Source organism: Dromaius novaehollandiae, chromosome 5 (genome assembly GCF_036370855.1).
Source record: "Dromaius novaehollandiae isolate bDroNov1 chromosome 5, bDroNov1.hap1, whole genome shotgun sequence".
Classification (NCBI taxonomy): domain Eukaryota; kingdom Metazoa; phylum Chordata; class Aves; order Casuariiformes; family Dromaiidae; genus Dromaius; species Dromaius novaehollandiae.
The window spans coordinates 4,125,441-4,247,336 of record NC_088102.1 but is presented as its reverse complement, the minus strand read 5'-3'; the positions used below and the strand labels follow the sequence as shown (position 1 = coordinate 4,247,336).

Here is a 121,896-nt window from a genome sequence, read left to right as displayed (position 1 = left end):
GCGAGTGTCCTCCAGGGAGCAGCACCCCGTTCCCGAGCCCTGCATCCCATTCCCAAGCCCCGCATCCCATCCCCGAGCCCCGTCCCCTGGTTTCTCCAAGCCCCGCATCCCGTTCCCAAGCCCCGCATCCTGTTCCCAAGCCCCGTCCCCTGCCTTCTCTGAGCCCGCATCCCATTCCCAAGCCCCGCATCCCATTCCCGAGCCCCGTCCCCTGCCTTCTCTGAGCCCTGCATCCCATTCCCAAGCCCCGCATCCCGTTCCCGAGCCCTGCATCCCATCCCAGAACCCCATCCCCTGGTTTCTCCGAGCCCCGCATCCCGTTCCCAAGCCCCGCATCCCGTTCCCGAGCCCCCCGTTTGCAGAGCTTGAGCAAGAGCATCCCGGACCCGCCGCCTGCCCACACGCGTCGCCGCGGCCAGTAAACTTCCTGTGCCTCTTGGCTGCCTGACAGCAGTGACATAAATGCTGGCTTTTTTTAGGGCTTTTTTTCTTTTTTTTGGCTTCGGTTTGATCACAGGTAGGAACTTCGCCCAGCCTTTCCCTGGCTTCGGGGTACGTAATCTCAGGGCCACGCGAGCACCCAGGCTGCAGAGAAGAGGAGGCTCCTTTGTGGGATGACGTTTATTGTAAGAGTTTTTCCCCGTCGGCTACAGAAACGGAAAAGCTCCAAATCCGCGCGCGAGCCCTCCGGCAGCTCCCAGCGTCGGGATCGGGCGGCAGAGCCGAAACCTCCGGCTCCCCGGCACGACCAACGCGGGCGCAGGAGGCCCCGGCGCTGCTGGAGGCCAGCGGCCGCCCGGCAGCCGGGCTCGGAGGAGCGAGCGGTGGGCGAAGCACGTCCCGGCCCGCGACCCCCCCCGAGAGGCAGTAGTGTTAAAGCAGCCCCCCCCCTTCCCATTTCATCTCCCACCTCCGTACCGCTGAGCGTGTCCTTTGCTGGGCACCTGCCTAGTGTCCGGGTACCTGTCGGCTTCTCCGGCGCCGTCCCAGCCTTTGCCTGGCTCTGCACGGCGTGGTGCCCGCGCGGCCGCGGCCCGGCAGCACCCGGGCGCCTTTCTCGGCCTCCAAGCAGCGTCTCGCGGACGCCCCTCGGCGCTGCGCGGCCTCCCCGACGTCTCCTGCAGATGCCACCGCATCTATCGCCCGCAGACGGCGAGCTGCAGCGCCGGTTTCGCCTTGGCCGCGGCCGGGCTCCGCTGGCCCCCCCGGCTGGGAAGGGCCGGCCGGCAGCGCAGCGCCGAGCGCAGCAGCCGCAGGAAGGGCGGGCGCAGGATGGCGAAGACCCAGGGGTCGACGATGGAGTTGACGGACAGGAACCGCAGCGCGAGGAGGTCCCAGTCGTGGTCGTCTCCGGTCGCCCGGCCGAGGTTGTTCACGTAGGCGCGGATCTGCGAAGCGCAGACGTTTCCGAGGCGGCTTCCCTGCCACCCGCTTCCCGCCACCGCCCCCGGCCCCCCGGCCGGCTCCGCGCCGGGCTTCCCGGCAGGGTGACGGTGCTGCAACCGCGGCGCGGGGTCGGCCTTGCCTCCTCCTCTTCCTCACCTCGCCGCGCTGCTTCGGCCCCCGCAGCTTCCCCGGTGCCGGGGGAGCACCGTTCCCACGCTCCGGGCTGACGGCCCGCGGCTGCTCCCAGCGGTCCCCCGTCTCCGCGCCGGGGCGTTGGCGGAGGAGCGGACGTCCGCGCCCGTCTCCCGCTCCATCCTCCCCCCTCGGCACGCGGATCTGGGATAACTCGGGCAGGGATGCTCCCTCCCCGCCGCAGGAGGGAAACGGGGGTGCTGGGGGGGGGGGGAGCCCCGCGCGGGGGAGAGGCATTCGCACTCACCGTGAACGGCAGGGAGCAGACGACGAAGGTGATGGTGATGATGGAGAGCAGCAGGAGGTGGTCGATCTCCTCGGCCATGGAGAGCACGCGGCGGCCGCAGCCCCCGGCCGCCCGGGGCTGCTCCGGCGTCGCCAGCCGGCGGGTCCTCCGTCCCCGGCGGCGCATGCGCGCCAGGTTGGCGATGACGCTGAGGTTGCAGAGCAGCACGGCGAGGATGAGGAGCAGCAGCAGGCTGGCGTAGAGCAGCGAGAAGGCGACGTCCATCCCGGAGCCCTCCCTGCCGCCGGGCTGCCGCGCGTCGCCCGAGTGCATCCGGATGAAGCACCAGGTGCCGGGGCAGTACTGCACGTAGTGCCCGAAGCCCGCCAGCGGCAAGGAGCAGAAGGCGGCGGAGAAGGCGTAGACGGCCGGCAGGGCCACCGAGCCGGCGCGGGGGCCGAGGAAGCGCTCGTAGAAATAGGGCCGCCCCAGGGCCAGGCACCGCTCCAGCGCCATGGCGAAGAGGATGAGCATGGTGGCGAGGCCGAAGAAGCTCATGGCGAAGCCGAAGTAGAGGCAGACGCGGCCGCCGCGGGCCAGGGCGGTGAGGGTGCGGTTGCGGTGGTAGGAGGCCAGCACCACGGGGCTGACGGCGCAGGTGCCCAGCAGGTCGGTGAGCACCAGGGCGAGCAGCAGGACGTGGAAGAGGGCGGGCGGGCGGGCGCGGGGCCCGCGGCGGCCGCGCAGCAGCAGCGCCAGCGCCAGCAAGTTGCCCAGGAGGCCGGCGGAGAACATGAGGGCGCTGACGCGGGGGCTGGCGCCGGGAGGCAGAGCCTCGCCGCGCTCGCACAGCCCCCGGCCCGAGCCGTTCATGCCGCCGCCGCCGCCGCCCGACTGCGCCGCCCCGACGCCGCCGCCGCCGCCGCCGCTCCCGCCCCGCCCCGCGCCGCGCCGCCCCCCCGGCCGCCCCGCCGCTCCGCCCGCCGGCTGCTGCGAGCGGGCAGCTCCGGGGCTGCCCGGGTCCCAGGGTGCACGGCGAGCCCCGGGTCGGTCTGGGTCCCCCGGTGCACGGTGAGCCCCGGGCCGGTCGGTGTCCCCGGTGCACGGCGAGCCCCGGGGATGGTTTGGGTCCCCCGGTGCACGGCGAGCCCCGGGGTCGGTCGGTGTCCCCCGGTGCACGGCGAGCCCCGGGCCGGTGTGGGAGCCCCGGCGCACGGTGAGTCCCAGGGCTGGTCAGGTCCCCGGTGCACGGCGAGCCCCGGGGCTGGTGGATGTCCCAGGGTGCACAGCGAGCCCTGGGGTTGGTCTGGGTCCCCCGGTGCACGGCGAGGCCCGGGGTCGGTCGGTGTCCCCCGGTGCACGGCGAGCCCTGGGACCAGTCACTGTCCCTGGGTGCACGGTGAGCCCCAGGGCCGATCTGGGCTCCCCGGTGCACAGAGAGCCCCGGGGCTGATTGCTGCCCCCGGGCACACACCGAGCCCCGCTGCCACCTGGGCTGCCTGGGTGGGGGCAGGCTGCGGGGGGAGCCAGCAAGTGTCCGGGTCCCCCATGGCCTTGGTGGCACTCAGGGCCACCCAGCTGCTGCGAGCATGGGGCTGGGCACCAGTGCCCGGTGCTGCCGGGGGGGGGAGAAAACCCCGCGCCACGGCCCCCAGTGCTGCCCCACGGGGACACGGCCGGGGGACTGTCACCAGCCCGGTTTTGCTGCCGTTTTAAAATCTCCCTCTTGCAAGAGGAACCTCGCGGAGGAAGTGTGCCATGGTTAGCGACAGCACCTCCGCTTCCGACGGGCGCCTCTGCGCCTCGCTCGGGTCTCCCCGCCCGCAGCAGCTCCTTCCGCGCGGGAGACGGCGCGGGGGCACCGGGAGCCCGGCCCCACGGCCGTGCGGTGGCTGGGATGGAGAGCGAGGAGGTCTAGGCAGCTCCCGGGCCAGCCCCACGCGCAGCGGGGCACGGAGAACCGGGGGCCTCCCGTGGCCCCGTCCATCGGAGCAGCTTGGAGGCCCTTCCCGAGCGGAAGGCGTCCCGGAGGGCGGCTGCTCCAGGCCTTCCCGCCTGCCCCTCCCTGCCAGGGATTCGCATCACAGGACGGGGCTTTTGGCACGTGCTGGAGCTCGTTTTCCTGGCAGCTAATGGAGCCTTAAATACCCACCCGGGGCTTGAGGCTTCTCAAGCAGCGGTGCCTCTGATGGGATATTTCTACAATAATCGGAAAATTACTGGGCTTTTCGTCCTCCCTCCCGCGCTCGGAGGCAGAACGTGCCAGTTGTACGCCCCGTCCGCTGCTGGTTGGGAAGCGCTTGTTATGTCCGGGTGCCTCGTCTCTAACGAGGACCATATGTCCTCCCAGGGGTCGCGGCCGTTGTTTTCCCTCCGAGAAGATTTCCAGAGTTCATTCCACCCGGAGGAAAACCTCTGGGCTTGCAGAGAAGCTGCATGCGTTTCGCAGAAACCCTAGCGCTGAGTGGGCTCAACCTCCACGGACAACATCTACGGGTGGGAGAGCACCAAGAGCTCCATCCCCGGTGGGGTTGGAGGGACGGGCTGGACACCACGGGCAGGGGTGGGGTGGAGGACGTCAGCCCTCCCGCCCACGGAAGGATGGGCCACATTGCTGGATTTCCACCTTTTCAAACCAAAAACCCATCCGACATTTCCTTAGCAAACCCGGAGGTGGTTTTTCTTCCACCGCTTTCCCAGCGCCACCGCCGACCTCGCGCGCCGGTGCTGCGACCAACCTCTCGCCGCTCGGAAAAGCAGCTCTCGACACCCGCGGGGCAGGAAGGCAGGCGGATGCCTGTGCTCGCAGTCACCCGCCAGCACCTGGGCGGACGCGTTAAAACAACGCCGTTCCCCGGCTCGTCCCGTCTCCCGGCGGTGCCGCCGAAACCTGCTCCGGCACGCTGCTCCCACCGCGGGAACGGCTCAAGAATGCCAGAAGGAAAAAAAAAGGAAGAAGAAAAAAAAAAAGGCCGCTTCGAGAATTAAATATTTTTCTGCAAAACGAGCCCGTGTTTTTGCAATAGCTGCAACCAACCCGGACGCCGCCGGGATTTATTGATTCGGTTGGTCGGTTTTTGCCCCCAGGGCGGCAGCGGGAAGGCGCTCGGGGCTTCGTCCCCGCTCCCGCGGCCCCCAGCTCGGCGGGCGGCCCGAGGGGACGGCGACCCCCCCGCCGCCACCGCCGGCCCTGCCCGGGGACGTGCTGCCATCTCTGGAGAGCACGGCGCTACGGCAGGAGCTCTCCGGCCCATCCGAGCGGCCCCGCCGTGCCCGCTCCTGGCATTTTCCACCTTCGGAAATGAAATCCGCTTGACGCCGAGGGCCAAACGGCGCGCGGGCCGGCAGGAGCGCGACCGGCGAGGGAGAGCGGGGGAGAAATGCTTGCGACCGTCCCCCCCCGGACGCTAAGCAGATGGAGACCTCGCTTAACGTGATTTTCCGGCCTAAGCAGCCGCTCGCGGCAGATATCGAATTAGCCCCAGTTAACGCGCGCGGCGGAGGGGAAACGGCGCTTCCATTAAAAGAAAATGTCTCGCTTGCGTGCTTGCAACGTCCGCCCCGGCGCCGGAGCCCGGGGGTCCGCAGGGCGGGCGGCTGCGCCCGCGCCGGCCCCCGCGGGGGGATTCACGGCGGCCAGGCGCCGCGGTGGGGCTCCCGACCGCTTTTATTCAACCGGGGCCGAAGGCTTCTCCGTCCGCGGCCCCGCGGCCGGGCTCTTCCCGGCCTCTCCGAGCGCCGCTGCCCGCGGATCCTCGGCGCTGCCCCCCGGGTGCCGGGGCGCTCGCCTTCGCCTTGGCCGTCCTCGGGGCCCTGCGAGACCCCCGGCGCTACGGGAAGACGAGCTGCGGCGCGGGCGCCCCGCGCCAGCCGGGGGGTCCGAAGCGGCCGCCGCCGTCGCCGCCGTCCCCGTCCCCGGCGGCGGAGCCCTTGAGGGCGGCTCGGCGGGAGCTCAGCCTGCGGCAGAGGCGGCGCACGAAGAGGCGGAAGACGGAGGTGCGGAAGATGATGAAGACCCAGGGGTCCACGATGGAGTTGACGGAGAGGAAGCGCAGGGCGCTGAGGTCCGCCGTCTCGTTGAAGTCGGCGGCGAAGGCGCCCATGTAGGCCCGGACCTGCCCCAAAAACGAGACGCCATGAAGTAAAGACGGGGAATAAGGGGGGTCTCCGGTGCCGCTCGGGGCGGCTCGGCCCCGCCGAGGTCCTCTCGGGGTCCGGGGCGGCTCTGCCCGCGGGGCACCGCTGCGGGATCCGGCCGCGGGAAAGCGGGTGCTGGGGCGGGGACAAGGGGTCTGCTGTCCCCGGGGGGGTCCCAGCCCCTGCCCCCCCCCCCCAGCGGGACCCCGGCCTCTGGGGGAAGGAGGGGGGGCGATGGGGGGTGCGGGGAAGGTGGTGGTGGGTTCGAAGGGAGCTGGATCTCCCGGTGCCCCCGCGATGGGCTGGGGGTGATGGGGGGGGGACGTTATTCCAGGGGGGTTAAAGCAACTAAGCGACCCCCAGGATGGGGGGGGGGGTGATGGGGGGTGAATTCAGAGGGGGTTAAAGCAAGGGACTGGCCTCCCCCCACCACTGCGGGATGCGGTGGGATGGGGGGGGCTATTCAAAGAAGGCTAAAGCACTGAACCGACCTCCTGGGATTGGGGGGGGGGCTATTTAAAGGGGGCCCCGGGTGGGGGTGATGGCGGGGTTATTCCCAGGGGGTTAAAGCAAAGGACCAGCCTCCCCAACCGACCCCTCTGGGATGGGCCGGGGGGGCGGGGGGGCTGCTCAAAGGGGTTGACGCAGGGAGCCGACCCCGGGGGGGCGGGGGGGGGGGTTTGAAGGCGGCCCAAGGGATGCGCCGACCCTGGGGGCAGTGGGGTGGTGCTGACGGGGGGGGCTATCCCAGGGGGTGCAAGCAATGGACCGACCTCCCCCGACCCCCCCGGAGCGGGGGGGAGGTATTTAAAAGGGTCCAGAGCAGCGAACTGACCCCTGCTGCAGAGGGTGCTGCGGGGGGGGGGGGGGTTATTCCAAGGGGGCTAAAACCACAAGCCACCTCCCCACGACGGGGTGGTGGTGCTGGGGGGGCTCCCGGGGGGCTAAAGCAGTGGAGGGACCTCCCCCCACCCCACTGGCAGGAAGGGGGGGGCTATTAAAAGGGGGGCTAACGAAGCGAGCCGGGGGGGTACCCCCGACCCCACGGGGGGGGGCTATTTAAGGGGGCCTAAAGAAGCGAGCAGGGGGTACCCCTGACCCCATGGGGAAATGGGGGTTATTTAAGGGGGGCTAAAGAAGCGAGCGGGGGGTACCCCAACCCCACGGGTGGAAGGGGGGCTATTTAAGGGGGGGCTAAAGAAGCGAGCCGGGGGGTTACCCCCGACCCCACGGGGGGGGCTATTTAAGGGGTGCTAAAGAAGCGAGCCGGGGGGTACCCCGACCCCACGGGTGGAAGGGGGGCTATTTAAAGGGGGGCTAAAGAAGCGAGCCGGGGGGGGTTACCCCCGACCCCACGGCGGGGGGGGCTATTCAAGCGAGGGCAAAGAAGCGAGCCGGGTGGAAACCCCTGCCCCAAGAGGGGGGCTATTTAAAGGGGGGCCAAAGAAGCGAACCGGGGGGGGTTACCCCCGACCCCACGGCGGGGGCTATTTAAAGGGGGAGTAAAGAAGCGAGCCGGGGGGTACCCCAACCCCACGGGGGGAAGGGGGGCTATTAAAGGGCCGCTAAAGAAGCGATCCGGGGGGGTTACCCCCGACCCCACGTGGGGGGGGCTATTTAAGGCACGCTAAAGAAGGGAGCCGGGGGGTACCCCAGCCCCACGGGGGGAAGGGGGGCTATTTAAAGGGGCGCTAAAGAAGCGATCCGGGGGGGTTACCCCCGACCCCACGGGGGGGGCTCTTTAAGGGGCGCTAAAGAAACGAGCCGGGGGGTACCCCAGCCCCACGGGGGGAAGGGGGGCTGTTTAAGGGGGGGCTAAAGAAATGAGCCGGGGGGTACCCCAGCCCCACGGCGGGGGGGGGCTATTCAAGCGAGGGCAAAGAAGCGAGCCGGGGGGGAACCCCTGCCCCAAGAAGGGGGGCTATTTAAAGGGGGGCCAAAGAAGCGAACCGGGGGGGGTTACCCCCGACCCCACGGGGGGGGCTATTTAAAGGGGGAGTAAAGAAGCGAGCCGGGGGGTACCCTGACCCCACGGGGGGAAGGGGGGCTATTTAAAGGGGCGCTAAAGAAGCGATCCGGGGGGGTTACCCCCGACCCCACGGGGGGGGCTCTTTAAGGGGCGCTAAAGAAACGAGCCGGGGGGTACCCCAGCCCCACGGGGGGAAGGGGGGCTGTTTAAGGGGGGGCTAAAGAAGCGAGCCGGGGGGGAAACCCCCTGCCCCATGGGGGGGGCTATTCAAGCGAGGGCAAAGAAGCGAGCCGGGGGGGAACCCCTGCCCCAAGAGGGGGGCTATTTAAAGGGGGGCCAAAGAAGCGAACCGGGGGGGGTTACCCCCGACCCCACGTGGGGGGCTATTTAAAGGGGGGCCAAAGAAGCGAGCCGGGGGGTACCCCGACCCCACGGGGGGGGCTATTTAAGGGGGGGCTAAAGAAGGGAGCCGGGGGGTACCCCCGACCCCATGGGGGGGATATTTAAGGGGGGCTAAAGCAGCGGAGGGAGCTCCCCAACCCCACGGGGGGGCTATTTAAAGAGGCGCTAAAGAAGCGAGCCGGGGGGTACCCCCGACCCCACGGGGGGGGGCTCTTTAAGGGGGGGGCCAAAGAAGCGACCCGGGGGGTACCCCGACCCCACGGGGGGAAGGGGGGCTATTTAAAGGGGCGCTAAAGAAGCGAGCCGGGGGGGTACCCCCGACCCCACGGCGGGGGCTATTTAAAGGGGCGCTAAAGAAGCGAGCTGGGGGGTACCCCGACCCCACGGGGGGGGCTATTTAAGGGGGTGCTAAAGAAGCGACCCGGGGGGTACCCCGACCCCACGGGGGGAAGGGGGGCTATTAAAGGGGCGCTAAAGAAGCGAGCCGGGGGGGTACCCCCGACCCCACGGGGGGGATATTTAAGGGGGGCTAAAGCAGCGGAGGGAGCTCCCCCAACCCCACGGGGGGGCTATTTAAAGAGGCGCTAAAGAAGGGAGCCGGGGGGGAACCCCGACCCCATGGGGGGGTTATTTAAGGGGGGCTAAAGCAGCGGAGGGAGCTCCCCCAACCCCACGGGGGGGCTATTTAAAGGGGCGCTAAAGAAGCGAGCCGGGGGGTACCCCCGACCCCACGGCGGGGGCTATTTAAAGGGGCGCTAAAGAAGCAAGCGGGGGGTACCCCCGACCCCACGGGGGGGGGCTCTTTAAGGGGGGGCCAAAGAAGCGACCCGGGGGGTACGCCGACCCCACGGGGGGAAGGGGGGCTATTTAAAGGGGCGCTAAAGAAGCGAGCCGGGGGGGTACCCCCGACCCCACGGCGGGGGGGGGGGGCCATTCCAGGGGGGGCCAAAGCAGCCCGCGGCGGTACTCACGATGAGCGGCAGCGAGCAGACGGTGAAGAGCGAGGTCATGAGCGCCAGCAGCAGCAGGTGGTCGAGCTCCTCCATGCGCGGCGCGGCGGCGGGCGGCCCGCGGCGGGGCTGCCGCCGCGCCATGCCGTACAGGTGCCGCATGCTGCTCACGTTGCAGGCGCCGATGGCCAGCACCAGCAGCCCCAGCAGGCTGGCGTAGAGCACGGGGAAGCCGAGCTGGCGCGTCCCGCCGCCGGCCATGCGGATGAAGCACCAGGTGCCCGGGCAGTACTGCATGGTGGCGCCGAAGCCCAGCAGCGGCAGCGCGCAGAAGAGCGCGCACAGCGCGGCCGCCGCCGGCGCCAGCGCGGCCCCCAGGCGCCTCGTGAGGTGCCGCCGGTAGAAGTAGGGGTGGCCCAGCGACAGCCAGCACTCCAGGGCCATGGCCAGCAGCAGCAGCGTGGGCGCCAGCCCGAAGAAAGCCATGAGGAAGGCGAAGAGCTGGCAGAGCGCGCCCGGCTCGCCCTCGGCCCGCCCGCCGGGCCACAGCTCGCTGAGGCTGCGGTTGTAGGCGTAGGCGGCCAGCACCATGGGGCTCAGCAGGCACTTGCCCAGCAGGTCGGTGACGGCCAGCCCGCTCGCCAGCACGTAGAAGGCGGAGGCCCGCGGCGGGCGGCCGCCGGGCGTCCGCGAGCGCCGCCGGTGCTGCCCCAGCAGCAGCAGCGCCAGCACATTGCCCAGCAGCCCGGCGCCGAAGAGCACCGAGCTGGGCACCACCGACTGCCCGCTCTCGATGGAGCGGCTGCTGCGGCACCGGTACCCCGCGCCCTCCATGCGCCTCCCGCCGGCACCGGCCGCTGGCGGCGACTGGCCCCGCGGCGGGGCGGCCGCGGCCGAGGGGAGGCGAGCGCGGCGCGGGGCGGGGCGGCTCAGCCCGCCCCCCCGGGGCAGGCGCGGGCGGGGCCGGGGCGCCCGGAGCCGCGGGAGCGCGGCGGCTGCCGGGGCGCGTGCGACGTGCGGGCACCGGGGGGGCGTGGGAAGGCGCGGCCCGGAGCCCCGACGGGGCCGCCGCACGGCTCCCGCGGCTCGGGGAGCTGCCGCGCTTCGGCACCTGCCCGAGCTGAAGCGCTGCCCTCGCTGGGGCGGGGCTGAAACGCAGCCGGATGGTCCCTGAATCGGGGCCCGGAGGAGGAGAAACTCGGCCCGCCCAGGGAAAACAAGCTAGACGGTGCTTTCCCAGCGAGCGTGGAGAAAATAAACATGCGGCTTCCTTTAACAGGCCGAGCGCGCTGGCCCGGGGAGCTTTGCCAGCTCCGTTTCGGCGGAGAGCGGCGGAGGCTGCTGCGAGGGCGAGCAGCGCGGCCCCCCCGGCTTGCAGCGCCTGTGTCCGGCTCCGGAAACCTCCTCCCGGGCCGCTACAGCGCGGAGCAGAAGGCAGGCGGGGTGGGATCCTCGTAGCGCTGGTTTTCCCCGGCATTAGGTTGAAGAAAGCGCGTCTGGATGAAGAAACGAGGCTTTTATTGCTGGGAGCGCTGGCAGGGGCGGAAAGGGGCACCTCGCCAGCCCGCCCCGGCGGCCTTGTCTACCCCAGCCCCGGCGGCCTTGTCTGCCCCAGCCCCGGCGGCCTTGTCTACCCCAGCCCCGGCGGCCTTGTCTACCCCAGCCCCGGCCGCACCGCAGCCCCGGGGCCCGGGCGGGTATTCGGGCAGCGGGACGGGAGGACCGTGTCTGTCCCGGGCCCGTGTCTGTCCCGGGCCCGGCAGCTTCCAGCTGTCGTTACCGGCTCGGCCGCGATGGTGCAAACTCCCGGGGACCGGAGCTGGCTGAAGGCTCCGGCCAGGGAGGCGGCGGCGCAGCGCGGCGGGCTGCCGCGGGGGGGCAAAGCCGCCGGCGCGGGGGGACCGGGGTGGGGGACAGACGCAGTGGGTCTCTGGCTGTTCTTCTTGTGCCTTCACCAAATTGCAGCTATTTGGAGGAAAACGATTTGAAAAAGTCCCGCCGATGACGAATCGCTCCTGTTCGTCATGCTCCCGACGTGCCCCCCCCCTCCTCGCTGCTCACACCCCTCGCGGGGGCGAGGGCATAAAAAAATCCCAAACGGAGGAAAAAGCCAAAAACCCGCAAAACCCCCTAAGACAGAAGCCCCTGCGTGCCGGGGCCGGGCCGCTCCGGGCCGCCGCCGCGCTCCCGCTCGGCCCTCCGCCTCCTCCTCCTCCTCTTCCTCCTCCTCCTCCTCCTCCTCGCTTTGGACGTGTTCGCAGCGGCACCCGAATCACCTAATTTAGAGCCGCCCCGCACGGCCCGGCCCCAGGCGGCCCCGCTCGCGCCGCCGCCCGCTGCCGTCCGTCCGTCGGTCTGTCCGTCCGTCGGTCTGTCCGTCCGTCGGTCTGTCCGTCCGTCGGTCTGTCCGTCGGTCGGTCGGTCGGTCCGTCCCGCAGGGCCCCAGGCGGCCGGAGCGCCCCAGGGCTGCGGAGCTCGCTGGGCACCGTCCCCCGTCCCCGGGCTGCGGGGCCTCGCCGGTGCCCAAGGGAGGAGGAAGGGAAGGAAGGGAGGGAAGAAAGGAAGGAGAGAAGGAAGGGAAGGAAGGAGGGAGGGAAGGAAGGAGACAGGGAAGAAAGGAAGGAGGAAAGGGAGGATGGAAGGAAAGGAAAAAGGGAAAGAAGGAAGGAAAGTGAGGGAAGGAAGGAAAGAAGGAAAGAAAGTGAGGGAAGGAAGGAAAGAAGGAAGGAGGGAAGGAAGGAAGGAGGGAAGGAAGGGAGGAAGGAAATAAGGAAGGGAGGGAAGGAGAGAAGGAAGAGAGGAAGGAGGAAAGGGAGGGAGGATGGAAGGGAAGGAAGGAAGGAGGGAAGGAAGGGAGAAAGGAGAGAGGGTAGGAAGGAAGAAAGGAAGGAGGGAGGGAAGGAAGGAAGGAAAAAAGGAGGGAAGGAAGAAGGGATGGAAGCCCCCCCCCCCCCCTCCTCCTGCCCAGGCATCCCGCCGCGGCGGAGCGGGGGAAGGCGGGAGGGCAGCACGGAGGGGAGCGCCGGGGGCTGGCGGGGGCCCGGGCAGGGCCGGGCTGGCGCGGGGGCGGCCGGCAGCGGCGGGGGGGTCTGGCCGCGGCGCCGGGAGCCCCCAGGGAGGCGGCCGCGGGGTTTCCGCGGTCTCGCAACCCGCGGCGGCGGCGCCCGCCCGTCCGCGCCCTCGCGAGGCGGCCGCAAGCACCGGTTTTACCCTAAGCGCGGCTTTGCGACGCGCCGGCGCTGCCGCCCCGCGGGCGGGGTCGGGGCTGGGGCCGGGGCCGGGCCGGGCCGCTCCGTCCCGGCGCCTCCCCCGGCGGAGGGGGCGATCGGCGCCGCCGTTCCCGCCGCCCATCCCCGCGCTCTCGGGCCTTCCCGGGCGCTCCCCGCGGCGGGAAAGGGGAGCCCGGCACCGCGGCGGGGAGGAGACGCAAAGGGTGAGAAAGGGATAGCGCTCAACGAAACACAAATATAAGTACATAATAAATAAAAAATCATTCATAGCTGAAAGAGGAAAGAGAGTTCACGACCCAGTTTATGTTTGGAAAAAACGAAGACTACGTCCATGCTGCCGATAATACCAGCAAATCCAGTGTATTTGATGATTTATTGGGTTTATATTGCACAAAGAAGGGTCTTCTTCAATCTTATACATGTTGGAGATGATATAAAACCTGACCAAATTAAAAATATGTATATATATACATATATATTTATATATATTCACATTCCAAAGTTCACATGAAAGACCACAGGTTTAGTTCTCCAGATAGTACATATGGGATATTTATGCAAAAAATAATATACACACTTTTGCAACGAACCAATATGCACCCTTATAAAACCAACATTTAGTCTGATATAGGGAAATAAACCCTCGGTTCTTGCCGAACCCTAATGTTTGCATTTTGCCCAGAGCTTCCCAGCCAGGTGCAAATGCCGAGCCGGCATCTCCCGCAGGAGCAGTCCGGCCCTGCAGAGAGGGCACCCATGTCCCGGGGAGAGGTACTCGGCTGCCCGCAGGCTTTGTCCCCGCGGGAAGGCATTTCGGTGGTTTCGAAGCTTGCCGTGAGGCTGCCGTGAGGAGCTCCTGCCGCTCCCGTTGGAGCCATCTGCACGGGCACGAGTGAAGCGGGGAGCTGGCGAACGCGCCCGGCGAGGCTTGTCACGGGGGATAAGTCACCGCGGTGCACGGATGCTCGCGGCTCTCCCCGGCACACGGACATACCTATATCTCTTCAAACACATATCGAAATCCGGAGCGATCCCTTGGGGCCGGGACGGCAGAGGCCTCTGCAAGCACGGCACCGTGGGAGCAGCGTTTCCCTCCGGCGAGCATCCAAGTCCCCCGGGCGCCGGGAAAGCCGAGCTCCGCTACCTTTCCAGCTGGGAGGGCTCAGCAGCTGCTAAACTTGGTGCCGAGCCTTTTGCAGCAGGGACTTAATTATTTCTCCTCCCCACGCACGAGGCCGCTCTCCCACAGCTCTCCTCCTCCTCCGCTCCTCCAGAAGCCTTGGTTTTCCATACACAGTACCTGTTCATGAGCTCACACCTCCTCTTCCCAGCTCTCAGGAAGGAAAACCTCTCTTCCCGAGCGAGTCTGGCACCCGGGAGCTCCGGAGCAGGAGTATCTGAGCCGGATCCTGCGGGATTGCCCCTGCATGTGGAAATCATCTGCAGCGTGGGTGGGAGGTGGCTGGACACCTTCCAGACCATCCAGACTTGTCGTGCCCTGCCGGAAGCCCTGGGTGCGGGTGAGGAAGCATGCGGGGGGGCGGCAGTTTTGGATGTCCGGCTGATGTTCTCGCTGCACCTCCAGCTGGGCTGCTGGACGTCGAGAGACCGTGGGCGAGCGGCCAGTGGCCTCCAAACCCACCTGGACAACACATGCACATAAGAGCCTGTGCCTGCTCCTCCTGATATACCTCCTGGTCCCTCCGCAGGCCGCCGGGAAGGGTGTCCCTATGTACAGGAGTGATGGGACAGACCAGGGAGGTGCTAAGTCAGCAGGGGAAGCCGATTCCCGATTCAGAAAAGCAAGATCAAAGTCAATGAGAAACGTTCCCAAAAATGGAAATGTTGAAGGCAGCGAGCTGGATCCTTTGCTGGTGCAAACGTGCGCAGCTCCTCGGCTCTGTCCGCACCGCTGCGGGATGCTCCCCAGGGAAGGCAACAATGATCCGAGGAAGGCGATGCGGTGCAGGGAACACAGCAATGAGTTTTGGTCTCCAAGGACTGGAGGACCAGGGAAAGAGCTCTTGCATGGCCCAAGGCGAAGCAGAGCCATCCCTATGGCACAGGCATGGCCAAATCCTGCCCTTCTCCAGATGCTCTGCAGCAGCACTGCACCGAGGTTAAGGGAGGAGGGAAAAGGAGGATCCTCCCCCGGACAGGCTGTTCCTGCCTCCCGTTACGGAGTATCCACCCCTTTCCCATCCATTGAGGGTCTCCAGGCTTCGGTGGCCCTCGGGCAGCAGCCTAGAGCAGCTGACGCAGTGTGGACATCCACCAGCTTTACCCCTGCAGGAGCCCCACGTCCCACTCTTTCACGCCCCACGGGGAAGGGGTTGCCGTGGGGGGCCGTATCTGCCACGCCAGGGCAGAGCAGGGCGCGGGGGCTGGCGTCCACCTTGCCGTTGGCCAAAGCAAGGTTTGGGGTGGGACGTTCAGCCTTCACGACCTGGTGGCTCGGACCTATCAAGCAGGGACATGTGAGCGTCCGGCAACTTTTGGCCCCTTGAACTAAAATTAGGCAAGCTTGCTGCAGGGATGGGAGATGTCTAATCGCTGCAGATCGTGTCTCGCAGTCACCTGAGGAGGCCTTTCCCGTGGAGCAGAGCCCACGCACGGCTCCTCACCGCACACGCCGGCCACTCGGTCTGCAGCGTCTGCGGGGGCCTCGAAAGCGAGCCGGGACGCCAAGCGTTTCCCCTCCGGAGCCTGCGACAGGCCCACCGGTCGCTGCTGCGCATGCAGAAGCATGCTGAGATGTAGCAAGCAGCCCCTCTGCGCTGCACTGGCAGGGAGCCCACGGCCCTGGGACTCTGCAGTGACGTTTTGTGGGATCTTCAACCTCAGCGAAAACCACTGAGAAATTCCCGTGCAGCCGGTGCCGGGCACTCGGCAGCATGGGGCTGGCTGACTCAGCGGAGCGGAGCCGGCTGCGGGGCCACCACGGCCCCCGGGAGCACCGAGGCTGTTTTAGCAGCGGGGGAGCCTCCAGCTGCTGGGGGGGAGTATTGGGAAGCCCAAAAGTTTATGCTGGGGGGGGGGGGTTCATAAACACAGGCCCTGCATTAGCCTTCATGTGGATTCTCTGATGGCTCGTAAGGGTTGAGTTCAAACTCCGGCTTGCACCCACCCGCTCCAGGCGAGGGGGCAGGAGCAAACGGGGTCTTTCCTCTGCCGAGCAGCCTGTTTCTACAGCTCAGAGACGCTGCTGTCAGATTTGGCTGAAATTATCCAGCAGGTTCCAGTTGTTAAAGCGCTGCTCCCCCCCCCGCCACGGACAGATGTACGGGCTGCCTGGCTGTCTCTTCCCCGTGGGAGAGGAGGCCAAAAACCACGCGGATGCTGATCCAGGCAACTTGGCTGTGCTTCTGAGTCATACGCAACCCCTGCTCCGTGAGGAAACATCCCTGCTGACCCGGGAGGATGCTCGAGGCGGTAATTTGTTGCCCTTCCTGTCAAATAAATCTACCCCCGAGCGGGGCTGGCTTCCTATAAGCGGAGGACAAACGCTTGCAGGGTGTTATCACGATGCGCTGCTCACCCGGCTGGTCCGGGGGCCGCGTTCGCTGCCTTCCATCCCGCTGCTGCATCCGGAGGTGGCAGAGCCGGCGCATCCCAACCTGGCATGGGATTTCCTGCCTCGAGCAGCCTGTCCCTGTTTATCGCCTCTAACCCTCGTTAAGCAGAGGATGTTTTCACCATAAATGGTTGTGGGGGCTTTGGGGCCCGGCGAGAGCGGCTGGGAACGGCGTCTGCATTGGCCCCACGCTGCAGCATCGCCTCCTGGGCAAGGAGCAACCTCACGCATCTGCTTCAGCCAAGCATGCCGCCAGCTAAGCACCTATTTTTTTTATGCCCAGGCAATGAGAAGAGCCAAAACCCCTCTGTCCCAGGGCCTTGGTGGGTCCCGGCTTGCCGGCTCAGGCCCCTGCTCCACTCAGTGGTTCTGCACCGCTTCCCGGTGCTGAGGAAGCCGCGTCCCACGCTGCTGCCCCGGGAGAGCCCTGGCCATCAGGGCATCCCCGGGCATCCCCGGGCATCCTCAGGGCACCGCTCCAGCTGTTTCCCACGGCCGCTTTCCCTGCGGTCCGGAGGGGTCCCAGGCGGGAAGCCTGGCGGAGCCGCCTTTGCTGAGAGCGTGCTGAAAATCAGCCTTCGGCATCTTGAAGGCCGTAAGGAAAAGCTGGTGATGGCCCCTTCCCCGGGGAAAGGCACCTCAGGCTGGCAGCACCCGCTTTGCCGCGGTGCGGGAAGGCGCTGGGTGACCCCGGCCTGGGGACCAGCACACTGGCTGCGAGCAGCGGCGTTTTTCCTGCGAAAGCCTCATCACTGGGGGAAATGCTCAGAAAAGCAAAACCGCTGGGGAAAGCTGCTCGGCGAGGTCCTGCTTGCCATTTTTCCTGAATTTGCAAACGAAAGCCAGGCTGCTGCTACTGCCGGTGGCCTTCGAAACCGGCTCGCCTCTAAGCCCGGGCGGATGTCGTCCTCCCGGACGCGCAGCTGCGCCCAGGGGCATCGCAACGAGCCGCAGCGACAGCTCCCATGCGGAGCGAGGGGCGCCCGGTCGCCCAGCCCAGCGCTTCCCGGCAGGGATTGCTGTCGGGAAATGCCACGAATGTGTCGCTGATTTATTTCTCCCGCCAGCCTATGGGATTTGACACTATTCCCCTTGTTATCTGGCATTCCTCGGGCATGTATGCGTTTTTGGACAGATGCAGTAAGAGAACTGGCCTGGGGCCAAGCAAGCGGGACGCGCTCCAGCAGAGCCGTTGGCTGCTCCCGGGGAAGCCGCGAGCCCGGATTTCCAGGAGCGGTTAGCGCCTGGCTTGGGGAGCCCTGCTCCTCCCCGCACCCCCGGCTGCCAGCCACCGGGTGCCCCCACCCCAGCGCCCCAAATCCGAGCTCCTCACTGGGACCCCCGGGAGAAGAGGGCAGTGAGAGGACAGAGACGCGGTGCAGAGCTGCAGGCCGGGCGCTCCGCGGCCGTCCCCGCTCGCTGACGGCCTGCCAGCTCAACTGCACGACATTTTTTCCTGCACGCCGCGCTTCCAGAGCCCCCCTTCCCCCCCGTCCCCTGCGGATGAGGAGTCAAGTTTCTGCCCGCCCGGCTCCGGAGCGGGATCCAGCCCGAGCAAGAGCGGCCGGGGCCTCTCGCCCACGCCGGCGGCCCCTGCTCCCGGGCGCCCCGGCCCTGCGCTGGCCGCGCTCCCGGCGCCGGGGGAGGCGCAAGCCCCGCGCATTGCCCGGGGGGGGCCCTGGGGGTGCGGGAGGCACAGAGCGGGGGACCCCCCTTCCTCCTCCTCCTCTTCCTCCCGCCGCGGGCAGGGCGAGGCCTGCCCCGACGGGGCCCCCCGGGAGCCCTCCCCCCCTCCCCGGGATGCCACCGTGGTACCCAGCCCCCCGCGGCGGGGGGTGGCGGGGGGGGGGGCAGCCCGGGGCGGATTTTGGGGTGAGCCCCGATTGGCCAGCGCTGGGGCCGGGGGATCCAATGGAGGCGCGGCGGCGGCTGCTTGAGCCCGCCCCGCCGGCGGCGCGCCCCGTCCCGCCCCGCCGGCTCCGGTCCGCGCCGCTCGGTCCGGTTCGCGCTGCCGGCTCCGGTCCGCGTTGCTGGGTCCGGTCCGCGCTGCTGAGTCGGGTCCGCGCCGCCGGGTCCCGTCCGCGCTGCTGGGTCCGGTTCGCTCCGCCGGCTCCGGTCCGCGCCGCCGAGTCGGGTCCGCGCCGCCGGCTCCGGTTCGCTCCGCCGGCTCCGGTCCGCGCCGCCGAATCGGGTCGGCGCCGCCGGGCCGGCTGCGCCCGCGGGGTGCGGCTCCTGCGCTCGGCTCCGGTGCGCCCCGTCGGGTGGGCGCCGCTCCGCGGGCTGCGGGCCGGGGCCGGGGCCGGGGCCGGGCGGCGGGGCCGGGGCGGGATGCGGGTGCTGGCGGTGCTGGCGGTGCTGGCGGCGGCGGCGGCGGCGTTGCCCCGCGGGGCCCTGCTGCCGCACGGCGTGGCCCGCGGCGACGCCCGGCTGCGCCCCGGCGACGACGAGAGCTCGGCCGCGGTGCCGCTGCGCCGAGAGCTGCCCCTCTACGGCCGCACCGCCCGCCGCCTCTACGTGAGTGCCCGCCGCCCCCCGTCCCCCCCGCCGCCCCCTTCCTCCCTCCGGCCTCCCCATCCCTCCCTCCATCCTTCTGTTCTCCTTCCGTCCCTCCTCCCTTCCATCCCGCTGCCTCCCCATCCCTCTGTCCCTCCATCTTCCCACCCCTCCTTCTGCTCACCTTTTCCTCCTAGTCGTTTTCCTCAACAGTCCCCTACTCCTCCTCCCCGTCCCTGCACCTCCTCACCTACCTCTTCTCCATCCATCCCCCCATCCCTGCACCGTGCCTTGCCTCCGTCCGGCCCTGCGCCCCCCGAGCCTTTCCCATCCCAGCCCTGCACCTCCACGTGCCTTTCTGCATCCCGCCCTGCATCCCCGCACCTCCGCGCGGGCCCTTCCTCCGTGCAGCCCCTCATCTCTGCCCCTCCACGCGCCTTTTCTCCGTCCGGGCCCCCATCGCTGCCCCTCCGCACGTGCCCTTCCTCCCTCCCTCACTGCAGGCCTCTCCTCTCCCTCCAGCCCCCGCTCCCGCTGCATCCTGCCTCCGGCTTCGGAGGAACAAGAGGGCTTTTTGCTTTGCAGCTGTTGCTCCGCGAGGAGCGGCTGCAGCTGGGACAGCCCCTGCGCCGCGGCTCTCCGGGGGACGGAGAAGCCCAAGGTCTTTGTTTCCTCCTTGGAAGCGGCCGCACGCTCTCCCTCCCCCGGGCTTGGCTCCCAGCCCTCAGCCCGGCTCCGGGGGCACCGGGGCGGTGGGGGGCTGCCGGGATGGCGGCGGAGGGGGACGGCGGTGGGGGGCCGCTCCCTGAACACCCCCTGCCTCTCTCCCTGCAGGTGGGGACCAACGGGGTCATCTCCACCCAGGATTTCCCCAGGGAGACCCAGTACGTGGATGACGATTTCCCCACGGACTTCCCTGTCATCGCTCCCTTCCTGGCCGACATCGACACCACTGGCGGCAGAGGGGACGTCTACTACCGGCAGGACGACTCGCCGGACGTGCTGAGCCGGGCGGCGGACTACATCCGCGCTGGCTTCCCCCGGGAGGCCGCTTCCTTCAGGCCAACCAACGCGTTCCTGGCCACCTGGGAGGATGTGGGCGCCTACGAGGAGGTCTCGCGGGACACGGAGCCCTCCAAGAAGGTGAGGGCAACGGGCCGACGTCGGCTTCGCGACTACAGGTCACGGGAGGAGAAGTCTTCCTTAGTTAGTACCCAAAACATTGGGTCTTTTCCTTCTGGGCAGCTGGGTGGTTGCCCCAGGCTTGGACTAGGACCAGAGGGGAGTCAGGGAGCCTCTGTCTTCTTCCCCCAGAGCTGCAGCTTTGGTGGGTTTCAGGGTCTCCAGCCCTGGGACTGATGGTCCCCGCCTGGATGAGGTAGAGCATCCCCACGGCAGGACGGTGGTATGGGTCTCCGGGCTGGAGAGCAGCACCGGGCTGGACGCGGAGACCGTGGCTCCCCGCCTTGGGCAGTGGTGCCTTCGGGCAGTCCCTCGCGCCCGAGCGGGTGCTGAGCGGGCCCCGGGGCGTGCAGACCACCCCGGCTCAGCCCGGCGGGGCGGTGTGTGGGGAAGGGGCTCTCCATGCTCTGCTTTCGGGGCCCTCTCGGCTGTTTCTGCAGCCTGCTGAAGCCGTTGAGCTCCGTGTTGGCTTTGCTGAGGAGCACCGGAGGCTCAGAGGTTGCCTTCAGCTCCAGGGAGGTCGCACGCGCATGGTGCTCAGGAGCTCCCGCGGCAGCCGGGCAAAACCCCAAATCGCACGGATTAGCAGCGTTGACGCCTCGGGATTTGCAGAGCAGACGGGAATTGGGCCCGGAGGAGCTGGGCCAAGATGTGGCTTGGGGATGACCCAAACTTTTCGGTGGGACCTCGGGCGCTGCCCCGCTGCGGGGAGGCCTTCTTGACATTGGCCCAGGGGCGGAAAGGAGGCGTAAAAAACCCTCCTGAGCAAAAATAGCGATAGATTTTAGGGCCGAGGCCGGTGCGTATGGGGTTGGTGCACGGCACCACGGCCAAGCGAGGCGAGGCAGAGAGTTTGGAAGGAGCCAGAGTGCATTTTTTCCTCTTCTCTAAAAAAAAAAGTGGGAAAGCAACCGGAGAAATGCCATCAGGGGCCTCCCGGTGACCTTCCAGACATCAAGAACGCAGCCTCGCTTTCTCCGCGCAATTGTTGTTTTTCCTCTCGAAAAAGCTGGATCGGGTTTTAAAGCCAAAAAAAAAAACTTGCTTTGAAATGAGACGCTCACTGGAAAGTTTCATTCGAGGCGTATGGAAATTCAGCGTGTGCGTGTTTTGCAAAATTCCCCTCTTTTTTACCTAGGATCTTTGTGAAAACTGCAGAAACGGTCCCCAAGCACCACTATTTTTCTTTTTTGTGGCTGAATTTGCCATCCATTGGACCACGTACTTCTCCCCTCGCTGTTTGAAACCAGAGTTTATTATGAAGCTCTTCTTTCTGAAAGCCGCGGCTTAGTTTTTCAAGCTTTCCGCCCCGAAAGCTTCTGCGGGTGCTCTGGCAAGATGCCCCGTTTCGGGGTGGAATTGGCCCTTTTTGGCTCTTGCAGCAAGCGCCGGGGCTGGGGGCTCGGCCGGGGGCCGGGGGCTCCCCCTGCCCGTTTATCCGACGGGACGCGGAGGTGCTGCGGACCCGGCGGCGGCAGGAAGCTCCCTTATCTCTGCGGGCGGATGAGGGATTTCGGCGTGGAAAAACAGCTCCGGCCCCGAACGAGGCATCGGCCAGCGGTGCTGCCCGCAGGGCCCGGCTGCCGGACGATGGACGTTTTTCGGCTTTCTGCGAGCGCTGAGCGATGTTTTCCCCGTGCCTGGGGCAACCGCGAGGCCTCGCTCCGTGTGGGCTCTCCGGTGGCTCGTAAGGGTTGTGCTCAGCCGGCACGCGTGGGGCTGGCAGCCGGCGCGGGCGCCTATAGCGGGACGTATGGGCGTGGGGAAGGCCACCGGCATGTTTTTTCCTGAGGAAACCGAGCTAAAACCGTGCTCTCGGGGGAATGCGGGGCGTGCTGCTTTTTCTCCGGTGCCGATGGCAGACGGAGAAGCGCTGCTGGTGCCGGAGCCCGGATGGACACACGTGAGCGGCGTCCTGCAGCTTAGGTCCCGGTGGAGACAGGCTGCTCCGCTGGTGGTTTAAGGAAGAACTAGTGTCCCCATGCACAATTTTATAGCATGAAATGAAGGTGTTTCCCAGGCTCTGCTGAGCTCGGCCACCGCCGGGACAGTCGGGATCTGGACTTCTCCAGAAGGAGCTGATTGAGGGAGGAGGTGCCTGGAGGGAGGTGAAGGTTGGGCATGGCCGGGATTCCTGAGCCCTCTCTGAACATCCCGGCAGCCAGAGGTGCAGCCCGGCTTTCGTGGTAACCTTGCCCCGGTCCTGGGGTCTTTAGCCACCTCGGATGCCACCCCGTCTTTATGGCTGCAGATACGTTGCATCAAAATCTGGAGAACAAGTCCCCAGCGCTGGGTTTGCATCTGGTCTCCTGTGGTGTCCTCCATGGGGGTGTCAGCTCGCGGCGGTGCGGTGGTGCCGGCTGTGCCTCTGCCCTGTCACATCCGTCCGCGTGTCCCGCTTTCCCTCTCCTGCAGCTCAACACCTTCCAGGCGGTGATAGCCTACGACGCGTCGGACGCCTACGCTGTCTTCCTCTACCCCGACGACGGCCTCCAGTTCTTTGGGACCCGGCCCAAAGAGTCCTACAACGTCCACCTGGAGCTGCCGGCCAGGGTGGGCTTCAGCCGCGGCGACGGCGACGACCCGAAGAGGGACGGGCTCTTCTACAGCGTGGCCAGCAGCGAGCGGGCCTTGAAGCACCTCTACCAGTATGTTGCGTCTTCGGGGCTGCGTTGGCCCAGGGAGGGGGGGGATTTCTTGCGTTGGGCGAGGCAGGGACCGCGAGCAGCTCTGGGAGACCCAGCCGGGCAGTGGGACGCCCTCGCCATGGGGCGTCCACCCACATGCGCGAAGGCAGCTGCTGAGCCGGGTGGTGGCATCTCACCGGCGTTGGATACCAGCCCTTGGTGCACGCGGCCGGCCAAACTCCTAGGGCCAGGAGAAGGCTGGAAAACGTGGCCATGAAGCATCTTCTATAGATGCAGCCGTGCCTTCTGCAGCCAGATGCGTGGGTCCAAGCTTGGAGGCACCGCGAAGGGTGGTGCCGTGCGAGGGCCGGCTCCGTTTGCCCGGCCGCGTGCCTTCGGCGCCGCAACGGTGGCCGCCGTCCCCTAGGGCCAGCAACGTGATGGTGCCCGGCGTGTGGGTCTTCCGCGTGGGCAGCGTGGCCCCGCTGCCCAACGTGGTGCCGGCGGGCGGCGGGCGGCAGGTCGCGGATGCTCCGGAGCGTGCCGCCGGGGAGGACCACGCAGCGCCGCCGGCGCGGGGCAGCGGCGAGGAGCCCGGGGGCCGCGGGGCCTCCTCCTCCTCCTCCTCCTCCCGCTACGGGCAGCACGGCGTGGGCGTGGAGGAAGACGTCGGCTTCGACGCGGACGGTGAGCGGCTGCAAATATTCGGAAACGACGCAGAAGCGGCGGCTCCGGGCCGCTTTGCAAAAAAAAAAAAAAGCATCGCGGCGAGCTGTCGCCCCATCCTTGCGCTTCGCCCGCAGCGTTCACCTACAGCGCGGCCGGCGAGGAGCCGTGCCGCGGGCGCTGCTCCCCGCACGCCGCCTGCACCGCCTTCGCCGCCGGCTCCTGCTGCCGCTGCCGGGACACCTACTACGGCAACGGGCGGCAGTGCCTGCCCCGGGGGGCCGCGCACCGGCTCAGCGGCCCGGTGAGCGGGCGGCTGGCGGTGGGGGCCGGGGCGGCGGCGAGCTTCGGGGACGCGGAGCTGCACGCCTACGTCTTGGGCAGCGAGGGCCGAGCCTCCGCCGCCGTGAGCCGGCTGCCGCCGCCCGCCGCCCTGCTGCCCCTGGGCGGCCTCTTCGGCTGGCTCTTCGCCCTGGAGGAGCCCGGCTACGCCAACGGCTTCCGCCTGGCCGGTGAGCGCCCCGCCGCCCCGGCCGGCCCCCCGCGGCGCCCCGCCGGCCCCCCCGGCCCTAAGGGCGGCCGCCGCTCGCTGCCGCGCAGGCGCCGAGTTCACCCAGCGCCTGGAGGTGACCTTCGAGCCCGGGCAGGAGACGGTGCGCGTCACGCAGCGCGCCGAGGGGCTGGCGCCCGACGGGCACCTCCGCCTCAGGACCCACGTCGAGGGCCGGGTGCCTCTCGTCCCCGCCAACGCCTCCGTGCACGTCGCGCCCTACACCGAGCTGTACCGCTCCACTGGCACAGGTAGGAGCGGCGCCCGGCGGCCCCCGCGCCCCGGCGGCAGGTTGGACCCCTGGCTTTTCTGCAAAGGGACGGCGCGTTTTGCATCGTTAGGAGGACTGACTTCTTTTTCCTAAGCGGTTTTGCAAGCCCTAAAGGTCGGGGTGTTTGGAAAGGCTCTGGGGCAGAGCATCCCTGCCTGTTTCTTTTTTTTTTTTCTTGCTTTGTTTTCTTGGTTTTTTTGCTCTTTTCTTTCTTGCTTGCTTCCTTCTTGCTTGCTTCCTTCTTGCTTGCTTCCTTCTTGCTTGCTTCCTTCTTGCTTGCTTGCTTGCTTTCTTGCTTGCTTGCTTCTTGCTTGCTTGCTTGCTTTTCTTGCTTGCTTCTTGCTTTCTTGCTTGCTTTTTCTTTCTTCCTTGCTTGCTTGCTTGTTTCTTGCTTGCTTCTTGCTTTCTTGCTTCTTTCTTGCTTCTTTCTTGCTTCTTTCTTGCTTTCTTGCTTGCTGCTTTCTTGCTTGCTTCTTGCTTGCTTGCTTCTTGCTTGCTTGCTTGCTTGCTTCTTGCTTGCTTGCTTGTTTCTTGCTTGCTTCTTGCTTGCTTGCTTGCTTCTCTTTTTCTTTCTCGCTTGCTTCTTGCTTGCTCTTTTCTTTCTTGCTTGCTTGCTTCTTGCTTGCTTTTTCTTGCTTTCTTGCTTGCTTTTTCTTGCTTTCTTGCTTGCTGCTTTCTTGCTTGCTGCTTTCTTGCTTGCTTGCTTCTTTCTTTCTTTCTTTCTTTCTTGCTTTCTTTCTTGCTTTCTTTCTTTCTTGCCTGCTTGCTTTCTTGCTTGCTTTCTTTCTTGCTTGCTCTTTTCTTGCTTGCTTGCTTCTTTCTTGCTTTTTCTGTCCCCCGCAGGGGTGACGTCCGTGGCTCGCCGGCAGTACGTCCTCACCTCGGGCGCCGTCAACCAGACCCTGTCGTACCGCCTGCGCCAGAACATCACCTTCGCCGGCTGCCCGCACGGCCACCCCCCGCCCGCCGCCCAGCGCCTCCGCGCCGAGAGCGTCTTCGCCCTCTACGATGGCACCGAGCGCGTCCTGCGCTACGCGGCCACCAGCCGCGTCGGCCCTGCTGCGGGTGAGCCCCGCGCCCCGGCTCCCCTGGGGTATTTCCCCCCGTTTCCACGCAGCATCATCTCTGCAAAACATTGTTTTTTCCCCCCTTCGCCGGGCAGCGGACGAGGCCCATCCTGCCCCGCCGCTTTCCGCCGACCCCGGCGGCCCCTCGCCGGAGCCGGAGCCGGGTGCCGGCGGTGACACCGGCGCGGAGCCCCCGGCGCGGCCGTGGAGCCTGTGCGAGCGCTGGCGGCAGAGCCTGCTGCAGCACTACGGCGGCAGCCCCCGCGGCCACCACTACGTGCCGCGGTGCCAGCCGGGGGGGGCCTTCGCCCCGCTGCAGTGCCACGGCGACAGCGGCTACTGCTGGTGCGTGGACCAGAGCGGCCGCGAGGTCCCGGGCACCCGCTCGCAGCCCGGCAGCCCCCCGCCATGTAAGAGCGCGCGGGGATCGGGGGCCGGCCGCGTCGCATGATGGCCTGGGGGGGTCTGGCACGCACGCGCCCCGGCTGCCTGCACACGCGTGAGCGTGCACACGTGTCCCTGCTCGCTGCAATGCACATGCGCCCCGGGTCCCTGCACGTGCGAGCGTGCACACGTGTCCCTGCTTGATGCAATGCACACGCATCCCAGCTCCCTGCGTGTGTGTGAGCGTGCACACGTGTCCCTGCTCGCTGCAATGCACATGCGCCCCGGGTCCCTGCGCGTGTGTGAGCGTGCACACGTGTCCCTGCTCGCTGCAATGCACACGCGTCCCGGGTCCCTGCACGTGCGAGCGTGCACACGTGTCCCTGCTTGATGCAATGCACACGCATCCCAGCTCCCTGCGCGTGTGTGAGCGTGCACACGTGTCCCTGCTTGATGCAATGCACATGCATCCCAGCTCCCTGCGCGTGTGTGAGCGTGCACACGTGTCCCTGCTCGCTGCAATGCACATGCGCCCCGGGTCCCTGCGCGTGCGAGCGTGCACATGTGTCTCTGCTCTCCGCATACATGAGCGTGCACGTGTTGCTGCTCACTGCAATGCACACCTCCCAGCTCTCTGCGCACACATGAGCATGCACACGTGTCCCTGCTTGCTGCAATGCACATGCCCCAGCTCCCTGCACACACGTGAGCATGCACACGCATCCCAGCTCTCTGCGTACATGTGAGCATGCGCATGTGTCCCTGCTCTCTGCAATGCACACGCATCCCAGCTCTCTGCATACATGTGAGCGTGCGCGTGTCCCTGCTTGCTGCAATGCACACGTGCCCCAGCTCCCTGCGCATGCGAGCGTGCGCATGCGCCCCAGCTCCCTGCACACGCGTGAGCATGCACACGTGTCCCTGCTCGCTGCATGTGAAACCACACCATGCACCTGCTCTCTCCCCTCCTGCTCTCCTCCCCTGTCCCCTGCCTGGCTCTGGTGTGTTGGCCCCGAGGCCGACGCTTGCCGAGCCATATCTCTCTCTGTCACCCCCCGTTTGCACGCCAGGTCTCCCCAGCGTCGCGCCGCCCAGCACCCGGCCCACGCCGCGGCCCGACGTGTCCCCGCCGGCCGCGGGGACCTTCCTGCTCTACGCGCAGGGGCAGCAGATCGGCTACCTGCCGCTCAACGGCACGCGGCTGCAGAAGGAGGCGGCCAAGACGCTGCTCTCGCTGCATGTACCGTATCCCCGGGGGTGGGAGGGAGGGATGGTGCTGGGGGCACCGCTCACCCCGCGCCCCCCCCGCCCCGGCAGGGCTCCATCGTGGTGGGCATCGATTACGACTGCCGGGAGAAGATGCTCTACTGGACCGACGTGGCCGGCCGGAGCATAAACCGGGCGAGCCTGGAGGCGGGAGCGGAGCCGGAGCCGGTCGTCAGCGCAGGTGCGCTGCCCATCACTGGGGTTTTTGGGCCAGAAAGGGCCTCTTCGCCCTTTCTCGGCCCGCCGCTGACGGCTGCCTCCCGCGGCAGGGCTGCTCAGCCCCGAGGGGCTGGCCGTGGACCACCTGCGCCGAGCCCTCTTCTGGACCGACAGCGGCCTGGATAAAATCGAGCGAGCGCAGCTGGACGGCTCCGAGCGGCGGGTGCTCTTCGACACTGAGCTCGTCAACCCCCGCGCCATCGCCGTGGACCCCGTGCGCGGGTGAGCGGCGGCCGCGCCAGCGGCATCCGTCCGTCCGTCCCCCGCCGCGGCGGTGCCAGGGGCTGGCAGGACGGCGGTCGCCAAATTTGCGGAAGAACCGTATTTTTAGGGGCGAACGGGGGCTGCTCGTGCAGCATCAGGCTGATGATTCCCCATCCGATCTGTTCTGCACGTCCCCTCTGTTCGCTACGCGCTTGCTTCCCACAGCAACCTTTACTGGACCGACTGGAATCGCGAAGCTCCAAAAATCGAAACTTCCACCGTGGACGGAGCCAACAGGAGGATCCTGGTGAGCCGGGACATCGGGCTGCCCAACGGCTTGACGTTCGACCCCTTCGCCAAGCTGCTGTGCTGGGCAGACGCAGGTAACTGCGCCCGGGAGCAGCGGAGCAGCAGCTCAGAGCCGCGGGAGCAAACCCAGCTTGGCCCCGTCGCTGCTTGCAGTCATATTTACTCTCTCAACTTCCTCCTCTTGTACAAAGGCGGGTGTTTTCACACCAAAACAAGTTTAACCTGCAAGTGTTTTCCCGTATGCCCCGGAGCGCCTTACTGCTGCGAGCCTAAATAGTAGTTAAACCCAGCCCCAGGGTAGGGAAAACACAAAAGCCTTTTTTTTCCTCCCCGGCTCATCTGCTCTCGCCCGTACGAGCAGCACGATCTTTGGGATGAACCATCACACAGGGCTTTGTAGGGCACAGCCGTATTTGAGGACCCCTTTTTCTGGCAGCTTGGTGGCCGGTCACCTACCCCCAAGGGCTCCGTGTGACCGCGCCGGAGCAACCAAAGCGAAGGTTGTTCTCACAGCCCAGCCCCGAGCTGCTCCGGTACCGCTCCGTGCGCCCGGACAGCTGCTGCAGAAAATAAGTTGATGAGCATGTATATATTTTTTAATTTGTGGCCTATCGTGTATTCGAAAGGAACGAAGAAGCTGGAGTGCACGCTCCCCGACGGGACAGGCAGGCGCGTGGTGCAGAACAACCTCAACTACCCCTTCAGCATCGTCAGCTACGCCAGCCACTTCTACCACACCGACTGGAGACGGTGAGGACCCCGGCAGGGCCCGCTGGCTGCGGGAGCGATGCCGGCCAGCGGCACAAACCCGAGGAAAGCTGGAGCGAGCCCCATAACCTCCCGGAGCGCTGCCCTGGGCTCCCGCGGGACCGCCTCCAGGGACAGCTGCTTGGACACCTCGCAGCGCAGCGAAGAGCTGCGTTGAAACTGGCCCAGCTTCCCGGGAGGGAGAGCAATAGTATTTTTTTAAATTAAAACTTGGCACAGCTTTCTGTGCCTGGATTAGGTCAAAGAAGGGATTCTGTCCCAAGTCCTTCCCCTCCCTGGCCCTCAGCAGTGGGGTCACCAGGGACTCACCTCTAGTCTCACTCCAGCTGGAAGTTTTCAAAACTTCAATCTAAGCAGATTACAATAAACATTTAAGCTCTTGCCACACTTGGACAAGAGTCTCAGGGAGATGATCCCTCCTTGGAGGGCAGGCTGCATGATTTCACCTTACGCCACCCGAGCAATGCACTGAACGAGGGCCACAGACTCCATGGGGCACATTTCTGAAAGTCCTGGAGGGTCTGAAAGTGTTGAGACTAGATCGTTTTAGTTGCCTCTGTCCTTAAAAGGGATATAGATGGGGTAGGGGGAAAACAAAGATGTTTCATATCTGATTAAAGCATTTTTTCCTCTTTATCAATAGGGACGGTGTGATAGCTGTCAATAAAGACACCGGTGCCTTTACTGATGAGTATCTTCCAGAGCAGCGATCACATCTCTATGGAATAACTGCGGTTTATCCCTACTGCCCCGGAGGTACAAAAACACAATGCACTTTTTATTGCCTGACAGCTGTTATATGATTAACAGGTTAAAAATGTGTTTAAAATACCAATTTTTCTTTGCAGCAAGAAAAAAGTGAATACTACTTCGAGAAACAACCACCTTTATACCTGGAAGAACAGGAGACCCAGAAAACTATCACTGCATATAGCTAAGGGGAAAAGCCCTCAACGAAGGCCAATGAAGTGACCTACTTTCCTGCAAAAGATTATCAACCATTTTTGAAGTTACACTATTTTTGAAGTTATACCTCAAGTCTTTACTACTGTATTTTTTAAATGAAAAACATGGATATATTACAGAAAATGGTCCTGTGAATCTTTGGCCATTACTCTAGCTTTTGCTTATGCAAGCAAATTTAAAATATAGTTGTCTTAATCAAATGTTTTATTTTATTGGGAGAAAAATAGATTAATTTTTACAAGTTTGACAATCTGACCAACAGGTCCTTTTTTTAACCAAAACCAAGAGCAAAGGGAAAGCTTTGGATGCAGTATCTTGCTGGGTCTAAGTAACCTACAGCCCTGAAGACAGACTGTATGTTCAGAAAGTGCACAAAACAGTTATGTGATATGGCAAAAGCATTAACGTTTTTCCAGAAGACAATTCTGTATTTTCCAACACTGCCTCAATGCATGTCTTTTAGTATTTATATTAGAAGAATGCTAGAATTAATCTGTTCATGCTTGTTGGTTTTCAAGTGCCTTCATAGACCTACCCAATGTAGACCAATACATGTTCAAAAATACCATTTAAGTTGTAATGCTTCAGTTTTTCTAGGTTATTTCAATAATTAAATAAAATGGTTGTTTTAAGTTTCCCTTTCGATCTAGTTTTTAATTATTTCCACTTGTAGGGGAGACTGCAGAGAAGCAGCAAGGAAGCCAGGACTGAGCCGTTTACATGGCAGAACTACAGCAAAAGAAGAATCTGCAAAGTCTTTATATAACACTCCCTTTTCGACACAAAGCCAAACACAATGAAAAGAAACAATCAGATTTGCCAACTTAGAACTAATCAGAACAATTTGTCTCTATTTCCCCAACTTTATTTAAAGAAAAATGGTAGTTCACTCAAACAGTCAGAATTCAATTTCCTCTGCCTTCTTTCAAAACAGTAAAATAATATCATTTCAAACTGCATGCCAGAGTTGTACATAGTTCCTAATTGTACTAAGCAGACAGACTAAAATTTTAATGTGTTCATCTTCCAACTTTCCCCAGTCTGTGGTCCGTCTTGGGATCAGCAATAATTGCCTGAACTGCTACGATGGCTTCATTAATTTTTGTTTGCAGCTCTCGGAGTTCCTCTATATGCAGCAGTCGCAGAATCTGGGCAGCTTCATTGAGAACAGCATCTAGGTGAGTTGCAGAAAGAAGTAGTATAAAGCATTTTCATCTGATAGGCTGGTCTTAAGAAAAGCTTAACCTACATTTTTAACCTAAGCGGTCCTTTGCTCATGCTTGTGGTTTTCACACTTGAACTAGGAGACTCTGTTCTCCTTGTTGCTAGAGAGATACAGGGCACTCTGTGCAAAACCTCGCTCAGCACTGCGCAGCCCGTGCAGTAAGCCACAGCCAAGTCCAGTTGGTGTGAAGCGTTACGGGTAGTAATTTAGTTGTACGAGGGGCAAAAGTGAAGCCGAGCGGAGTCCCAAGTCATCTGACTATTGTTTACAAAATAACCTATCAGGTCATGCCAAATCCTGCTACCTCTAATTAGGTTTAGGTTTATCATTTAGCTAAAACACACCGAAGCAGCACACTGGTCCCTCTGCTGGAGGAAGCAAGGTTTGACATGGCAAATATAACAAGATGCATTCCTTCTGCATGCAAAAGCGGCTACCATTAAAAGCTATTATTTAAACATATTGCACAGTTAAGACTCATGCTTTGCTGTTCCTGCACGCAATGCTCAGGAGTGCTCACAGATAACAAGATGGCAGGCAGCTACTACAGGCTTCTAGAATAATTATGCTGTACATGTTATCTAGGCATTTTTACTTTGTCAAAGGCAATCATTATTTAAAAGTAACATTTGGAGAACTACTTACCTCCTGTGTCAAAACCAAGGATGTGCTTTTCTAAAGCAACAGGCAAACCCTTTAAAAAGAAAAAAACACATTCAAATATAATTAGAAATGCCATTTCATATGTTTGGAAAATGAAACCAAGAACGACACTTAAGTTTTGCTTATATGGACACAACTGACAACTTCCAAAAAACGTCCTATTTCATTACACATGACCAACTATGTCCTGAAACAAACTAGGCTATTAACTATCAACAAAAACTATTAACGGACTATTAAGAAAGCCTTCATCCTTAATAATATTCCCTTTACTTTTCCAGCAAATCCCGTTGAATACACACCGCCCATATGCGATCCTTAAAAGGCTAACGACAGTACTGCAAGGGAACACCCAATACAGCAACATCTCCCCCCAGAGCAAACAAAAAGCATGCACAAGCTAGGCTTTCTTAGACACTGTTGCCTTTAAACAGCTGCCAGGTTTCAAAGCACGGACTGTTTTGAAAACAAGTTGTAAAAACTCTATAATCAAATGAGTGTCTCGAGCACTGGACTTGCAACCTCCATCAGTTTCCCCAGAAGCATTATCTCCAGCGTTAAGCTCAGGAATAAACATGAGTGCTCAATGTTCTAAACACAGGCTCTACGAGACAGCATAAGAAAAAGCTTTATTAGCGGTCACTTGTAAGCATTGCTCTGATTCCCCTACCCTCCCCAGCTGTGGAGGACAGGTCACGCTAAACAACCACTCGCCATGTTTCAACATACATGCAAGTTTGGATTTATCTAAATAAACAGTTAAAAGCCAATTTTAAAAAGACTTTGATTACAGCCTATATAGTTTTTCGACATTTGCCTTGCACGACAAAAACCTTTGAGTCCCATAAGGTTAGTTTCTAAAATGACAGGGCCATAAACCTTCCAACAATTAGGGCCTTTTTTTTTTTTTTTTTTTTTTTTTTAAAAAAAGCTTTTATATAGGTGAGTTGATCAAAACAGCACAAAGGAAACCATGTTGACCTAAACTAACTTTAATATCCCATTCTCAGAAATATTTTTTTCCCCATGGCCTTCATAGTAAAATGTGCATCCAACTGCAATCCTAAAAATAAATCTGCATTGGAAGACTGCTGTATTGTTACAATTTATACAGCGTACAAGAATGCCATTTATGACACTTCAGAAGGATTAACACAGTGTCAGGCTTCACACGCATACTTTCTAAGAAACTCTTTATTTAAGGCTGCAAAGACTCACTGCCCTCTGAAGTGTTCCCAGAGCCATGAGAGCAGCAAAACATGGATTCGGTCAGTTCTTTGTGGACGGAGCCCCAGGGCCAATGCAGGCGCCTCTGATGCCGAGTGACCACGGTGGTATTTCAAAGCAGCCAGTCACTGGGACATCTGGAGCGCGTCTGGTTACTTCCCCTGCTCTCCTCCCATCACCCTTGCTGTTAGCTCCTTTTTGGCAGTACATTTTGCTGTCTGTTCCCTCTGGCAGGGCTTCTTTTTGCTAGAGCAGTAGATCCAGCCCTCTCCAAGCATGAGGGCCCCACAGCCTGTAGCAGCAGTCCCAAAGCAGGACTTGGCTGTACAGGCACCCACAGTCATAAGAGGTACGTGCTCACTCGCATAGTGGCATCAAAGCAGGAGAGAAACTAAGAGCACCTTTAAATCTCCTTTACCAAGCAGACCAGTTCATTTCATGACCTCATTCCCAAGGAAATGCTAATTTAAAACTGCTTGGTGACTACCCTCCACAACCAGCACCCTTAGGCAACGTGCTAATTTTTACAATCCAGTGCCAGAAGCCTATCTATGTCGGGACGGCACAAAACATTTGCTATGGGCCCGACTGCTGCAGCCATCTCCTCTGTAACTGGAAGCATCAAAAGTTAAGCTTGGTTCTCTGGAACGGGCAGAAGTATGATTCCACACTTTATAGCTGATACAGGCACACTAGTAACACCATTAATGAACTTACACTACCGTGCTAAAAATAAGTGTCCAGATTCTAGAGTACAGAAAGATTTGTGCACTGTTGTGCTTTTAAACCTGCCTTGGCTTTAGCCTTCAGGAGCTCCAGCCTGTACTCGCAAAGTGATCCTGATGGGCCACTCTAGTGGCATTTGCTGTGGCTGATCCTACCTAAGATACACTCATCAGGTAAGGGAAGCCCAGAAGGACAGGCTAGCAGAGCTGAGGACTCTCCTAATCTGGGGGGCAGGAGAAGAGCAAGAGAGATTGCACAGCTTTAAGTACATTCTCCACCATCGCAGTGATACAAGGATGAATTATAAAAGATGGGAAGAGGCCAGAAGCTGAAAATGTTTGAACTCAGTTCAAACAGGTACTTCCTCTAAAATGATGTGCGACTCTTACAGAATAGCTCTGATATAAAACTCTTAAAACAGCAAGACATAGTACACCTTCCATAAAAGCATGCTTGTTTTCATAGCTTAATAGACAGCTTCAGCAAAAAGTACAGTATAAATGATGGGAAATGGAAAACTGATGTTATAAGAGTCTGTCGGTATAAATCTGAATCCTGTCCAAACACTGAATTGTCACCCATTCAACATAAAACTTAAAAGCACAAACAAAAACATACCACACACAAACACACACCCACAAAACTAAGTGCCTTTCTTATCCTGAAAACTATCTTGACAGACCAACAAGACAAAACTCATTTTATTTGGTACTTTTAAAAGCCAAGCACAGCAGTATAAGATTCCTCAGCATAGTCCTCATACCTACCCTTCAGCCAGAGAACAGTTTTGGGAGTCCCATTTCCACAGGCATCTTATCTTTTTCCTCCTTGTACCTTGATATTGCCAAGAATGTAACTCATGACACTTTGTATATTAAGCCTTGTCTGTGACGCACAAGTCAAAGGTTATAAACTGTTTCCAGGGACGAGACTTAATATACACAAAGTGTCCTAGCCAGTATTTTGGCCCATTAAGTCACCAGCCAAAATCAGCAGCAGAGGCTTGTTTTCCCTATCCTTCTATCCTGCAACTCAACTATCCTCTCTCCTTTGAGGATATTGTCTTCATTTATCTACAGCATCATGAAGCTGATTTCTAAAAATAAAAAAGACCAGTAGTAGCAAAGCATTACAGAAGATCCAGTAGCTCTTTTCAGAAGCCATTTATTCTCCTGCCAGGGATCCCCAGCTTGCAAAGTCACTAAGGTGCAGGCAAGTGTTCCACACACACAGAAACTGTCCCCCGCCTCCAACTCCCAGCATCCAGAATGGAAATACACTCAAAAATGTATCACATTCAATGACACTTCAACTTAAGATCTTGAGAACCTATCAAATATGAAGAGTGCTTTGCCACAAAAAACTCCCACACTGTTCCTTAGAGAAACTTACTCTGACAAACTCAGAGGAAGTCTCATTCTGATTCCTGAATGCCAGCATTGCTGCTACATAAACAACGAAAGTAGCTTTTTATTAATGTCACTCAGAGAAAGTAAAATTAATACAGTAGTCTCAGCTGCTTACAGATTTCCCGCTCTTAACAGCTTTTGCTGTCCCAACGCTTCCAGCAATTACTACATTACAACTCTGAGCACCTGCAATCGCCACCAAGTGAACATCATAAGCAGTGTTATGATAATAAATAAAGCATGCCCTGTTCTAAGCAGCTGCCAAAAAAGATGAAGGGACTTGTCCTCCTTAATCAGATCCAGTTGCTCTAACAGGGACATTTCTAAACATATACCTGCCAGGCAAGAGAGGCTGCCTTCCTCGGCTGCACCCCATGCAGTTTGCAAGCAGCTGCTACACCAAACACTAGACAGACAAGCTGAAGAACTGGGATGTTTAAGAAACAACAGTCTGGAAAAGTCACAATCATTCCCTGTGAATAGCTGGAATACTATTCATTAAATCTACAAACATCATCTTACAAACTGACAGCTCACAGTTAGAAAGTAATTCTGCAAAAACAGTTTTTCACAGTACTATTATTCAGCTCAGAGGCTTAATTGGAGAATTCCAAGTTTGCTTCATCATCTCTCATTTGGGAGGGCACAGAGGAGCTGGGTGTCCAGCATCCCATTCCTTAAACACACGAGGAGTAAAAAGCAACACGTTCCATACAAGGAATGTTTTGTCTATTTATAGCCAACACCGCTACTTGGAAGGAAAAGCCAGCTCACACGTGTTCTTCCCCTGACATTGTACGCCTGCTGCTCTGAACCGTAACAATAATCTAGATGGTTATCGGAACTGCTGATCTAGACGAGATATCATACAGGTACCTATATTTGTACATTGCAGGAAAAAGCACTTTGTACACTCCCCATAATTCTTCTCTGGGCCTTTTAGAATCAGGATTGCTAATATAAAGCAAGCTTCCACCACCTTTCCTAATCAACACTGTTTAAACAGAAGCCAGTCCGACTGTCTGAGACGAGACATTCATGCCTACGCTATTTATTGGCTCATGGAACAATTAACACCAGACAGGCTTGCGTATTGTATATACGAACCTCCTTGGACTGATTCGCCTTTGCTATGGCGTCCTGCGTCAAGCGTTCTTGAACCAAAATGCGAATTGCCTAGGAGAAACATTTAAAGGACAAAGTAATTCAGTTATATCTTAATGCATTTCTCTGCAATATCAAGGGAAAAGGAACCAACATTAAAACCCAACGTAATATCAAACCCACAGTTCTATGAAAGACTTCTTGGAAAACTCTTTCAGGTGTTAAACTCTTCTTCAAATTGCACTAAACTTTGCAAGTAGTTTCCTTCCACAGGTTCGGCCTTTTTTGTTCTGGAAAGGCAGCTTAACCAGAAGAGATCAGGTTATTACACTGTTACCCATAGCCACGACTGGGCTAGAAACTCTGCAAAGCACTGGGAACAGTCAAGAAAGTTTGCTGTTCCCAGAATGACCTGATCATGATTCCAAAGCAGCAGTACCATTTTTGAGACTGCACTGCCTGGAATCTTTTAGTAGGCACTGAACCACCTTGTACTAGCAGAGCAACACTGAGCAAGGCTACAACCCAGGTTTTAAAAAGACTAAAACACAAAAAGGAATTATTTTTAGACACGCACACGCAAAAAAATAACAGACTTGACTGAGTTTAACAATTGCACTGCTCATCTATTTTTACTGGCTCCGGTACACAGCGTGAAATCATATCAGAGCTATCAGTTACTGATACCTACAGCTGTAAATGCCTCCAAAAATAACTCAAGGAATACCACGCAGACAGACTTACACCAAAAAGAACTCAGTCTGTCAAACACATTCCTCAGACTGTTTCCCTCCTGGGTATCTAAATGTGACAGAAGCAGAGTTACTGCTTCATGTTTCTCCTTCCAGATTTCTCCTGGTTTTGGTCACGATTAAAGCTGAGAGGCAATGCTGCGAGGTTGCCACTGGGTACCATTACAGATCTTCTTTCTAACCAGACAGAGCAGCTTTGAGGAAAAAGTGATTTGATCAGGAGTTTCCTTTTTATATTCCAGCACTGAAATCTGACTTTGCAGCAGAGAATTTTGAGTAACTTCCGCTTCAGGAAAATGACATCCAACATTGGCACACAGAAAAAATGCTTTCTGACCAACTTCTCGAATTTAAATTAATAAAATGGACTCCAAATATTTCTCTGCTCACTCTGGCCAGCTGTCTGTGGCTTGTTTGCCCTCTTTAACCTTCCTAAGCGTCCATTCCATATCCAAGCCAAAATATGGATCACACCTTCCATGTATGGGCATTATAAGAAACCACATTATTGCACTGTGGAATAACTTTCACAGATGCATTCTGATATCATCAAGCCTTGAAAACTAGCATTATGGTTAATCATGTAACATGAACTGCTACTGTAGGAACCTACTCTCACTGTAATTAAAAGCAAGAAAATTTAGGGTGGAGGTTTTGTCCAATTACCTCTGACAAAAAAACAGCAAGACTAGAAATGCTGAAAGAATGACAAAATGTAAATACATTTATGCAGAAAACACTTGCACTTTTTCTTCCTGAGTTGTTAGTACCAGATCTGGTAAATCCGCTTAAAGCTTGTTAGCCTTGAGACAATCCTGTAAGAAGAGCTCAAGGGATTTTCTGATGCCAGGTTTCTGAGCTCATGCTGCAGATCCTCAACAGCAGCATTCACAGGGTCTCTCTTTACCTGCTCTTTTCATCAAGTTTGTAGTGGTTTGATACCCAAAACCTTCACTCCTCTAAAGCATTGTGAGGGTTTCAAAAGTTATTTCGGATAGGCAATGCAGGGCAGCATGCTGGAGAGAAGCAACAAATGACTGACAGGACAAGCGCAGGGCCTCATTTCCTTAGGAAACCAGGCTAAAGTGATAAGACTGTTCAAATATAGCTGTTATAGATTTAAACACACTGTATAAACTTCAGTACCCATGGCATTAGTCTCTCCAAAATAAATTTAGCAAAGATCACAGCTTCTGTAGTGAATGGGCCTTATTCTTTTGTTTTTCAGTGAAGTACCAAGTTTATTCTAGTGCCAAACAAAACTAAGTTTATTTCCATATTATGACATGACCAAGTAGGAACTCAGGATTGTTGCCAACTCACTAAGTACACTGCTTTAAGAACAGAGCTTTGACCTGAAATTCGCAATAGCTACAGTTCTACCATTAAGTCAGATTTTTCTACCAATTATTAGAAAGATACTTTACAAAATTAATTAGCCTGTTTGTTGCATTTAGAAGTTATGATTAACTGTCAAGATTAAACTAAACTGAATTTAGTTATGACAAAGAATAAACAGTTCATGGGACCAAAAGCCAAGAGGAAATAGTATTGAACCTTGCCCCCCCCCCCCTTTTTTTTTTTTTTTTTTAAAAAAAAAACATCCTTTGCATTACTTAGCCTCTACATTCTCAAGTTACTCCTTTCACTTCTAGAGCTGGAATACAAAGAACTACTTTGAGTGTATTCCTCAATGCCTTCTGAGGCATCTGAAGACCTTAAATAAAGTTCATAAAAAGCACATAAAGCAGTAGTTTTCACTTGGCCAGAGCACTTCAAGTTCTGAACAACAGTTCTCAACTAGCGCTGTAATTCCAGAAACTCAGGTACAATTGAACTGTTTACAAAAGTAATTACCAATGCATTGAATTTCCATGATTTATGCTGTATGTACCTACCTGCATGAAAAGGCACATATAGGAGAATTTAGGAACAAGTGGAAAGTAAAAAAGTCATAGCTATCAGTAACAGTGCACCTCAAGTTATCCCACATACGCTAGCCATTGGCAGGGTAGGGAGAGAAGAATATGAAAGTTGTAAAACTTACCTTAAGCATTACCAAGTAATCATCGTGCCGCTGGATTTGAAGCAGATTAGCTAAAGCCATCACTCCGGCCTTGAAATCAGGATTATTCACTGTAAAACAAATATGCTATTTTAACCGGCTCGAAAAGACAGAATTTGCTTCCTGACTCCATGGCATCAGACTGCACTCAAGTATGGACAAGGCCATGGATACACAGCAGTGAGCAACCATTTAGTCACTCTGGCCGTAAAATAGAAGGGAAGGGCTCAGTCTGGTATAAGATTTAATTTGTACCCTCTTTCATAAAGATATACAGCCTAGTGGCACACTATAATTGCTTTGCATAACCAGATTTCACAATGCTCTGAAAGCACAGACAATACTGCTTTCAACACAGAAGACATTATATGAAGGTTCTACAGCACACGAAGCCAGTGCAAGTCCGTAAAAGCCAACAGCATGAAGAATGTATTCTCTTCTGTAAATCTTTCTATTACTTAGCTGTAGAGCAGAACTGTGCCTGCTGGGTGAGGGCAAGACTAATGCCTAGCTGTCTTTCCATGGAAGGAGCAATAGGGGAAGACTTGGGGATATGGGGCTGATTTTAATCACTATGCTCCACCATTTTAATTTATTATGAACATGCCTAGAAGTCAAAAAATTACACTGATCATAAGAAAGGTACAAGAGGGCAAGGGTAAGGAAGGGTGAGACTGAGCCAACATGCAATAGGTGACAGTACTGAAGTAACTGGCCTGTCACAATGCGTGGTTTTTGTTTGTTTGTTTGTTTTAAGATAGGTCAGTGTCCCAAGAGCTGTTTTGCTACTCCACCTCAATCCACAGTAAGTACACTCACATCTTCCAGAGCTGAGAGTGTGAACGCCCTTCAGCTGCTTCCTCATTGCCTGATAGAGAGGCAACAGGCACAAACTGAAACACAGGAAGCTCTGTCTGAATCTAAGGAAAAGCTTTTTTACTGTGAGGGTGACTGAGCACTGGAACAGGTTGCCTAGAAAAGTTGTGGAGTCTCCATCCTTGGAGGTGTTCAAAACGCCATCTGGACAGGGTCCTGGGCAACATGCTCGAGGTGACCCTGCTTGAGCAGAGGGGGCTGGACTAGAGAACCTCTAAAGGTCCCTTCCAATCTCAACTATTCTGTGATGAGAACCCTCCTGCCACATTCATATCTGATCAAGTCTCCAGGCACCTCATCCTACTGGGAAAGATCCTCCTCTCCTGCCTTTCCCCAACAGGAAAAAGCTCTGCATTAATGACAAGACACCTGGGATTTGTATGGAGTAGATTCCCTTTTCCTTTAGAAGGGATGCAGAAATGAACGAACAACTGATGAAATAGCTCTCAAATCACTGCTCACACAGAAGCAATTCTGAGATAGCAGTAAAAAAAAAAAAATCCTGCATTTCTAAATCTTTACATATGACTAAGAAGCTACATGCATCACAGTACTGTAACAACTTAAAATCCAAAAAGCATCACTGAGGCCATGGAACACATTCATGTATGACATCGGTACAGTACATTACTGCACACTTACCATCCAAGTTAATCAGCGGCTCTGCATTTTTTGCTGTATTGTCAGCATTTTTAGCACCGTCAGGGTTAGAGTCCTTATACTTATCGGCTGTTAAAATAAGAAGTAAATATGATCACCACCAGGGCTAATGACAAAAATAACAAGTTAGAAGTTCAGAACCAAACTGTATTTTGTGTCAGCTACATTTTTGGCATATGGTATGCACCCGAGAGCCTTATCGGTGCATATGCTGCAGTTTTGGAGCTCCTCTACTAAAGCCCTAGCAAGCTGCCAATCTAGCGAGCTGTTCTAACAGCTCCCATCTGCACCAAATTTAGGTACTGTTCCAAAGCAGGGTCAGAGCATGCTCCAGGCTTAGGCAGGGCATTATGCTCTTGATTAAGGCTCTTCCTACAGTCTCCATCCCAGAAAAGCAAGGCTGAACAATCTGCACCTTGCAGTTCTACTGTTTTTAAATTCCAGCAATACAACTAACACTGGAGGCACTTTACTTTAACCAGCGGTGCACACTGATTTTTTAAGAAGGGATCAAGAACTACAGATTTCAGTTTGTTCTGATGAGACAGAGTAAAACATTTCCAGAGGGGTCTTTGTGTTACAGAAGACAGCATTCCTATGTGACCCACCTACATGTTTTTCAAACCTTCTGAAAATGGGACCCCTGCTGGCTCCTCCACCTTCATGCAGCCCCGAGTCAGAGGCAGCTTTCTCCAACCAGAGGGACTAAGAACCAGCTCTACAAGCTGCAAGCATTTACATCCCTTCCTTGCCCTGGCCAGAGCTCAGCTCTGCAGCAGTTAAAGGTAATGGAAAACAGTGCATTGGCTATTATAAAGGTTTGTCACCAGTAATTACACTGGTCTCCACACTCTCACTATAAGGAAATCAAACCGCTGCTGACCATTAACTTTTTCCACAGCCTTCTAGTTCCCAAGGGCTCAGGAGTTGTGTCTTGTGAAACACAAGGCAAGAATAACTTCTTGGAATATTAGTAGTAAAGAAAATGCATTTAATACATTTCAGAATAAGTTCTTATAAAGACGATCCCATGGGAGAAACGTATAAATACATACAATGGGTTTTGCCATATCCAGGATGTGAGTATATTCATGTGAGTAAGTGACACACTCACATGTGATATACTTGTGAATGTGAGTATATTGCTGCCCTGTCCCAGGAGAGTTGAGCTGAAGAGAAACAGCGCATATCTGAATACAGTGCAAAAACAAGTAGACCAAACCTTTTTTTTTTTTTTTTAAGAGACAATAAATACATACTTTTGACACTGTCTTAATTTGACAAATACTAAAATAAATTAAATGGCAAAATAAGTTTCCTTATCATTTTGAAATACTAAGTTCAGTCATACCATTATCTCCATACTCAAGCCTAACTGCTAACCCAAGAAGCCAGTCCACTGTTTCTTGTCGTTCTTGTATTTTGAAGGGACAGTTTACATCCTTCATATACTGTGGAATAGAAAGAAGAAAAATAGGTGTTAACTGACTGGAAGGAAATGCTTGTATGAAGTGAAGAAGTGTTTTGTAAACAATTACTTCCCCACAGACCTGACAGAAGATAATTATTAGTAAGAAGTATCATTGTGAAGTGCCCTACTGCAGGATCTGATCCACCACAGGCATTTCAGAGCACCCCACTCCACAACTAACTCGACCCTGCCATTTAATAATGACACTCAGTTTTTAATCAATAACTGATGCTATTCATTGTCAGACTGGCAACCAAAGAAACCAAAGATACTTTCTTTGTTCAATTTACCTAGCAAGTGGAGGTTAGGGCAAGGGGGAGGAGAGAGAACAAATCAAGTAGAGCAAAAGCTTTCACAGCGCTGATATCAGGGTACAACAATGACTAAATCATCTGGACAAAAGTCAGAGGATTCTAGGTGGCAGTTCCCTTTCTTAGGTCACCATATAGAGCTGAAGTGTTAGGACTAAAGGGATCACATACAAGGCACGGCTGGGACACCATCTCGGGTGTCCTAAAGTCAGGACACAGGACCTTGTCCTAGCACAACCCTCTGCCAAGACTAAAAAGCCCAGTACATATTGAAGCTCTGTCGTGTCCCTTTGCTGAAGGGTGGCTCCCTCCTGCAAAGCGTGAGCAGTGCAACTCCAACCCTTCTGGACAGTGAACCAGGCAAGCAGTTCCAGTGACATAAAGAAAGTTTACATGCAATGAACACTACGGAACAGCATTTTCAGCTCCTTGCAAGGCCGTTTTGAAACGGAGGAAATGGGAACCAAGAGGGAAAGCTAGAACAGCCCCATGGCAACTCAAAACACTCATGAGCACACAAGACATAACTGACAAAACTATGCCACGCTTTGTGCAAGCAGTGGAAAAATCATCCATCTGAAATAACAGCAGGTGCACAGAAAAGCTGCAGTAACTTTCTTTTATATGTTTGCAGCATCTAAGACTGCATTAGCCTAATCCATTTTTCTTTTGGTACAACAAAGACATTAATGTAGAAAAAGCTGTTTATTTGTAGCCAATTTTCTTCCTCTATCAAAAGCTGAATCAATTCAAGGAAGAAACAGATTGAGATACCAGCTACTGCGAAAATACATTTTAATGAAAATTATGTACAAAAAGTTCTACCATCTCAGTATCTTCTACAGTTTGGCTGCAATAATACATTTAAATTACCAGGAGTGCAAAAAGTTCAGGGAAAGGACAAATATTCACAGTAATTTACATTCAACAACTACAGAAACTATTATTTACATAAGACAGCTTTATAACTTAAATGTGTATCTGAAACAGTAAAATACCTTTTCAAAAGATTTGGGCCAATCATCGCTGTGTATGTTTCTCAAGTTCCCGCGGTCTTCAATCTTGTAGTGTCTGATTTTCTGGTCTTCAAGCCAGACAATAAAATTTCTGAATTCTGTTTCATCTATAGAGAGAAACAAACAAAACAAGAATGAACCAACATTTTAAGGGCAAAACCCAGCCCTCGAATTTTGATGCACTTCATTCAAAGAAATACTGCTGCCCCTGCATGCTTTCATGTTTCACCACAATGAAAGATGTATCTACCGCTAAAACTGTGTATTCCAAGATAACATCTGATCAAAACTCAGCACTTTGAGTGTTTTTTGTTTTTCAGGGTCACTTAATTGTCTACGGTTGACTGACTAAACTAAAAGATATCAGCCAGATTGTTGTTAAGAAAGCATGTCACATGCTGCAATAACCCCCAGTCTTTTCTAAGGAACAGTACACACACAGCTCGTGACCATGCAAAGGTATTTTTGCATTGTTATTGATTCAACACTTTACCATTTGGAGACAGAAGTCCACAATACAAAGACTGTGGGCCAAACAAAAATATTAGTACAGGACAAAGTAATCATTTTGCACCTGCTCTTCAGTGACAGAATTTGTTTCTAGACACAGTAAATCACAGCCCCAAAGTACTACTGGCCCCTCAAAATAAATGGTAACACTTTGGCATTGGGTGAGTTTTAAGATCCTGAAGCAGTTTCTCCTGAATCTCAGACTGGGTTAAGGATATCATTCTTCCATCAGGGACAAGAACAACATTTCTACTGCTCAGCAGTGTCTTCTGAGCAACATAAATGCCTTATTTCTGTTGAATGCACTGTAAAAAACAGAGTCACAACATGTGCGAAGGAAACCTTTCAGTAAGACCCTTAAAACTACAGATTGGCAGAATCAAGCTTTTAAAAAAAGTTAACTGTAAAGAAGTTTAGATACACAACAAAAGAAGATGCCAGTAGACAACCTCTTGAAAGAGAAGCCAATCTACCAGAAGTATGAAAAGAAAGACAGCCTAGAAAAAAAATTGCCTAAAGCTTACAATTGATCACACTGGCTAAACACACCTTACATTGTGCTTTTGAGCAACAACAACAACAAAAATTAAGGTTGCAAAACAAACAAAAAAATTAATACACATCAGTATATTAGGAAATAGAGCTAACGAGGTTATCACACTACTGCTGGCGTATAGGACAAACCATGTTCCCAGGACAAGGCGGGTTCACATGGCAACTGAGGATGCTTCCTGCAGGACGCGTGACTCCTGCTTCCTGTGTTACCTAAGCCAAGACTTGGCACGAGGAGAGGCAAAGAGCTGCCAGGAGCTCACCTCAGAGCTGCCCCAGGGTACGGGATTCTACCTTTACTCTCGCTCAGTTTCAGCAATGGTTAGAGAGTCGCTAGAACCAAGTGACCCACAGGCAACCACAGCAATGCCTGGCAGCCCTGGATTTCCTAGGAGAAACTCTGAATTTTTCCTGAATAAGCATTTTCTGCCGCAACTAAAGCAAGCTGCAGCTGAACTTTGAACCCAGAGAACTGTGTAACACAGACTGGAAGACGCTTTAACCTCACTTTTTTCTTCTTCAGGCCCCAGTACTTGAGATATGGAGGACACCACCTTGAACCGCAGGTGCACTGCAAAAATAAGCGCAGGGAGGCCTCCGAGGCACTCAGCTAAGGCGACGCTTACATCAGCCCACAGGGAAACAACCCTTCGGAGGCCGCACTCGGCGACCGACCAGCGGGGCAGCACACCGCGGAGCAGGGGGAGGCCGGGAGCAGCCCCACCGCGGAGCACCCCGACCCCAAAAGGCGAAATATTGAGTCAACAACAACGGAAATAAACAAAAACCCTTCGCCCAGGGGCAGGGCCCGGCCCGCCCCCCGCAGCCTCGGTAACGGCAGCCCCGGGGAGGGGAAGGCCCGTAACTGCGTGAGGACTGACGGCCGCTGTCGGGGCCGCGCAAAGGCCCGGCAAAGCCCGGCCGGGCCTCTCACCCCTGCAGTTGAAGCCGGCCGGGTTGTGGTAGTCGAGCGCCGACAGCTTGCGGCGGAACATGGCGCCGGTACCCGAGCCGGCAGCGGCGCCTCGGCTCAGGGCCAGGCCCAGCCGCGCTTCCCCGTCTCAGGCCGAGGCGGACAGGAAGGAGCGGCCCCTTCCTTCGCGTTGCCGCTTCCCATTGGTCCCCGCGCGCCGAGCGGCAGGCTCTTCGACCAATCAGAGCGCGGAAGGGGCTGCCGGGAGCGCGGGGCATTCACGCAGCTTTATTGACAACGCCGCGGGCGGACAGGGACAGGCGGGGCGGGGCTTGGGGCAGGGGGCGGGGCCTGGGCGGGCTGAGGAATTGGCGGGGGTGTAGGCCGCAGGGGGGCACTGGGAGGTACTGGGGCATACTGGGGCAGCCCCACGGGTCCCCCCAGCTGAGGACAGGCACCCACCACCTCCCCAGGCCTCCTGGGGCTGTGTGCCCCATGTTGGGACACGCCAGGTCGCAGGGCATTGCCCACAGTGGGTTTTTCCCAGGCCTTTTTCCCCGAAATGCCCCAAACGCAGGCCGAAGCCCAGCTGCAGCGGCCGGGCACGAGGGGCGGCGGCCTGAGAAACAGCCGCAGCGGGGTCGTGATTTCATCCTTACTCTATTTTTAATGTAGTGCCACCACAGCCTGATGGCTCAAATGCCAAGAAGCCTTTAATGAAATTAGGAAAGAGCCGGAGTGACCTTTCTGGGGAGGGAAAGGCGTTTTTTTTTTCTTTTTCCCTTTTTGGTTTGGTTTCTGCGTGACGTTTGCTCTCAAGGGTTTAGAAACCCAACCTTTGGTCCTGCGGGGGCATCTTAAAAAAGGACGCTGCAGCCTGATCACCGCGAAGATGGACGGTGCTTGTGCACGGCCTGTCTTGGGCAGCGTTGTTTCCCGGACATCCAGTGGTGTTGAGCGACACAAATTCGCCCCGCGGCTTTGCACCACTTTCGGTGGGGGCGATGCAATCCCCCCGTCCCCACGTTAGGCGAGCCGTGGTGCTGGTGGCACGATGGGCTGCTGCGATGTTCACCCCCATGTCTCTTCCTGTGCCAGCCCTTCCCCACGCTCCAGCAGGCAGCCAGGTTTAGCGTTCAGCGGGACGTCAGGAGACAGATTTGACACGTGAAATACAAGCGGGCTGCAAAAACCCAGAGCTTTTTGGAGCAAGGGCGATGGCTCTGCCTCCCAGCGTTCGGGCCGCAGTGTGGCACAGGGCCCATCTCCCGGGGGTCTGCAGGTCCCCTGGGGCACCGTGATGTGGGCAGCGACAGCAGCTCGGCACCATACGTGGATCACCAGCTGCGAAACCCAGGCCTGGCTTAGCTGCTGTGCTCGAGAGGGAAGGCAGGGCGCGGAGCGGGGCAGGCTGCAGGGCTACCCCCGGAGCTGGGGTGGAGAGCGGATGGCTGGTCAACCCGCCTGGGCAATAACGGCATGCAGCTGTGACAGAGCAAGGCTCCCTGTCCTTCCTCCTCCTCTCCTTCCTCTGCCGCCTGCAGGACAGACCCCGGGGGGAGGCTCGCCGCTGCGGGCAGGACATGGCCTTTCCCCCTTTCCCTGCAGGCCCGTTGTGTGCTGCAAATCTGGGGCTGCCCCTAATGATGGCAACTGCATTTACGCATCGTCTGGCCGAAGTGTGCCGCGCGGGCGGCCACGTCGCCTGCCGTCTCTCGTATGCTTCTCGCCAGGCGCCCCACACCTCCTCCGGCACAGCGCGGCCATCTGCAACGCGCGGCAGATGCTGCCGTCTCGGAGGTGCCGCGACCGCTCGGGAACCGAAGTGAGGGGAGCCGAGGATAAAACAGCTCAAGCTGCAGGAACGGGGAGGGAGGGAGGCAGGCAACAGCCAAGCGGTGCCGATTTTGGCACCCGGAGCGGCGAGGGCCTTGCAGGAGCGACAGCTCGCTCGCTCTTTTTCAGCGACTTCACTTTGTTCCTTGAAGTGAGGCCAACCGGCAGAGCGAGGGAGGAGAAGCCAAGAGCGAAGGCACCCGGTGCGGAAAGCCACCGCGCGCTCCTGCCTTCTCCCCGGGGGCGGGCAGAGCCTGCGGCTCACTTAAACGCCTTCAGCACCGTGCAGAGGCAAAATACCTGCGCTGGGTGAACACCTGCCTCCAAGGTGGAGGGTTTGGTAACCAAAACCCATCCTTCCACCTCGTTCTGGACACCAAAGGTCTTCTCCCGAGCGGGGCACCACGCAAATAGGTGCAGGCGCTGCTGCCACGGGCGAGCCCGGCTCGCCGTCCCCGGCCTCGCGCAGCACCGTTTCCGAAGCACGAGACAGGCCGGGCTGAAACGAATCCAAAATTTTATTTCCAACGAGTACATTGACCACGTGGGATGGGGATGCGCGCTACATCACGACTCCGCCCTTCCCCGCGCTGGGGTTTGGGGTTTTTTTTTAAGTCAACCCCCCCGACATTGACATTTGCACGGCCCCGCTGCCCAAAACCTCCCCGGGGGGGGGGGACAGCGCCGCGCCGCCGAGGGGCAGCGGGCTCCCCCCTGCCATGAATAAAGTTTGTAGGAAAAACAAAAAAAAGAAAAAGAAGAGAAAGTCCCATTTCAGTACTCCAGATATTTTTCTTTAAAAGCCCGGGGGTAGAGTTTAACGCCACTTGATACCACGCTGGAAACACAGCATCGATGCAGAGAGATGACTTACATTTTTCATTTTTTCGCTGGCAGGCGATCGCTATACTGCGCTAACAGAGGCGTATCTGTGTAAATATAAACAGCGGGACGAAATATCTGGCAGCACACCTATGTAAACACCACGAGGTAAATAAAAATAAAGACCAGGAACGTAAAACACCTTCGATGAGCATTTGAGGCTAATTCAAAATCCCCCTCTACGCTTCTCATGCAGATTTTTTGTGTATTTATTTATTTTTTTTGTAAGAATTCAAGTTGTAAAATACGCAAGTCATTAAAAAAATTCGTACAAACCACTTCATGACAGCACTTGAGAACGGTTTGGGGGCGAGTGAGATCCCGGGCCCTGGGTTAGACAGGCTGTGCTTCACCGTCAGTTACAGTAAATCAGCATTAAAAGGAAAAGACGGACCAGTTTTACAGTGTATTTACACCTTCCTCGTGATGCCACGCGCGGAGCCAGCTGCGGAGCAAACTCGCTTCGGGAAGCCACGCGAGCGCCTCGGAGCGCGGGAGAGGGGCCGGGGGACAGCACGGGAAGCTACCGGGGACATCCCGGACCACCGGGGCGACTTGCGGCGTATAAACGTTCCCAGGTGCCAAAGGTTTCGAGTCCAGCGTAAGAACAACGGGTCTTCTCTACAGAAGACTAGAAAAAGAGTATGAAAAGGTAGAAAACCCAAAATGCACTTGTTACGGGCTAGAAAGAGTCACAGCAAGGTACCTAAAGACTATTGCCCTCTCGAATATATCTATTTTTTAAGCTGATACCTGATTGAGAACGACCGGTTAGCGGGTTTACAGCAAACCCGCCTAATTTCGTACATGGAAATGTCAGAAATTCCCCAAAGTTTAGATGAGTAGGAAAAACAAGAGCTCTATCACCAAAAGAGGGATCGCAGCCCCGCTGCCCGGCGCGGCTCGGTTTCGCGCTGACGCCGCGGCCGCCCGGAGCAGCTCCGGCACCTCGACGGCGAGGGGAGGAAAGACCTGCCGCGAGGATGCTCCCGGGCTGCAGCCAAGCACGGGGACGGCTCCCGAAACCGCCCCGGGTGACACCCCCGCGGCAGAGCGGCGGCCGAAAGCAGCGGACGGGGGCGGAGAAGAGGCACGGAGGTGTCGGAGAAAGGGAGAGAGCCCGAAAGCAGCGGCCGACTCGAATTTTGGCATTTCCAGCCGCCCCGAGGGCTCGCCCTGCCCCGGCGCGGGGGTGTTTCAGGCACGTCGGAGGCACCGCGGGAGCGGTTGGGCTTTCGGGATCGCCTCGGTTTCCCTCCCTACGGCTCGTCGCGGCAGCGCGTGGCGTCAGACAACGGAGAAGATCCGGAGCGGGGGAGCGGAGCTAGCTCTCATGCACTAAAACTCGTCACAGGGGTACGAAGCACCAACCACGACACACGATTCACTTTTACTCGCGGAGTCGAAGCTACCACACGGAAAACGTCGGAAAGGGGGTCGGCGAGGGACGCGATGCCGAGCCGCCGGCACCTTCGCTCGCTCGCGGCGCCCGGCCCCGAACGCCGGGTCCGGCCAAGCTCTGCGCTACCCTAACGCCAAAAATTAAAAAGCACGAGACCAAACATTAAGTAACACCATAGTAATCTAGCCTGTTGCTATATATCCGACAACTTAAATAAAAAAACGTCGTATTTGGAAAAACCCGACAGTATCATTCCGATAAGGCTATACACATCCTCAGCGATTCACTTTGCTCAGCACAACTCCGGTGCTTTAAATACGCAACAACCAAACAAGTTTTGTGAGCAGAAAAGTGACACGAATTTATTCTTTACATATTTTTGTTTTCCTGTCTAGGCAACTCTACAGACTTCGGATCTTTTGCCTCGCAAGGTGGATCATCTTTTTCCCCCAAAGGCGGCCGGGTTCGTTAAACATGCACATCCCTGTAGCTTCCAGGCCGCGTATTTTACTGATTTTTTTTTTGTTTTTGTTTAAATTCTGTGGACTGCCAGGTCGTCCCCACTCCTAAAAACTCTACATCAGTGTTCAGGGTGGCCTGAGCGCCGGTCAGGCTCCTCGCGGGGTTACAGGATCACGCAGAAGAACTTCTTCTCTCTGAAGGGGTTTTCGGAGGCCGGGACGGGGGTGAGCAGAGGGTCCTCCTTGGCGTGGGCTTCGCAGTACGCCATCAGGTCCGCCGCCGCCTTGGACACCTGCGCGGAGCCGGGAGCCGGGCGTCACGGCGTGCGGTGCCGAAACGCGACGCTCAAATAACTTGGAATAACTAGTTTAAATAGGAGTTTAAATAACACCTCCTCTCCCGGGGCTGGATGCGCGGGGGGGATCGCTTCTTTGCAGCGGCCGGGAGCTTGCAGCCTCCCCTCTGCCCGCGGGGACCACCGCGCCGTGCCGCCCACGTTACCTTTATTCTGTCGATGTTGGCCTCCATCTTCAGCTGCTCCACCAGCTTGCGGGCTTGGGCGATGCTCGCGGTGTTGTTGCTCGCCATCGGCGGGCCAGGCGCGGGCTCCGGGCGGGCTGCGGGGGCAAAGGCACGCGGCGGTGACGCGGAGGCTCAGCGGCACAGGCTGCTGCCGCAGCAGGACCCCAGCTCAATTTTGGCTCCCCGCGTTATCGGAAAGGGTCTTGATAAAGCAAAAGACGGGCTCAGAGGGACGGCAAGGGCATGCAAGCTGCCTTTGCTTCCTCCCACCTCCTCCTCCTCCCTGCTGGAGCCGCCGGCATTGCCCCCGGCTCATTGCCCCGCGCGAGGGAAAGACCTGTTTTTATCCCGCCGCGCGGAGAAGTCGTGTTTTTACCAGAAGCGGGTGTCTCCGCCGAGTTTTTGCGTCTCTAGGGGAATGTCTGCTCCTCTGTGACGTTCAGTGCCTTCAAATAGGAGGGAAAGAGGGAAAAAAACGCGGGTTAGATGGATACGGTGCCAATCGATGCAACGCCGTTGTGCACAACATGGGAAGCCTGCAGCAGAGCATCAGACGGGCGGCTGCAGCCAACGCCTGTGCTGCCGTGCCAAGGATCGGCGAAAGCGTTGTGCAAGCGCTCCGCTCTTTCCGCAGCCCAGCGCTGCTTTTCCTCAGCTCCCACCCACCAGCCCGTCGCCCTCTGCTCTTTGCATTTTCCGGCTCACCGTGCCCCGTGCCGGCCCCAGCACCTCCAGGTTAGCAGGGAAGCCAGCGCTGGTGTGCGAGCTCTCTTAGCCCGCTTTCTCTTCCAAACGCCTCCAAATACTGATTTTTTTTTGCATTCTTTTTCAAACCGATCAACCACACGACCACGGTGCAACCGGACCCTGCGCGGGAGCTCCTGCCGTCGCAGCCCGTGCAAGCTGCAAGCTGCTGCCGAACGGGAGGGGATTTGGGTTTGACTCGATGCACCCCAGAGCTGCGTTCAGATTGCTCATAAATTAACTTGCAGAGCTGCCGCTGCCCCCGAGTTGCATTTGGATGGAAACGGGAATTAAACGAAATGCCGAAAAGCGGCACTGCAGCAGCCGGCATGCAGTCCGGGTACCGTAACCGCAGCTTTCGTGGCAGGAGGCGGGTGCCCCAAAGCAGCCTTTGCACTGCTTACGGTCCTTTGCCGCTCAAGGGCGGCACTGAGCATGGTTAGGACGGGGGCATCTTTGTAAAGTGGGTTTTTTCTTGCATTCTTGAAGATGCAAAGCGGCTTTTAGTGAGATTTTGCATGGAGCCCAGATCAGCCGCGTGGCCCCTCCTGGCCGGGCTGAAACGACCTGTCACGGCTGATGCGGGCTGCTCGGCGTGAAAGAAAGCAAAAATGCTGAAAACAGGTCCTCAGCGGGCCAAAAGGAGCTCATTCCCAGAGCGAAAGCAGGGCCCTGCTTGGCTTCGCTCCGCGGGAAGCGCTCGCTCTGGCGGGACTCGCCTGCCCCTTTCCCCGCGTGCCGCTGGCAGGTGCTGAGCCCGGTCCCCCGCCCACCGCCCGCCCGGTCCCCAAAATCCAGCCCAGAAGCGGCGAACAGCAGCCGTGCACCGGCTCCGGGCCGGCCGGAGCGTGGGAATCCCTCGTGGGCGATCCCGCCCGCCGCTCCCGCGGGAGCCGCCGCTGAAAATAGGCGGCTCTGCCGAAAAATCACCGCTAAAAATATACGTAAAAATGCAAAAATATCACAGACGAAAGGAGAAAGTGGCAAAAAGCTGCCTCGCTGGGGGGGCAACCGCTGCCGGCTCATCGATCGCAGCCGCCGTCCTGGCTGGGGAGGGAGGCTTAAGAGCTGCAAATTGCAGGTATTTCATTATTTCCTTAAGCGAGGAAAATGTTAGGAGTGAGGTCTGTGCCCGGGGCTCCTATCACCCTGCTGAGCCCTTCGTGGTCGCAGCGCAGGGTTTTTATTCCCTCTCCAACATATGAATCTGTCCGACATCCAACGCGGCGTTTAAATTGCTGAAAGGCAGCTGAGCGGCTGGAGAAGCGCCGGCAAATAAATAAATTAATTAAAACGAGCCGGTTTCCAGGGGAACCGCTGCGCTGGCGGCGAGGTGGATCGGCGCCAGCTTGGCTGCCCCGTGCGTGGCACGGGTGGAAACCCTCGGCCTGGGGGCAAAACGTGTCCCCGCGCCGCGCTGTGCTGATTTACCTAAAACGCCCCGTTTTTAGATGGGTCTTGCATCTCTCAGCACCGCTGAAATAGTAAAAACGCTCTTTCCGCTTATGCCGCTGCCCTCTCGCCCAAGCCGCGGCCAAGAGCTGGGTTGGGCCGCGGGAGCTGCGCCGCCTCCCCCAAAATCGCTCCAAATCAAACCTTTACGGGAATTTTATTTTAAGTAACCATCACGCAACACCTAATAAACCTCGCCAGCCGCTGGGGACGGCCCAACAGGTTACATCAGCAACGGAGCAACCCCGTTACCCGTCCCATTAGCTTTGAGACCCCACGGGAATGAACTTAGACTGCCTTAATTAGGTACCCGCAATACAACTGAATTAATTAATTAGTGATAAGCACCTGAACCACATTACTCATAAGGAGCTATTTCAAGCTTCAAATACACCAAACGGGTCACTGCCTCTTGCAAAAGTGATTTATTGCTGGGGAAAGGTGCTGGGGTCTCCTAGGAGGGAGAGCTGAGCATGCACAACTCATTGCATCCAAAAAGGAGATGGAGAGGTGGCCAATCTCGCTGCTTGGAGGAGAAACCCCTTCTTCCAAAAACTCCTTAAAAAGCAAAAGCAAGCTTGCCCTGATGCATGACGTGGATGGATTACATGGTGTGGTGCATTCCCGGCTCCTGGTTTACGTATCCGCCTCGGGATCGTGATTTGAACCCGTCGGATGGAGGAAGCTGCTGCCGGCCTTGCCGGGGCCCCGCGCGGTGCCGTGAAGCGGCTGAGCGCGGGTGAGAAGTAGGTTGCTGCTCCGTCCTCCGGGGGTGAGCTGACCCACATTATTGCAATTAAATCTAACTTCTGTGCCCCCCCCGCCTGCCCCATCTCCCAGCGCACTGCGGTTTAAAGCAGAAATGGGCCGTGGTGGCGGCGAGCACACCTGGGTCCTCCCCAGGGTGACTGGAGGAGCAGGGCACGGCCCTGGCGGCTTGGAGCAGCGGGAGGTGCACCGAAAGGCTCAGGTCTCAGCAGGGCTTGGTGCAGCCTGATACATGTGCAATGAGCTGGGAGGTGGCAAAGCCCCCTGAGCCAGTGCTGGGAACGTGCCTTGGGGTTAAACATCTCCTGGCCGTGAGCGACAGCAAGTTGATGCCACTGCGCTGCTCCGGGGCCTCTCGTTGGGTGCAAACAGGACGACTTCCACCTCCGCCGCAAAGCTCATGCCAGGGAAAACGCAGCGGCTGGAAAGATTTGCAACCTGGCAAAGCGGCTTGGCCCTCAGTGAAGGATCAAAACATGCAGCCCCGGGCACAGCGGGCCAGCTGCGATGCCCTGAGTTTTCCTCTGGAGCCCCCCAACTCCCCAACCAGCCCGTTTGCACGTTAAAACAGGCGCCGGGCGCTCTGCTTTGCTGAAAGCCCGTTTTTCTCACGCGCTGTTATTTACAATAACCCACCGGAAACCTCCAGCAGCCGCGCCGCCTCCTGCCCGCGCTTCCTGCTGAGTCAACGGCACTCGAGGCAACGCAAACTATTATTCTTTCTATATTGTGAAACGACACAATAGCGCAAACAGATATTGCACGGCCGGGAGAAGGAAAGCGCCCGAGAGCTGCTAGCCCGGGCACTGCTTTTGCACTTGCAGTGGAAAGCATTGCAAAAAAAAAAAAAAAAAAAAGAAAGAAATAGATATGCAAAAAAAAAAATAGGTATGCAAAAAAAAGAAATAGGGGACTCACAGACCAGGTCTTCCTTAAAATGACCATTTCAGTTGGTTACCGAAATCCCTGTTTGCCCACTGGAAAGTGCTGAGGGATCCAGAGCAACGGGAAAATCAACAGTCAAACTTACTCATGCTTTGGGCTGAGCTAAGAGCTGCCAAACCATCCGTCCCACTCCTGCATCCACACTCCAGCTGTCGCAGAAAGGCAAAATCTTCCAGGATTTCTCACCTCCTCATCCAGCTTCTGCCCACACCGGCGAGCTGACACGAGCAGGAGGAGCTGCGGCAGCGCCCGCCGCAGCAGCAGCACCCGTGAGATGAAGCAGGGCTCCCTGCAGCTTGGACCTGCCACCCAAGTGTCCTACCAGAGCAGCCGGGAGCACCCGAGCCCCGAGCAAAGGGCGAGCACATTTGCGTGTGGGTGACAAATGATGCTCTGCAGAGCTCCTGGGATGTCCAGGCTGTATTTCGGCGTTCCCCAGGGCTGCTTGGAGCCAGTGTCTGGGATGAACCGCCATCCCACGGCTAAGGTCACTGGGGCTGCCGGTGCTGCTCGCACCGTGGGGGACCTGGTGCTGGGAAATTCCCCGGTTGCTTTTGTCCTTGGGAGACTTGAAGTCTTGGTGTCCCTCCAGCCCTGCCAAGAGGTAAAACGTTGCCGGGATTTGGAGGAGGGGTTGGGAGAAGTGGTGGAGCTGGGAGACAGTGTCCCCAGGCTCTATCAGCGTAAGGCAACCTCTAGATCACACCCGGTGGCCAAGGTGAGGTGGCCGAGAGCCCCGAGCGAGGTGGAAACCCACCCGGCCCCCGCTGATGGCCAGCTACGCTTGGGAAACATGCTGCTCCATTTCACTGAGAGGTCTCAGCTGTGGCTTGCTGCCTTCCCTAGTGCCACAAGCCTTGAGAGGCTGGATGTGTCCTCAAGCGGCTATGCCCCATCTCGGGAGCTGCTAGCATCAGACTGACCTGACAAGACAGACATTGGGGATGGAGGAATCTCCATCAGAGCAATTTCTGTTGATGTAAAACCCAAAGAAGACCAGCAGAGAGGGTGGTCTATCCTCCATCCTCCCCAACCCATCCAGCAGCCATCTCCCGATCCACAGGGTCACCCGTTTGCAAAGCTCAGGGCACGTAGAGGAAGGGTCCTTGGCTTGGGACATCTCTTTGCAGGGAAACGGCACCAGCACCACCCTGGCGAGCGACGACAGAAGGAATACATCCGAAAGGAGAAGAAACTCTTGGAAATGCCCAACTGAGCCAATGTTAGAGCTCGCTTCCGACCCATCTGCCAAGGATGCTACACCACCGGCACAGGGGACCTGTCGCAGTCACAGCCTCTTTGTGGTCACCTCAACCTGGGAGCCTGGTTTCCTTCAGCCAGGACAGTCAAACCAGTACCCGAGGCGGTGACAGTGGGTTTCACTGCCTGCCAACGCCTGATTACGATCCTGCTCTTCTCAACAGACAAGACTCTCAGATCCTGCTCTTCAACGGAGGTAGTGCAAAGCCCTGTCCCCTAGAGCAGGCTGCAACAGGGTCGGTCCCACCGGGAAAGGCTTGGAGGCCAAGGGAGCACCCTTGGGATGGGGGGAGAGGGGCACATCCATCTCCAGCTCAGCCGAGCTCCAGGGCTGGGTGCAACCTCGGCTCCCTCGCCGATGGCCGGGGCCTGCTGTGTGCCACTGCTGGGTAACCCAGTGGGGCGCGAGGAGGAGGAGGGCTCCCACCCCACCGTAGGGCAAACGCCATCTCCCGCGAACCTCCCCTTGCTCCAAGAGCTACTGCAAAGCTGAGAAGCAACTTTACAAAGCAAACAAGTGACCGCAGAGCACAGGGGAGCACCCAAGCCATCAAGGAACGACTGGGACGAGGCCAGATGCAAAAGCTCTTCTTGTGGGTGCCCCCAATCCCGACTCTACCCCAAACTGAGCATCACGGCTTTAAATGCAAACTATGGAGCCTGCTACAGGGAAAGGCATGCTGGTGCCGTCCTGATGTCCTCCCATGGGAGCAGGATCGTGAAGACAGGTTTCTCGTAGCCCCTGTCATGTTCAAGATCCAACCCCTGATTCCCAAATGCCCATTTTAATCTTGCTTCCCTTCCTTTATCTGCAGTGAGTCCAAAGTAAAACTAGAGACGTTTGGTCCAGAAAGGAATTAAATCAATACTGAACATCTTGCATCCAACAGTGATTGACACATTGTTAACGAGAATGACATTAAAAAGCCCAACTCCTCCAAAAACTCCATGTGTGAGTGAAATGCACTCAATTAACTGCTCAGGAATCCAGAGCTACATGGATTTTAAGACCACTGAAGACTGAAAAATTCATCCTGCTCACCGGGTCTGACATCCTGCATCACCCAGGCTATAGATTTTCCTTAAGCGGCTCCTGCATCAGGCTCTTGGCCGTCTGGTCTTGCTCAAGTGGGAGAAAACCCGCACTACCCCATGGGAGGAGGATACAGTAGATATTCATTGCTCTTGTTAAGTGCTCCTGTGCTCTCTCTAGCTGCAGCGCCCAGTTTTTCCCTCTTGGACGTGGTTCAGGAGCGGGCAAGAAAAAACGTGGTTTCTCCACGTCTCCCTGTGTACGCTGTGACGCACGGCTTCGCCTCGCACACGGCCACGCGTGGGACCAGCAAGCGAGACGCAGCACGCCGCGAGACGCGGAGCCGCCGGGTTCAGCGCGCACCACCACGTGCCACCCTTGCGACGCGGGCCAAACCCCTGCGAGAAGCCCCCTCCGAGCTCCCCGGGTCCCGGGCGACCAGCCCGGGCGGGTTTGCTCTGCCGGCGATTCCCAGCAAACCGACCGCGTCCGCGAGCAAGGCGATTCTCCGCGCAGAAGCGGAGCGAAACCGCCGGTTCCCTGTAGCTGCTCCGCTTTCGGAGCTGGCGTTTTGCTCCTTCTCCCCATGGTACCGGTTTTGCACAGCCCTGAGCGCTTGAACGCGGTGACAAGTGGCAGCACCCGACCCAGCTCCCACCGAGCCGGGCGCAGCAGCAGGCACGTGCCAGCTCACCGCCTCTGCCCCAGCTCCGCCGTTGCCGGAGGAGTGCGAGTTTTGCAACAAGCCGCCGGTGACACGGAGCGGGGTGACAGCACTGAAAAGCCCTTCCTATAATTAGCGCAGAAATCGGTCCGGTGTCACTGTCTTCCTCGACGTGTCAGTCACCGAAAGCGCTCCGGGTTGCCTAGCTACTTGCGCGCTCGCCGGCGAAGGAAGAGGCTTTCTCGGCTCCTGCTTAGCTCCCGGCGCTCTCCTAGCAGGAGGTTTCCCATAATTACGTCTGCACCTACCTGCAGAGGTGCCCGGTGCCGGCGCGGAGCCCTTCTGCCCCCCGCGCTCTCCCGCTCACCAGGGCGGGCGATCCACCCCGGGGCACGAGCGGCAAATCCTACCTGTGCCTTCTCCTGCTGCGGTCACTTCTTAAAACAAGTAAGAAACCCCGAGCTGAGAACATGGGGGCTGCAAGAACTTCCCAAAGGACGGATTTTATCCTCAGCACGGGGAAGGATCAGCCAGTCACACGCTCACGTCTGGCCCCAATCAGGAAAGCACATTAGCAGGGGTTTAATTTCATAAAGGCACGTTAGCACGGATTTAATTTCAAGCTAACACTTGCATGCCCTCAACCGCAACAGGTCCCAGGTGCACCTGCAAGCGCTCTCCCAGGCGGGGACCCCGGCCCCAAAATGTCGGATTACGGGAGCTCGAGGAGCCGCTCGCGGTGCCGGCGTGAGCACTCCTTCCCGGAGCCAGCGGAGGAGCGAGCAAGCACGGGGCGATAAACCCATTACACCCCCATTAAACCGAGCCACCGGAGCATCCAAAGGAGCTTATCCGCCTGGGGCGGCGAGCCGTGAGTCGCCCGCTCCGAGCATCCCGCATCCCGCCCCACTGCGGGGACCTGCCTGCCCCTCGCTTGGATAAACTCGTTAGATGGAGACACAACAACAAGAGACAACAGGGGAAGAAAATTAACGTGTGAAAAGCAAGAGCAGGATGAGATAAGGGGAAAACTAATTGCTTTTGGTACAATAAACAGGTCTTAGCACATCTGCTACCCGGGAATTGTCAAGGGCTCCATCAGCTGCCCATGAAGAGCAAGATGGGTCTTGTAAGCTTTGGTGCAATCCCATTTCGGGGATTTTTTTTGGCCCTGAGCTTGCAAAAAAATTGTTTTTGGTGCCTTGAGCCTACCCTGGGCGTGCCTGCATTAAATCCAGGGGATACGCTATTTTAGACATGCACCTTCTCGTGGCCGTGTCGTCACCGAGGGCACGGCTTGCGCAGGGGACGAGCGCACGAGAGGCAACGGCCGAGGACCGGGTTATGCCAGGAGCTGTTCCCTGCGGAGCAGCCGACCAGGGACAGCCTCGAGGGTCTCCACCCCGAGCAGAGCAGCCCCGGAGCTCCCCACACGTGGCTCCGGCTGCTCCCAGCCCTCCAGGGTAGAGCGAGGGAGGAAGGATTTGCCCCCTCGGCGGGACGTGCAAGCCCCCAAGCACCGCGATGGAGCCGAGGTGGGATGGGACCGGAGCTGGCAGCACCGGCATGCTGCCGAATTGGAAAAGGCCCATTTTAAGGGCCCAAATCCCTGCACAGCTCGCCGGGGCCGGCCGGGCACCGCGGCTCGGGGCACCCTCCGCCAGCGCGGCTTCGCCCCGGGGGCTTTCCTCTCCGCGATTAATCGAGTCGGATTTCAGCGGCCATATGGCAGAAAAGAGGATTAAAAGCGCAGGCTCCCGAGGCGGCCGGCGAAATCCAGTTAGGAGGGGAAACGCTGCCGGCCCCGAGGCGCTCGCCGCGGTCCCGGCAGCGATGGATGGGGCGGTCGGGGGACCGGGGACCGCGGGAGGCGGGGAGCCGGGCGCTGCCGCCCTCCATCCTGGAGGCTTTTAGTCCCCGTTGCAAGCTTTGGCTTAAATAGATACCGCTTGCGCTCCGCGGCGGCAGGAGGACGGGCGTTTCGGCGAGCTTCTCCCCGCTCCCGCTTTTGCAGAAGCGGCCCCCGGCTGGGGTTTCCCGGCGGATAACCCCGCTCGCCTCTGCCCGGCGGTGCGTTTTGGCAGCTCGGGGCGCCCGGGGCCCTTCTGCCATGGCTCCCGCTGCCCGGGCGCCTGCACGAGCCGGGCCGCTTCCTGCTGCATCGCCGCCGCCAAAGCCAACGGCGCAGAAACGCGGGGCCGCAGCGACGCGGGGCCCTGGGCTGGGGTCGGATCTGGGGTCGGGGGAGCCGCTTTGGCTGCGTGCAAATTCCTCCCCGGGGGGGGGGGGGAATAAAAAAAGGGGGGAGAACACTGCATCTCATTCATCCGCGGAAAAAAAACCCCAAAAAAGCGAGCACAGCCTCGCCTGCGGTGGCAGGTCAGTTGATCGGCGGAGGATCAACCCTCTCAATCCCACCTTTGTTGCGGGGATCTGGCCCCCCCCCCGACCCCCCCAGCCCCCACGGGATCCCCGGCGGGGCACAGCGGCAGGGCGGCCCCGGGGGGGGGCCCGGAGTGATTTTGGGTGGGATTCGCTCCTTTTGGTTGCTTTGGGGGGAGCGGCTCGAGGGGTGGGTGCTGGGGGTGCCCAGTGCAGCCGCATCGCCCCCCCCAGTCCGTCCAGTGCCCTCCCAGTCCGTCCAGTGCCTCCCAGTCCGCCCAGCGCCCCCAGTCCGCCCAGCGCCCCCCCCCAAGTCCGCCCAGTGCCTCCCAGTCCGCCCAGCGCCGCGGTACCTGGAGGGCGGCGCTGCCCCGTGTCCCCAGCCGGGCGGCCGGCAGCGGGATGGAGGGATGGAGGGATGGAGGGATGGAGGGACGGGGCGGAGGAGGGGTGGTCAGCAGCAGCCCGGAGAGGCGAGTCCCCACCCAGCTTTGTCTGCGCTCATCCTTCTGCCTACAGGAAGCGGCTCGGCCCCGACTTCCTCCTCCTCCTCCTCCTCCTCCTCCTCCTCCTCCTCCTCCTCGGCGAGCCCTCTTCCCCGCCCGGCGCTGGGTCCTGCCCTCCCTCCTGCCTCCTTCCTGCCCCTGCCCCACGCTCACCCCCCCCGTCCCCCTGCACCCCATGCACCCACCCCGCAACCCCCTCCACGCCCTGTACCCCCGGGCTGCCCCCTGCACCCCCCCACACGGCCTGCCCCCCCCAGCCTGTACCCCCACCCACACCCCGCACCCCAACAGACCCCCAGCACCGCCCCTATGCGCAGCCTACCCCTACCCTGCACCCATCACCCCCCTGCACCCGCACCGCCATGCACCCCATTCCCCATTGCCCTGCACCCCCTGCACCCATCCCCTGCACCCCATCGCCCTGCACACCTGCACCCACCCCTGCACCCCCTGCACCCACCCCCCATTACTCCCCCTGCACCCACACCCCATGCACCCCCTGCACCCTGCACACCTGCACCCACCCCCATGCACCCCCTGCACCCCATCGCCCTGCACACCTGCACCCACCCCCATTGCACCCCCTGCACCGACCCCATCACCCCCCCTGCACCCCATTGCCCTCCACACCTGCACCCACCCCCATGCACCCCCTGCACCCCATCGCCCTGCACACCTGCACCCACCCCCATTGCACCCCCTGCACCGACCCCATCACCCCCCCTGCACCCCATTGCCCTCCACACCTGCACCCACCCCCATGCACCCCCTGCACCCCAATGCCCTGCACAGCTGCACCCACCCATCACCCCCCCGCACCCACCCCCATGCACCCCCTGCACCCCATTGCCCTCCACACCTGCACCCCCTGCACCCACCCCCCATTACTCCCCCTGCACCCCCACCCCCTGCATCCCCTGCACCCTGCATACCTGCACCCACCCCATCACCCCCCCTCCACCCACCCCCATGCACCCCCTGCACCCACCTTATCACCCCCCCTGCACCGACCCCCATGCACCCCCTGCACCCCATCGCCCCGCACACCTGCACCCACCCCCTGCACTGACCCCATCACCCCCCTGCACCCACCCACATGCACCCCCTGCACCGTGCACACCTGCACCCACCCATCCCACCCCCTGCACCCCTTGCACCCCATCACCCTGCACACCTGCACCCATCTCCCATCCCCCCTGCACCCACCCCCCGCACCCCATTGCCCTGCACAGCTGCACCCACCCATCACCCCCCCCTGCACCCACACCCCCATGCACCCCCCATCACCCTGCACGCCTGCACCCACCCCCTGCACCCACCCTGCCCTGTTGTGCCCCCGCAGCCCGCACCCCACTTTGCCCAGCACCCCCAAATTCCCTGGGCCTGGGTGCCACCTTGCCCCCCCCCGCGCCGCCACCCCGGGTTCAGGGCAGCGCAAGCAGGGCAGCGGGCGCAGGGCAGCGGGGCACCCAGGGGAGCAGCGGGGCACCCAGGGGAGCGGGGGCCACTTCGTCTGCACCCGCCCCGCTGCGCCGCTAATTGCCTCCCGCCGGAGCAGCGATGCAGCACCCGTGGCCACGCACCGAAACCGCGAACCGCCGCCCCGACGCGTGTCCCAAGGCCGGAGCCGGCAGCGGCCTGCGCGGGTGCTGCATGGGTGCTGCATGGGTGCTGCACGGGTGCTGGGAGCTTGGCTGCTGGGGGGGTTCGGCGGGCACCAGGCCCCTTTGGGCTCCAGCTTTTGCATTTCGAGCGCTTTTAATTCTGACGCTTGGCGGGAAGCTGAAAACGCTCGCGAATTCCCCCAGTCGCCTCTGCTCGGCTGCAGCCGGCCCCGCCGGAGCCGCTCGTTTTGCCCCCGGTCCCGCAGCACCCACAATGTGGGTGCCGCTGCGAAAGCGCATGAAAGCATCGCCATCAACTTTTAGGAAAATGCTGTTTTTTTTTCTTTTATAGGGCGATAACGGAAGCGAGAGGCGCTGAGCACCGCTGCACGGCTCCCACCGCGGCTGCAGCCGGGTGCTGCATCCCACCGAGCGCCGGCCGTGGAGGCCCGAGGGACCTCCAAAAATGCGCAAACGCAGGGTCCCGCCTGGCCTCGCGGATCGGGGGGCTCGGGGTGCAGGAGCAGGCCGGCAGCCCCCGCCGAGCCCCCACCCGCCGCTGCCGCGGGATGGCAGCAGATGCCGCCGCCGGGGCTTGATCCGGCCCCTCCAAACGGCGTAGAGCAACACGGCGCGTCCCACCCCGCTGCAGCCTCCCTGCCACCCCGCAGCCCCCCAAACCCCCCCGGGAGGCAACGACGGGAGCATCCACCAGGGCAGCACCCCCCCAGGGCCAGGGCACCCCCCCGCTTTGCACCACCCATGCCCCACGCCGAGGAAGAGGAGGCTGCAACGAAGCATGTGCAGGCTCGGTGCATGCAGCATCCGCAGCAGGGAGCAAGGAGCTTTGATTCTTCCCCCCCTTTTCCCCCCCTTTTCCCTTTTTTTTGGAGCCCCCATGCCGGAGAAGCCCCGCTCTTCCCATCCCCGCAGCCAGAGGATCTGGAGCCAGAGCGGTGCAAACACTTGTAACTTTATTGTCATTTCCAGCCGTACCGCAAAAGGCACACGCCAAACTTCATCGTTACAAAATCATCGCGCTTGGAGGGGGGGGGAAATTTGTGGTTTTTATCTCCCGTTCTCCTTTTGCAAGGCGCTTGCTCTCGCGCCGCCCTGCCAGGGAGATCCTTTCACAGAAAGGACTAAGGGGGGGGCGCGGAGGGGCAGTTTGGCTATTGCAAATATTGCTGCCCCCGCCGAGCCGCGCTGCTGCCCGGCCTTTGGGGCAGCAGAAGGGGAAAAAAAGGAAAAAATAACAATAAAAGAGATAATAAAAGAGAGAGGAGCCCCGCGGCCTCAGCTTTCTCGAGGGCATAAGGAGCGGGATGAGGCGACCTCTTGCAAGGAGGAAAAAATAAAAATTAGAATTAAAACAAATAGGCTGGTGATGAATTTTGGTTCTTTTCCCGTCCTGGGGACACGGTGCCCGCGGTGCCGAGGGCCTTTTCTCCTCCAAAAAACGTAACTGGCGGAGCGCCAGCGCTGAGGCACCGCGCAGCATCCCTCCGCGGCTGCCCCCTATATACATATATACGTTATCCCGGAGCCGTGGTGGAGCAGACCTGTTGCTAATAAACCCCCCCGGAGCGCCGTTTCCCACGGAGCGACACCCCTGATCACGGCACTACGTCCACGAGCTCCGTTCTTTTTTGGCACTGAACCCCCCCCTTCCCCATCCCCTCCCTAACGTTTCTTATAAAAATAAGTTTGTGCTTATTTATAAAATATTTTTCTTTTTTTAAGAAAAAGTTTCCAGTTTAAAAAGAAAAAAGAAGATGGCCTATCAAAATACGGCAAAACTTTGGCTGTCGGCTGCTAAACTCCGATTAAAAATATTGCCTAAGGTGACGCTTCGCCTGCCGCGTCCCGCCTGGGGCTGGTTCCCATCCAGGCTCGCCCCCAGCATCCGCAAAAACCGTGAAAAACTTCGGGATACGCGGAAAAACCCCGTGAAACAGGGCCGCGAGCCGGCGGGGAGGGCGGCGCGGGGGCCCAGGCGCTCCCGCGGGAAAGCGCTGATTGTCTGTCCGCTACGTATCGCACGGAAGGGATTTCAGAGCAGAAATTACGGAAATGGGTCTATAAGATCCAGCCATATATAAACATACATACCTCTATATATTTATATATGTAATTCTCTACATATTTAAAGACTGGATTCAGCAAGTGTTACTGCAGCAGCGTTACAGGTGACCTGGTCTTTCCCATTTCCCTTTTCTTTTGGTTTTCCTGGGTGGTCTTTTTTTGGTTTTTGTATCCCCCCCCAAAAAAAATAAATGGAAAAAAGCTCCAAAAAGCTCTCGCGAGCCCAGGCGACGTCCCCAAGAGCTCGCGGAGGGGCCCGCTGCGCCCGGCGGCATCCGCCCGTCCCCGCCGCCTCTCCGTCCCGTCCTTCCCCGCCGGCACGGACGCTTCCCTGCCTCCGCATCGCTCCGCTCTGGCTTTCCATACTGGCCTTTAAGGGCACGTACATCTCTTTGGCTTGGCTGCCCTCCGTCGTGGGTCCAGCACCTCCTTCCCAAGGCTGCGGACGCCCCGAAGCCAACAGGAGGTGGTGGCAGCGTCAAGAAAAAAAGGGGGAAAAAGGGAAAAAAACCCTTCTCGAGGCAGTAAGGCGGCAATACGGGTTGTCCTCCGCTCGGTTAAATACGCTGTGCTTCTCCGGGTGGCGAGCGGGCAACTTTGCGCACGCCGAGGCGAGGAAGCGGCGGAGCCGGCGCCTCTCCCCCCGCGGCAGCCGGCCCCGGTCACACCACAAACTCGGGGACGTCGTCGTGGGCGAGATCCAGCGAGAAGTACTTGCTGGCTCGCTTGGCCGGGAAGGTCTCCTGGATGTTGATGCACTGGCGGGCCAAGCAGCCGTTGCAGTAGAGGGTCTCCTCGGCGAGCCCGTGGCCGCAGCCGAAGGTGTAGCTCTGCGCCGTGTCCTGGCACAGGTCGGCGAGCTGCAAGAAGTCCTTCTGGTAGAGCCGGACGTCGTCCAGGCTCAGGCTGTGCCGGTCCGTGGACGTCTTGGGCTTTCGGCTGCCGGTCTGGGCAAAGCACAGGGTTAGGGCAGGGAGGGAGCGGGCGGAGGGGCCGCGGGGCGAGCGGCACCGCGACGTCTGCCTGGTGGCCACCAGGGATGGAGGTCCAGCCGTGCTGCTCCGGTGGAGTTTGGGGCAAAACTGGGGCTCGAGGAGGCGGGACGGGCTCGTTTCATGGGATCACGCGGGCCGAGGGCTCGGCCGGCCGCCCGCGAGCGGGACCTACCTGCGGCAGCGAGTCCGTGCTCTGCCCGCGGAGCTTCACCACCGTCTCCGAGGAGCTGGAGGTGGAGGAGCCGATCTCCTTCACGATGAGCCCTGAGCCGAGGGGAGAGGAAGAGGATGGCGCGAAGGCTGTTCAAAAGCTCCAGCAGCCCCTCGTCTCCCCCACCCATGGGTCCTCCCGGCACTGGGGCCCCCGGCACGAAGGGGAAAGCCTCCGGGCAAGCTTTTCCCTACCTAAAATAAGGGATGCGACCTGCATCGTGGCACCTGAGTGCTTCCCGAGAGGAAGCGGTCAGCGGGAACCCGGCTGTCCCCCCGCGAGGGCACGCGCCGGCAGCGGGGCCGTTACCTGCGTGCCCGTTGAGCTGCCGCGACAGCAGCATGTCCTCCGTGATGTACACGCACATGTCCGGGCTGACCTCCAGCGCCAGCTCGCCCGCCTGCTCCAGCTCGCGCGGGTCGTCCACCAGCATCTCTATTTCTGCAGCCGGGCAGCACACGGGACGAGTCGCCCACGTGCCGAGCGTTTTGGAGAGAAAAATAAAAATAGCCTTTGGGATAAGGATCGGACGGGCTCCCGGGTCTGGGAAAGCAGCTCTTGGTGGGGACAGAGGCACGATGCTGAACGCAAACTGTGAGGCTGCAAGAGCTTCACCCGTGCAGACACATGGACCTCACCCGTACAAGGCCCTGAGCAGCCTGACCCAACGTTAAAGCTCCGGAGAGACCTCGTGCAACCCCTCGGCTCGGAGCAAAGTGCCTCCCAACCTAAATTACTCCATGAAACCCAAGCTGGAGAACATGGTTTGCGCTGAGGGCAATGGATGTGCTCATGCATGGTCCACGCGCACTGCATGGGAATGCACGTTTGCATCTGGCTGGAGGCGGGGGAGATGCAAAAAGCAAGACCACGGGAGACGGGGCATCTCCAAACGTGCCGTGTCCCGCGCCGGCCTTACCGTCATCCTGGGAGTCCTCTTCCAGGCGGTCCTTGCCGCCGCTCTCCACGCCGGAGGTGTGGGAGCTGCCGTGGCTGGTCATGGAGCTGCAGGTCTTGAGCTTGCGGTGGACGCCGGGGCCGGAGAAGGCGTCCTCGGGCCCCATCTCCCGGGGCTTGGGGTCCGTCTCCACGCCGGAGGTGTGGGAGCTGCTGTGGCTGGCGGTGGAGTGGCGCGAGAGGCGCTTGTGCCGGACGCTGCCCGCGCTGCTGCCGCTGGCCCGCGAGCGCTTCTCCAGCTGCTCCATGTCCAGGTCCAGGGTGTCGCTGATGTAGGACTCGCGGTACTGCTTCTTCTCTGCGGGGCACCGGCACGCCGTCGGCACGCGGCGCCCACCCGGGGCAGCACCCCGGCGAGCCGCTCCGCACCCGTCCCGGCGCCCAAGGGTCCCCGGTGGCCACCTACCCTCGTTCTCCTCCAGCTTGCGGACCTGGCGCAGGACGGGCTGCAGGTTCATGTAGAGCCGGTGGCTGCTGCTGAGCAGCTGGAGGAGGTGGCGGGAGCGCAGCGGGCAGCCCGTGTAGTAGATGAGCTTCCGGGCCGAGGGCAGGCCGTCGGGCAGGATCTCGAACTTCTTGCCCTGCGGAGGGGACGGCGGCGGTGGCGGGGACCTGAGCCGGCGAGCGGGGGCTCGGCGGAGCCTCCCAACCGCCCGCGAAGGTCCCTACTCACCACGAACACCAGTTTCCCCACGTTCGTCCAGGGGAAGTCGTAGAGCAGCTGCTTTTCTTCGTCCAAGTTCTGTGAAAGAGCAAAAGCACGGCTGGTTGGGAAGCCCGGCACGTGGTCCTGGTGTTAGCCACTGCCCAGGGTGAGCGTGGGACCTCCTCCTCCTCCTCCTCCTCCCATAGCACCCATGATGGTGGGAAGCCAAACCTGGAAGATCTGTATGCCCCGCGTCGTCAGCCCCAGGGTCAAGGAGGCTTCCACTTCCCTTTTATCCTAAGAAGGGGAAAAAAAATGCTTTAAACACGTGATTTGCACCATAAAGTGGGTAAATTGCTCCCACAGCCCATGCACCGTCCTCTAACCACCGTCTCCCATGGAGCACAGCCTTGCACGTTCAACGCCAGGCTGGAGACCACGGATGGGGCATCCAAACCCTGAGCGACGCCCTTCGCTTTAGCACCTCTTGTACCTCCCAAAATACATTTGCCAGGGAGGAAACACCAAAAAACCGAAGAATTTCAATAAACGCCCAGAAATCTCGCTGCTGCCTCCCCGGTAAATCACTGCCGGCGTCTCCCGGCTCCGCGCAGCCCCGTCGGGGCCGCCCCTTGCCTTGTAGAGCCGGTAGTAGTGGACGGCCACGTCGTCCAGCCGCACCGCCTCCTTGATGTACTTGAGATGCGCCTCGGAGGCCGTCAGGGCAAACTGGTCCTTGTGCATGTTGGGGACGTGCTTCAAGATGTAGTCCTTGCCCCTCTTGGCGACCACCTAGCCGGGGCAGAGCAGACCGCGGTGGGCCCCGAAACCTCGCTCGATCCCCGAGCGGGCTCTTCCCGCTGCTTCACGCCAGCGCTCCCGGCGCGGCCCCGGAGGGGTTAAAAACACCCAAGGCCATCGCAAGCCGCGGAGGCTCCCGCCGGCAGGGCATCGCCCCCGGCATTTCCCAAGCCCGCGGCTGCAAACGCCGGTCCGGCCGAGCCCGGGTGCCGCGCGAGGGGAGCCGTCCCCCCGCCGCGGCACGTTTTGGGGGCATCTAGCCAAAAGCAAGGCATCTCAAAAAGCAGGCGGCAAAGCCTATGTCCGTACTGGCGTTTTCCAGCAGCCGGCACACGCTGTGGCCGAGGAATCGCAGGAATGCCGCTCGGCGTCCAGCTGCACCCCGCGCGGCCCCGCTTTAACACTAATATTTACTTGAGCTTTATTTGCCTGCTAATAAACTGACTTTTTTTTCCCCCTTGTTGGGGCGATATCCTGCTTTGCCTGGAGCCGGGCATCGGCTGCAGCGAGCGGCATCCCCATTTCGGGGTGCTCAGCCCGGCACGGGCGAGAAGGGCTGCGCGGGATGGGACCCCAGCTAGCTGCAGCCCCGCGGCCGCCACCGACTTTTAGCAACCGGGAGCAAATCCGGAGACCCCCCGCCGGGAAACGCGGCTCTTACCCACGCGGGGAAGTAGGCTTCGGGCTCGAAGTACTTCCCGTAGTGCTTGCTGCGCTTGAAGTCGCCCAGGTCGGCTTGCAGGGCGAAGGCGGTGAGGAGGAAGTAAGCCTCCTCGCGCAGCGCGCACTGCGAGTGCAGCACCTGCTTGCGCAGGTGCCAGTAGTAGTAGTAGCGCGCCGTGCGGTCGCTGCAAGAGAGCCGGTGCCGTCAGCACGCCGAGATGCTCCATCCCACCGGCCCGCGCCGAGCCGCGGTGGACGCTGCCCTTCACCGCAGGGGCCGGCGAGCGAGCGCGCGCGCGGCTCTTCCCCGGGCTGGCTGCCCCTCACCTGATCAACCTGCCGTTCTCCACGTAATACTGCACTCGGAAGTGGATGATCATCGGCGGACCGAACTGGTCGATGCCCTGGAACGGGGGAGATAGGGCTTCTGCGGGGACCCCGGCGATGCCGCTCCGCCTGGGCATCGGGCGCCCCGGCAAACCCCCTCCCACTCCCCGGTGGGAAAGCCGCAGGAAACGGCACCGCTTGCAAGCGCTGATCCCATCTTTTTGTTTTTTTCCATCACCACATCTTGCTTTTCCAGCCCAAAGTTTGCCATATTTGGAAAACCGGACGAGAGGATTTGGCCTTGGAGAAGCAGGAGGCTGCAGGAGGGACACCTGCACCGCCGCGCTGACGTCCCCCCTTTCGGTCCTCCCCAGCCCTCGGCCCACCACCTTCGAGCACCCACTCGGGGACAGCGCGGCAAACGTCACGCCAAAAAGCCCTTTGCACGCTGCATTGCAAGAATTAAAGGGCGGTCTGGGAAGGAGAAAAATACTTGATTTTGAGAAGTGGAAGGAAGGGGCACTTTAATAAATTCTGCTATAATATATGTGATATATATGGATAATATACGGAAACTATGGAGAGAAAAAATTACCGAGCCATTCGTGCTACCTTGCCATTAAGTGGCATTTGCTTGCGACTTGTTTTATGTGCTCCAATATTTTCCAAAAACCCCACGCGTGGCCCAAAGCCGGAGAGTCGCTCCCGCCACCCGAAACCCCGCGCCGACTTCCCGCGCCCGGGAAGCGACCTGCGGCGGGGACAGAGCTGCCCTTACTGGCGTCCTCGCTCCATGCAACATGTCACTGCTGACCTTGCTGGCCTCCTTCTTCCACTCCTTGGGGCAGTACTTGTAGAGCTTCTGCGACAGGTCCATGTACACGTGCTCATTGTCTGCGCGGGAGAGAGCCGGCCTCAGCGCGCAGCGCGTTCTCCCTGCCCGACGAGGGGGACACGACCCCAGGGCCAAGGCCACGGGGAGACAAGCTGCTTCACCATGGACCACGGCAAGCTCTGATGGAGAGCGGTGGTATCCCTGGTGGAGACCCTCCCGGGCACCTCAACCAACCCAGAAAGGGAGGATCGGCACCCAGAAGTGGGACCAAGTCTTGTCTCGTACAAAGATTTGCAAGCAAGGCAGGAGGACACAGCTCCTGCTTTAACTGAGCATCTCCAAAGCTTCCCGGTTCACACCTAGCCATGCAAATTCACCAAATGCTGCTCAGGGTCTCCTAGATCCACCAGCAGACTAAAAAAGCCACCCAAGGAAGCCTACACAAGCTTTTGCAGCTCGGAGCTGGGATTTAGCAGCGCGCCCATGCAGGGGGCTGCTTTCTGCCCGGGAAAAGCCCCCAGAGCCCCCCTGCTCCTGCGGGAGATGGTGACCGGCTCAAGGGGCAAAGGTAGATGTGACCTTATGGGAAACCACCGCCGAGGCCAACAGCTGAGCTCCAGCACCGCTCTCGGGCGCACGCACGCTCCCTGCCCCTCGCCGAGCCACGACGGCCCAAAACCGTGCCTGGAAGTCACTCACTCTGGATGACACTGAGCCCAAAGAGGTGGCAGTCCTTCAGCCTCAGGAGGTCGCACACCTGGACGAGGAGCTCGTGACACAAGATCTTCACCTGCAGAAAGCACAGGGGAGCTGGAGAGGCGACGGGAAGCCCGCGGCAGCCGTCGGCAACGCGCATTGCGTTTGCAGACGCGCGGAAAACCTCCCCGGCTGCCCCGGCAGGACCGCGAGGGTCCCACTTACGTTGATGATGATGTTGAGGGAGTCGTCGTTGGGGAGGAAGATGCACACGCTGCGGCGGTCCTGCATGACTCTGTTGTTATGGAAGTTCAGTTTGTTCATGGTGGTCCGGGCTCCGCCGCGGGCTCGGGGCGGACGGCGGGCGCCTCACAGCCGGGCCGCAGCGGCCTCGGGCTCCGCGGGCGCCATACCTGCGGGACGGCGGCGTCAGGGCTGCCGGTGGCACGTGGGACCGGCCCAGCCACCGCGCTCAGCGGCTCCAACCTCTCCTTCCCCTCCCTGCAGCCTGCCCCGGCCTGGCAGCACTGACCAGGCGCATTTACCCTAGGCTGAGTCTACCAGGTTGCATTTACCCTTGGCTGCATTTACCAGGTTGCATCACCTGCATGCATTTACCCAAGGTTGCATTTACCCAAGGTTGCATTACCTGGATGCATTTACCTTGGGCTACATTCACCAGGTTATATCACCTGGGTACATTTACCCGAGGTTGCATTACCCAGGTGCATTTACCAGGCTGTATTTACCCTAGGCTATATTTACCCGAGGTTGCACTACTTGGGTGCGTTTATCCTGGGCTACATTTACCAGGTTATATCACCTGGGTGCATTTACCCAAGATTGCATTACCCAGGTGCATTTACCAGGCTGCATTTACCCTAGGCTATATTTACGCGAGGTTGCACTACTTGGGTGCATTTATCCTGGGCTACATTTACCAGGTTGCATTACCCAGGTGCATTTACCAGGTTGCATTACCCAGGTTGCATTTACCTTGGGCTACATTTACCAGGTTGCATCACCTGGGTGCATTTACCCAAGACTGCATTACCCAGCTGCATTTACCAGGCTGCAATTTACCCGAGGTTGCACCACCCAGGTGCATGTATCCTGGGCTACATTTACCAGGTTGCATTTACCGGGTTGCATTTACCTTGGGCGACATTTACCAGGTTGCATTACCTGGCTGCACTTACCCACGGTTCATTACCCTGGTGCATTTAGGAGGCTGCATTCACCTGAGGCTGCATTACCTGGGTGCGTTTACCCTGGGCCACAGTCACCAGGTTGCATTTACCCAAGGCTGCACGCACCAGGCTGCATCACCTGCGTAGCGCTACGTGGCTGCCTTTCCCCTCGGCTGCATCTTCCCTTCCCACCCCGGAGCGGGAAGGACGCAGGGGCGGCACCTCCCCGGACGCGGCGCCCGAGCCCCGCCGAGACGCTTGGCGCAGAGCCCGTCGGCCCCGCTCCGCGGCACGGGGAGCCCCCGCAGCCCCCGGGACGGGTCCCCCCGCCGCCCGGAGAGGCCCAAACCGGCGGCATCACGGCTCCGTTTCCAACCCCCTCACAGGAGGCTTTAGCGGCCCGTTAAGGAAAGTCCCCGCGGTGCCGGCGCTCCGCCAGGAACGAGTTAACGACGGGGCCTCGGCAGCCGCCGCCGGAGCGGGAACGCCGGGCTGAGCCCCCGCGCCAGGCGATGGCCACGGGACGGGGCTCGGCCCCCGCCGGCCTCCCCGCGCCGGGAAGCGACGCTCTTCCAGGCCGCTTTGCAGCCTCCCCGCCGGAGGAAGCGCTCGCAACTTTTTTTAGCTCGCGACTTTTGCACGGGAAATGCCTCGGCGCATTGCGTTTTCCAGCCTCCGGGAATGCCGCGGGGCCTCGCTCGGCCGGAGCCGGGACGAGGGGCGCTTGGAGCCCTGCGGCGCGGGGGGCTCGCTGCCCGGGCGGGGACCGCTCGTTTTCGGGGGCGGACGAAGGAGCCCTTCGCTGGGAAACGGGGCTCGGTTATAAATACTGCCTTGCTTCACCAGCCACAGAGAAAAATACCGAAAGCCCGCTTTTCAGAAAGCAAAAAAGACGTAAAACTAAATTAACAAGCAGGCCGAGCTTTTAACCACTACCGTGGCTTGTGTCCTCCATCTGGAGCCCAAAGCGCTGCTTTTTTTTTTGCTTTTTTTAAGCAGGAGGGAGCTGACATCATCTTAATTTGAAATTCACATTTATTTTTACATCTGGTCTGAGTTAATCTTTTTCAGCGTACTGACTTTCATGTAATGGAATAATTGCTTACAGACGCGGGTTGCAAAGCGTCTGAATAAACCGAGCTTAAGCAAAGCCTTCCTTTGCAAAGCGAGACCGAGAGCCCGGTACCTACAAGCAGATCCCCGTGCGCCTCCGAGCTGGAAACGCAACATCACTTCCGAGTGTTTTATCCAAAAGAGACCCAATAAATCCAGGCTCTGCCTGGGAAGCGGCGGGTGCAAGCGAGCGCCGGGGAAAAACCGCGCGACAAACAGCGCGGGCATCAGGCCGAGCAGCACAGCTCTGCGCGTCCAGCAACTCCACCAGCGCCGCGCGGCACCGCTGCTGGAAGAGGAGAGTTGGGCTTGGGGTGAAAAACGTCCTCGTGAGCAGGAACCGCCGCGGGCAGGAGCGGCGGGACGGGGCGGACGGCTCCCGCGGTTCGTCCCCGGTGCCGGCCCCGGGCAGCGCGTTGCTGGCACTGCCTCGCCCGGCGCTGAGCACGTGGCCCGGGGACTCGCCGTGCCGCGATGGCACCGCGCCGGCCTCCGGTCCCAGGGCCTCCGTCGCCCTCGGCACGACGGGGACCGGCCGGACCCCACCGGCACCGACCCGGCACGGAGCAGGGCCCGGGGCAAGCGGGACCCGCGGGCGGTGGGGTCCCATGGGTGAGCGCGCCCCACGGACGAGGGGCCCTGCGGACGGATGGACGGACAGACAAGGGGTCCCAAAGGCGAGAGGCCCTGTGGACAAGCGGACAGACGGACGGATGGATGAGGGGTCCTATGGGCAAGAGGCCCCGCAGATGAGCGGACAGACGGACAGACCAGGGGTCCCACGGGCGAGCGCGTCCCACGGACAAGAGGCCCCACGGATGAGCAGACAGACAGAAAGACGGACGGACAGACCAGGGGTCCCACGGGTGAGCGCGCCCCATAGGCAAGAGGCCTTGCGGATGGACAGACAGACAGACAGACCGGGGTCCCATGGGCAAGAGGCCCCACGGACGAGCGGACGGATGGACAGACGGATGGATGAGAGGGTCCCACGGGCGAGTGCGTCCCACAGACAAGAGGCTCCACAGATGAGCAGACAGACGGACAGACGGACAGACCAGGGGTCCCACGGGTGAGCGCACCCCACGGGCGAGAGGCCCTGCGGACGAGTGGACAGACAGACAGACAGACGGACGAGGGGTCCCACGGGCAAGAGGCCCTGCGGACGAGCGGACAGACAGACAGACAGACGGATGAGGGGTCCCATGGGTCAGCGCACCCCACAGACGAGAGGCCCCATGGATGAGCAGACGGACAGACGGACGGACGAGGGGTCCCACGGACGAGAGGCCCCACGGACGAGCGGACAGACAGACGGACGAGGGCTCCCGGGGGGGCGAGGGCGGCGCGGGGGGGCCCGGCCCGGGGGCGGCGGCGGCTCCGCGCAGCAGCCGCGGCTCTGCTCGCTCCCGGCCCCGGCGCGGCGGAGGAAATGACTCGCATTCCTGGGAAGTGAAGCCGCGCGCAGTTTTCCAGCTCCGCCAACTCACCCCGAGCGCAACAAGCCGCCGCCGCTGCCCCGGCGCCGCGCCGCAGCTCCGCGGGCCGAACCGGGCCGGGCCGGGCCGGGCCGAACCGGGCCGGGCGCGCACCTACCTGCGGCTGCCGGACCGCGCTGCCTGCTCCGCCGAGCCGAGCCGTGCTAAGCCGAGCCGAGCCGAGCTGAGCCCAGCCCAGCCCAGCCCAGCCCGCCGCCCCCGCCCCTTCCCGGGCCGCGCCGCCCCGAGCGGCACCGGCGCCGCCTCCCGCCTCGGCGCGGCCCGGGGGCAGCGGTGGGGAGCGGCGGCTGCTCCCCGCCCCGCCCCGCCCCGCCCCGCCCGAGGGGCCCCGGCGTCCGGCCGGGGGGGCCAGCATCCCCCCGCCCCCGGGGGTCCCGGCGTCCCGCCCCAGCATCGTCCCCAGGTGGACGCCGGAGTCCTTTTGGGGGACCCGAGCATCCTCCTGGGGGGCCCCAAGGATCCCCCCCCCGCAGGAGACATCTGGGCATCCTCCTGGGGGGACCTAAGGGACCTCCTGGGGGACCCAAGCCTCCTCCCAGGGGCACCCCAGAGTCCTTATGGGGGCACCTGAGCCTTCCCCCCAGGGAAAGGGACCTCAGCATCCTCCTGGGGGGACCCCAGCATCCTCCCCAGGGGGGGACCGACGGCCTTATGGGACGACCTGAGCATCCCACGTGCCCTGGGAGGAGACCCCAGCATCCTCCTGGGGGGACCCGAGCTTCCCCCCAGAGGGGACCCCAGCATCCTCCTGGGGGGACCCGAGCCGGCACGGGGGAGGCAAGCCGAGGCAGAAGCAGGATTAGGGCCGGGTCCCGCTCCCATCAAGGCCCCCACCGGCATCGTGGCCCAGTGCCGCTCAGCGCGCGCGGCAGCCGACGCGCGAGCACGGGGCTCGCTCCCCGGGCGACCCAGCACCAGAATAGCAGCCCCATAAACTAGCAGGGAGGCGTCTTCGCGGCGCTCCCTCCTCGGCGCTGCCATATGGCGAGAGCGTTTGCGGCGCGGTTATTTATTCCTCGCTTTCGAGCGTCTGCAGGCATCTTTCGGGCCGACCCGCGAGGCCGGCTCAGCCCCCGCCGCCCCCGGTGCTGCTCCCCCCATGCAAAGGTGGGTGCACCTCAGCCCGGCGTCCGCTCTGCCTCTCTAATGACGTCCCTCCTTAACCATTCTGGAATTAATAGTGCTAAAAAAAGACAAAAAACCACCCCACCCCTCCGAGAAGCGGAAGCGCAGATGGAAAATGTCATAAATCGAACTTTTTTTGGACAAGGTTTAACAGCACTAATTGCACTGCTAGGCATCTCTCAGAAAAAGGGGGAAAAAAGGCGCTGCGGTTAGGGCTGAAAATATCGTTTGCGTAAAATATGCAGGATTTTTTCACACTAGATGTATTTATATTAGCGGGGTAGGAAATAGCAGCTGTTCACCGCGATCCTGCGCTATCGTCAGCCGAGTCTTTTCCAGCAGCGTTTCGGTGCCGGTGCTGCTGGCGGTGGGGACCGTCGCCGGGCCGCGAGCCCCCTTATCGCCCATAGCTTTTCCTTAGGCTCCGCTGATGGGGAAGAGACCGACGAGGCAGCAAATCCATCCAGCTGGTGCTCAGTCCCCCCTCCTGCCCGCGGGAGCTGAGCGCCTCGGCAGCGGGTACCTGGAGATTCTCCGGTGTCTAATAAGGGTTGAGCACCTTTCCCCCTAGGTGGGGGGTCTCGCTCTTCCACCCCGGCACTTATTCCCGTACAACTTCCCTGGAAAACCTGCCTAAAGATGCTGGATGCAGAACCTGCCCGTGATGGGAGGTGCCTTGTCGCCCGCTTTTCCCGGCCGAGCGGAGGGTCCCGCTGCCCGGGCGGCCCCGGGGCCGGAGCGAGGCAGCGCGGTGGTGCGACCGCAGCCGACGCCGGCTCCGGGCGGGAATGCCAGCAATGCAGCGGCGGCCCGGCCCGGTCCGGTCCCGGCGGGCGGCTGGGTCTGGGCTGGGGGGTGCTGCAGGGGAGAAACGGGGAGGAAGAGCCGAATCCGCGCCCCGAGGCTCGCCGGGGCACAGGAGCCCCCCCGGCTCGCCCCGGCTCCCGCAGCGGCGCGGGGGTATCCGGGGGGATATTTTTAGCCCGTCCACGCGCCTGCTCCCCCGCTCCCCTCCGAGCGCTCCGGAGCCGGTTGGCTGATTTCAATCAAACCTGACGAGAGGGGCAGGCGTCTCCGAGACACTCGCTGCCGCCAAAATTGGAAGTTGGGCGTTGAGAGAAATCCTAAGTAGCACCGCTGCGTCGCCGCACTATTAGACATCAGAGAATCCACACCCGGGCGTGCAGCCTGGTGCAGCCGGCGCTGCGCCGACGCGCTTCCTCTGCTGCAGCCACTCCGTTCGTATCCCTGCGCTCGCATCCCGGTGCATCAGGCTCTTGCCATATATATATTTAAACCAGCCAAACCCCAGCGCGTGCCGAAGCCCCGTTGCATGCCGAAGCCCCGTTGCACGCAGGCAACGAGGTCTGCGAAGCGTTTGCAGCACGGGGACAAGGCAGCCAGCTGCAAAAAGCCCGCCCGGCCGTGGCTAGAAGAGTTTTTTGGGCATTTACTGCAGGACGGGTGATGCCGGTGTCCCTGGGCGGGCTGGCTGCTGCTCGAGGGCGGCCGGGACGGCAGGCAGGGAAGCAGGACTCTGCCCCGGCACTTTGCAAACACGCGGGATTGCAGCAGGGAAAGCAGCCCCGGGATGAAGCACCACGCCGACAGCGACCCTGGGCTGGAGGGAACCCAGCCGCGGCCCGGCGTCCCCGTCCCCAGCCTGTCAATTATTTACCACCGCTCTTAATTGCAAATACTGCGCCGCTGCCGCGGGGAGCACAGCGTTTGCGAAACAGAGCTGTTTACGAGCTCTGCGAGCGCGGTTAAGCAAATGCAGCCGTGGCTACTACCTTCTTCCAGGGGCTTTTCTCTGCCGTTTTCTCTCCCCCACTCTGGATTTTTATGATCCAGGCACAAAGCGCTGGGAAATGAGGACGGAGCGCGGCGCCGCGACGCTCTGCAGCAGGGTGGCACGAGGCGCGGAGAGCCGAGGCGCGAGCATCACCTGCGTGGGACGAGGCGTGCGCAGGCGGGACGGCCGCGCTCTGGGCAAGCATGCTGGGAGATCGATATATTTTTTCCAAGCATAACAGAAAAACAGGATTGAGCCGATTTCCCCCCCGCGGTCCAGGCTGTCGGCGGTGGGAAACGCCACCCGCGAGGGCTCAGCACCCCAAGCAGGGTCCCCGTCCCGGCGGAGCTGCTGAGCGCGGCGCCGGGGCAGGTAAGTGCTCCGTCAATCCACGTGTCCCCTTGCAAAAAACAACCCTGCATGTTTTATGCCGCCTCTGCAAACGAATTATCCGCAGGCCGGCGAGAGTGCATGCATGAGATCTCGGCGTTGCAGAAGAGCCTGTTGCAACACGGAGGCAGGAGAAGCCGCAGCCCAGCGCGATGCGAATACTCCGGTCGCAGGGGCTGGGGAGCTGCTGCCTCGGGGCGATCGGGGAGAGCCGCACGGGGAAACACCGTCCCCAGCGGCACGGGGACCCCCGCTCGTCACCCTCCGCTCCGTAAATCAAGGTAAAGCGAATAAACCGCCCCAAAAAGCAGGCACGCGGGAACCGCGGGGGAACACCTGCCCTTTCGTCTTCCCAGGACTGTTTTTGCAATCGGACCGTCAGGCGCAACCACTCACGCAGGGAACATGGAAAAGAGCAAAGGCCTCTGCCCAAACCCTTTCTGCTTACACTGAGCAGACGCTCCTAACAGGAACATGTTGATAAACACTTTCCTTCCCAGGGCATATAGGAACGTCTTAAAAAATATCTGCGCCCCTTTGATAGATAGTTTGCATTCAAGGTAATTAAACTTTAATCAACAAAGTCAAAGAAACTGAGGGGTTTTTTCCACCAGAGATGAGACAGAGCTGGAGATGGCCCTGATTAGCTGTCTATCAAACGCGATATAGCCCGGGAGGGAAATACCACCGAGCTATATTTGCTCCTCGCTTCGGTTCGCGCAGGGCCGAGACACCCACGGTGTAACACCAGCCGGAAGATTTCCATTAGGGAAAAAGCCAGGCCGTGCAACGAAAAGATGCGTTTTTCTGCCAGCTCGAGGACGAGCGGTTTGCAACGAGTCTCGCCCCCGTTCGCTGCTCACAAGTCGGCGGGACGGGGAACCGGGAGCGCCGGGCTGGTTCCCGCGGAGGCAGGACGGGCAGAGGGAGGCCCGGAGGACCGAGGGAGGAGAGGACGGGAAAAAGAGGAGGCGGAAATAAAAACTAATTAACTAATAAATTGGCTCGCTTGGCTCGGGGGCAGCGTGAAACCGGTCCAGGATGACTCACGCCGGCTGAATCTGCTGGAGTGGGTTTCCATGCGCGAGGGCCCCGCGGAGCAGGGCCGCCCGGCGCGGGATGGGTTTGCAGGGTGGCCCTCGCACGCCCTGCGGCTGCCGCCTCCAAGAAGAAGAGGGGGCGAGTGCATATTTTCGCCTCAAAACCGGCTAATTGCAGAGATAGTGGGAAACTCCCCCTCCGCAGAGCCAAAGCCGCTGCGGTGGGAGGCGAAGCAAATCTGGCAGGCAGCGCGGAGCAGGCGGCGCGGGTTGGTCCTCCTGAAAGCTAACCCCGAAGCAGGCACGCAAGCACGGAGCCAGCGGTTTTCCATCATGTGTGGCTCAAGAGGGGGGCTGAGAGCTCTGGGGACAAGCAGCCACAGGCTGTTTTATCAGGAAAGCTCGTGTCCTTGGGCATGTTGGCCTAAATGGCATGAATGGGGGCTGCAAAAGGCAGCCTGTCCCCTGCTCTGGCCCTCGGCAGCACCGCGCCAGCACGCTGCACCACTCTGGGATGCTGCGCTGCACCGGGATGCTGCACTGGGATGGGATGCTGCACCGGGATGGGATGCTGCACCACGCTGGGATGCTGCACCGGGATGCTGCACCACGCTGGGATGCTGTGCTGCACCGGGATGCTGCACCGGGATGGGATGCTGCACCGGGATGGGATGCTGCACTGCACCGGGATGCTGCACCGGGATGCTGCACCATGCCAGGATGCTGCACTGGGATGGGATGCTGCACCATGCCGGGATGCTGCACCGGGATGCTGCGCTGCACCGGGATGCTGCGCTGCACCGGGATGCTGCACCGGGATGGGATGCTGCACCGTGCTGGGATGCTGCACTGCACCGGGATGCTGCACCATGCCGGGATGCTGCACCACGCTGGGATGCTGCGCTGCACCGGGATGCTGCGCTGCACCGGGATGCTGCACCGGGATGGGATGCTGCACCGTACTGGGATGCTGCACTGCACCGGGATGCTGCACCATGCCGGGATGCCGCACCGCGCCGGCACGCTGCACTGCGCCGGGGTGCCGCACCACGCCGGCATGCCGGGCCACCCAGCATGTTGCTGCACGCACACCGGGGAGGTGCCGACTTCCCCCGCGCTCCCGCTCGCCCGGGTCTCGCCTCGTTCCTGGGCGATGACTGGGTGCGATTGCTCCACCCAAGAGCCTCCAGCCACGGGGCGAGCTTCTCCCCGCGCCGAAATGCAGCCGCCAGCCGGGAGCCTGCACAAGCCGTGGTCCTTTCGTGCTCCTCGCACCCCTCCCTCGGTCCCCGAGGCTCCCCGTGGCCAACGTCCCCTTGCACAAAAGCCAGCGGCCGCGGCAGGTCCAGCCCCACTTTGCCCCATCCCGTGCCCCAGTCCAGGGTCCGCCTCTCTGCAGGGCCACATTTCATCTGTATTTTATAGCATTAATCACATAGCCGATGCCGTATGCGCACAGCTGTCTGCATCTGCCTCCCGAGCAGCCGGGGCTGCACCCGGGGCGGCGGGGACCGGGATCGGGGCCGCCGAACCATGCTCCGGAGCAAAAACAAGCAGCAAAAGCCAGCTTTGGGGGGAAGGAAAAAACCAGAGAGGGAGAAAGCCTGCGATTGAGTTGGTTTTCCTCCCTGGAGGCTTTGGCAGAAATTCACTTTCCATTTTTTTTCTTTTTTTTCCTCTGTCCCTGTTTTTTAATATTTTTGACTAATACGTTACTGAAGGCTTTCGCCTCCTGACAAAACCCGGGCTCCTCGCCAGCACATATTTTTGATCATTCATTCATTATTAAATGAAATAAGAGAGACGATTAAAAAAAAAGAAAAAAAGGATGTGAGAACGTCTGCATCCAAGAAATTCTGTTTTCGGGTCGGATGAAGAGTTTCTTCAGCTGCAAGAGGATCTCGCCAGCGAAAACCCTCCTCGCTTTCCACCCTAAATGCTCGACCCGCTCCCGAACCTGAGCCAGCTCCAGGTGGCCATGGCAAAGCCCGAGGGTCCCCTGGCTTTTTCCCAGCTGGATAAAAGTCTGTTTTATTGGGGTGTTATCCAAAAGCGGAAAGCCTGGCTGGCGTTGCTGGTGCAGAAGATGCAATGCCGGGCCGTGGGCACTCGCTGGGACTTTCGTGGCTTGGTGACGAGCAATTCTTTCCTCACGACGGGCTGGGCTGCTAGAAGCCGTGACTCCGGCTGCTGCCGGCTGGAAAAGTCCTCTCCCTGCCAGCGGCTTCCCCGGGGAGAGCCGGCAAGCCGCGGCCGGAGACGGCCCGACTGGATCAGCCGGTCCTTCCCAACCGGGAGGGAGAGGAGGAATCGGACGGCGAGGGAGGGGCGCAGCAATTACAGCCTGCTCGCTTTAATAACCCTCGCCGCTTCCCCGAGTCCGTATTTACATCGTTCTCATAACAGAAGTAGTAATTAAAGCCTCTCCGCTCAGGTCTAAACAGCAGCCGACCCTCCTGGTATTAAAAAAAAAAAAGAAGGAGCTGAAGCTGAGACTAGGCTTGGTTTTATGGCTGGAGAGCCTCAGAAACCTCGCAGGGAAAGGATGGAGCAGGGACCGGCCCCGTCTATGGCCGCACGTCCGTGCTGTGAGGTGCTCTGCTGGAAGCCGCGGGATCACTCGGCTGGATTTACGGACCGCCGGGGCTGGAGAGCTGCTCGGGAACCAGCTTCGCCCCTGCCGCCGATTCCCCCCGGGAAGACGGGCAATGCCGAGGCGTTTGCGGATGCAACCGGATCACCGGCAGCCCGATGTCCTCCTGGACACCCCGGAGCAAGCGATGGGAGCCCACCACGTCTCCGGCCACCAGCCACCGGAGCGGAGCTGCCCCCGGTCCACTGCCGGGAGCCGCGCGGCGGCAGCTTGTCTCTCATCTGAGCATCTCAAGCCATCGAAAGGATTCGAGAAAATTAATTATTCACTAAGACTACTAATTAAGCCGGTTTCCTCGGCGAGGGCACGGAAGGAAACGAGCTGGAGAAGTCCTTAATCGTTGAAGATGAGCCATCCTAAAGGCTTTTCCCACCGGCCTGCCATGCGCCGGGGCAAGCGGGAGGCCCCGTGTCTGGCCGGGTCGGCAGGCGGTGGCAGAAAGCCGTGCCGGCCTCGGCCCTCGCGAGTGCCGAAAAAGAAGAAGCTGCCACCACGCCAGGAGCCGTGGCGAAACAGCCAGCGCTCTTCGCATCGTCCAGCCTCCCCGGACAGCTGCTGTTTGAATCCTTGACAAAAAGTCTTGCAGAAAATAGCAGGAAGCTCTAGGTATTAGCAAAAAGGGGGGGAAAATAAAAAGCATCCAAAACCTCTGATGAAAGAGTAAGGAATGGGGTCAGCTGAACCGTCGTGCCACATCCGAACAGTGCAAAAGCATCTCCTTCCACCCCGCGCAACGCAAAATCTGGGATAACAGAAACATGGACATGTCGGACACTGCCAGGACAGGAGCTTTCGTGTTGCTTTTCCTTCCGCGCAAAACAAATTTCGCTATAAGACATCCACGTGACTGCAACAGGTTATGCAGCGTTGCGCGGCACGGGAAGCCTCGGCAGCCCGCCCAGGCCTCCTCTGCTCGCCACTAGCTGAGATCAGCACTTTAACCGTCTTATTTTTAAGTTAGTCTCTAAGCTGATCCAAAACCCGACTGTCCAACCTAACCCCCCGCTCCTGACCTCGCGCCCGGAGGGGACGTGTGGCCGGGAGGCGAGGTGCCCGGGCGCCGGGCGTTTGGCCGGTGGCGTGAAGGCCACGTCGGAGGCGAGGAGGGTGGAGGAGAGCAGAGGGTCCTTCCCGTGGGGATAAGGCCGGGGTCACATCGCGCCCCAGACAGCGTTGTCCATGCACCGTGAAGGACAGCAGCGACTTTGGCAATTTTAAATGATTCCACAATTAAGGAGGAAACAGGGGGACGCAGGAGTGGAGCAAACCCCGGAGCAGATGCCAGCATCTGCAGGGCAAAAGGGACCCCCACCTGCCCTTTACTCCCTACAGCCCCCCTGGAGAGGCCCCCCGTCCCGCTGGAGGGGACCCAGGCGTCCGGCAGAGGAGCAGAGCCACCGCGCGCTGATGACGCGCAAGATGGACGGCGCTCCTGGGCGGCTCTGCTTGTGCTTTCCTAGCTCTTTCCCTCTCCTCCCTCCCTGACTGCCTTTCTTCCCTGTTTTCTCTTGGCAAATTCCCTTTCCCCGCTGGCAGCCCATGGGACTCGTCTTCGCCCCTCCTTGCCCCCCGTCCCCGGACTCCTGCCTCCGTGCTGCGGTGAGGAGCTCCCACGGGAAGGTCCTGCCGGCACGTCGGCCCCGGGCGCCGGGGAGGGTGCGAACCTCGTCCAAGTGCCCGACGCTCTGCAGACCTCTGACAACCTCCCCGCCGAGCTGTTTGCAGCTCCCTCCCACCAGCAGGCTCTTGCCAGAGACAAAACCAACCAAAACCCAACCGATTCCAGCCCGACATCATCACGTCAAAAGCTCAGGGTTTGCTGCGTGCAGCACCGTCCTCTACAAGCAGGAACCTCCAGAAGCCGCGGGGGCCGCGTACGAGTCCGCTGAGCATCGCTCACCGCCCAGCTCTTGTGCCGAAGCGCCGTGACGGACGTGGGCGGGAGGGAAATGCAGCCGCAAACGCTGCCCAAAGCCCTCCCGAAACACAGCTGCCAAGGCTTGGCCACCATGTCCCCACCGGGAGAGGACAAAGCTTGGTAGTGGCACAACGCCCTGAGATCCTCTGCCACAACTCAGTGAGTTACTAGAGACTGCAAAGCACTTACAACCATGTTAGCCACGGGCAAAGTGTGGCTAGACACTTCTCCACCAAAGCTGCGATCCCACCGCTCCTTGGAGAGCAGCTGAGACGGCCGCTCCTGGGTTACGCTCTGCATCGCCTCTCATTTCCCTTCCGCAGCCGAACGCCGTTAAAAGCACGTCCTCATCACCCTACCTGGTGCTGGGAACGTTTATGAGCCGGGTTCCTGCAGCTGCTCCATGGTAAGCTCCAGGTTGGCTCAGCTGAGCTGAAAGATAAAACCACCGGGAGAAAACCTAAGTGTCTCCACGGAGGCGTCGCGGTCCAGGGCAGGCTCCTCTCATCTCGCGGGAGCCGAGGTGGGACAGCGGGACCACAGGGCGCTTGGAGCCCCTCTCCCCGGAGCAGAGGCAGGCTCTCCAGGTCCTCCTCGCTCTGGTGGGACGCCAGGCACGGGATTGCTCCCTGGGAATCGTGCTCCGCTCGGAGGGACCTACCCTTTTTTGACTGGTGTCCAACTCCAAGTGCGTGTTCTTACCTGCTCGGTGGAAGACGGGGCAAGGCTCGAACACCTTTCCGAGAAACACATCGGCTTCAGAGGGGTGTGGATCTCCCGCAGCTCCTCTCACTCTCCAGCCAAACGGCGGTTAGGAGAAGGAGGAATCTCAAAGCTGCGGCAAACTGGAGGAAAGAGGAAAGCGATGTGAACTCTCCCTGCAGCCAGTGTCTGAAGAGTCCTGCCAGTCGGTTAACAGTGTAGCTGTGATCAACAGGCACCTTGATGTCAAGCTGAGACTTGTCTCCTCCGAGAGGAAAGGGAACAGCAGAGATTACTAAGCAATGAAGGAATGTGGTTTGTTTAATATGAGCAATCAACACAGAGGAGTAAAATAATGACAGATGTGTAATCACATTTCCTGAGTCTAAAACCATGAGATAGAGAATTTAAACACTATTTTTCCCAAGATCAAGAAGAAGAGCAGTTTGCCTAAGAACTCATTTGGTTGCTAATTTCCTCGGCTTTAAATAACCTGTTTCGAGACTCCCGACTTGCTTTGCCCAAGTGCTCCGCAGGCCGGGCTGCTCCCCGGCACACTTTGAAGTGAGGGTGAGCAGGATGAGAAGATGCTTTGGAAGCACAGATACGCTGGCTGACCAAGCTGGCCTGGATCAGGGATTTCTGAGCATTGCTTAAGTTTATTTTAATGAAAGATGGCAAGATAAGTTTCACGTGGCTTTTTATCGGGGGAACAGCGAGTGGTGTGAGGCAGAAATTAGGCTCTCAGTTAAACCAACCCACCAAGCGCAGGCTGGGGGGAAAAATGGAGCCATTTCCCCATGAACAGCCTAGCAGTTGTGGTCTCTCCCATTAGGCTGATCTGCAGAGGGCACACGGCCAAGGGAGCCAGGCCCGAAGCCCACCAAAACTGGGGGAAGAAGCTGCTGTGCAGCCTCAGTCCCTAACTCCAGCTGTGCCGGGTTTCCGAAGGTCGTGGAGGCAATGGCCTGGAGGAAACGGGTCATGTGCAGCAAAGGGCTGGGAGGGAGAGGTGTCATTCGCTTGCCTGTTTTTTATTTGTCTCTTCAGATCAGAAGTGGGAAAAGTGCCAAAACAAGTGGGAAAAATGCCTCTGAGCACAGAAGCCAACCGTAGAGGGACTCTGGCCTGTGGTGGCAGGTCTGTCCCTTGAGCTGGCCCCTGTTCCCTCAGATCAGCGCTGCCGACTTGAAGGCAAAGCCAAAGGAGACCCTGGGTGGGCACCTCTGGTACCCTCACCCCTTCCCTGCCCATCATCGCCCTGCGTGGCCGCTCCTCTGACGGTGCCGCTCGCAAGCCCAGCACCGCAGCGAGCCGTTGCCTCCCGGCATGGCCATCCTTGCTCCGTCGTCCCACAGCGCTGCGGGCAGCGGGGCTTGGCCACCTGCCTCCGTGGCTCCGGACCCAGCGCAGAGCTCGCGCAGGCTCCCCGCCGGCATCTCCAGCGGTGCAGCGGGTTTTTGCATTCAAGGTAGGCATCAGCGGGAGGGGACAGGAGCAGAGCTGGGACGTGAGCAAGAAGCGCTCCGAGGAGTTCCCCGGCCCCTCGGAGGGCCCCGCTCGCGGCTGGGGCGGCACACGAGCAGACCCACTGCGCCAGAGACAAGGCCAAACGACTTGCCCCTCCCCTGCCTCCCCCTTCCCTGGCTTCTCAAGCGTGTGACCCCCCCATGCCGTGTGTCACCATCACCGTGGAGGTCTGATCCAGCCCTTCAGCCGTTGCAGGGCGGCAGTGCCCAGCCGGGCACGGATTTGCGGGGCACATTGCAAGCCCAGGGCACACTCTGGCTGCCAGGGACCAGCAGAGATGCCCAAGCCAGGGGCTTCGGGAACTGGAAAAGCCAAGAAGGAGGTATCCAAGGGTGTGGGACCACTTTCCCAGGCAGGAGGCAGCTGGTGGTCCTAGGAGACCTTGCAAGGGAGCCCTGCGCTGGGGCAGCTCTATCACTCAGAGGAAAGACGTCTTCTCACGGGGAGCTTGGACAGTCCTGAGCTTATTCCCTTATTTCGTATTTGCTGGAGGAGGATTTGCTGGAGGTGTCGGGCTTCCTCCCCGCTCGCTGCCAGCGCAGCTCTGTTGTTGGTAACCTAAAGTCCTTAGGGCCCGAGACCAGCGATGCCACCAGGCCGCATCTCCCTGGCGTGAGCAGGGAAACGGCCCTTTGCTTCCAGCCGACTGAACAAACAGCGGTTCCTCCCTCAAAGGTGCCCAACGAGCAGCGTCCCGCAGCCCTGAGTGTCTCCAGCCTTTCTACCGACTCCGCTTGCCAGCGCGCCCCGCACGAGGCTGCTGCCTCTTGCACCAGGAAAGGCAGCTCAGGTCCCGAAAGGGGCTTTAATTAGTGTGACCGCCTGCCAACAGCCTGGGCAGCGAACGTGGGGAGTCTTTGGAGGCTGTCTCGGAGCCCGTCCCTGCGTGGGGCGGCCGTCGGAGGCAGAGCAACGCGCTGTCTCTGCCGGCTTTGCAACGCCCCGCGCCTCTCCCGCCGCACCGATGCGATTCCCCGGAGCGTCCTGCAACCCTTCGGCTTGCGTTCAGGGCTGCAATATCTCCACCGCTCGCTTTATTAAGAATCACCTTGGGTGGGATTTAGCTGTCTGCTGCGAGAGGAACTGAATCACACCCTCCGAGTCAGCCCGCGCTATGCGGGGAGTCTAGACGGCCGGCCGACGTGGAGACATCTCCTCTGGAGATACGTGCATGAGGTCGGAGGCCCTCGCCACATCAAAGGAGCCCAGAGCTGCTACAGCAGAGCTGTAATTAAGCCACCCCAGGGCAAGAGGCAGAGAGCTTCTCCCAGCGCCGGCTGAGCTCCCTCCGCGGCTCAGTCGCTCGGGGTGGTGTCCGCCGTCGTCGCGAGCCAGCGCTGGGGAGCTGGCACGCACCTCAGGAGACGTTCACGGCTGTCCTGGGAGTTCCCATCCCACCGCTTGCAGGGATCGTGCTTGTCCCCGGTCTAGAAACCAGGCAGCCAAACCCGCCTTTGCAGACGGATGACGCTCCGTTTGCACCTTCTTGGCTCCCTCGCACGCACACCAACCCACAAGCTCCTCTCCAGCCTCAGGATTTAGGGATAAAGGAAAGCCGTTGCTGGCTGCTGCAGGAGAGGCTTAGCCTACGGTAGGCGACCGCGCATGGTAACACAGCAGGTTCCAGTTTCGGCTCCAGAGAGCGCAAAGGAAAAGAGCCATTTAATTACCCGGAGGAATCTGCTTCGTCTCCCTCCTTGCTATAAAGCATATTTGAGTCTCATCTTCAGCCGTGCAACAAGCCCCAAGAAATCTAACGCCTCTGTAGGAACCGGAGCCTTGCAGGTGGTAGATACTGGATAATGGTTTTGCTTTTAGTAGGGTTTTATGCAGCTGGATCGTTTCCTAGAGCCGGCAGGTGACCACAAAAAAGAAAACAGGCATGAGCAAGAAGTGCCTTGCTTCTTGTGGGCAGGGAAAGAGGGGTTAACCATTAATCCTATCCACCAGCACCAGCGGGGTCATGTGTAACGCAGCCTTGACAAAAGCAGAAACGTGTCCCTCAACTCTCCATTAGAAACTAAGCTCTACAGGGTATTGATAGAGACAGCACTGAAGGATAAAAAATGGACTAGGAGATCTCAAAAAGCAGTCTTCCACAGGAAAACCTCAGTGAAGCGGAGTGTTGCTATTGGTGTTTCTCAGGGCTTGGTACCAAGCCAGGTGCCGGTCAATGTTTTCGTCCATTAGCTGGATATCACCATAAAATCACTCCGGACAACTGGTGTGTGACATCCCACCCGAGCGGGTGTATGGCCCCAACACATTCAAACCAGTGGGTTTGAGGAAAGCTGAGGGCTTTTTGATAGGGAGCTGACAAATAACACAAATTTTTTTAAAAAAATCAAATATAGCCATCTCAGCCACTCCGAAATGGGTTTCTTCTTATTAAATAGGCAATGGCCACGCAGGTAATTAACTGATCCCTCTGTGTGCCCACGTGTCCATGCTCTGGAAGATATCCCATCCCACCACAAAGTCCCAGGAGGATTTCCTAAATTTAAAATAAACCCCAAGGCAGCCCCGAAGCTGGAAGCAAAACCAGGCGGTACCAGTACATCACACCACATCCTCCCAGCGCAGCAGGCTTGCCTAAATGGGTGATGAGGCAAAAACCTCTTCTTCAAGAAGAGTCCTGCTCCAAAATACAGGGTTGCCTGCTCACGGTGTAATTAATCTTTGTGCAAGGAAAATTGGCCTCCTGTTATTGACAGGCCCTTCCAGAGCAGACACACCACGTACCTACTTAGCGATGCACCAGGCAGGCTGCTTTTGCCGTGGAATTGAAGCTGTCCTGCTATCATTGCACAGCCTTGATGACTTTATATTCACCTTCTCTTCCCACCACACAGTTCACTGTTTGAATTGCCTTGGAATTTACTTTCCATTTTTCCAAGATAACAAAGAAACAGTTTTCAGTCTGTTGATTCGTTTTTCTATCAGCTATTAAATCCGAGGTCTGCTGTGAACACAAATTGGATGCACACTCTGCCGCAGCTATACAATAACCTCATCTCTAAAGAGGGAGGCAGCTGGGGAAATCTCACCTGGGAAGCAAACTGGGGGCAGGGGACAATAAGAAAAGCAAAACACCCCCTTTAAATGTGCCAAGCTTGGTTAGAGCTGAATAAGAATTTAAAGCAGGAATATGCTTGAACCAAGCCACTGTGAAATGACTTTTTATGACTCACCGTGTCTGCAGTCTGGTCTGTAAGTCATTGAAGACTGACTTAAATGATGAGCTACACTGAGATGAGAGGGACAATATAGCTATAAAGACAATATAACTTTACAGGCTAATACATACTGGGGCCACGGTGTGCTACCTACAGAGCGAATGACCCCAGTAACTGGCCCCGCAGAGCAGGTACCAGCCTGGCCTGCCTGGACTCCACACAGGGTTTGTCCATACCTTGGGGTACAGCAGGGCTGAAGGGGCCTGGTCCAGAGCAGAGGACAGTATCAAGCTGGGGCTGGTCAGCAACACATGGGCTTACTCAGGAGTCAGCAGGAGGACCAGGGAGGCAGCAGCACGGGGACACCAGGAAAACCTCCGGAGTGAAGCTGTGCCGGTGGAGCCATTCCCCTTCCTTCTACAGCATTTGCAGATTTGCTCCTCATAAGGCAACACAGGTTTGAATTTGAGGCAGCAGAAATTACCCAGCCTCATGCCCTGAGCAGTTACAGGGCAATGGGTAAATGCAGCAACTTGTTACTGCTGCAGCTGATTTGCAAATATTTATTTGCTTATTAGATTACATTTGGCTAATACTTTCTGTGATGCTCTATAGTGCAAGCTAATAAATCTTCCCTGGGGGATCCATCATCATCTTGCTCTATGGCCAACTTGAAGGCATCCCTAATTAAACCAGTTTTGCCTTCCTAATACAGCCCTAGAAGTCAGCCAGCAGAGCAGGAGGCGTTTACCTCGTTGCCACACTTGGATGATGTGAGGATTGCAGGCCGAGGTAGGAGGTTACCCGCCTGTCCGTGACGACATGCCTGGAATGTGCCTCGTTACAGCTCCGACCTGCCGGGAGCTCCGGGAGCGTCTGAACCCGGGTGAGCCCTAGATGACTTGCCTGGGGTGAAAGAACGGGTGAGCGTGCAGCGTAACTCCAACGCGGGTCTTTCTCTGGGCTGCTTGGAGCTGCTCAGCCTGTCCTGGATGGGACAAATGGTGCATCTCTGAGAAAGGGGTCCACACCCTTCACCGCCCTGTCCATACCACTGGGGTCTCCAGGGCCCCTGATCCCTTAGACTCCCTGTAATCATCAGTATGTTCCAGGGCTTCGTTTATCTCACCCTAAAATAATGCACCTCATGCTCCACCAACTGGCTCGAGCAGCTCTCTTTGCTGCCAAGGTTTCCACCATACAGAGGTGGAGCAGAAGTCAACACGTGTTGTAGACACCTCCATCCATGACCAGTGTGGGCTGTGCGTTAGGTCTTGTGGCAGGGCTGCCCCGTTCCCCATGCCCACGCACCAGCAGCAGCATCTCCCCACACCCATGGTTGGCTGAGCGTTGGTCCTCTCCCAGCCACCTCTCCTTGCAAGGGTGACCGCGGGGTGGATGGAGGAAAGCACTCAAGATAAGCATAGTGGCCGTTGCCAGGGGTGGAGAGGCAGTGGGAGACTTGGGCACAGGCCATGCAAGCAGGTGACCTGCTCGGAGCTAACTGGCTCCGAGAAAACCCTTGGGAACCCGTGCGCTGGGGCACTGCTGAGAGAGGAGCCAGCAGTGGAGGCTGACCAGCACTTTCCATTCAGAGAGGCACCTTCAGTCGCTTTAGGCTTTTCCCATCACATCTCCAGGCTGATGTTTTCTTGCCTGGCTCACGTGGAATTTTTATGGAAAGCTGCAGTATTTTCCTAGGAAAATGCCTCGTCTCTGCCCTGCAGGGACATTCCAGCTTCTGCTTGCTTTGGAGCTGACGTGAGAGACAGCGGCAAGGGCTGAGCAAACAGAGGACCTAACTCCTGGCTGTCCAGGAAGGTCTGCCCACGTGTGATGGACTTAGCACCCTCCTGCTCTCTGCCAGCTTATTGCTGCTACCTTAAGGTCTTTTCTCCCAGGGACCAGACGTCCGTGCCAGGCCCTGTTCTTTCCCTCCCATCAAGGTCTCTGCTTTGTCTAATCTTCTCCCATCGAGGCACTAACCCCTGAGGGACTGCGAATGCCTCTGACTGACACAGGCAAAGCGTTGCAGAAATGAACATCTGTGCCATCTCCAGCTGGGGCTGAGAGAGCAGCGGCACTGTGGGAAGTCCCAAACCCAGCTTCTTCAGGGCGATGGCTGACAGCACCGTCCTGTCATCTCCCATCCCACTCCTAGCCTGCCTGTTCCTTACTCCTCTCCCTGGCCTGCAGAACAATACGTCTTTGTCTGCTTCCCCCAGTTTGGAGGAGAACAAACAGCTTGAACTTTCCCTAAGTAAGTTATTTCCTCACCAGCAGGGCTGTGCGTTGTGTCAATGCCAGGTATTAACTAAGAGGATGACTCAATGAACCGGTTCAGACCAAGCAAGAGCAACCCTTTGCTTTTTCCAAGATTCCAGCTAAGCCCAGCACAAGCTGTTCCGAAGCATCCGAAAAGGCTAGTTCACTTGAAACATTGCTTCTTAAGCCGTTTATTACATGTCCTCTCCTTAGGGCTGTAGCTGGTATTCAAGGATGGTGGATGGAAATGCAAGCAGGGAGATCAGTCCAAGGTATTTTTCCTATTTTTGTCCTGTCTGGTTTCACCCGTGCCTGGGCTGGAAACCCCGCGAGGTTTCCCTGTGAGACCCTGGCACGAGGTGGAGATGGAGCTGTACTACGTGGCACGTACTAGGAGAGGTGGCCCGTACCATGGGACGGGGACAGATGTGTTAGCCCTGCGGTTTGCACCTGCCAAGGGATCAGAGGCCACAGCTCCAGCAAGGTAATCCCAGCAGTCACCTCGGGTCATGGGTGGTGCTGAGCACCGCGACACGGAGAGCTGCGTACTGCTCACGGAGGGCCAGTAGATCCAGCTGCGACGTGGTGCAGAAGGAGCTGACACCCGCAAAGCGTTGCTGCTTGGCACAGAGGTCTAGCTTGTGCTGCGAAAAAGAGAAGAAATAGAGAGCCAGAAAAGCTGCAGGAGATGCTCGGTGGGGAAAGCAGAAGTCCAGCTTTGACTTCTAGCTCGGGAGGAGCCATCAGGAGGTCTGGGACTTTGCTTGGGAGCCCTGGAGTGCAGCTGCCCAGCATCGCAGAGCAGTGGCAGGGGGGTGCCCTGGCAGCGCAGGGCTCTGCCAGCCCGCAGGCAGGGCCAGCCTGTGCCCTGCAGCACATCTCCACTGCTGAGGGGCAGGAGGAGCAAGCCCGTTTGCCCAAATCCTTTTCAGCCTGGGTGCTTTTACCCTGTCGAATAGCTCCCAAACATGCCGTGGTCTCCCAGCGCTGCGGAAAAGACGACGTCGGAAAAGGCTCCCCAAGCTCTGGGAGCCTCAAGGGAGGACAAGGGAGCAATTTGTGGGTGCCCACCGTAGCCAGACACTGCACACAGCACGAAGAAGAGCAGAAAGCCTCCCTCGGGCATCAGCAGAGAAAGGCAAAGAGGAGAAACACAGTCCTTAAAGGCAGCACAGAGCAGCTAGGGCTGACCCGGAGCATGGCTCGGGAAACACCATCCTCGCAGCCAAGCAAAAGGCGAAGAAAGTGCTGGTGTCTCCAAGCAAAGAACCCAAAGCAGTGCTGCTCTGAAGTCTCTGCAGTGCACACGGGGCTGCAGCGCGGTTCCCCAGCCCCGGCGAGGTCCCTGGCAGGGAGGGACTTCACGGTATCATGTTCTGCTTCAATTAGCCCTCTGGCAGCAGCTCTCCGCGCTCCTTGCAGACACGCTTATCTCAGGCCAGCTAGCAGATGGGCTGGGAATTGGCCCCTCGATATTACTCCACAGGGTGAGTAATTTCTGCTTAGCGTTACCTGAGACGTTGCAGTCCCAGATGGCCTTGTTTTCCTGGGTAAAACCTCCCAAGTGCAAAGCAAACTCCTCCTGTGTCCGGAGAGCTCATCCGGAGGCAATCGCTTCCCACCCGTGCCGAGGAGCTGATGCTGCAGGTGCAGCTCGGCCGTGGGGAGCAGAGCTGCAGCCTTTGCAGCATCTGGGGAGAAAACCTACTCTTGGCTTGGGAGGGAAATCAAGGTGTTGCACTCACTTCCTAAAGCAAAACCCGCTGGGCTTCCCAGAGGAGGCTGGCGTAGTAAATCGGGCCCGGGAATGTGACCTGACCCTCGACTGAATGCAGAATATTTGGGTGATTTCAGCCAAGATCCGATCTGTCACAAAAGCTCCTCAGAGCGCAGCAGGGCCGGGGCACAATGAACTTCTTGATGAGCGGGGAGCGCGGCGCGGAGCCGTTTCCGTGCCCGGAGCAGGGCAGGGGCTCAGGGACGATCCGCAAATTTCCCTTGGAAGGAGCCCGGAGCTTGCCAGGAATTCAGGTCAGATTTGACCTGCTTCATCCGGAGAAAAATGGAGCGGAGGCCAGGGAGGGTGGGAAGGTTTTCCAGTGTCGAAACATCGCGTCTGGATGTTTTTCTGCATGAAACTTTCTTGCTTCCAAACAAACAGCACTTTCTGTTTAAGAGCTGACCTCAGTGGGAAGACAAATTGCTGCACAAAAGGGACAGCTCGTCTGACGCCAAAAGCATAAACTCCGTGCTGGTCCCACAAGCAGTTTTGGGTGGGTCCAGACAAGGCATTTTTCAGAGTTTTTGTTAAAAAAAAAAAAAAAAGACTAAGAATTTTTGACAAAAACTCTGAAAAATGCCTGGTTTGGGCCCACCGATGCCAGTACCCTTCAAGCTGTTTGGTTTTGCCCCTGCACCATCTCTCTCCCAGCCCTGTTGCTTTGTCACCTCTGTGATCCTTTTTCTCATTCACATCAATAAAAAAATTACCACTACTCCGATTAATAAGCTTTGGAAGAGCTGCTGAAGTTCAGAGTGCCTTATCACCCCTCCAAGCACTGTTCTGTTTTTACTCCTCTTTCTACATTACTTCCTCCTTTACTTTCTAATGGAACATGTTGCAATTTCCATTTATGTTTTTCCTAATTCCCGAGGGAGCATCCGCCTACCCTGCACACAGCGATGGTCCCTGGGGCCCCTCTTGCCGTGCAGAGCTCCCCAGGGGTGCGGGGGCCCTTGCACTCCCTCCCTGCCTGTACCAGGAGGTTCAGTCAACTCGTTAGCTCAGGTGCCTTGATGAGACCTGAATGTCACAGAGACGTGTGGGGCTGGAGGGGATTATGGGGGGAAATGGGTGCCCATATGCACCTATAGCTCCTGGTGACCTCCAGGTAGGAAGGGACATCCCAGCAAGCAAGGAGGGTGGTCGGGCACAGCCTGAGTATCACCCATCACCCAGGCCATCCCCAAACTCATGACCATCTGCAAAAATTACCCAAAAGAGCGTTTCAGATAGCAGTAATGACAGAGGAAGGCAAGAGAGAAAGATGAGCTAATCATCTGCTTGCAGACTGCTAGCAAAAATAAGGCAGGGAGGAGAGGAAGATCACTAAAACCCATCAAATAACTGACTTGTTACAAACTATCCCGCTCACTCTGATTTTGCTTTTCTCACCCAGCCGGAGGGTTCCTGTGTCTGTCAGACAGACGTTGTTCTGGAGACCATTGCTTCTCACCCCTGCGTGACAGGAGGACTGGAGACCCCAAAGGTCCTCAGCGGGACTGAAGACAACTGTGCTGGCAAGGGGGGCAATCGCGTTTCGGCGGCTGCTGAGGGACATCTCCAATAAGGCCTTCTCCAGAAGGGAGGAGAGGTTCCCTAGAAGGCGCTTCACGACGTTGACCCAGGAGCAGCTGGCTCGGGAGGCCGACCGCCCCATTTTGCTCTCCACGGGAGGCATCTAGAGATGCCACCAGCGGTGAGAGAGACCTGCTGCACGAAGGCCGCGAGCAGGTTTCCCACTGCAACGTCTGACAAAGTGCAGGCAGAGCCAAGCCATGGCAGAGCTTCTCAGCAGGGCTTTGATGCAATGTTTGATTAGCTTTTTTTTTTTTCTTTTTCCTGGGGAATTCTGTTCCCTAAACCCCAAGCTGCTCGTAGTTCTGGCAAACTGCATGCTCTAAATGTCTCAGAGAGTTCTGGACTAGCTAGAAAGTCCTATTTCAACACATTCTAAAGAAAAAGTTGTCTTTTTTTTTAACTCAGGGCAAATATTTTACTCCAAGACTTAGCTGATTTAATTTTCAAACACACTTAAGAGGGAAAAGGAGAGAAGATGAAAACTGCACCCACATTTTCTATATTACCACACTCGGCCATTTGGCTTGGCCTGCACCAAAATACCTTTGAGCTAAGCTGCCCAGGAGATTTGCTTCCCCATCCCAGGCTGGGAGATTTCCAAGACACACATGGCCAAGGAAGCCCAGTTTGGGGAAAAATGGTGGGATTTGGGGGCTGCCCTCGATTTAGACTGGTCTGGTGGGCCAAGGTCTCTGACCCCCTCCCAAGCACTTCCCTCGAGCCCCCAAATTGGCACCAAAGTCACTGCTCACTTTGGAAACTTGTCTGGAGGGCCAGACATGGCAGATGGGGATGGGCTTGGACTTCCAATAAACACCACCTTGGTGCCGGTACCGAGCTCTGGGTGCTCTAGGAGCTAGTCCTAAGCGTGGGTTGCCAAGCCCAGGCCTGAGGATCTCTGACTTTCACCATGGGCCACAATGCTCCGTTAGAGCTGCACTTCATTAGTTTCATTCGTGAAGCTTTGCATGACCCCGTGAAAATATAGATGATTGTATCCCCTGCTAGGTACTACGCCGTTACCCCAGGCAGTTATAAATGCCAGTAGCACTCTCTAAGTCTCCTTAATGGACAGAAATAACGACAAGCTACGGCAGGGTTACGTGCGGCTCTACACCGGTGAGCCAGCGTGTCAGTCTGGCAATAAATGATCTCGTTATGTTCTCCTCTAATGAGCTCGGGCCGTGGAGGAGAGTGTCTCATCCCGCGACCTGGGAGGAATGCTAATTCTCCTTCGGCGACGTGAGGCTGAATTTGTCGCACCGCCGGCCCTCGGCGCGTTCGTTTGCCGGCAGAGCGGAGAAGGCTGAGCCCTGACGTGCCTCCCGGGAGCCACCAAAGCTGCCTCGGAGCTTTTCCTGTGACAGCTAAAGGACAAGGTGTGTTATTTAACCAAAATCCCCAGCCAAAATGCTTTGTGGTCATAAAACACCAAGAGCGAGTCCATAACTCTTTGTCCTTTGGCTCCTTGGCTCTTTGCCGTCCTTTGCTTCTCCCAAGTGCTCCCCAAAAGGGGTGTGAAACGATGCTCTTGCCTTCCAGAAGCACATTCAGGCTGAATCAGTCGTGCCGGTAGCCAACGACTGGCAACAGCACCTGCCGCAACTTTATTTCTGTCTCCAAGCGATAAAACCCAGAATCCCATCGCAGGCTGGGAAAGCAGGGAGGGAGGAACAGAAAACCGATGTCTGCCGACAGCAGCTTCGGGGCTGGCTCTCCGAAGCGTCATCTCAGCTGTGCACCAATGTAAATCCCAGCCGGCTCTTCAGATATGTGCTTCGGTGACCCACTTCCACTACACCCCTCCAGGCACCTTCCCCCCCAAAATCAAGGGTCAGGCCCCAAACAACTGCCCACGTGCCAAGGGCTTGGAAGAGAGGACTCTCCCCATCGTCGCCTTCCTGCCCGGCTCCTGCTGTACGCGAAGTGGCTGGGCTGCCCTTTCTTGCCACTTTCTTCTGGAAACTTGGCCAGTAACTTCCTGCAAGGTCACAAAGCTCCTTCACCGCTGTAGCAGGGATCCGGCCTCCTGGTTGTCTTCGAAGGACATGAAGGGCAGCATTTCTGCTCCATACCCTCACCGGGGCAAACTTTCCCATGTTTCCTCTGCAGCTCTTTGCATAGCTAAAGCATCACCGCCAGTCCCATGCCTGGAGGCTTTTTGTCTGGAAAAAAACTCCGGGAGAGGAAAAGACAAGCTGAAAAGCATCACTTGCAAGAGGGGGTTTGTATGGATGGAGTGCTAGTAGGAGCATGCAAGTTTTATGTGGACAAACTGTTTCAGGGAAGGGCTCTGCTCCGTCCCTTGGACACTGCTGCTGGGCGTTGGGAGCTGTCGCTTGCCAGGACTGCTGGGAACACGCTGATGGGACCCTTCACGCCCACAAACTTGTTTGCGCTCTGGAGCAGAAAGGAAAGAAAACATTTTGAAATTTCCCAGGAAACAGCTTTCCAAAGAGGAATTGGATTCGGGACTGCTTTGACTCTTTTGTTCCAGTTTTGATTAAAAAAAAAAAAAAGTGTCTTGTCATTGAAAAGCAAGTTTATTTGTAAAGGAAAAGTCAAAATGTGCCCTTGCAAGGAGGGTCAGCCACGTTTCTGCAAAACACCTCGGTTTTGATGAAACCGGTGCTTTCTGCCAGGAAAATTGCTCCATAAAAATGCCAGCCAGTCAGTAACTCATCGGAGACTTCACTTCCAGAGCTCGACAGAAACCATCCGTCAGGGCAGTGTGAACGAGGAGATGTTCCACCCGGCAGACGGGGCTTAAACCCATGTGTCCAGGCAGAGAGGGATCTCCCGGGACCTCGCTTGTCTGAAGACATGCTGGCAGATGATGCCAATTCCCCAGGTTTACCTTGGCTCCAGCAGCCCTTTCCAAGCAGTTGATATGTTTCTGAGCTGACATTTGAAATGTTGGGAGGTTCTGGCCCACGACAGAGTTATTCTCCAGTCGTGTTGCTGGTCCTGAACTCACTGACAGCCTCATCCAACGTGGGCAGATGGTGAGAGTCGTATTTTGCCCACAAACACTTGTGTTTTGGAACTCCTCCTTGCTGGAGAATTACCCCAGGAGTGCTCCGCACAAGACAGGCTTTTTCCATTTTTTAGGATTTGGGAATGACTTCATCTTGTTTTCGCAGTGTAGATCAAAAGTTTAAAGGCAAAAAGTATTAATCCAGGGGTTAAGTTTGCAGGGAATGTGAAAGAGCGGTGATTCTGGAAAAGGTATGAGAAGGCATGAGAATATCATTTCAATACCACAAGCATTAAAAAACAAACAAACAGAAAACATGAGGAATTCCCACTATTATTCACGGAAAGTTTGTTATGCTTTCTTTTCTTTTTTTTTTTAGAATAATGTTTTGATTTTAAAACCTTGTCATCCTGCTCTATGCCCAGGAGCAACCAGATGGGCTTGGGATCGGCTCCTGTTGAATAAACCAGTGACCTGGTTTTGGGAGCTGCCAAACACCGTCGTGCAGGTTAGGTGCATCCAGGGGCTGGACTGGGCTGAAGACTCGGGGTCCCAGCCCTGCAGCATCTCCAGGACCATCCTGGTTCATCTTGCGTTTACCCATTGCAGTGACTTATTAAGGAGACTTAAAAAGCAAGGCTGGGCCAAACCACCCCGTTTTGTGCCATTTTTTGCCCTCCCAAAGCCTCGAGCCTTTCCCCTAGTCCACCGGGGTGGATGGGGGGCAGGAGACACAAAGCCATTCCCAGAGAGAGACAGTTTAAGTCATTTCTATCTGCCCTTATGGTCACACAGAAGAAAATATACCGCAGTGGTGACATTTACGGGCTGCAGTGCAAAATGCCAGGGAGAGAGGAGACCTCCAAACCCCCGTCCCTCTCCCCCGTCCTCCTGACCCCAGGCAGCATGCAGACTGTGCAGACCAGCAGCGGGTTTTGTGCAGAGCTTGTGCAGAGGACAACAGGGGATTTTGAGCACCTGAGCAGCAACCTGAGCCCAGGAGTTTCCCGCTCCGAGATCCCGTGCAGGAATTGCTGCCATGGCTCCTCGGCAGCGGAACAGGCCAATGAACCACGATGGTGGCTACATTTTCGCTAACCCTCCTTGCAGTATTTCCCTCAGCCCTTCACAAAGCCACGTAGCTGCTGAGAGGAGCTTTCAAAGTCTGCGAGGAGCTTAAGCATTAATAAGGAGATGAGAGCTTTGCTTTCTAACCCGTTCCCACCACCCACCTCCAACCTGCCAGAAAACCCAAGTGTGGTGGTTTTGTGCCCACAGACGTCTTTCTCGAGCAGCCAGGTCTGTCCCGGTAAACAACCACCCTGACACTCTTTAAAATGGCATGTTATATAGCGTGTTGTCCCCGCACGAAGCCCACGCAGGACGAGGTGACGACTCCGTCGCTAGCTCTGGTCCTCCCCAAGCTGTGCCTGCTGTAGCTATCTACTGCGTGGTCTTTTCTGCCTGGAAAAGAAAAAACCATACGTGTTCCCAAGTCCTGTGATTTCACGTGCGTGGACAAAGTGTTAACAGCTCCTCAAAATCCAGCAAGGAGGTTGCTCTGCCACAGCTGTGGCCCTGGTGGCATTAATTGCCGTGGGCGTTTCTCTAGGGCTCATCAGTCAAAGATGCGCCAGCCATTTGTAGAGCGACTTAGGGGAAAACCACAGTTGATTTTCATTAATTCCTGTGCGGCGGAAAGGATTTCACACATCGAGGGGAACGGGAAGTCGCGTGAGAACTTTCACCGATTCTCGAATTTTTCTTTTCTCCCTTTTGAAGCGGATGAATTGCAAGATGTTGCTAATCCTTGCAGAACCACAGGTCTATTTTTGGAACGTGCTCACCGGGCCGGCACTCCAGCTGACGCAGCTCTGCAGAGCTCGACTGCCTTCAGCTGACACCAAGATCAAGATGCCTCTCCTGAAAATGAGGAGCGCAGCCACAGCCTGCGAGTGCCTCGTCATGGGGTTTGGGGGGTCTGCGCTTTCTGAAGGCCACCTCTAATCTCAGCTACCAGCAAGGTGGGACAAGTTGATGCTGTCACCTCAATGCAGGGCTCAGGCTCAGAGAGCTGTCAGAAGGTGACAGGGACTGTATAATGCTAAACTCAGCCCAAAAAGGAGTTGATTTACGGTTCTCTCTTAATTATGATGCTACTGAGTGATAGCAGAATAGGAGCGAGGGCTGCTTTTCTCTCTCTAGTCATCTCGGTACCATCTATCTTCCAACAGTTCTTTTTAATTATGCAATTATACTGTGTACAAAGCTTTCTGTGAGCTTTAGTGGATAATTAAAACAGATGGTGAGCTTAATGGGACCAACTCCTTTTTCTTCTTCTAATTAATACATTAACAGTTTAAAGGCGGGCTGTGGAAATCTCCTTCTGTTATTCGGTAACTCTACAAGCCCTGCTCACACCTAAGGCCCTGACACACAGGTAGACACACATGCAGGGAGATGTAATCCCAAACAGCTGGTGATGGTCTCAACCAGGTCTCCACTGACCTCATATGTCACCTCCAAGGTGACGCCTTACCTCATCGGTAAGACACAGACAAGTCTGAGGTGAGACCAGATGCAGGGCTGGACAGATGCAGGTCCAGATGTTCTTCTTCCAGCACCAGGATGCCCAAGTGCCTCTGATGAAGAGTTTCATCTCAAGTCCATGTTGCAAGTGATGGGTGAGGAAGAGGAGGGAGCAGGTGTGGGCAGGGATGCACAGCACAGTCCCAGGGCAGGATTCCCTCCACCCCAGCTGCATCAGCCTCTGGGCAGAAAGGAGGGTACAAAGTGCTTGTGGGGTCAGGTTTGGGGACCAACAGTGGGTTGGGAGGGACACAAGGATGGGGAGCGATGGAGCGGGCTCAGCAAGCTGGTAATGAGCGGCAGTTCTCCCCACATGGAAGCCCAAGTGGGGACGAGGCAGGACAGGTTTTGTCAGTGCATGGGAAGCTGAAACAACACACGAGCATCCTAATATTGTTGCACGACATGTGGCCAACACCAGCCTCCAGAGAGATGCCAGACACTTTTCTCACCCGGTGCAGGTCTTCTGAGGTCGAGCAAGGCTGCAAATCCTGTTTCCTGGAAGAACTTGCCCAAGCCAGGAAGCAAGTCGCTCCAGGAAACAGGCCTGATGTGGAGCAGGGTAGGAGCATGCAGGACCCCAAAGCTGGTGTTAAACCGGGAAGAGAAGCTCGGGGACCAGCAGGACAAGGTGGCACGGTCAGCAGATCCTTGGGGAAGACAAGGAGAACGGGGAAGGGACTGGCACTTCTCAAGGGGCCACCTGTTTGCCCACGGTGCTGTAAGATAAGACGAAAAGAGGCCCAGACGAAAAGAGACACTGCCCAGCCAGTCCCTCCCCAGGCCACCTGAGATTTTATAGCCTCTATCAGTTTATGGGACAGAAATCCACCAGAGGTAACCAAATCACAGAAGGCACGTCTGGCCACAGCAGGTAGTCCTCGGGTTGCACAGGGAATGGGAGGGATGATAGCCACTTGCTGTGCTTATATTCTTCTTTATTAACCTGATTTTGATAATTGTGCCAGGTACCAGGTCAGACAGGCCTTACCCTGGCCCACTACTGCCATTTTCATGTTCTTAGTGTTTCATCTTCTATTTTTCTGTGCTCTCTTTTCCCAGGCTGCACGCGCAGCGTGGTTATTGCGGCAAAGCAGGTACCATCCACATGCAGGATCTAAGACTGAGTCCACTGAGCATCACTGCCCTCATGTTTGCATGGCCGACACAGATAAACAGGGCAGAAAACTACATGAGAGCAGAAAACCACGTGAAAGTAAAAGGGTGGAATGTGCCCCGAAAGCATTTTGCTCCTCTCGTGCTTTCAGCCTGGTCAAGTCCACCATCCAGCCCTACCCGTTTCTGCTGGCCTATGCAGATCCCCCACCGAGCTGTATCGAACATGCCAGGTTACTGGCTTCAGGGCTAACTTCATTAAGGTATTGCACTGTTTTTGCAGCTGAAACTGCGAAGCCTAAGATGAGAGAGAATTTGGAGAGCTATTTCCAAGCTCGTGGGCTGCTAGCAGGCACGTCAGAAAAATGACTAGTTTGATGAACTGATACTTTTTTATAAACTGGCCCTGGTTACGGTAATAAGCAAGATGCATAAATGGAGGGGAATCCCATCCAGGCTGCCACGGGGTTGGAAATAAATCACGGCAAAGACGTTTGCTCCGGTGCAATCCTCTCGCCCCTTCCCGGCCTGCCCCCAGCGCTGTTTTGACACGAAACCACAGAGGACCAAAGGGGAGCGTTCCTGGCGCTCCGCAAAACTCGGCACATCTGCTGCTCCGCGGCTTTTCTTCCCAGGCAGCCTGTGGGGTTTGGTTGTTGTTTTTTCCTTCTCCGAAGGGCCTGGCCAGCGCAAGCTTGTGTCACACCGGCTGCCTCGCGTGACGCAGGTCGGCCGGCCCGGAAAGCAGCCCCGCGCGGAGGAGGAAGGCAGCGCGGAGCAGCGATGGGGCTTGAAACTGCTCCGTTCACCAGCAAAGAGTAAATCGCGGTGGGCTGAAATGGGAAAGGGGCCTGAATGCACATGAGGACAGATGCTTGCAGCTTCCCCGGCAGCTGCTAGATGCTTTTCGCGACTTGGAGCCACCCACAGCGAGACGGGGAGGAAGGCAACCAAGCCCCGACCCTGCCGAGCACGTGGGCATCCCCACACATCTGCAGCCCAGCTGCTGTGCCGCGGCTTGACGTCGCACGGCTTTTCCAGCCCCGGCTTTAAAGCGATGCTGAAAAATGCTAATGGCAACGAGGCGGAGACCTCGGCGAGGAACGCAGGGCGCAGCTCACCCCGTCCGAGCACCAGCCCGGCAGCAACGCTCATCAGAGCAGGTGTTTGGAGCAGGGTGGTGGGACTCGGGAACGGACTTGGGGCAGATCATCAAACTCTTTACTCACCCACGCCAAGCGTGTTCTCCTAGGAGCGACGCGCTCGCCTCCAGCAGAGATCGTGCGGTCGGGCCCTCATCGATGACCATCGCCAGCCTCGTGGCCAGCCCTCCCCGAGCTCGCCGCGTTATCTCAGCTCCTCAGCTGCGCAGCAGAGGACCACGAGTTTCCGAGGCCCTCCATTTCACAAGGAGCACGTTGCTACAACAGAAATTGCAAAAACCATGGAAACTGCTTGTCTCAGCCAAACCAAAACTTAACTGTATACACAGCATAAAATTTAGCTGCTTTAAACTTGCATTTTTTGGCTCAACTCTCTTGGCCACATCCTGAGCCCGAATGGATTGAATTACTGAGCACAAAATAAATTCCATCTGAGCGGGCTGGGGCCGTTGTCTCCAAGAACAAAGGCCGAGGGGTTTGCTTTTTGCTTTTTTTTCCCTGTTGTCCTCTGGAAGAAAATGAACTAATTTTGTCAGTGTGGAGGAAGAGAAGCCAAGACACTGGGGAAAATTGCGTTAGCTGCGATTACCTGAAATAAACCTCAGGCCCAGACTTCCCAGTAGGGGCACTGGCTTCCTGCTACCCTCTCCTAAAAAACAACTGTCCCAAAACAGGCCATGGAGATGGGCCGGCGCTGGCACCCCAGGCCACATGCCTCGTGCTTCCCATGCGCAGCTGGATGCTGGGCACGTCCCACTGCTGCGCTTTGGGCGGAGAAGAAATGTCGTTCGTCCTCCCGTGTCCTGTCTTTGCAAAGTCTCTGCAGCCTGGAGAGACCCTGGTGCCCACCCGTGTCCTGCTGCTGCGACACCAGCCCTGAGATGGCCCCAAGCCAGACTGACCGGTGTTGAGAAAGGGACCGTCAAAGGTGGCCGGGGCACCCCGGATCCTTCCCTGGTCCGTGGAGGATGCCTCCTCCACCATCCCCGCTGCCCAGGGTGGCACCAGGCAGATGAGCAGCCTGGTCCTGCTCCTTGCTATCGCCTGCCACCGGCACTTCCTTGAAGCCCGAACCCAGAGGCTTTGGGGTCCCTATGAGGCAACACAGCACTTCCATGTACCCCAGAAAAGGGGTTTTGACAATGTCAGCAAGCAAAAATAACCCCGGAAAAACAAACAGCCTCGGGGAAATAAACCCTCTGGTGCTGAAGGTCTGTCGCACCGGGCGCCGGGTGCTGCAGACACCCAGGCTGCCCAGCTGAGCCCTGCACGGCGGCCACCTCCCTGGGGCAGCAGCCTTCCTCGGAGAGCTGTAGCACCGGGAGCGACCTAGAAATAACAACAGGCTCAGGAGACCGGCGATACGGGAGGTTCCCTGCAGCTCAGCTCGGGCGCAAGCAGGACCCGTCGGTCATTAGCTAATATTGGGTTTTTCTCTGACCCACCGGCTCGTCTGCAGCGTGTTCCCGTGCTGCAGCAGCGTGTTGCAGCCTCTGCTGCACTTTTTCCAGGCAGGCACGTCTCCTGCATGAAGATCTGTGATTTTAGACGCCCGCAGTGATGGACTCAATAAATTCAATAAATCGTCTTGGCCCGGCGCAGACCTGGGCTGGTCCCGGCTGGCTGGGCACCAGCACAGAGGTGCCGCGGCTAAACCTGCGCGTGGGGCCCAGGCATCCCCCTCCGCGCGGGGCCCAGGCATCCCCCTCCGCGCGGGGCCCAGGCATCCCCCTCCGCGCAGCCAGGCGCAGCGAGAGGTTTATGAGCGCTGACCCCAGGCTCCTCCCGCGAGCGGGGTGCTGTGGTTTCCCTCAGCTCGCGGCCAGGCTCGCGTGCCGGGCGGCCGCTGCAGAGAGCCTCCACTCGCCGATAAGGAGCATCTCCCACCACGGCGAAACGCCCGGGCGGCTCTGCCCGGAGACTCCCCAGCGGACGCCTCTGGAACGTAAAAACTGCTGCTAATCGCAGCCAGGGGACGAGGACAGGTTCGTCAGGGCTCAGGGGTAATTAGAAGCGTGGCGTGTCGCCTGGCGTCCCGCTCAGCCGGTACGATGGGTTCGAGCATCTCGCGCGCCGGTCCGCACCACCGCGGCGGCAGCGGCAGCGTGCCGGAGGGGAGCATCCCGCGCCGTCGGAGACTGCCGCGTTGAGGACCCCCAACGCGTTGGAGAGGGTGGGGAGCAAAGAGAAGAGGGACCGGAGCAGCAGGGGACGTGGCTGCCTTCGGGCTCTCCATCCCCCTGAAATCGGGAAGGAGAGAGGAGGGGGGAGATGCATCCTGCTGATTCCCAGATAAACTCCAACCCAGAGGGGTTTCCCCCGGCTCAGCAGCCAGACGCCAGCTCTTGCCAGGGCACAGCGAACGCGCCAGGAGCTGCAAAGAAATCCCGGCGGCGCTGCGCCGGCCGCCTCGGCCCCTCCAGCCCGCGCCGCGGTGGGAAGCGTCGCTGCGTGCCGCGGCGCGTGGGAAGCGGCTCAGCCTGCTCGACCCGTCCTCGCTCCGCCGCGGAGGCTGCAGCCTCCCCTGTCCCGCAGCAGCTCCACCCACGGCCCCGGCGCTCCGAAGCGGGAGGCGGCGGCAAGGGGAGCTCAGCTTTGCTGCCGTGACTTTGTTCTCCTCGCTTGCACCCGCCTGCAGACCCACTGCGGCTCGCTGCACGGCGGAGCCAGGCCCTTCGTGCAGGAGGTGTCCCCTGTGGGGTCTGGTCCCGAGGGGACACGAGAGCCACTGATCCACGCTCAAATAAACCCACCGGCAGGGCTGATCAAGGTGCAATCACAAAGCCTCAAAACCTTAATGCGAGGGTCCCCAAAAACATGCCTTGGACGTCCCCCAGCTCTTGGCTCACAGGACACAGACAAGCCCCGTAGAAGCACTGAAGGAGAGAAGTTTCTGCAGTGCTTCCCCTGATGGACCACGGCTTGCTCAGAGGGACCGGCCCGCTTCGCTTTGCCCGATTACTGCTCCGCTGGGGGCTGGTGCATCCTTGGAGAGTTGATCAAGGCCAAGTCCACAGCCAGGAGGGAAATCCGGAACAAAGGGGTAGATGTCCCGCTCCTGTCTGCACAACTGCTTCCTGCAGGACATTTTGGCTTGGTTGGTTATTTATTTTACTGTTGTGATTGTTTTAAGAGGTAAACAAAAAGCAGGGTGGGGATTAACACTAACACCCACGCGTTTAGGCTTGTGCACTGCATCTGCAGAGTCCAGCTCCCTAATGGATGGGGCTTAGGGCTGAGGTTGTCTTGGCTCGCTGTCACGCTGGAGAGGACATCCCATGGGGCAGAGAGCTGCCACCAGCTCCTGCGTCAGCCCCGTCTCATAGCCTTCCCAGGGAAGTAGTTGGAGGGCACAGGGAAATACAGGGATTGCAGTCAAGAGCATGGGGGTCGTCTTCTAGCACCATTTCTCCAACTTAAGCCACACTTTAGGGCTGCCTCATCTGCATGTAAGTGATGCCAGTGAGTAGATAAAATCATCAGCCAGTGGATGTCTTTTCAGTTCATCCCTCTTCCTCCATCCATAGGCCCTCAAAAGGCAGGGGATCACGGTGCTTTTGCAAGTCAGATAACATTCATCGCATCCTATATTGCCCACTGACAAGTTAAGTGTCTCCTCAAAGTCAGTGGTATCCAAAACAGATCAGCGTCCCCGAGCAGAAATAGCCCTTCAGTTCTGGACACCACTCTTTGGACGCGGAGAATTATCCTCTTGGGGTGTCCTGCTCTGCGACAGAGGGAGCTTGGGCCACAAGTTTTGGGTTGATCCACACACACACATTGATGGTCGAGCCTTGTCCTCACCCCAATCTTCCCATTCTTCTTGGACTGTTCCCCAGCCGCTGCCCATGGGGTGAACAGGACCAGCAATGAGTTTGCAGCAGGCTAAAAGGACCATAACGAAGCTGTGATCCAGGCAGGTTGCCACAGGCGCAACTCTGAGGCATGTGGTCTCCAATGGGTAGAGTCATACCGGTGTCCCATTAAAGAGGTGGTGGTGCCAAGGGGAGTGTGTTGGCCTGGGACAACCTGGCCCCTGTGAGGTGACTGGTAACTGGATGGGTAGAGGTGGCCCTGCTGAGATACCTGCGTGGTGGGAGAGATGGTCTGGAAGGGCAGACAGCATGGGTAGACTCTCACGTGTGGTCCTCCAAAGCAAAAATAGCCTGGAGCTCTTCTTGCTAAACCTTGCTCCGGATGGAGGATCCTCTTCAAACTCTCGAGTTTCATGGCGAAACTTGGTCCTTGGTGCCGAGGCTGAGACACGCGGTATGAATTCTTCTCCTCAGATTTTACATTCAATATTACATAGCTTTTACAGCGATCCTTTTAAAATCCACAGAACTACGGAGCAATAATTGCCCGATTCCACCACCAAAAACCACATGCGGCCGGGAAATTTTGGAGCCGCCACGGCTTTGATCTTAGCTCCCAGCCAGCCCTGGTGCATTAATGCTCTCCGCATCGTGTGCACCGAGGCTGAGTCACGCTGCTCCGTAATTGCTATGGAATATCAGGCTCTCAATGAACTACTGTCTTTTCCTAAATCAAGGCACGGTAGTGACATTACGGTGTCCACAGAATGATTGCCTTGTAAGAACGTGCCACAGTGGGGCTGTTATAGCCCCGCCACAACGAGCGGGTATGGCCTTAGAGGACATCGACGAGAGAAAAATCACACAGCATTTTCTCATCCTCCCCCTGAGCTATTTAATCCACCTCTTGAGATGAGCAATCGCTGGCCTCAGGAAAGCGGAAACCTGCCTTTCGTACATCAGCAGAGCTGTCACGGCAGAAAATGAACTTTTAAACAAAGATGAGAAAAACAAACACCCCCCCCAGCGCTTCAGCCTGTAACAGAAAGAAGGAAAAAACACCGCTTGCCACATAAACACGGCTCTTCCCCTTTGTCACAGAGCTGTGTCAGGGTGTCCCCAAGGGGACCAGCAGCACGCAGGTGGTTGGAGCCGAGAAGCGGTGGGAAACTACAAAGACATTTTTTGCCAGCTCCGGAAGGAAGGAGCGAGGGAGAAGCATGACTGCAGACAGGTTATTTGCAGACATGAACCAGGCAGGATCTCACATGACTCCTCATTACACAGATTTATTTATGTGGGTCTGAGGAGCAACGTGCATATTAAAATAACCCCTTCAAAGAGAGCGGTGGGGAGAGAGCACTGCAGTATTGATGAGCCAAGCTGGTGCTGGCATTGATCTCATTGCATTTGTGAATTTTATTAATAACTTTTGGGAGGGTGCACAGCATCCTCCCAACCACATGCAGACGCTTCTCTCCCTACCAGCTACCTCACATCAAGCAGCCGGAGCTCCCTGCTTCCCATCTGGCAGCTCTGCAGGGATGAGCATCCGCTGAGCAGCCACCCAGCTTGCCCCACGGCAAGGGGACCGGCAGAGCCAGCTGCGGGGCCCGTGCAGGCGGAGATCTGGATGGATTTGGCCTGAAGAAGGGCAGAGACGCATTGGAGATGGGTTAGAGCATAAAAGCTCCTGTTGGCTTCTCAGCGGAGGCTGGATGGCCCCCGTCAGTGCAGGGACATGACTAGGCTCCAGGCACCTCAGATTTTGCAGCGTTTCCCCTGGATCTAGTACTGTCCATGCACCACCGGTCCTCATCAGGTCAGCACACAGCCAGTTCCCCAAGTCTGGGCTGTGATGGAGTCACGGGACAGGCCCAAGGCGCAGCCATCAGAGGATGCTTCCTGGGCTACCTGAAATGCAGCCATCAATGTATGCAGCCGGCTTAAAGCAATTTTCCCACAATCTCTGTAGGCTTGCAAAATCTTTCTGATGATCTGCACCTCCCCTCCTGCCCCCAGAGCAAGGAATCATCTCTGCGAGCTGGACCAGTTGCTGAGGACTGTGAATGAGCTGGTAGAAACCCCTCCACAGCCACAGCTTGGCAAGGCAAACCCAGTGCGCGCTCACAAGGCATGTTATCGAGCCAGACAGGTTCCCTCTCCTGCCCCAGGCTGATATGGCTCTTACCCTGCCAAAGGTCTGTTCATCTTCCAAGCACCCAGCACGTGCGGGTCAACCAGGCCCTGGAGAGGTCAGCCTGACGGTGCTGGGTGTTATCAGGCCAAGCGGTGGTTCGCTGCCTCTCCGAGGTCCCTGGAGCCGGCTGCATGCCCACGGGGATGCCCTGCCGACGGGCTCGTGCCTCCGCTGCCGCACACGTGTTCGGGGCAGCCCTGGCATGGGGCCTCCCTGCACTCTCCCCTCTGATAGATTCACACCCCTGGGGCTTTTCCTGGTGTTATTTGCAGTCCTCTGCACTAACAGGCTGTTGTTTTATCCTCCCCAGCATCCACCCTCAGACTGCTCCTTCCCTTCGGTGGTGTTTTGCCCTCTCACGGAGCAGCCTGTCCCAGCAGGGAGCAATGGCAGCATTACACCGACCGCTGCCAGGGTCATCCCTGGCGTGGGTCAGCACCCGCGTCCTGGCGGCTTAGCAGTCGTGGAGGCACGGCAGGAGAGGACCACCATCTCCACCGCTGGAAGGTGGACCAAGAGATGTTGTTTTCCTGCAAGTGCCATCTGGGCAGCTAAAGGACTCCTGGCCACAAGCTGACCACAGCCAGGGACTCTGCTGTCACAGCAAAAAGCATTTTGGGCCACAAACAGGTCTCAGGAAAAACTTGCTCTGACCTGGGGCTGGGGTAAAATGCCCACAGTTAGAGCAAACTCACCACGATGCAGAAGGCTGGATTACTGGGTGAGGGGCTTCCTGAGCTATTGCCCTCCTGAGGCTATGGTCACCTTCACCTCTGTAAGCTTGTGAGCTTGTCTTGCCTTCCTAGGGCCCTTACACAGAGATGCAACCAGAAAACAAGTTGCAGAGTTTTATGCTGCAGAAAAAGGCTGGGCAGGAGAAATGGGCATGAAGCAGAGCCCAAAGTGAGATTTCAGATCTGGCTCCTCTGTGCTTTTTCAAGCAATGGCACAGAAAGCCCCCTGCTCCCCATCTTCACATCCCCTCTTCCCCCTGGGTGAACCTTTCCTCCTACAGACCGTTTCCCCAGCTCGCAAGCAGCCCTCGCTGTTCCTTACCTTTTCCCCTTCTCTCCCTGCACGTAGCCCACAGCTGTGCCCACCAGAAAACCCTGCCCACCCCCGGTCTCTGGGGCAGGGCACCTCCGGCTCCACCTCGCCATGCTGCAAACGTGATTGCCCCCATTGCACCCGGGGGGCCGAGCTCTGCTGCCGGCCCACGGGGCAGCCGGGCTGATGGGGTTTCCCACCAGCCAAGGGGCCAGATGCTGCTGCTGCCTGCACAGCACCCACGGGGCAGGTCGACCGGCCTCTGCAGCCTTCGGCTTGCTTCAAACTGCCGCCCCCCGCCAGGGATGAACACCGCAAACGGCTACGCTCAGGCCCTGCCGTCCTCTGCATTTCTGCTGCCGATACGGATCTGGACGTTTTCGGGAATCCACGCCGTGAGACTTGCTGCGTCTCGTTTCCAGATCTGCTTGGCTCCGTGCTCCTCACCAGGCTTTACAAGCACTTGTAAAGCGGACGGCTATAAACGAGGGCTTAAAACGACACGCAGCCCTTGCTGCAGATAAGCCGAGGTCTGGCACGGCGAGCGGCGCCCGGCCCGGCGCTTCGCAGGCTGCAGCGCGAAGAGCTGAGCTGTGCCTGGAGAAGGGACGATAGGGACGCGGGGGTCTGCCGTGGTCCATCTGCTTCTGGCCCTCAGGTCTGTGGGAGCCTCCCTGGCCAAACGCTGGGCACGTCTCCCCAATTCCAAAAAACCCCCTCTGAGCGGAGGTGTAGTGCTTTGGGGGTGCTTGGGAAGAGCTGCACGTCCCAGGCAAGGTCTTCAGGCTTGGGAATTGCACGGACACCACGTCTCCGAGAGTGCCTGCAGGACCTGATCGGGCATCACCGGAAAAGCTCCTCGCTCCATCACTTGCGGGCAACTTCCAACTCTCAGCACAGGCAGATACGACTGCAGTCACTGAAAACTTCCCCACGTATTAAAGGATTTATCCTCAAAACTCCAGGAAGGCAAAAACATCCTGTTGCGCACGTTTTACAGGTAGAGAGATGAAGGCTCAGTGAATCACCCACGAATCTGCAGCGGGATCTCACCTCCCTGTGTTCATGCCCTTGCCGTGAACTCTTCTTGCACAAAGCAAAGACTGCGCAGGCTCACGGGACAGCCCATCTCACACACGCCTGGGAGCACGAGCAGGAAAAGGGAACGGGAGGGGGGAAAAAAATCAGGTTACATTCAGAAAAAGCAGTTATGATTTGTTTCCAACTATTTAAGATCCTGGATTTTCCTCTCCCCCTCTTTTCTGAGGGCACTTCTCCAGCACACGCGGTTCCTCTGGAGCAAAGCACTGCCAGGAGAACCTGCCCCATCCCCGCGCAGAGACGTCTCCAGCTCCACCGTGGGGGATGCTCTGCTTCCCCTCACCAGCGCAGGAGCCTCTGGCTCATCCCCGGCTGCGCGTCCTTCCCAGGTAACACACCAGCCGGGCTCCCTTTAGCCTTTTACTGGACCTCGGTTGACTCGTTTCACCTGCGCACTTGCAAGTCCTGGAAGCACCCACAACAGCCACCACCAAATCTGTGTCTCAGGCTGCTCTGACTCACCACTGATGCAGCAACATGTCGCATCCTGAGGACAATTCCCTGCCCAAATCTCTGCGCTCGCTGCTGGGTCAGGGGGGTCCAGGCCCCCAGCGAGCAGGGAAAGCCCAGGATATGTGATCAAGCAGGCACACGGACTGGGCGACAGCTCTCACTGCCAGCATCAGGCTGTATCCCGGCGCTGGAGAACAGTCTGCAACCCTGGGAAGTCACATCCATGATTTACAGCCCACTGCTCTGCTGTTGCTACCTGCTCTCCCCCACGTGACACTCCCTACGGAGGAAGAAAATTTATAGGGCCAAAGGACTCTTTCCTCCCACACCTCCCCTCCCTTCGAGGTGACACCGAGCTTGCAGGGATGTGACCGCATTGTGGTCACCTGCAAAGGGTGATGCAAGCTGCTTCCTCCCTTTTAGCGTGGCTCCAAGCTCCAGCTGCCGGCTGGAAAGCATTTTAAGGTCTCTCATCACCCACCGAGCTGCTGTGTTGCAGGAGTCTTGAAGGTTTTTGCTACCCAAGTCCAAGCCAGACTCACAGCCTGGCTCGGTAATGCTAGGACACAGGGTCCCCAGGACAAGACCCATGACCAAGCTGCCTCTCCTTGGCTCTGGATGGACAACCTGGATCCTCCCTCCACCGTACAGCCTGCCCAGGAACCCCCCACCCCGAGCTGCACGTTAAGCCTGCGGGGCACATGGTGGTCCCTCCGTGTGCACCAGCTCCAATCCATCGAGCTGAAGTGTCTCAAAGCCACTCGGGGAATGGCCAGAAAGAGCAAATTCGCCCCAACTTGCACTTTAGTCACAAACCGGAGGAGAATAGCCCTCGGAGGAGCCCACAATAGCAAGACAGCAACAAATGTCCAGCCCAGTCACATTCACCCCAGGGCTGAGAAGGGCATCTCCGCACGCAACCCTTTCAAGACATGGTGGGGCTGTCGCAATGGGCTCCCAACCCTCAGAAAATGATGCCTTCAGAAATAGCACCAGCCCAGCTGCTCCAGTCTCTCCCATGAGGCAAGTGCAGGCAGCAGCGGAAATAGAGGACTACTTTGTTTTGGGCTGCGTGGGAAGGGTGGCTCCTCCTCTTCCTCCTCCCTGTTTATCCGTCCTTTCCAAGGCGGTTTCCTGTGGTTGGGAGCAGTCCCTCCCTGCTCCTCCTGCCCCACTTCCAGCTAACCATCTTCAGACTGTGAAAATTGCCAGAAAGGCCTGGAAATGCCAAATTTCTGGGTGAGAAGTCTGCAATGACTGGCCTGGCTACAGCAGATTTAACATCGCCCTGCAGTGCAATGCTTCCCATCCTGGGGATCCTCGATCAGTGCTTCGTTTTTGACCAAACGAGTCCGTAAGTCGTTTGGTCCAGCAGTTCCCATCATCCTGAAGTGAGGCTTTCTTAATCACACCCAACTTTGACAGGAGACCGCGACACGGGAACGCTGTAGCACACCACATCCTCCCATGCACCTCCGCCGTGACTTCAGCTATGGCTAGAATCAGCGAGTTACGTTTCCAGACACGTTCACAAGTGGCTCTCGTCTACCTGCCCCATGAGAGCAATTCCCCTCCTGGGCCATGTTTGATGGTCTCATCCCACGGGCCATGCATTATGCATTAATGCACAAGCCACGACTGGGAAACTGGGGTGTTTGCAGCCGAGAGTAGCCACGAGCCCGAGATGCCGCCGTGAGTGAGAAATCTCAGACCGGCAAACCGGAGAGGACAAAACCGGATGCAGCCAATCAGTGCCCAGAACAAAAAATCCTTGAGGCCTCGGCCAATTGGATCCAAGGTGGTGAGCACCCCTCAAAGCCTCAGCCAATCGCAGGGCCCCGGGCCGTGGCCATTCCCACGGGGTGCCCATTCATCCCCACGGAGGTTATGGCAGGCATGGGCATCCCATCAGTGCCCATTCATCCCCACGGAGGTTACGGCAGGCATGGGCATCCCATCAGCGCCCATTCATCCCCACGGAGGTTACGGCAGGCATGGGCATCCCATCAGTGCCCATTCATCCCCACGGAGGTTACGGCAGGCATGGGCATCCCATCAGTGCCCATTCATCCCCACGGAGGTTACGGCAGGCATGGGCATCCCATCAGTGCCCATTCATCCCCACGGAGACACGGAGGTTACGGCAGGCATGGGCATCCCATCAGTCTGGTTTGCCCCGCAGCAGCTTAAGATGACTCAGTTGTAGTCTGCAGGTACCTAAATGGGAAAGGATTCCCGTCAGACACTTCCTCCTCGGCCCTGGAGAAAATAATTGCGCGGCAGGAGCTAGGAGAGAGCAGATGACGCAGGACTTGGGAGATGAAGCAGATGGGGCAAGTTCTAATGAGGTGAAACGGAGGTTAAAAGTATTGACTGCCGTAAGTGTGAGGGAAATGATAAATAGGCCCATTGGTGAGAGAATTGACGTGGGATTTCACCCAAATAGTGGCACTGCTTTCCACAGCTTGTATTCTCCAGAGCAACACACGCAGTGATAAACTGGGCTCACGCAGAAACCACAACCTGGAAAGACAAGGCAGGCACAAAAACACCAGAATTTGTTAGGGGTTTGTGTGTGTATGTGTGTAAGGCGGAAAGAAAAAAAAAAACAACAAAAAATCCCCGCACAATGTAGAAGTCCACCTCCATCAACACTTTTTTTCACATGACTAAGGCACCGCTTTGCATCGCAGGCAACGCTGCCACGCAGAGCAGCTCTCAGAGAGGGGCCGGTGTCCCTCTCTGCCTGGGAAGCTGCAAAACTGAACAGAGCACAAGACCTGAAATCACCCAGGTGACGAGACAGGACTGCTGGAAGCTCGTCCTGGGAGCTCCAAGAGGAGACAGCGGATGCTGAACCCTCCTGCCTGCTAAATATTGCAGGACTGCCTTGATTTTCCTTTGCAGATGTCTCTCAGCTACTTGGGAGGGAGTGCAGAGCATAAGGGCTTGCATTCGCTTAGAAGCGGCCAATTTCCAAACGGACATTGGGAGAAACAGGTCAGATATCTTCCTTAAAGCCAGGCGGGGCCGGCAAGGCAGGAGGACAAGGCTCAGAGGCAGGGAGGGACGGGGAGGACCAGGACTAGCACGAGGCAGAGACAAACGTGGGGACACCAGAGGTGTGCTGGAGGTGATGTGGGATTTCTGAGAAGGCAAAAACAAAGAGGCAGCCCGTGAAATTATCAGGTCTCAGGTGTAAAACCAACCAAAAGACAGACCCATCATTAAACTGTGGAGCTCGCTGAGCAGGACACCACGGAGACCAACGACACTTGCAAAAAAGGAGAAAGACATCCAGAAACAATAGTTCTACAAGCAGGTTTTAAACACGAGGCTCCCAAGGCACCTCCTCTGGCCCGGGAGATCCTGACACCACTGATCTTAGTGACAGCCAGGTTTGAACATAGATATATTTACAGTTGTTTGCTGGGCCCCTTATGGCCAGAGAGGGGATGCTCATCTATAGGGGCTTTTTATCCGACCCAGGACATTGCTAGCCTTGAACAACACGCCTGCTCTGCTGGTGACAGTGCTATGAGGAAGACCAGATTTGGGAACAAGGTTGTGACAGGATGATTTTACAACCAGTGCAGCCTCCTCCGGGGATCAGAGGGAGGAGAACACCAGTTGTCTCCATCCCAGCTGCAAAGCAACGGTCATGAGCTCCCACCAGCTGCCAAGACAGACTCTTGCTGCAACCAGTGTGGTATGGTCTTGGTCTGCGTTACCTGAAGAAAAATGCCCATGGATGGTCTTGTTACAGCAGCAAACCAGCCCTTTGCTGCTGGCAAAGCCTGACTGCTCTCCCAAGTAGAGGGAAATGCCTCCAGCATCACCTGCTCTGGTAAAGGCCGTGAGGGGCTGGGAAACGCCCCAGGCTGCCCAGTTTCCAGCCATCCTTCCCGAGGATCAAGGCCGCAGTACCAGGTCAGCACTGAAGATGCGCATCCTGTGCAAACACACAAGAGATTTCAGCAAGAGAGACATTTGTGCCAAACGCTCATAAAAAGCCCTAGAAATCAGAGCACGCTGCTGTTTTGGCTGACCCTACCAGCCAGGCAAAATCTCACCAGGGAACAACTGAAGGCGTCTGAGCCAAGCCTCGAAACGGGAGGAGAGCAGACGGCTACGCGCACGGCTGCCTGCCTCTGCCAGCCTGCTGCCAAGGTTTTCGGGCCAGGAGGAGTTTTCTCTCCACTTGAGCCAAGCAATCTCGACCTTGCACTGATAAATGGGTTTTCATCCAGTGCCCGCGTAGGAAGATAATGTGCTGGCAAAAGCCACGCTCAATGACTTAGCAGCACCCACTCCAACGCAAAGTGCATCAAGAGCTGTCGAATTTGGGGGGAAACGAAGCTCCAACACTGACAATCATCGCTCTGTGAAATTTAGGAGGACTGTTAATGCTACAGACTATAAGCAGTTCTCCTCTTAAAGAGGAGGATGGAAAAATGCCTTATGGCTGAAACACAGAGGGTGACAAGCTCAGTTTGTTCAACAGTCTTTCCAAATCAAGGAAATCTCTAACTGTGATCGCTTTGGTTCAATACATAAACAAATAAGCATTTTAGCACTCAGCTGTTTTAACTATACATGTTATTGTTGATGATGTTAATAATAGAAACTTAATTATTTAAAAGTGCCTATGAACGTCAAGGTAGTGAAAACTGCAGAAATAGGCAACGCTCTGAGCATTTTCTTTTACATCTCCCATTAAATCAATTTAAAATTACCTCAGAATTGTGTGTTTTACACAGAAATTACTGGAAGAGGTTCTTTGTTTTGTGTTGCCCAGGAGGTTTGACTTAATGACTGTAAAGTCCTGTCTAGGTATTGCAATAAGTTGCCAGGATTATTGGGTAAAATACTGGTGTCCAAAGATGCAGAAACTAGCCACCCTTTGCAGTGCCAGCAAGGACATGCATAGGCTAGAGCATAGCGAGCAGCTCCGAGTCAAAATGCTGTTAAACAGACCTATTGCTACATCTCTTCTGGCAAAGTTGGACAAAACCCCTCACAACCTGCTCTAACTCTGGAGTTGGCCCCGTTTTGAGCAGGGGATTCGACCAGAGACCTCGAGAGGACCCAGCCAACCTGTGCTGTTGTCTGAAAACAACGCGGATGTGATGTAGTTCAGAGCCAACCTAAAAGCATCATTTACACAACGTGGGACAGAAATGCACGGACACCACTACGGCAGAAGGGCACTCATTCCTGCCTGGACAAGATCCACTCCCGGTGCGCTTCAGACCCAAGTGATGTGCTCTGGGGTGGAGTTTTGTTGTTGTTTTTCTGCTTTTTTAAATACAACCAAGTTGGGAAAGTCACAGGAAATAAAAACAAGAAAAAAAAGTGCTGGCAAGTGTCCCACTGTAATTGAGTGAGAACACAGAGCTCAGCTCCACGGATTCCCAGAAACACGGTCCAGATGTGGCTCTCCACACCGGCGTGGCCAAGCCACAACCCGAGAAATGACCGTCCCCAGGCCTGGGAAACTTCCTGAGCGCCCCTTCCAGCCACACCAAGCACGGCACGCTGTGCCCCAAACGATACCAGGCCAAAGACTCGAGAAAGCACGGGGCTGTCAGCAGAGCCTGGGGAGGCCCTGCCAGTCCCTAGCATTGAAGGTCTGGAGCAGAGATACTGGAAACAAACTCACTTGCTCCATGCAAAGCCCAGATTTCTAATCTCTTAAGTGTGCACACCTGAGCTTGAAAACACGACCTGTCTCTGACTTCAATCCCTAGCACCTGCCAACCAAGAGAAACTGAGAAAACCTGTGGTTTGCTGGTCTGCAGCAATCCCCTGCTTGAGCGACCAGAGTCCAAGCTCAGCTTCTTACCTGCTGAAACTGGCCCTGTTGCAGGCGTTTACAGTTACTCCTGCTTGTCCTTTTACAAAAGGCCTTGTCCTCAGTCCATCACGTTTGCAAAGGTGGCAGAAGACACAGGTGAGGGTGCACAGACCATGGGCTGGGCACTCTTACATTGCCATACTATCCACGGCCAAATACCCAAAAGCAGTCACACAGCCTCCCACGTGGGAGCAGAGTGCCTAAATAAACCAAACGCTTAAACTGGTTTCATTACGATCACAATCTTCCAATCCAGCTATGGAGCGACACGGCAACACGCAGGCAAGCAATTAGCACGGCTCTCATTGCTGAGACACCGAAGCAGAGCTGATGCTCACCAGGCAGGAGTGCATTAGGCGGCTTGATAACCGTGGGAGGAAAGCCAAGCTGAAAACACTGCCTGCAGAAGCCAACAGAAAGAGCGTATTTTGGTTATGACGCCCAGCATGAAGCTTGTTAGATCCGAGCTCTCGTGCCAGCTCTGCCACAGGTGCCTTGCAAGATCTTGGGCACAGCACTTAACTACGGTTTGTCCCTATCCCCCCGCAGGCTATAGATACCCCTTCCCCTCCCTTGTCTATGCAGGCTGGAAACTCTGCAGTTTTCCTTTTTTTCCGGCTGTATTTACAGCCGCTGTGCGCAGGAGCCATGCCAGGGGCTCAGGTGGAGGCCTGCCCACGATCCCGATCGCTATCACCCATCCGGCGTCTCTGCAGCCCCGTGTCCCACACGGCCCGGCGGGAACGGCACGTCGCCCAGGGATCAGACGCGGCGACGGTCATCTCCCGCTTGCTCAATTTGCTCCAGCCGCTGACTCACGCTCGCCTCTGCAAGCAGGATCTCCCACGCCAGAGCAGCTCAGCTGGAGACGGTGGCAAGGCTAGCATAAACACCCTCTCTTTTCTGGCAGAGAAAATGAAAATGATGGAGACAGTGAGACTGGGGGAGTGCCCCGTATCCCCCCAGGTGAGCCGCCAGCCTCCCCCGGAGAGCAGAGCAAACCCACAAGGCAGACTGTGGTCTGCCACAGGGAGAGCCAGAGGTCCTCAGGGAGATGGCGAAATGAATCCAGCCTCCCCAAATCACAGCCTTGCACCTTCATCTTCATATCGAGCCTGAAGAATTTAACCCTGGGGTCAAGGTTAAAAAGTCCCTGCCTCCTCTCTGGTGCAAACTCGGCTTGTGAAAACCAGACGACTAACCAGTAAAGCTAGGCTAAGTCTGCGAAGAGCATCAGGGAGGTGCAAATCTCATGTTTTTAGCAGATGGCCCGTTCATCAGGAGCATCTGCCCAGCCTCACTTCAGTCTGGTGTGTTTGCTGACAGATTGCTTTGTCCTCATCCATGAGCCCCATAGCACCCGGAGCACAGCCCAAGCACGGCTGCTCCGACTGCAGAGCCCTAAGGTGCCGAACGGGACATCGCCTCTCCTTGCAGTGCACAAAGAGCCACTGTCATCAGGAGACACCAGCGACATCCCTGCTTGCCCTGCCTGTTTAATCAGCATCGCGGCTCTGCTCCGCGGAGATGCTCAGCATGGCAATGGCCTGGCTCGCTCCCTTTCCTGCAGGAACAGAGAGGCTAAGTCGTCTGTCACCTTCTGCAGGGCCACCCAGCTCTTTCTCAATGTCAGCGGTCTGGTTCAGCCACCTCTGAAGCCCCCCTCGGCGAGAAGGGACACGTTGGCTCCCGATCCGCCAGGCCAGCTGGGTGCTGCTGCACTCGCAGGAGAGCCATGGGCTCGTGGGGGGACTCACGGCATCAGCTCCTCGGGAGAGGGGACAGGGACACGTCCAGGCTCCCCGGGAGACACACCAGAGACACCACGCGTCTGCGCCTTGCCAGGAGCCAGGCAGTTCACTCCCTGCTCGTGCCTGGGCCTGACTTTGCCGTTTCAGCAGCCCTGATCTGATCAGCCAGGCTGTCTGCTGTGTCTCTTTGCAGGTGCATGCCCCAGACAGGCGTGTGGGAAGAAGATGCAAGGGCTCCTTCTGCACAGGAGCCACCCTCGGGGCTCGTTCCTGGGCTGAAACCACCCTCCGTGCTACAGCAGCATCCGTTGTTCGGAGCACGGCAAGGTTTCCCCTTCCCCGCAGCAAGGCTGGGAGGAAGAGCAAGGGCACCGGGGCTGCTGCCCTGGCCCGTCGAACAGCCCGTGCTGCTCTTCTGCCGTTTTCCAGGGTGGACGGTGGCAGGGAGCTCACGCAAGGTCCAGCGCAGCTAAGCTTCGTGCACGGCCAGGTCTCCTGGGTTGCTCACGGCTGCTCTCCGCCCGCCAGCGACCTGCAGGTGAGCCTATTCCTGCTGTACTTACAGAATCTAAATGACCCCTTTCTCCTGGAAGCACTTTAGCTCTCGGCTAAGTATTTTGACGTTTCCAAAGGAAAAGTGAGGTCTGAAAGTACAACATTCTTCCTTGCAGCCAAATTCCTTCCCTGAAATGCTCCGCAGAGATCCCAGGGCCTGTTTCTACACTCTTCCTTCAAGCAAACCCTCCTGCTGCTCTTATTCACCTGGCTGGGGGAGGCTCTTCTGATGGGGAAGGCTCTTTCCCAAGGCAGCGGGGAAGATTTACTCCCTATATTCCACAGGAGAGGTTGTCTCCGATTGCTATTATTCCCTTATCAATAATTCACCACGCAGCCACACTCCGGCGATACGCTCTGGATCACGTCTGCGCCTCTGCGTAGTTTATAAGCTCGCTACCGACTGAAAGAGCCGCCGTGAGTAATCGTGTCTCCTCTGATACTGCTTATGCTCCCAGCGAAGCAGAACGAGTAACTCACACTGCAAATGAGTCATGTCCCCTGGAAGCTTCTCGTTTTAGCATCCCATCGAGGAGAGCGGCTTTGCAGAAGCACCTGCTAAGAACTGCAAGCCCTCGGCATTTAAATAAATAAATAAAGCGGAGATAATTAAACGCCATATTTCAACCTCATAGGATGAGTTCCAATAAAGGGACTCTTTCTCCTTCCAGAAAATCCAATACAATTAAATGATTAAAACAGAAAAGCAGACATAAAACCCAACAAGGAGTGGGCAGACAAGCCGTTACGAATACAGATTGCATGCTGAAGTCTTCATCAAGACTCGCTCACTCCCCCGTTATAAGTACAAGCCTGTTGCTGTTCCCATTTATCTTTCACAGGATAACAACTGTGATGCACAAAGCTCGGGATTAAAACAGTGTAATTTCTTAGCAAGAACCTATTTGACTCATTTTTCCTGTACACACACAATACACACGCATTCCTGCCTCATTTTCTACCCAAGAGAGCATCACTTGAGTATGTGACACCATCTCAGCACATGAATCTGCCATCTCCGATTAAATCCTAAGCGTTGCCGTGATTTACGGCTCCGAAGATGCACAAGTGTCCTTCGTGGCTAAATCAGGCACAGGATGAGAGCTGAAAGATGATCTAGCCCTTCCCAGTTGTCACTGGCAAACTCCGCAACCACAACGTGATGAACCAGCTCGGATGTCCGAGGCATCTGTGCGCGACAGCGGACGTTGATGAAGCCTCTTTATCTTGCAGACTCTCTTTTCTCTGAAAGACTGGAAGAAAATGCCGGCTTCCAGGGGCAGAGAGCAGGGCAGGGGGCTGCGAAGGACTCCCCTCCGCTGTTCAGCACAGGCCAAAAACACTCCGACTGCTGCAAGATTTTACTTTCCCAGGAGAGGTTTGCTGTTACCTATAAGACGCTCCAGCCTTCCCAGGTGACACTTGTAAGACCCACATGGGACATGTCAGCTCCCTTTTGACCGACAGCGACCGTCCCACGGGTCCTTTGGATTCTGCCTTTGTCGCAGTTTAAATCATTGCTCAAACCACACGCCGAGACTCTTCACGCTCGGAGGCCGGTCCCCAGACAGCCCTGGGGAAACCAGTGCACTGCAAAAGCTGTCGCGTGTGCCACCAGAACGGCCTTGCCGGGGGACACGAGCAGGGCACCCGCGCTGCTCAGGCCCGGAGGCATCCGGCCTGCCCCCAACCACGCTCCAGTCTCCTCCACGGGCTTCGCAAGCCCAGCCAGAACACGAAAAGCCCGGGGGGCTGCTTCTCGGCCCAGCCGGGAAGGCACCGCGTTGCGTGGATTTACACCTCCCCCAAGGAGATGCGCCCCTCCGTTCCTCTATTTATCTTAACACTTTGCATGTTTCAACACGTTGCTTAGCAAACCCTTCCGAGGGAGAGCGGGAAACATCCCGTTGTGGGAGAGCGGGATGCTCTCCAGGCTGGTTCGAGCAAGACGGAGGGCAAGAGATACGGCGACAGCAGTTTGGAGAAGGCTTCCCGAGGGCAGCTCCCATGGCACGGCCAGCACCACCGGCACACGTGGGTACAGCCGAAAATCAAAGCAGCACAAGCCCTCTCTCCGGGCTCACTTATCTGCCTGGGCATCTCTGATAGCAGCCCGCGACTCTGCTGGCAGGAGCGAGGAAGGAGGACGGGGAGATTGCTCTGCGGTGAGGCGACCAGTCCAGAAGATCAGCCCTGGGGCCGTGTAGCCGTAATCGGAGATAAGCTGCTGCTACGGACCTCAGATCTCGGGAGCCAGACCCTCCCTCCAGCACGAGCACGACCTGAGCCCCGTGCGGGATGTTGGGCAACAGCAGAGCGAAGCCCGAGCCCCCTCGGGCCTGCAGATAGCCCGTCGTCTCCGTGCACAGCTGTGACTCACGCTTGTGTGTGCATGCACAGGAGCGGGGCTTTCCCTGCTGCCTGCACCGCCGCGGACACAGAGGCTATTTGTCTCTGCCTGGACCCCGTCCCGTTGCTTCTAGCTGGGTGAAATTAAACGGAAGAGAAATTCAATTAAGGAGGTCTTGTCTTGCACAGAGGGATCCTTCAAAGCCACCTCCCGCAGCTGTTAGCAGGTCTGACGGGATTAGCGGGCCCGGGAAAGCGGCGGCGGCGGCAGGCGTTGGGGGCCCGCAGCCAAGCGCTGCGAGGGCTTTGCCGGCCGTGCCGCGGCCGCTCGTCCGGGTCTGCCAACGGGCAGATGCGCAGGGCGCTGGAAGGGAGACGCTTTGCATTCCCCAGGGCTGGGCGCACGGCGGGGACGCGGGCACTAACCTCGTCCGGAGGAGCCGGCGGGCTGGGTTTCCGGGCGGCTCTGCTGCGGTGCCGGACCGTGGTGGCCCTGCCGCGGGTGAAAGCGCTTCAGTGAGCGAGCTCTGCGGAGGCAGCGGCGTCCCGGGCTTCGCAGGGGAGCAGGAGAGCAAAACTCGGAGATATTCGTCCTTGCACCGACAGGAGAGTGGCGGGGCAGAGCTGCTACCCCAGGCCAGGGAAGCGAGGGGACGGGAGGCCTCCGTCTCCAGTTATCCAGCGGCTCCGACGGGATAAGACAGACTAAGAGATGGAGACCTTGCTGCACCTAACACGCTGCAGAAGATGATGGTAGTAGCGGACAACACTGCCGACAGGGCCAGCACGATGAATCAGAGCTCTGCAACTTCAGGGCAGCAGAGGAGTGGGAGGAAAAGAAAAAAGGGAAAAAATAACCACAAGGCTTACGGCTTCTAGTGCAGGATTAAGAGAAAGGCAGTGTCCTTCTCGGGGGGCTCGCTGCTCGCAGCTCTGCGGGGCGGCTGGGATTTCTGGGGTGCCCAGGCTCCCCGTGTCCACGCAGCCAAGTCCCCACGTGCAGGCCACCACCCTCGGCCTGTGCAAGCACTCGTGCTGCCCCGTCCCTCCGAAGGGACCCCGAAAGAGTCCTTCCCGCAAGGAGGTTGAACGGGGTCACTGCCGCCGTCCCGTTTCACGCCTGGCACGCACATCGCAGCACCTCCGCAGCCCTGGGCAAGAGGAGGGCCCCGAGCGGCAGGGGAGGAGGAGGAGGAGGAGGTCAGGGGTGGAGGAAGTAGGGCAAAAACAGTGTTTGCAAACCTCTGGGCTGGAGCAAGTATAAGAGAACATCCAGCATCAATTGCAAGTGCATCCAAAGCGTACCAGCCCCGTCCCTTGCCAACAGCCCGGAGCAAAACGCCGTGATGCTCTGTGCAGCGCTCGACCCTGCCTGGCACGGTGGGATTAGCGTCAGAGGACACGGAGGTGACACACGTGTCTCAGGATACCCACCGGCCACTCACCGCTTCCGAGCCGCGATGGAAAGGAGGATGGGCACCACGTTCCCGAGGGAAGAGCAAAAAGCCGCCGAGGGCTGCACCCATCCCCAGAGCCCCGACGGCTGCAAAGGCTCCTGCGTCGGCGCAGGCAGCAGGATGCAAGCGGAGCGCTTGGCTTCGGCCGCACGCGGCTTCGCAGGCTGCGGCGACTCCGGCTTTGCAAACTGCCAAATACGCTCCCCAAACCAGCTGGTGCCCCTTTAGCATTGCTCCAATCAATTAACCTAAAACATTAAAAAAACCAAAGTAAATTGATAAAACTTAAAAGCAGCAACCACCTCTCCTAAGCACAGCTCTCATCCCGGCGAGGGAGAAGCACCAGAAATCAACTCAAAATTGCTGTTGAATCTCAGCGGAAAAATTCAGCTGCTACACTGATAAGCAGCAATATAAATCTCTAAGCTGGCAAGGTAGATCATTAAGGGGAAATGTTTAGAGAAATTAAATCCTTTTTTTCCTGCTTCTTATGTTAATAGGGAAAACCAAGCT

The 121,896-nt window shown here is 58.1% G+C and overlaps 5 protein-coding genes and 1 long non-coding RNA gene across 11 annotated transcripts; 2 read left to right on the top strand and 4 right to left on the bottom strand.

Moving 5' to 3' along the window:
- Positions 1–987: 987 nt before the first annotated feature.
- Positions 988–2,726, bottom strand: PTGER2 (prostaglandin E receptor 2). The gene is made up of 2 exons (XM_026109110.2): positions 1,826–2,726; positions 988–1,388 (listed from the first exon to the last, which is right to left on the bottom strand). The coding sequence occupies exons 1-2, from the start codon at positions 2,675–2,677 to the stop codon at positions 1,137–1,139; spliced, it is 1,104 nt and encodes a 367-aa protein (XP_025964895.2). The 5' UTR covers positions 2,678–2,726; the 3' UTR covers positions 988–1,136.
- Positions 2,727–2,768: 42 nt separating this feature from the next.
- Positions 2,769–4,811, top strand: LOC135328430 (uncharacterized). 2 transcript variants are annotated; one of them, XR_010389262.1, is made up of 2 exons: positions 2,769–2,947; positions 4,155–4,811. It is a non-coding gene; the product is annotated as an uncharacterized LOC135328430 (long non-coding RNA). The 2 variants fall into 2 exon arrangements; XR_010389263.1 differs by having other exon boundaries at positions 2,769–3,020.
- Positions 4,794–11,610, bottom strand: PTGDR (prostaglandin D2 receptor). 3 transcript variants are annotated; one of them, XM_064511833.1, is made up of 3 exons: positions 11,539–11,610; positions 9,284–11,227; positions 4,794–5,919 (listed from the first exon to the last, which is right to left on the bottom strand). In XM_064511833.1, exons 2-3 carry the CDS (start codon positions 10,737–10,739, stop codon positions 5,432–5,434), a joined length of 1,944 nt encoding a protein of 647 aa, XP_064367903.1. In that variant the 5' UTR covers positions 10,740–11,227; positions 11,539–11,610; the 3' UTR covers positions 4,794–5,431. The 3 variants fall into 3 exon arrangements, with proteins under 3 accessions (XP_064367903.1, XP_064367904.1, XP_064367905.1); XM_064511834.1 differs by having other exon boundaries at positions 9,284–10,758; positions 11,539–11,609; XM_064511835.1 differs by lacking the exon at positions 11,539–11,610 and having other exon boundaries at positions 5,501–5,919; positions 9,284–10,173.
- A 6,385-nt stretch (positions 11,611–17,995) lies between these two features.
- Positions 17,996–29,675, top strand: NID2 (nidogen 2). Its single transcript, XM_064511832.1, has 15 exons — positions 17,996–18,580; positions 19,394–19,702; positions 22,157–22,389; positions 22,796–23,055; positions 23,172–23,546; positions 23,635–23,835; positions 24,699–24,920; positions 25,018–25,332; positions 26,377–26,546; positions 26,624–26,753; positions 26,842–27,013; positions 27,221–27,378; positions 27,931–28,054; positions 28,716–28,828; positions 28,921–29,675. Exons 1-15 carry the CDS (start codon positions 18,395–18,397, stop codon positions 28,932–28,934), a joined length of 2,982 nt encoding a protein of 993 aa, XP_064367902.1. The 5' UTR covers positions 17,996–18,394; the 3' UTR covers positions 28,935–29,675.
- A 206-nt stretch (positions 29,676–29,881) lies between these two features.
- RTRAF (RNA transcription, translation and transport factor) lies at positions 29,882–44,713 on the bottom strand. Its single transcript, XM_026118043.2, has 8 exons — positions 44,540–44,713; positions 42,526–42,650; positions 41,097–41,196; positions 39,728–39,814; positions 38,192–38,280; positions 35,396–35,464; positions 30,909–30,957; positions 29,882–30,212 (listed from the first exon to the last, which is right to left on the bottom strand). The coding sequence occupies exons 1-8, from the start codon at positions 44,598–44,600 to the stop codon at positions 30,058–30,060; spliced, it is 735 nt and encodes a 244-aa protein (XP_025973828.1). The 5' UTR covers positions 44,601–44,713; the 3' UTR covers positions 29,882–30,057.
- Positions 44,714–61,935: 17,222 nt separating this feature from the next.
- On the bottom strand, positions 61,936–82,755 carry FRMD6 (FERM domain containing 6). Of its 3 annotated transcripts, XM_026118188.2 has the most exons (15): positions 82,622–82,755; positions 82,279–82,351; positions 69,422–69,609; positions 69,200–69,290; positions 68,444–68,559; positions 67,666–67,742; positions 67,337–67,523; positions 66,511–66,666; positions 66,106–66,171; positions 65,902–65,970; positions 65,635–65,809; positions 65,191–65,526; positions 64,581–64,712; positions 64,233–64,324; positions 61,936–64,012 (listed from the first exon to the last, which is right to left on the bottom strand). In XM_026118188.2, exons 3-15 carry the CDS (start codon positions 69,518–69,520, stop codon positions 63,728–63,730), a joined length of 1,881 nt encoding a protein of 626 aa, XP_025973973.2. In that variant the 5' UTR covers positions 69,521–69,609; positions 82,279–82,351; positions 82,622–82,755; the 3' UTR covers positions 61,936–63,727. The 3 variants fall into 3 exon arrangements, with proteins under 3 accessions (XP_025973973.2, XP_064367899.1, XP_064367900.1); XM_064511829.1 differs by lacking the exons at positions 82,279–82,351; positions 82,622–82,755 and adding an exon at positions 73,096–73,242; XM_064511830.1 differs by lacking the exons at positions 82,279–82,351; positions 82,622–82,755 and adding an exon at positions 73,096–73,242 and having other exon boundaries at positions 68,480–68,559.
- Positions 82,756–121,896: the final 39,141 nt, after the last annotated feature.

Excerpts from the sequence above, each read along its gene's own strand:
- FRMD6 (XM_026118188.2), bottom strand. The coding sequence starts at position 69,520 with ATGAACAAACTGAACTTCCATAACAACAGAGTCATGCAGGACCGCCGC. Across the intron at positions 66,172-66,510 it reads ACTACTACCGGCTCTACAAG|GATAAAAGGGAAGTGGAAGC; the intron begins GCAAGGGGCGGC and ends TCCCCTTCTTAG. Across the intron at positions 64,013-64,232 it reads GCACGGACTCGCTGCCGCAG|ACCGGCAGCCGAAAGCCCAA; the intron begins GTAGGTCCCGCT and ends TGCTTTGCCCAG.
- PTGDR (XM_064511833.1), bottom strand. The coding sequence starts at position 10,739 with ATGCCGGGGAAAACCAGCGCTACGAGGATCCCACCCCGCCTGCCTTCT. Across the intron at positions 5,920-9,283 it reads TCTGCTCGCTGCCGCTCATC|GTCCGGGCCTACATGGGCGC; the intron begins GTGAGTACCGCC and ends TTTTTGGGGCAG.
- PTGER2 (XM_026109110.2), bottom strand. The coding sequence starts at position 2,677 with ATGAACGGCTCGGGCCGGGGGCTGTGCGAGCGCGGCGAGGCTCTGCCT. Across the intron at positions 1,389-1,825 it reads TCTGCTCCCTGCCGTTCACG|ATCCGCGCCTACGTGAACAA; the intron begins GTGAGTGCGAAT and ends TGCGCTTCGCAG.
- NID2 (XM_064511832.1), top strand. The coding sequence starts at position 18,395 with ATGCGGGTGCTGGCGGTGCTGGCGGTGCTGGCGGCGGCGGCGGCGGCG. Across the intron at positions 22,390-22,795 it reads GCCTTGAAGCACCTCTACCA|GGCCAGCAACGTGATGGTGC; the intron begins GTATGTTGCGTC and ends GCCGTCCCCTAG. Across the intron at positions 25,333-26,376 it reads GCCCGGCAGCCCCCCGCCAT|GTCTCCCCAGCGTCGCGCCG; the intron begins GTAAGAGCGCGC and ends TTTGCACGCCAG.
- RTRAF (XM_026118043.2), bottom strand. The coding sequence starts at position 44,600 with ATGTTCCGCCGCAAGCTGTCGGCGCTCGACTACCACAACCCGGCCGGC. Across the intron at positions 42,651-44,539 it reads GGCCGGCTTCAACTGCAGGG|ATGAAACAGAATTCAGAAAT; the intron begins GTGAGAGGCCCG and ends TTCTCTCTATAG. Across the intron at positions 35,465-38,191 it reads ATTACTTGGTAATGCTTAAG|GCAATTCGCATTTTGGTTCA; the intron begins GTAAGTTTTACA and ends TGTTTCTCCTAG.